This window comes from Scleropages formosus, chromosome 4 (genome assembly GCF_900964775.1).
Source record: "Scleropages formosus chromosome 4, fSclFor1.1, whole genome shotgun sequence".
Lineage (NCBI taxonomy): Eukaryota > Metazoa > Chordata > Actinopteri > Osteoglossiformes > Osteoglossidae > Scleropages > Scleropages formosus.
Window position 1 is genome coordinate 8,489,748 of NC_041809.1, and position 144,179 is coordinate 8,633,926.

A 144,179-nucleotide genomic window follows, 5' to 3' on the forward strand; every position below is an offset into this window, starting at 1 on the left:
ACTTGTCAATGTTACAGAGGTCAGAGACTCTATACATACCAAAGGACCAGCGAAACAGACATGTTAATTCTCACAGGAGAGTCCTGTGAAGGAATGAGATAACACCTCCAGCAGCCCCTTGTGGTATTACAGTGTATACTCTGGTAAGGGAAAATAGCAGATGTGTTTTAACCCCCACTCACACCTGCTAATTTGCAGATTAAATACCATGTTACAATCTGTTATGTTCCTCAGGAACAGCTGATTAGCATGGGGTATCTGTCAGGTGCTTGAAGTGAAGCTTCTGGAATACAATCTCTTTATTTGAGAGATATTTGCATTGCTTCAAAATACCACAATAACCTACTAATGTATAAAAATTTCTATAGTAATAAAATCAGCATCAAACTATTTGACAGTAGGCAATGAGCACAGTTATGAAACTGAAGAAACATAAATGTTGTTTTGGAAGTTTTGTTTCATTTTATTTTAAGTTGTTACATTATCTGAACTTACCCTGAAACTGAACTGAAATTGTCGTAATAGACCATAAAATCCTGAGCATTTTTCAGTTCGTTATCATTTGTTTTTGAGGATTCCATAACAATATAATGGTTCAAATTCTGTTTTATAAATGATACTAAAATCTGTAACCAGTGCCAGTTCATGCTTCGAGGGGATGGATTACTGAAAATACAACTCAACTGATAGTGTCAACAGATGGTGGTTGTAATTTTCACCTTATTATGTGAAGGTTTCTGGGTTCAAATCCACACTCCTGCTGAAGTGCCCTTAGACAGAGTATGTATTTATGTATGTATGTGCCATCAAGTCAATCATGACTCATAGTGACCACCCACACAATTTTTGTGGCAAGGGAGGAATGGAAGCTTGCACAAAGTGTAGACACACACACACACACACACACACACACACTGTCTGAAACCACTTGCCCCAAGCAGGGTTGCAGAGCCTAACCTGGAAGCACAGGACACAGGGCTGGAGGAGGAGGGGACACACCCAAGATGAGACACCAGTCCATCGCAAGTCACCCCAAGCAAGACTCAAACCCCAGACCTGCCAGGGAGTGGGACCCAGCCAAGTCCACTGCGCCACTTCAACCCCCTTGCACAAAGAACTTACCCTAAATTACTGCAGTAATAATACTCAGTTGTTTAAATGGGCAACCCATTGTAAAGCTGATTATATAACATTATAAGCTGTCTTGAACATGGCTAATACAACAATTTGAATTGTGAGATTTCAGAATTTTCTTAAATACCAGTTACTAAATACTTGGACTTCTTACATTGAAAGTTGATTCATTATGCAATGATTTCTCTGTCTTTAGCTGATACCTTTAACCAAGGTAACTTACAGTACTAGATATATTACAATAAACCCCGACAGTTATTCACCCGTTCATACGACATAGCTATGTAACATACATATTTACACATTATGGGCAGTTTACAATCATCAGTTCAGTGGTAGCACATTTTCACATTATATCAGAAAGTCCAAACAAATATGGGGAGACACACAAACTCCACACAGACTGAGCCGGGATAAAGCTTGCATCCAACCACACAGCACAGGCGCTGTGAGACACCAGCACTATCTGCTGCACCACCCTACTGCAAGTTCCGAATGGAGCTCGAATGTTGCACTCTTCTAAGTAAATGCTTAAAAATGAAAACAAACAGAATGCGCAGCTGTACACATGGGCAAAACAGCAAGTTGCTTTGAATAAAAGCAACAACACAGAAATTATAATGGCAAACAGCAGCTCAGCCATGATTATGCATCAATGGCTTTTAATAACAGATGTTTTTCTACATGAACGACAGTGTGAAGTCCCACCAGCAGCGTTGACAGATAAGGTAGCAAAACAAATGAGAAGTGATTAATTCCTGGAGACAGGTGATGGCAGTGCTGGGATTTCTGGACTGGGGGGGCTCGTCGTTGGCCAACACACACTTCCCACACATAGGAATTCTTTGCAAAAGACCTAGGTCAAAATTAAGGCAAGTTGTCAAGTACAGAGGTAAAACATGGCACACTAATCTCTAGCTTCTATAATTAGGCCTTGGTTTAAAAGCTGGAACAGCAAAATGAGTCCACAAGTTCGATAAAAACTAATGCTACCGCATTATAGCATTAGTTTAAAAAATGAGTGAGTGCTGACCTTGTGTAACAATTCTGTAAAGCAATTACATCCATTCATCGTCAACAACCGCTTGTCCTTAGCAGGGTCGTGACGAGACGGAGCCGTGCCCGGCAACACAGGACGCAAAGCCGAAGGGGACACGCCCCGGATGGGACGCCAGTCTGTCGCAAAGCACCCCAAGCAGGGCTCGAACCCCAGACCCGCCATACAGAGGGACACTGGCTGAACCCACCGTGCCAAAAGCAATTAACCACTTGTTTAATAGTAAAGGGAACGAGTACTGTCTTAGAAAGCAGAGACACCACTGGTTATAATAAAAATGGCATTGGTGACAAAATTTCAACCAACATCTGGCACAATGCAACAAGCATGTTTTTTATGTTGGGCAAAACAAAGAGACAGACAAATACACACCCACCCACCCCCCCACACACACACACCTCAGCCTTTGGGACTGGGAGTCCGTCTATACATTGATTTTCAACACAATCATAATCAGAAAAAAATGACTGTACCTTTGAGAACTTGTAATTCGACCGTTACCTGGCACAAGAAGCCACTGTGTGTTTTTATAGAGAGTACATTGTGTGTGTGTGTACGTGTGGCACTATATTACAGTATATACACACCTTCATCTTAAAGCTCAGAACTGACCTGCATAGAATAGTGGTTACACCTGCAGACTTTGGTTTTGGTCTTGTATGTCCCCAAAGTCCAAATCCCTTGTACTGGAGTGCTACTATTAAGCACATTACACTCCCTAAATTTCTAAGCTTACCAACCTGTAAAAGGAGTAAAGTAAACTTAAGATTGTAAGTCACTTTGGAGAACACGAAACTGTCTGCTAAATGAATAAGCATAGATGTAGTAATAGCATGATACACATTTTCACCAGTGCCGGTATCATCTGTATCTGCTCCCTTGATACGGACTAACTTTATTTGTGCCATAGACTGACTAAAACGATTGGCTTTTGAAAACAAAGTCCAAGTCAGAGTCACATCCAAACATGAAAAACGGTTATTAGGACAGGAGGTAGAGATTCTTCTGCGGACAGGGGTTAGTGCCAATTCAAACAAATTACCATTTTACACCTTTTTGCAGCCACAATTCTTGTTATGCAATTATCAAGTGGCCCTCTCCCTGACCCTCTGCAGAGAGAGATGGGGAAGTTTACAATCTAATTTTCTAAATGAAAGTAATAAATCAAACTGCTGTCATTCTGTAATCTGACTTTTTTTTTTTACACAACCATGAAAAGGGAACTGATGATATTGTTTTAGCTGATAAAATCTTCCACAGTCCTCAGTTGCATCTAATAAAATCCTGGTGGGTAAATTGTGGCACAGTAAAGGAGGTACGAGTCCATTTCTTTTTAAGATAAGAACCTTGTCACTTCACATTTCAGCCACCAACTGATGGATAATTTAGATGCTCAAACTGATGAAGCATTTTTTAACTAAGTTTCATGTTACTAAGTTAGTGAACTTATAAATATTAAAAATACATTTTTTTACACCTGTCAACCTTGAATCCAGAGACATTTCTGTTAAGAATCTTTAAAGAATGTGTTATGACTCAGTCTATGGGATGGATTGACACAGCTGTTTGAAAGGGTGAACATTTATAGAAGATGATGTGTGTAAAGTAAATTTTTATGTTTCTCTTTGTGTCTGAGAGCCATTTTTTACTGGGTACTGACATGTTCTCATATTTACTTCCCGTTTGAACTCGGCTCTAGCTGATGGGCAAGCCTGCAATTATTTTTTATTATTAAATCAATTAGCTGAAGCTTTTCTCTAGTTGATACCAGTGTTTGATTTGCATACTATACTAAGCTATCTAGACAGATTTACTCTTTTTGTAAGTGGGGTAATTTTTACTGGAGCAGAATCTGGGTAGGTACCTTATTCTCGAGAACTACAGCAAGAGTGCGGGGGGTGAAATCTTGGTCCTTCAATTGTTTAGGCAATTTTTATAACCACTGCACTGCTTGTTACTGACTGTGGGCTGTCCCTTTTTCTTGCCCTGGGTTGTAACATGTTATTGTGGTACTAGGGGAGTCTATCATTCTGTAGCACCTCCTCCTAACCTCTAAAGTGCCGCCGGATCTCGTCATCTGTCAGTTAGTTCATTTCTAGTGACATCCATCTTCTCTACACCTTGGAAGTGTAAGAATGAGAGCCATGATCAGAGGACCGATGAGAAGAGTAACTCATTTACCATGTGAGAGTACCACAACCATCTGGGTGGAGTAGGCATTTTGCACCAGAACGCTCATGATAGACCAGTTGCAGCGGAGAGGCGAGGACTGCTAATTAGCTAATTAGCTCAGCAGAGGTAGATGGAAAAAGCCAGATTGGGAATTTGGCAAGGAACCCAGGGTAACATCTTAATCTTTTCATGACTTCAGTAGGATCCTTAACGAGGAAAATTGTGAGTCGGGACCAAGTTTGGCTCTATTGCCTCCCAAATATCTAAACAGGGACAAGATTGGGAGGTGGGCTGGTGCATTATAAACATATTCAGATTTTTCTAATCAGCATCTTGACCAAATTGGCAGAAATTTCAAATAGGTGGAAGTCAAGTAATGTTGAATCGACTTCTCATGAACTCCACATCCATGTTTCTAGTGTAAAGGATATGATAGTTTGAACATAAAATCTTATAATGCTGGATTTATTTTTTCAAGGAAAATAGTACTTGCTTTGGAGACAATACTTCCATGGATCGAAGTAGACAATGATAGCTGCGGGGGTTTTGACATGACCTTATCCTTTATAGATTTCACTGAGAGAGCGCATTTTTGTTTTTTGTTTTTCCCCCCACCGTAAAATGGCAAGATAAATCATTTAAAGCCATTTTCGCAGCATCCGTTCCGTTCCAATGCCCCTTCCATTATTTACATACCCTTTTGTTAAAGGATGAACCACAGCCCTCACAGACACAGCAGAACAAAACCAACTCGTGTTTCTTTTACATACAGGACATGATAAAATAAACAGTAGACCTCACAACATGCCCTAAGTAGTAGGCTGTGTGAAATATCAGAAAATTGCACGGAAACATGGAAAAATCTTTTCTGAACTGTGGTCGTCATGTAAACATGGATCTTTTTTTGTGCTTATTCTGAGATATCTTGCTACAAGAGGACACTGCTGTGACTCTGAACTGGATGTCACCCTAAGATTGCATCTGTCTGAGGCTGAGGCAGTGAAAATTGTTACCATGTCATCTGGACCTGCCTTGAAGGTGAGAAGAAGACTGTGGAGGTGTCTAAGGTGATGGTCCCTGTCAAAATAGAATCATCTTCAACCCTACTTAACAAAAGGGAATGTCACAGGTACACACCTGTTCAAGGCCATCCTTGACTGGATATCACATGATATTCCAGCAAAAACAGGAGGCCTAGGACCTTACTAATATGAAGAATTAAAAAAAAAACTTCTATTGACTTTACTTGTATTAACCGCCATTGAATTGACACACTTGTGAGTTACAGGGTTAGACTTATACACTAATCTACTTACAATTATTTATTCATTTATATAGCCAGGTCTTTTTTACTGTGTCAGTTCATGTAAGTACCTTGATCAATGGTGTGGCATTATTATAGTAAGAGCAGGGATTCAACCTTTTCAGTACAAGGCAATGGCTCTAACACTGCATCTTTTGAATATTATACATTTAGAGTGCCATTTACTCTATGAATCCTCCAAAGATCAGTTTATCCAGTAGTTTTACCTAAAATGTCTTGTATTTATGCATTTACATCTGTGTGATTTATTAGATGGATTCTGGGTACTACAAAAGGACTCCTTCTGGATTTGGAGCTCAACCAGCAACATTGGACCTGAAATTATGCACATGTCATGACTATGATCTCTTTTGTTTGCTTGACTCAAATATATTTAATTTAATCCAGTGAACACAAATTGCCAGGTGTTTTTGTCTTTGTTGCTCATGTGGCGTCAATCAGAAGTGGAAAGAAAATATTGTGCTGAATACACATTGCAATATTAGGTACAAAATGTATAACATTTATATTCCAAGATCTTTGATTGTTGAATGGTTTGTGACTGCTGCTCTTCACACTTTTAATATAGGTTAATTATAAAAAGTAAGTTTCTCAGTGCCACTTTCAGATTAAAAAAGAGAAACTTGTACGGAATTCAAAAAAAACTCAGCCTAAATCAAAGCCCTTTGATGCAATCCTCAGGGTAATTCTCTACCAGCCTTTTTTGAGCTTTGGGACAGTTTATGTGGGCAATAGATTCATCATTTTAGACAGAAAGTAGACCAGCAAATAATGGAAAAATAATAGAGTTGCTACTATTAGGTCACACTTGCAAGGAGCACACAGAAGAAGGAACACATGTTGTCTACATGGCGTTAAAGCGTTTCAGGAATTTTCTTGAAAAGGTAACAATATAGAAAGCCATTCAAATGTCTCTTCCAGGGTCAATACTGTCAGAGCTCATCAGTGCCAAAGCAACATCTGTCAGACAGCTCCTTTGGCATTTCTGACAACTAGAATAGGAAGAGACTGTTATATAAGAGATGTCATGTAGGTTATTGCCAATTTAGCTCTCTTGTAATTCCATGAGAGACACTGTGGCCCCTACTGACAAAATGCTCATTTTTGCACAAAAAATGTTTGTGTTCTGATCTATTTTTCCCCAGTATTATAACCCCCACCCCCCATAAAAAACATGTAAAGGGCAACCTGGGGTGTGACGTCAAGGTGTTTCATCATAACAGTTATTTATGTAACTTGGTATGTAGTCTAGACAATGTCTTCCTACAAGACATTACATACAAAACTGAAATATTGTTGAAAAACTTTTTTGCATTTTCCTCATCTGATAATACAGCAATAATGTCATCAGTCATTTAAAGGGCAGCATCAGAAGTGTATTATTTACTCAAGAAGTGGTTAAAAGAGATCATACTAAATCTGGATGTTATAAGGATTAAACTAAGATATATGTAAGTACTACTTGGGTTCACATCCAAATAATGCATGAGGCAAAAATATTTTTCTCTAACAGCAACTCACTCAGTCTCAGCGATACGAGTGACTATTTAGAACATTTTATTGACCAGAATTCAAAATTTTGCCAATTATGTATTATTGTCTTGAAGCAGTGATAATATCTATTTGACAGTTTCATAAAACTTACGAGCGAAGAAGTTGTGTTACTTTAAGTGTCCTGACCCTGCTCATAAATCGATTGCAAATGTGGTATGATGCCGGTAGTCATCCATTTCTGATGCATAACTCTGTTTTAATGTGATTGTCAAAGTGCAACTGAACTTATCATGTTAAAAACCATTAAACTGCTCTGCAACCTTTGGTTAAAACAAAATTTTGATGGTTCCAACCATCAAAAATTAAACTACTTTAAAAAGTAAAACACAATCTACAAAACACATACACTGTTTTGGGTAGCCATCAGATACTAGCTACGTACAGACATATGATTGCCATATTAATACTTTTTTTAAATGTTTGAGCATTTCTACTATTTAGGCATGTATACAGCTCACATATATACTGCACTGCAACACATGACACATTTACAAGCATCACGGTGTAAAATTTTATGCACTTGCAATGCAATCCTTGGGAGCTATTTATGTTGTACAGGCAAACAGACAAAGACAATACTGACATATTACATTTCACTTTATATTGCACTTCACCTCACCTCAGGCAGCGTTAAAATGATAAGAGTGTACTACTCACCGGACTGTAATTGGGGTCAACCTGTCACCAGAGATCTTTCGACTCGTCTCCCTGGTCAGAATGTGGTTGCCACCACATCCGAGTTTGAGGGCAGGCCTTCCGTCTTTTAGGAACACGTGTAGAAACTTGCTGCCAAAATTTTGCTCCTGTGCTGTAAAGACAGAATAACCAGACTGTAAGTTAGGAGGGGACGCTAACTCACCTATTTGTTTGAAAAAAAAAAAAAAAAAAACATAAAGGCTCCTTTTTAGTTTGGACACATTGACGTTTTCACATCTTTCTCTTATTATTCACATGCTGCCAAAGAATTTTCAGCGACATTGTTCAATTTGGAGTTGATGGACGTGTGTCAGTGCAAAAGTGAGCAGTGTGAATTGGATTTTGAAACCTTTCATCCAGTGCATCACCTATAATGAATTTCAACAGCCAGGGAGAGGGTGTGTGATTGAACAATATAACGAGAATCTCTTTGCTTTTCCTTTTTCTTTGACTTTCTGCAAAGAGTATTAATTCGCCAACCTCAATTTTGCTCTTCTTACGGTAGAACTGGACTCATCTTTTGAAACAGAAACACTCCCAAGGTATCAAGCCTCTTTAGATTGTCGTCTTTCATTCCTTAAGATCCAGTTAATTCAATGCGGTGCTGATACTCTTTCATGGACGGAATGTAGTCCACCTCCCTTCCTATAGTGAAAAAGAGCTCAGAGGAAGTTCAGATTAGAAGTATTACCTGCATGTCTGAAAAATAAATGTCGTGCAAATCTAAAAGATGTCAAAACCATTTTCAAGTCTTGGGAGCACTATAATATGAACCTTTGATTAAAGGTTTGATCTTTTAAAGCAGAAGCAAAAGTTGATTTTGGAACAATGATGTGGTACTCACGCATTCTGAATATTTCATTTTGTTGATCTGTTTGTGTCCTAGAATTCTTCTCCCATCTGAATTTAGCATCTGGATGGGTTTTTTTTCTTTTTTTTTTTAAATTTGCAGACACATGCTATATTCAGCTCAACTATGTGTCTGTATTTTTGTGTGGTCCACAAGTGTTTATTGAAATTCTGAAGTGGCCTTTCTTCTCCAAAGTTTATCAGTGTTGTCAAGATGTTTCTTCTATTAGTCCAAGCAAGGGCTGAGGTGCTGCATAAAGTCCAGGGTTACCCATAAGAAACGTATGCCAATGGCCAATACTAAGTGTGGATTTTTACCCTGGTGCACTTTGGATCAAGGTATACGATAAACACTAGTTAATAATCATTGTATGTCACTTTAGAGTAGAACCACTACTAAATGAATAAATGTAAAAATAAACAACTTATGCTGTTCAGCTGTTTGGAGGTGTGTGAAATCCAAATTTGGTCCTAGTAAATCTGAAGAAAGCTGAAACAGGGCTATTAAATGAAGCTTCTCATAAAATTGAATTCTCATTATCCGAACGGGCATCATCTCATGGATGACTGTATATACTTATATTTTCTTGGCACTTTGATGCATTTATTCTGGGAATGTGACAGGATACAAGATTACCAGAACAGTGTTCCCTCAATCATTCAGAAAAATCTTTACTGAAAAAGTTTGATTTGTCCCCCTTGTTAAATCATGACCAGAATGCTATTTTTGATTAAGCAATGGAACATAAGCTGATTACTCTTACATACTTGGCAAAGAAATGTATGTCATTGCTATGGTCTACAACAACTTCCATCTGTAGATTTATGGGTGCAAAATTAACACAAAGGAATTCTGGAAACACTGGTCATTCTTCTGGAACTTCTTCGTCCCGTGTTATCACAACTGTGAAACACTGTCACTGTTTCACCATGTTTTATGCATGTGGACGTATTTGTAATTCCTCGCTGCATTGTTTTGTCTTTGTGTTGCTGTGTTCTGTTGTTGATGAAGTGCTTTGTAACAGAAGTAAACAACCTATCAAAGTGGGAAAAAAATGTTTCATATTTTGAATATTCCTCACAAGCGTTACCTTTGTTTGAGGTGGAGGGCCTGAATTGTGTCCCTTTGTTCATTTTTCCCTCCGTGAAGACATGACGAATTGCTCCCAGGTCTCCCCATGGCCCTGTTACAGTGCATCGGGCCTAACGGACCATTCGTCCTTTCGCCTGTACCTGTCACCTGTCCTCTCCCACCTATTTCTCCCTGACAAGCAAAGCCCAGGAGAGTTTTCTCCACATGCTATGGTGAGAGAGGGTGGGAGGGATGGTTCGGATGAGGACAGAGGAGAGGAGGACCGACTTGGAGATCCTCCACGTCTCCGTGTGTCTTCAGTCCTCTGCTGATTAACTTTGTCTGTTTGATCTCCAGAGTTTTCTTCTCCGTTCCTGTCCTCTGATCTGATGAGCCCCCCACCTCCCCCAGATGAAAAGAGAGGCCTCCTCTCCACACTTATTGAACATTCATCTCCTTTTGAAGGCCTGGTTAGCATGCATGCAGCTTCGCTTCTCGAAGCGTTGCTGGACCCATCTGACCAGACCAGGGCTGTGCAAGGCCAGATAGAATGCTGCTAATTGATTAGGCATGATGGATCGCCACAACCATGAATCACGATTTTTAATTACTCAGAAGGCACCTGTCTCCGTACAAATGCTTTATCTGTGCTTGCTGGCATTAAAGAAATGATTTAGTAATTGTGTAGTAATTCACTTGTGTCAAACTGAACATAAATTTGCCCTTGATAAAGACCAAAGAGAAAACTATGGGCAGATGAAGGCAAAATAAAAGAATAAGATGAAGGCAAAATATTGACAACAAAGACAACTGCATCCAGAAAGAGCATGAGCACTGCTACTGCAAATTCATTCATCCCTTTTCTGGCGATCTGTAGAAGGACATGTGACAGGTAGTGACAAAAGGTTAAAAACTGTCAAACTGCCCATGGCAGGTGGAAGATACATAAACAGCAAATCTGACAGGGTGACTGTGCGATAACTGCTAAGCTGACATCAAGAGCAATCTAATTCACTTTTTACCCCGGACTTTAGACCATTAATGCAAGTGCTTCTGCAATTTAACTGTTCAAGGGTTGACTGATCATTCTTTTCATACCTAAATGCAAATATCATTTCATATATGACATCATCTGATTTTCACTACATCAGTCACTTGTAGCGCTCCTTGCCTGGAGGTTTATTTTAATTATTAACATGGCAGCAATAATTTTGCTGCGACTGCATACTAAACAAACAAAGCTGATGCAAAATTAACCTTTAATGCCATTCCTCACCGACACGGTATTATTACTAGAATTACTGATTGAGAGGCACCTGCACAGAACGGACTGCACTGTAATAATTTATGAAGTGCACGTCAAATTAATTTCCATTCAAACACACTCAATTCTAATAGCTCCCTGGACACTTTTGTCAGCAAACTTTGACTCGTGGGGAAGAGAACAAGCAAGTAATGGGGGGCTGATTTCAATATGTCAACGATGTGCCATATACAGTATGATTTCTAACCTTTAGCTTTGATGCAGAAACACAAAATACTGTACAGTATCATAACACAATCCCCCAATATCCCCCTAAAACTGGCTGCTCCTTGGTCTGTATTGCACATCAGGTTAGAAGTTTACCTGCAAATATTTTGTGCAATATCAATAGGCACAACTGGAAAAATTTTACTTTCCGCTCCGTCTGCTTAATGCCGGATTTCTTTCAAGCTGCCTCAGAATAATGGTGGGAGTTACTCTTTGCAGCAGGCTAAGAATGCCGAGGCTCAGAAATAGATTGCACAGCTTACTGAGGCACAAAACAGTCCTGGTGCATTTAGTTTGATATTATGTCTGAATGGCTGTTTCCTGAAGACAAAGCATGCAATATTAAAAGAAAAAAAAAAACGCAACGATTCTCCTGGGGGCGTAACTGCATTTATATACTGTGTGGCTTTAGGCTGTAGCTTCGTTGCAATGCTAAATTGTTAAGATGCGAGTATGGAATATGGACCCTAGGATGAGCTTTCTGCTAAGCTACCCCATTGTTTAGTCTGATTGCACTTTGATGCACTGTGTGGAGTGAGACTGCACTCATTCCATTGTATTTGCAATATTTGTTTGCATGCTTATGACCACTTTTTTATTGAAAAGGACTTACAGCTTCACATTCTTTTAGCATGAAAGGGGCTTTGGATAAAAGGTAAATAAATAAATGTAAATAAAAATGTGCTTTTGGCTCAAATTCCTAGAAGGGCCCTGCCACTGGACCCTTGAGTCTATAAACAGCTAAGAGCGACAGTAAGATATCTGGCAGTATCGAAAAGTAGACTGGAAAAAGAAATAATGATAAATACTGTTATCAGCAATATTGAGAACTTTTGACAGCACATTCTTTGGCCAAGGTGATGTGCTGCAGATTGGCCGAGGGGCCTGTCTCGAGTCAAAAGTTACACCCGACAGATTATCACCCACAGCTCTGCGGAGACGCCTCTGTGGGAGGAAGATTAATACCAACTGAACCTTGTTGGGATGTCACCCCCTGGATGGCAGGGATAACACACTTTTTTTGCAAGGGGGATGCATATTGATTTAGCATTTCATAGTACCATAAATCCCACACTCCTTTGTTTGCAGAGGCATCCTGATTCTCCTCTCTTATTTGGAAACATCACTGAAGACCGTTTCTGGAAAGAATCCAACTGCTCACTTGTGTTCCACTTGTCTCATGCAACAGAGCCTGAGCTGGGGTCACTTTAATACTCTGAGCTGTTTGCCTTGTGAATTGATGTGACTGGAAGCTAAAATGGGCTTTTGTTCCCCTCACCACTGTTGCATGCTATGGTACGCAACATATAATATAAAATATGAATATTCAGTAAATGTCTCAGCAATTACTAAGGAAAAGGGAATTTATCATAATAAAATGCAAAAATGAACCAAAGGATTTGGTACAGAAATAAGTTTAACTTTAGCAACTGAGGTTTTTTTTTTTTTTTTTTTTCTTTTTTTTGCTGGCAATCACTGCATAATAGAACTGAATTAAAGAGGAATACTAGTTGCTCATTAAGCTTATTAAATTCATCATTTAAATATTGATTCCAAAATAAAAATATGAATAAATAATAGCAAAAGGAAAAACTTATTGCATTTAAATAATGGCACCTGAGGGTCCTCTTTAACCCCGATAATTACTTTATTCAAGTCTAATTCTAAAGTATCCCTGTAAGTTGTGCTGTAAAAAAATATGTCAGATAAATAAGAATTAAAAACAACAACAGCAACAAGAATAATAATAACAATAAAGTACTCATTTCTTCATCCTGTGACTACTTTCTGCTGTTCACCACCTCCACTGAAGAGGTCCACAATTTTAGCCATCAGCCTTTCTGTGGAACTGGGCAGCTGGTGGCGTTGGTCATGTTGAAATAAGACCCCATCAGAGTCCCAAACCACTTTACCAGCTGAGCGACAGGTCTGCGGATGTGAGCGGTGCGAGGTTGAGGAAACAATACTGCGAGTGGAGACCTGGGCACAGACAGGCTCCACTTGTTCAGGCTAGCAATTACAGAGTGATTGTGGGTAATGGTGTGCCCAAGCTCAGAAGCAGAAACAGTGAAAGTGAAGATAAACGGTAAAGGCTACTCTGTTTCACTTCTTCTGCTGACTGTTATTGTGCTTTGTTTGGTATGAACTGAGCTGACCAGCCTGTGAGTGTGTTTGAGAAAATGGTCCAAGCAGAACAGTACAGAAAACTTTGGTAGGATGTGATCTGCACTTTCAGTTGTTTATTGATATAAAATCTTGATCAAAGGTGTTTGTCACATAAAATCGTAGATGACGAAAAAAACCATGATCCTGACCAAACGACCATGTCGATAAACTCTTCTAAGAACAATTACTGTTGCACCCAAAGACTTTGTTTTTCATAATGTGCTTCTCAATGGTTGTTAGTGCCTTACCTAATAACTTGTTTAAACGGACTCTTTCATTAATGTTATAATAAGAATTTGTCAGCTAGCTTTTTTCATACATGCTCCCAACTGAAGGAGAAACAAAGCCTTCACACTGGACCCCAATCATAACAGATCTGTAGACACTGTGAAGGAGCAGCTGGTTCCACACAGGTGCACAGATGGCAAACACAAACAAACTAAAAGGACAAAAGATAATAGTGGGGGAAATAAATAAATAAAAGTAAAATGCTGAATTGAAAGGAAAATGTAAAACTCAAAATGCAATGTAAATACAATCCAATGGTCGACAAATTAAATCCGCTGAAAATATAATTTATTTGCAATTCAGATTCCCTTACCTAATAACAAAATGGCATCAGGGGAGCAAATGGGGATGAAATGTAATCCTTTATACAGGCTGGTTGCAACAGACATATTATTAATTGCAGAGCAAAGCAAAATAAAAACCTATCCTGTCTTGATTGTTTAATGACATTTTTCTGTTTCTCGGTTGAGTTGGTTGTTGTGTCATTACTGGTTATTGGTGATTTGCAAAAGAACTGTTGGTAACTGGTGAAACACTTTTGCGACAACTGATGTCTTTTTTATTACGGTTTTTAGTAAAGTAGGATAAAGGAATTATCTGGAATTGTCCCCTTTCACGTCTCTGCTTGTGTCATTTCTCTTAATTTTTCTTCTGTATTTTCTCTACCACTTGAATATAATATACTTGCACTGGATGTGACAGTTTCTAGCACATTTGAAAAAATGCACTAAAACTCTTGCTGATCCACCCAGCATTCCTGTTCTATTCCTAAATTGGCCAGAACTATTACAGTCACAAATAATTGCTCCCACATTAATGGGTAAATAATTAAAAAAATCTAAAAAAATGTATGTCATTGTCTTATTTTTTTCAGATACATGCAGGTTCCAAGAGACAGGGAAGGTACTATACTGTAGTGCATGATGTGTCCTGGATGGTATTATAATACCTGAAATGCTGTGTTATGTAGGGCAATGAATCCACCTCCCCATCTAGCAGATCCAGTAGGGACACATTACCTTGACTGCTCATTGTAGATCTTGATGTGGGATAATAAACAACCTCTCAATCTGGCCTTGTTAACAAAGAACGTCCAGGCATTGCAAAAAGTGAGGGACTATGTCTTGCTAGACAGTGTGGGAATTTGGCGGGAGCAACAAACCCACAAAGTGGGCTAGTAGCATCCCTTGCCTCTGGCAGCTTGTTAAATGAAACACATATCGAGCTGTCTTCTTGATAGATTGCATGCTGACAATGAAGAGGAAATTATTACCAGAATTAAAGATTCCCTGCCCTTGTAATTGTGCAATGAAATGAAGAGAGGTGTTGCAGAGAATTGGCCACACATCAAGACATGAGCTACAGGAACATGCAATGTTTACTACTTGAGGCCATTACCTCAAATATAAAATGTGCAGGTTGCTTGAGAACCTTCTGGATTTTTGCGGAGGCTTTATCTAACTATAACTGTTTGTAATTTTTGCGTATTTTATGCTTATTATATTGTCTCAGTGATTATGTGCTTATCTGCAGTACTTTAGGTAGTTTTGGATCTTAATTTTGCAGCACAATTTAGCAGTTATCATTGGCACCACTGTTAACAAATAAATCACTAACAAATTAATAATCACTAACAAATCACTATGATCACTGACTAGTGTACAAAGCTGAAAAACAATGAAAAATCTGATGAAACTGGTAAAAACTGTTCAATTGAACAATTTAAAAATCTTTTGTACCTAATTATCACATTTTACTGTAATGCCTAAATTGCAGAAAGTGTTCACATACATGACTGCAAAGTTTGTAACACTGCTCAGATTGAAATTGTTACAGAATTGTATTACTAAACTCTACAATACTATACTAAAAGTGACTAAAAGCTTTGTCAATGACTGCCATTTGTCACTGTGACAACATGAAAAGCGAGGTCACAGATGACAAGGTATAAGTGTATTTGAAAAAAAAAGTTTTCTCTGAATTCCAATTTAGTTATCACAAGAAGAAACAAAAATGAAAAGAAAACAAGTGACAATCTGGCAGATTTACAACAAACAACAGGGGGTCACACACATTTCCTTCGAATAAAAGCTAAGCAAAAAAGGCGAAACTGTATCAACGCATGTACTCAATTTTAGAGCAGTTCTGCAAACCCGCATTCATGCCATTTAAAGCTACCTTAAGTTACATTAACAATGCAGCAAACTTCATGCAACCATACATCAGTAATTAGAAAATCTGGTTGGAAATATTTTAATGCATTGATTTCTACTCAAAATTAGATTTTCAAGTAATATTTTTCATAATATTTCCAGTTATCATCTTATGAGTCAAAAATGATCACATTCATTAAAAACCGTGGTATTCCGCCATGTCCACAAGATACTTTGGAATCACATCACCAATGAGACAACCTGCTAGTTACAAAGTCGTGATTTACTAACAAAAGCATTAAAAACATATTCAGGAACCTGAACACTACATGTTATAAGTAAAGTAAAAGGCTCCAAGGGATCAGTGACTGGAGGCCATTCATTTAGCTGTATAATTGTTGGTAGTACACCGGATGTGATGTCATTTTAATGTGTCATTTCTGGGATGTACACAATGAGGAGATATGTATAGTAAATATCACAATAGACACATTTGTATCACAGGAAGACTAGTAATCTGGACACATTTGTACACACACACTGTCTGAAACCACTTGTCCTGAACAGGGTCACGGTAAGCCAAAGCCTAACCCAGCAACACAGGGTACAAGGTTAGAGGGGGAAGGGACACACCTCGGAAGGAATGCCAGTCCATCACAAGGCACCCCAGGCAGGACTCAATCCCCAAATCTGCCAGAGAGCAGAACCTGGCCAAACCTGCTGTGCCACTGCACCCCCCAGGACACATTTGTACCACAGGGCAAAACCTACAAAAGCCAAGGCTATCCGAAATGCCAGGACAAAGCACTGCTACTTGTGCCTCTGCACAGACATTATAACATAAATTTTGGAGAGAGGCTTCTGCTAAACAAATAAATATAAATTTATTACATAACTTAAAAAGTTCCACATCTTCAGTGACCTCAAACATTCCAGTGCGTTGCAATTTTGTTTTGTGAGTTTCCCTGAAATCAGTTGAACAATCAAATGAAATCTGTGATATTGGAAGTAAATCACAATATCACTAGAACTTAAATTCACACATGTAACATCAAAAGTAAACAAATCGCTATAATAATTCTGATAGGGCATTGAGTGCGTTGGGAATTACTTACAAATTGCTCCATGCAATGCCGAAGTTGCACGACATGGCATCACGCCCAGCTAGCTGCTGCCTACAAAGTTGCGTAAACATTGCTTCATGTAAGATGTTATGATTTTATCAGCTTATAGAGCACGATATGGATTTCAGGCAATTCAGATTAACTACAGTATCTTCCTTTAAGAAAGCCTAGAAGACACATCCTTCAGATTGTAAACTGGTGTATTTCACCACAAATCTTACCTACTATGACTTTGCAGCTATATCTGTAGCAAGAATTAGATGTCTGCTGCAGTCAAATTGATTCCTTTTGCCTCCCTCTCAAATAAACCGCATTTGAAATAAGTTTAAAAAAAAAAAAAAAAAAAAAAAAAAAAGCACTGTGAAAGACCTAGAACAAAGATTTTACCAAAAAAAAAAGTCTTGGGAGCACAACACAAACAAGACAATGGCATAAAATAATTACTGAACCTCACGAATGCAGCATCTGACACAGCTAATTATTTGAAGAAACTGTACAGCGTCAAGATGCTGCCATTTAGAATGAAAACCTTATTAAATTCAATTATTTCAATAGAGAGTGAAACAGCTTTCCAATAGAAAAAAAAAAAAAAAAAGTTTGTTGCAAATGATTAAACACTGAAAAATGCATGAACAATGGCTCGGCACAAATGGAACTTGATTAAACAGAAATATCCAAACATATGAAATGGAATGGCAGGCTCTTTTCTTAATAGAACTACAGAACCTCAGATTACACTCACATCACAAAAATACAACCCCCCAAAAGGGGCTATTGCCAAGTGTGAAAGATTCTCATGCTCAGCCCTAATGACAAATGGGGCACAAGAAAAGGCAGTGGTATGGAAATCGCTCTACCTACTAACATTGAAGTCCTCATTGTATACATGGGTGATGTACAGTATAGTGCAGCTCATAGCGTAGTGGTTAACAACACAGACTCGTTCTCCGAGGCTGCCGGCTCAAGTTGTGAAAAGTTCCCACTCCAGTTCCCTTTTGTAAGGTACCGAATTTCTCCAATAAATCATCCAGCTGTATAAATGGTGGAAACTATATGCCAGTTTAGATAAAAGCATGGGCTATGTCAGAAAGCAATAATTTAAAAATAAAAAATTAATAAAGCTCTGTGAAATATGTTCCTCTCCCACTTCTTTCTATGAGGAACATTCCCCAGGTACAGCAGATACAACAGGTATTTTAGTCAGATGGCATGTGCCCCTGACAGTTTTCTGAGAGCGCTTTATTCTTGATCAGATGATGCATTAAGATTAAAAATACAATATCATAACAATAAAAAAATAGTTCTGTGGAAAAAAGTTATTTCCCCCATATCCCTGTTTCCTATAGACTGAGGAAAATGTCACATTATTATTTCTATGTCATTTCCTTGGAGTGGAAAATAATGACATGTGTAAAAACTGACAAAAGAGCTGATCAACCGTAATGTCAAAATAAATAAAAAAGAAAAGGGGAAATACTTTTTCACAGCACAATGTATGGTGTTACGGAGAGAAACTGAAATATTTGGTATGTGCTGTTATGTCACGACCGAGATTTCAGCATGACAGCACAAAATAATCTGAAGCATTATGCAAACAATTCACAGGTTTGCATCACTGGCGATTTGTTCAGATGTTTGAGTGCTTGAGTGATGCAACCTAGGGTAGTCCTAGTGAATTTTTCAGTATAAGCTAGCGTGAAGTGAACAGTTGCAATAGGTTTGTGCAGCATTAGATTGTGTTTGATCTGGCAGTTTGTACAAATTCTGCCAAGTTCCAGGTATTTTGATTATAGGTTTTATCGGAACAGTTGGGATTGGAGATGAAATGTATGGATCCATAGATTATTGGATCTTTCCTCAGGGCCAAAAACTTCCTCATAAGAGATTAACGGGGCAGAACGTGATAAGGGTAACACTTGACTATTTTTCAGCTACAGTTCACATTTTCAACTCCCATGCAAATTTCAAAAAAATTATGCACCACTTTGCTAGGTTCCATAATTTATTTATTTATTTATTTAATATAAGCTCGGGGAGAGGTAATGACAATGTGCAATTATTATGGTAGAAAAAGACTCTAATGGGATTTTTCTGATGTAAAAGGTAATCATCTGGAAAATCAGTCACATTCAGAGTAACACAGCTATAAACGGAGGGGAAAAAAATAAATGCTTATTACAAAAGAACATATTGTATTTGCTCAGAGTTTAATAATCTAATTCACTTTATTTCGGATTATTGCTTTATCATATGAGTGCTTCATTATTAAAATTCTATATAAGTCTGTCTTTTCAGGTCTCATACACCAGGGGGTATTTAATGTGTTAGTTAATTCAGCTGCAAAAGAAGGTGGGTCAGACAATGTCAAAAGAAAGTGTGCTTCTCTCTGGGTCACACTGGACACAGGAGCAACAATGGAGTGATTTTGCCACAGGGCAAATTCAAAAATAAAATTAATTTTAAAAAAAAACTGAAAAAAAAAAAATTAGCCAGGGTGCGGCAGAATGCTAGACAGGTCAAAAAAGACTGGAAATTTGGATAAATCAGAATCAGAATTTGATCTGTTGGGCAAGGGTAAAAATATATATATTTTACTTCCCTAATATGAAGTCATGAACATCTACTCAGAGACATAAACATGATAAGGGCAATCGAAATGTGTACTGTGACACCCACAAGCTACACACATACTTGCTGAAGCCGCTTGCCCTAAGTGGGGTCGCGGTGAGCCGGAGCCCAACCCAGCAACAAAGGGCATGGGGCACGGGACACACCCAGGATGGGTTGCCAGCCTGTCACAAGGCACCGCAAGCGGGACTCGAACCCCAGACTCATCAGAGAGCAAGACCCGGCCAAGCCCCCTGCACCACTGTGCCCCCCTCAACCGCAATCTATCAAATAACTAATGCATTTACTCAGGGTGTGGCTTCTTATGCTCTTCTGTAAAGTACATTAAGACGAGTTGAAGAGAATAAAATGAAATGATTGAATTACACAATTAAATGAAATAGAAAGTCACGAACAAAATACATGTAAAAGAAAAAAAAAAAACAGGGCAATATTTAAAAAAAAGAATTATTTTAATGTAGTCCTCTATAGATTTAAAGCTTGTTCTCTGAAATATCTGGATGCAAAAGTAGAATGCATTTTTGACAGCGCTGTACCGTGTCACACTTAATGGAGCAGCATAGAGAATATAGCTGGAAGGACTGTGGAGACACCTCTCTCTGCATATTAAGAAAGAAAGTTTTATGGCTGGTAGCAAGAAAAAAAAGGCCATCAAATTGTATACAAATGTTCCATCAGATGAAAAGGGTTATATGGTTTTCATTTAAGGGCAATGAGCTATATAGTATTCCCCAGTGTACAATACACTGTATCGAGTGCTGTGCATCCTGGGGAGGAATATTCAATATTCTCAACCGTGAACGGGCTGAGTGGGTGGATCAGCTTCTCTCTCAAATGACTTCTGCTACCTACCTCAGTGCTGAACTTCTTTGAATGTCAGACTTTTTATAACTGTAAGTTGTCACTTTTTATAAACATACTCCTTAAAACCCTGATTATAAAAGTGAACTGGCATAAAGGCAAAAGCAGTAAAGGGAATTAGACATTTTTTGGAAGACTGTAATAATACGTGATGATTGCACTTACTGTACAAGATGGTACCATGGGATGACCCAGTCTTCAGGGTCAAATATAGTGTCACTGTGTCCTCTCCATCCTGGGAAGATGGACTTTGGGCATCGCCACCGGATTGCAGGATGGAAGTAAGTGAGGGAAGCTCCAGGTATGAATTTCCATTGAAAGATGGGAAAAAGACGGTTGTGTCTGAAACGGAAGGTGGTAACAACACATTTAAGGCATTTGAAAGGAACTGTAGCAAAAAAAATCTGCATTATTTTATGAAAGTTTCAAAACATCAGCTCTTTCCTCCCCTTGAGACCAGGTAATACTACAACAATTCCTATTCCATTTTATTTTTCAGTGCTAAAATATACAGATTATTAAATTAGAGGTATTCAGAGGTCAAAGTGAGATTAAATGTGATTAATTCCATTCTTCCCTTTTTCCATTTCATTTAACTTTTTACTTTAAAAATAAATTATTAGCTGCTAAATGATTAGTTCCAAGGTGAAGCAGACCTGGGGCAAAACAGTAGTGTGTAACATTTCTTTCCGCTGAACTCGTCAGACTGAATTAGAATCCTCACAGTAATTAAAATCAACAAAAGACTTAGTGTTGCAGAGGCATTATATTACTGTGGAAAATATCTCATAATTTCATAGAATGGGAACAGGTATCCTTAAAGGGGAAAATTAGTCTTGGACATTTTTAGTAATAAAAGGTTCAAGCTGTCCCCTTGCAATCGAAAGGTCCTGGTTTGGAATCCCTCCTCTTACTCTAGTAACCCTTATCAATGCACTTACTCTTGAAATGATTCATTTATTTAAAAAACCCCAGCTATAAAAATCAGCATACAACCACTGTAAGGTACCTTGGACAAAAGTGTCATTTAAATTAATAAATAGAACGCCACATTATTTCCACCGCAGATCATATTTGATTAGTTGTTTTCTTAAAACAAGAAAAACAGCTCAGATATGCACTTTGAGTAAATCAATGAAATTACCTCTTACATCACTTCACACTTCTGTTTTTTTCTCATGTATTTTACATTTACTACCGATTGTGCTAAAAGCAGGACAAAGTGGTCCAACGCAACGTTACCTCCAGATTGCGAGGCACTAGCACTTGACTTCAAAGCACGGAAAGCAAAAGAGATTTTTTTAGTAGTCTGCCTGCTGCAAGTAATATTAAAAAGCAACAAATAAAGTCTAAAAATAAAAAAAGTATGACTCCATCCCCTGCCAGCCTTATGAAAGAGCTGCTGAATGTGTGCATTTTCCTCTACTGGATGTGTTCCGCTGGGTATAGCCACACCTGGGTCCTGGGCGCTGTGCTTGCTCTGCTCCAAAGGCTGCTTGTGTGCAGAGGAGGCAACGACCCACCAGACCCCATGGCGTTGCCACTCTGGCCCCCCCACAGATAGGCAGGAATGAATAAGCCCGGGGCGAGGCGCTCCTTCTCGGATCACGGGTTGTGGGGCGAGCCGGTAATGATCTGTGCAGTGGCAGGGGGTTCTGTATATTGAGGCAGACGTGTGAATATGTGACTCAAGAATATGTGCTTTGCACCCCAGGAGCTCACCGGTGGTGGCGCTGCGCTGTCCAATGGGGACTGCGATATTAATTGTGTTCATGCTTTAGTCCTACAAGCCAAGGTCTAGCTGCCATTCAGGTTCAACTTAATCAGATTTTCTATTTACATTTATATTTATTTAGCCAACATTTTTTTCCCAAAGCAACCTACAGTGTTAAGCTGCTTACAGTGATCAAACTGTTTACATAGCTAGACAGTTTTTTTCTTATCAAATTTACTGTACCAACTTATGGCAAATAGCATGCTCAGAGGCGCTACACTCAGGAGGTGGGATTCTAACTTTGGCCCTTTGAGTCCTTTGACCCCAAAGGCGGTTACTCCTAGCACTTCACTTTTTGTGTGTATTGTATTTACAATTGCATTTACAATTAAAAAATCCAAGGGCTTAAAAAGTTTATCCAATGATTAATTTAAATAATTAACATTATTAATCCTTGTATAGGACAAAATAATCAGAACAACAAAGACTGATAAATATCTGAACTTTACCTCCATCAGGAAACAGAAACTCCTCTGTTTAAAAAAAAAAATGACTGGGACTTCTTAAGTAATGTATTCACTTCAGCATGATATGAATAGTGAAACACATTCTAAGTCCCAATTAAGGCTGATTAATTAGGAGAAAAAAGCAGTGTGCCCCACGACCTGCGAGATCCAGGATTTCCCTCTCTGCCTTCTGATTAGGTCCATTTTTTACCAAGCCGTTTTCTCACCTGCACTTCGGTCATCCCTCAGCGAGAGGTCGATAGAACCTTCTTTGATGACACATGTTAGACAATTACTGCACTACACCTCCCAAGACATCGACTCTGATACATCAACTGCCGCTAATGAAGCTCAAATGATGACTGGCAGCAATATCAACAGTGTCATGTGCTGTATTTTATGTTGTTACTTAAAACACTGACATGCAACAGTGAACATTTTACAGTTTTATCTATTGCTTTTTCTTGGCTGTGAATGAATCCACACACATAAAACACGCATATACTGTCCCTTACACTATCCCTTACACTAAAATGATTATTAAATATTAGGCTATTCATATGGAATAGCTTGCAGCAAGGTTAGCCTAAAAATACAGTTTAAAATAGTGGAATTGTAATTAAATGAATATCATAGACACATCTTTGATGAATCATTGCATTTTCATGTCATGAATTTGAAATTCACTGTGCACTTTCCTTCTTCTCTGTTTTTCTCTAGTAGCTACGATTATACAGGTGATTGTGGTAATTCGGTGTGCATAGGGTCCTCAAAAAGATATTGACTGGAAAGCACGTTTGAATGGTGAACCTATTTAAGATTAAAGCGTGGAAATGCCAAACCTAAATTAAATATTGAAATAATTAAGAATTAGATTAAAATTTGGAACAACTAGTTAAATTGTGAATTAAAGCACAGATGTAAATTATCATTCCATGTATGATAAAAGTATTACTTTTTTCAAAGTACCTATCTGACCCCCCAGTAGGTAAGATAGAGGTAAGCATAAAACATCCACAAATCACGCTGTGAATAAGGTGCGCAAGAAGATCAATAACATCCAGCAGGATAGAGACAAAGTGCATTCAATGTCACACACTAAAGATAGCGTGTGTTCTGGCAGGCAGGGTGGGTCATTGGTAGACAGGCACCAGAGGTGTCCCGGCACTTGAAAGACATTTTTGTGTTGTCTCTTACGGTCTAATTTTAACTCAGCATGTTTTTTTTTTTTTTTTTTTTTTTGCCTCCCTACGAAAAGAGGCTGATGTGGCAAATCCTGAAGAGAGCATCAGCCATTCAATTCTGAGCTAGCTGTGTTTATTACACACTCTACCAGATTACATTACATTATGCAGTCAAACACATACACAAGAGAACCTCACATGTATGATGTAACCTGTTGTTTACACTGCTGCACATATTGTTTACTCAAATGTTATAGTTTGATTCACTGTGAACTATAGTATATATATATATATATATATATATATATATACATAAAGCCAAGCTTTGTGTTTTTAAATCCCATTTCAAGTTGACCTTCGTTTTCCATAAGTGTGCACTCTTCAGATATATAGGAAATAAATGTGACCACCCCCTTTCCCCCATGCTCCCGAGGCACTCCAAAGCGAGCAGGGGGGTGGGGGGAAATGGCCACAAGCACTGCAGGGGCTTCATTTTTTAATAAAATGCCCTTTAAATCACATTTACAACTTTCTGCACCCAATCAATGAGGTATTTTATAGTCAGCAGCAGAATTATCAGTGACCCTGCAGAGGGAGTGAGCGGGAGAGATAGGACAGAGAAACAGGGGGATCTCTCAGGGTCTCTGAAGTCAGCACCCTGGCACCCACGCCCTGCTACCTCCTACCTTCTGCCCCTGGGGATTTGGCCTGCCGATGTTAACAATGAGCGATCTCTTCCTGACCTGCACCAAATTTATGACGAGTGCAGGCTCTGGTAATGAGGCGGTCCAGGAGGTTTTGATCAATACAGAACAAGTCTGAATAATTTTCCGCTTCAGTGCTCCGCTGGCTCAGTGCATATTTTCCCTGTTCCCCCCTCATTTAAGACTCTGGTTAATTTTTGTGATCACTTAGGTTTCAATTTAAGCATTACATACTCTGCAAACCTCTTTGTCAAGGTCCATGACCTACCATGTCTTCCCTGATGAGACAGTTTATCACCACATCCTGTGTTTCTTTGCTCACTGCTAAATTGGTTTTCTTTACTTCTTTACCGTTCTCTCCCATTAAAACAAAGTTAAACAAAGAAAAGCATTAAAAAAATATCAGAAATGTATAATGATTTCACCATTCATTCACTGTCAGTGACAACTTGTGCACTGATGCAAGGAACTCTTGGTGGGACACCAGTCCAGTACAGGGCAATCACACACTAATCCATTCACATACACACACATTACTGTAAATTTAGAGGCACCAGTTCACCTCACACACATGTGTTTTGATTGTGGGAGGAAACTCACATAAACATGGGGCTGCATTGAAACCCGAGCCCAAACCCAAAGCCCAGGAGCTATGAGGCACCAGTCCTACCTGCTGCAAAAGCATACTGTCCTAATGGATTTATATTAATCTGAGTTTTATAAAGCCCTACAGAAGTGATTATATGTAGTGAAAGTAGGACTTCCATTAATTGGCGACAGCTGAATTTGCATTTTCTTTTGGCTTGGCTCACACGTAAACACGGGGGGAAAAAAAGCTGACCAAATGGTCAAGGGCTTCTTCCACTTAATAGGAAGGGAAATGGAAAGTGACTAGCAGAGTTATTACTTTGCTCTCAGTCCTTTGCCCTAATTTAGCCATAAGTGAAAAGAGCACAGCTGCCATAGTTACCAAGTTTTCAAGGTAAGAGGCTTCTGAGAACTGTACCAGCGTATAGACAGCCTCCAGACTTCGATGCTGGGCAGTCTGAACCATGCTGCTACGTGCGAGTTGCTAAGACTTATAAACCACATCATTTATCGTAAGCAGATGTCTGAGAAAGGCCTGCTGTCTTAGTAATGGACTGTGAAGCCTTTCGACAAAGCGAAGGTATCCATTTCTGCAAAACGTGGCACTTAAGTTACCAAGATGGCCCTTCAGGTTGGATTTTCCAGTGTGATGAACTGTGAGGTAAATAAAAATTTACAACTGTCACCAGCGAAACACAAAGAGAACCAGGTCTCCTCAATTCACTACCTATCCTGAGGAGTGTTATGGGAAATACCGAGGGAGAGGGTCTTTAGGATCCACTCCTTGAAACACCTGCGCGGCCAAGCAGTTTGGTTCGCAATCAATATAACAAACGTCTCTCACCAAGATGTGGCCACAGGGAATGGCCTGTTAATATAGGTCAAGCTACCTATGAGAAAATGCAAATAGAACAATCTGTCTTGTGGTGACGGCAAAGTGCAAATTTCGGATTTGACTCCTTTGCAGGGTGTGCAGGAAAGCTCGTAGCAATTATTTAATACCTCATCTGCTTGATTATGTGATATTTCCTGTGGGAGAATACAAATGAGGCAGCCCTGAAAATAAGGCCCCTGTTGCTTCTCCCCAGCGCCCAGGGAGACGCGTAGCATTTTAGTGGATTACTTAATTATCTGCAAATTAGCACTTTCACGACTCAAGTTGGTGGAGGGGGGGGAGGGGAAAGGTGACTGTTTTACTCGTTTTTTTAAGACTCTATTCAGGACACTTTTAAGACTCTTCTTTCCACCACAAAGCACTCATCCCATGCTGGCACTGGAAAGAAAGAATGCTACATAATTAATTTACCAATTTAATCAGTTAATTAAGTTAATGAGCATTTGCGACTGTGAAGTCGGATGATAATGTCACATTTTCTATTTTAAAAATTAATTTTATGCTGACAGAAGAGAGTCACTTTCAGACATTGAAGGAGTCACAGTTTGATTTAACATTAAGCACTTTAATGGTAAGCATTAGTGCTATCATTTGCAGTAATTTCTCAGTAATTACATAGGTCAGCTCTCACTTAGGAAAACATCCTTCTTTAAAATCAATGCAACTTTATTAATTTAAAATGGTGATTCCAATTTGCACAGCTCTGAAAAAATGTATTCAGGAGAAACTCAAGAGAGTTTTTTTTGTCATGAAAACAAAGGCTGAATGATGAGCATACCCCCACAGTCTTTTACATACAGTAGCTGGCTCAGTCACTGTATTCAATTTGGCATCAAATTAAAATCTGAAACAAAACAATAACAGCACAACATTTATTGCAGCTGAGAGGAATTAATTAGTGATTCACAAAGTTAGGAAGTGAAGGAAGGTATGAAGTGTTATTTTCTTAGGTACTCAAAACTAAAATATAAAGCATGTGTTAAAAAACTAATTTAAAGTATTGTTTTCTGAAAAACTTGAAACTTCCTGTACTCTTGACAAAGTAAAACAAAAAGAATACTTAATTTATTTCATTTTTCTGAGCTGAAATATACACATTATCAAAAATATTGAATTTAGCGGTCAAAGTAATTTTGATTAATTCCATTGTTTCCCTTTTCATCTTTTCATTTAACTTTTTACTTGAAAAAAAAGATTACGAGCAGCTAAATTATTTGTTCCAAGGGGAACTTGTGAGTCCAGATTGCACAACTGTACAAAATGCATTTTGAGAGTACCTCAGGAGAGTATTTTCCTCTGAAACGAAGGGTAGGGAACACCGCGGATACTCCCAGAGCATGTGCTTTCACGTTTTTAGCCAAGTTGCTGCATTTGATGTGGCATAAAATTAAGGTTAGATTACTTCTTCTGGGCAAGATAAGCTGCTTTAAATAATAAAATAAACAAACAAAAGTAATGATTTTTTTTTTCTACCATTGATATAACTGTGGGGAACAAATGTTGTTTATCCTAGTGGGACTCGTCGCAGAGAGAAGACGTCTTTTGGGGGATGGGGAGGGGGGCAGAAAAAGATAGAATAGCACTGGTCACATTAATTAAAAACAGGGGGAGCTGATCCATTTTTAAGATGTAACCAACCGTAGAATAGCATGGCTACCTAATCCTCTCCACATATGCTGTCGGCCCAGCCTCAGAGACTGGACCAGCTGTACACCTACTGTTTGTTATTGATCTCCCCATAGGAATAAAATAGTCAGCTGGTTCGATAATCATCCCCATATTCTTTTTCTTTCAATTTAATTATCTAACACTTTTGTCTTTCATTATGCAAGCTCTGTGCAGCACTGAAAAATAGTCATCAGTATGAAAAAAAAAAAAAAAAAAAACCCACAAATTATATTCAAATTCATAAACTCTCAATAAAGAAGCTCAGCCGACAAGAATGTTCTGCTTCACGGACAAGTGATGTTGGTAAAAAATGAATAAATTTCTGTTTGGGAGGTCAGAGTGCCTAAACAAACAAAATGTTAAATGATTTTGAATATTTACATATATACTTAAAATAATAACTGGAAATAAATGGCAAAGAGGTCATTTAAAAAAACATTTACATGAGTCACTTGGTAAGACGGGTGGCAAAGAGCTATAAACTACTCTAAATGTCCTTTTTATTATATGTTATAATATATAAATGGAGGCAAGTTTTAGTTTTATCATCATATGTATGACATTTACAAAATGACAAACTGAACAGGAAAACAAACAAAAAAAAGCCATTACATTTATGCTACTTGCCTTCCTCCAAATCACACACACACTTTCTGAACCACTTGTCCCATGTGGGGTCGCAGGGAACCGGAGCCCACCTGGCAACACAGGGCGTAAGGCTGGAGGGGGAGGGAACGCACCCAGGACGGGACGCCAGTCCGCCGCAAGGCACCCCAAGTGGGACTCGAACCCCAGACCCACTAGAGATCAGGACCCGGTCCAACCCACTGCACCACCGCGCCCCCTCCTCCAAATCAGTGCCATCTAATTGCATTCTGCTTTATAAGGAGTTAGATTTCAGGATTTTCTGGATTTAGATGTTAGACATACAAAATCCATATTTTGTTTCCAAAAAACAGTTGATGAAGTCAAACCTTTCCCCTGTGTTACCAAAAGTAGCAGTATAAGCAATGAAAAGGTAGGCACAGGGGGTGAAAGGTTATGAGAAAAGAACATGTAAATCACAAAGCTGCCTGCTGGTCCTCTTTTGCTGTTGCTCAGCCTCAAATTGCCCCTCAGTTTGATTTTTACCAAAGTCAGTTCACCCCTCCCCCGACTTATTATTCCTGAGCTTTGGTCGCTGTGGCATTGTTATTCATTTCACTTATGAACTGGATTTCTGTTTGTTCCCGGAGCCCTTCTTATTGCATTATGCTTTTATCTTGTTAGATGATTTCAACATTGATCTTTCAATAATAACCTCTAAGCTGCTTTTCTCCCCCACCCCACAGTACCATTTAGGTTCCTCCCCTTTACCCTGGTTGGGAACTAAAATTTTTCTTCCCACACCGTAACAATCTTTATACTAGGCAACAACTTTGCATTTTGTTATTTCCTCTGTCACACCTTTGCTTCAGTTTTACACTGAGTAATAACCCTTCACCCCAAACCTTACCGAAGCCCACCCCACCTTCAATCTTTATTGTGTATTATTTTGTACACATGCAGCCATTTACAATACTGGCCAGACAGATTTTCACTATACTTCAGTTGGGGGATGTTGTGACAGATAGCTGCAACGCTCAGTTTGTCACCATTTATTTGCTGCTACAATGCAGTAACCCTTCAGTCTATCAGGTTGAATTAAGTAAAATTAATGTTAACCATGCTTGCTCTGGAAAGAATATTTTCACCTCTGTTTAATAAACCAGAATGTTCACTTGAAATTGATATATGTGAAATGATGGCATGACCTACTCCAAAGAGATGGTGCAAGACAATTGTGTAAAAGTCAAGTACGGTACAATAAATACCTTGATCAGTACTCAAGAAGAGCTCGCAGAGAGTAAAAGTGCTTAACAAAACAGCACTCTACAGCGTCATTATAAGGTGGCATAAACAGAAATGCAATATCATTTTTTTAACCTGAGACATTTATAGCATTGTATTTTACATGGTATATGAAGAGCATAAGTAATGATGAACAAGCTAGTAAGATAAGGCACCTTTAATAATTAATGTACATTATGGAATACTGAACTGTATAATGAATAACCCAAATGTAATAGAACGCAAGGGAGCTTTAGCTGTTGGCAAGAAACAGCAGGTGGGCAGTGGATGGTTTATGTGTGTAGTGTTGTACGACTCAGATCTGCTCTGGTTAATCCATATCATGAAGGATTTTAAAACATTAATTGAAAAAGATAGGGGTTTATAGAAATGTGAGAGGGAAGATGCAACAATGTGGAACTATCAGCTGACCCATTATTGCACCCGACACAACTTACTGTCTTAACCACACACTGTGTTAGGATATACCTTAAGACCGAGAGTTATTACAAAATTATAAAACATTTTATTAAACAGTTGTTGTCCTGAGAGCAAGAATGCACTCTAGAACTTGGATTAACACAGGAATGAGAGATGAGTGCATGTGTGCCGTGCTCTAACTGGTTATGGGTATAAAGACGAATTAGCAGTAGTTTGTTTAAGCTTGTGAATTTTGACTCTTTAGGGATTTAATTTTTCTGACATTTGCCTGACACTTTTCTCACTGTGAACTTGGAATGTTGGGCTTATATACTAAGCTATGTTCAATTATTTACTCATTTTTACAATTTTTGCTACAGCACTTTAAGGTAAGTACTTTACTCAAGGGGAGGTGGGATTTGAACCTGGGCTTTTCAACTACAAAGCAACATTCTAACCAATATATCTCCTGGTGCCCAGAGTACAGAAAAGATTTAAATGCATAAATGACCTAGAAGGCAGTCTTAGTATCCTGTACTGTAATAAACTTCACCAGGAATGCAAGGGCTAATGACAAATAAAAGGCAATACAAAACACGGTGTTTGGCAGAATTTCGCATTATTTACTCTTCATCGTCTTAGATTGTACCAGTATTGATGTGGAGATATGTCCTGCCCAGGGTGTACCCCCCTCAGCCTTGCTCCCAATGCTTCAGTTTTATAAAACAGATCATTTGCAATACTAACAGAGAACAATATCAGTTGTTTTTTTCCTGCTTATTTGCATTTACATAATAAGTAGACCAGGTCTTGTCCTTTATTAAAATTCATTTTCATCTCCTAAAACTAATAAAACAGTTTTGCAGTAGATTTATTGTGTGACAGAGGTCCAATTGAACACAACTTCAAGTTTACAGAAATTACAAGAATTTCAGTGTGTTCCCCATCTCAACATTTCACACCTTGGAAAAGAAAAAAAATCAGAATAAATATGAGCAGGCAGTAGAATTAATTACTTATTTATACTAAAACCAGGCATTCAGGTGTCAATGACCTTGAGTTTCGCATCAATAGAACTAAATTAACTAATCACCAACCAAATTAGATTTCTACCTGTAAATTGTTTTATTGATAACACTAAACACATTTGGTCAGCAGAAAATAAGTTAAAATGCATGCTCCATTGGTAAAAACAAAATCAAGGGCTAATCAAGATTAAATGGAAATGTTAAAATAAAAACCAAGTCTTTGCAAGTAACGATCTTAATAACCCATTAAGGACACTGTATGACTAGAGACCTTGAAACGTGATCTATTCTTCCATAGGCAGTTTCTTGAAGACTTAAGATGTGAAAATGTACTACCACAGCAATTTCTGGCCTGATTATTAACCTTATACCAAAAGGCAGGTATTTCGAAGAGTGCTAAAGGACTGCGGAAAGGCCCTTTTCAAGCAGCGGCTGTAGAGACGAAATATATGGAAATAATTTTTAACGCCCTTTTTTTAACAGCTTATTCATTTTACCCCTTTTCCCCTGTGGAGTATGCTATGCATGTTTCGGATAAAGTAACTGGTACAGTAATTGTGTTCATACATCCAGCAATAAGCTTCTCAGATCTTTATATCAAGAACGTTACAGCTTGTTACCTTTTGGACAGTTATATATTTTATAGAAAATATCCACTTTGGGTAATTTAATCAAGTTGACTACAGCAGACCTCCAGGTGGGGCTTAAACCTGCGAACTATGGTGTTAAATGTCCGTTTCCCTAATCGCTGTGCTTCCAGCTGCCTTAATTTCAGGCAAGATGTCTTCTCTCATCTGTTCATGGCATGTTGGGGAATGAAGACTCTAGACAAGATTTTGACATGCTTACCTTGTTCACAGAGGTGTCCGCTGAAATGTAGGGGGCAGTCACAGAGGAAAGATGCAGCACCACTAGCCAACCACAGTGGCTGGCAGGTTCCGCCATTACGGCATGGTGTGTGATCACAGGCTAACGCTGGCCTTGTCGGTGCTGGAGTGGGCGCCATCGTGAGTGATGCCCAGCTGGTGGTGAGTGCTGGTGGGGTCACTGTTGGCTGACCCACTATAAAAGGGCTTGAGTGGAGAGGGCTAAAAACAGGGGACAATAATAAAAGATGTTGGAAGTTAGTGACAGGGTGGAATCACAGAGAGTGTTATGACATCATAAAAAGACTAATGTACAGGGTGAGGATAAGTGCAGCTGAATGGACAGGTCTGAGTGTTGTACAGGTTAATAACTAATCTAGTCCACTGTTTTCATTTTGATTTCTTGAAGTTTTTACCATTGTTGAACAAAATTCATTAAAACTATTTTTTTAAGATCAATAACTAAAAACACAAAATGAAGAAAAAGCAATCTTACCCAACAAATAACACCTTTTAGTGATGACAGCATCATAAGCATAACCAAGGAAAACAAACCAGAGAGTTCTTGCAAAAGAAAAATCCAATGCATTAGAGCATAATAGTCACTGACTGACCTTTCACCTTGCTGTCATCCTCGCAGTGATTACTTCTGCATTAAAAATAGCTGCGATATTGTACAATCTCTACATTATTTCTTTCTTGCCTTTCTGCTCTTCTAATGGTAAAAAACACTTGTATTATTCCTATTTCTCACTCCAACTGAAAACTGGAACAATGGGATGAGAAGCAGGTGAACTTTGAAACTAAACATTACCACCTTCTGCCACAAACCTAAAATAAAGCATATATAACTTTTAAAATAAGCACAAAGACCTATGTACACATCACATTTATAATGCAAATGTGCAGTACAGTATAAGTAGAGGACTACTTCTGGGTGTTGATTAATTATTGTGGATATTATAGAGAGACAAGTGAAAAAAGAGATTACTTCTTGTCTATTATATAGAGGAAAAGAAAATTTCATACTCATAGACATACGCGCATTACACACACAGTTTCTGGATGCTATGAGGCAGGTGTATTAAGCACTGAAGCCAAAAGGTCAGAGGCTGATTATTCTTCTGGATGAGCTGCTCTGAGTACTGTGCAATGAGCGCTTCGGAACTATGCCACATCGATGCCTATTTCCGCTGTCCATTGTTTACTGCTTACACCAAATTATACACACAAAGGCACACATTTGATAGGAACGGAACATTCACAGAGCTGCAATTGCAAAGATTTTTCCATGCTAAATGCAAAACAAAATACAGCCTAGGAAACAAAGCTAAACTCAGTGACAGCCTGGTATAAAACATAAACATTCTTTTGCAAATCTTTCAAATGTTGTTTATATGTTTATAAGAATATGGCAAAAATCTATCTATCTATCTCTAAGTATACTCTGTGTGTGTCTATGTATATGTATATTTCTATTTTTATATATATATATATTTATCAGAGGGGTGCGGTGGCGCAGTGGGTTGGACCACAGTCCTGCTGTCCGGTGGGTCTGGGGTTCGAGTCCCGCTTGGGGTACCTTGCGACGGACTGGCGTCCCGTCCTGGGTGTGTCCCCTCCCCCTCCGGCCTTACGCCCTGTGTTGCCGGGTAGGCTCCGGTTCCCCGTGACCCCATATGGGACAAGCGGCTCTGAAGATGTGTGTGTGTGTGTGTGTATATATTTATCAATGCAAGAGGGTGCGGTGGTGCAGTGGGTTGGACCGCAGTCCTGCTCTCCGGTGGGTCTGGGGTTCAAGTCCTGCTTGGGGTGCCTTGTGGCGGACTGGCGTCCCGTCCTGGGTGTGTCCCCTTCCCTCTCTGGCCTTACGCCCTGTGTTGCCGGGTTAGGCTCCGGTTCCCCGTGACCCCGTAAGGGACAAGCGGTTCTGAAAATGTGTGTGTGTGTATTTATCAATATGCATACATACATAAATACATGCATGTATTTTCAGACAAAGCTTCAGCCAGAAGGCTGGGTAGTTCATGTTTTTTTGCCTAGGTAGACCTGGGTTCACATTCCAGGTCCTGGGTAGATAATAAGTAATTGTAAGCAGCAGACCATAAAAACATACCACTGTAAGTTTCTTTGTTGAAAAGAATCAGCTTGGTTAATTATCAATAACAGCAATCAGTCAAAGTGCCTTACAGTGTACTGTTTATAGGTTTAAAATACAGGAGAAATTTAAGGGGCATTACATAGTGATAGTACGGGGGCGTGGAGGCGCAGTGGGTTGGACCACAGTCCTGCTCTCCGGTGGATCTGGGGTTCAAGTCCTGCTTGGGGTACCTTGCGATGGCCTGGCATCCTGTCCTGGGTGTGTCCCCTCCCCCTCCGGCTTTACGCCCTGTGTTGCCAGGTAGGCTCCGGTTCCCCGCGACCCCGTATGGGACAAGCGGTTCAGAAAATGTGTGTGTGTAAATAATGATATCAATAATAGTAATGACAATAATTAAAATATTTTCTGCACTGTTCTGAATAAACTCACAATCTTTGAACACGAATTAGAGATGGAAGAATTGTAAAATTTAACATGTGCAGTTATAAGAAAATTGTTTCACCTGCTAATATTTCTTGATAGTGCACAGTTTCTCTCTTCAAGCAAAAATATCTAAGGTACAAGTTGAACAATCCTCTGTACTCAAAAGACAAAAAAACAATCTGTTAACTTCATTAGCTTATAAGCAATGGAGCGGAGACCTGCATTTCCGAAATAAATTGTTGGAAGAGAATTTTTGCCCATGCGTATAGAACTACGAGCACATCATTTCTTTAGGGACAAATAGTTCCTTGTTTCAAGTGAACTGTATTTATTTTCAGTGTGGCCACACTGTCCTGGTTTGATTGACTCGACATTTATATTTCCAAAGGGCATACATCTTTTCTGCTGTGATATTTAATGTTGCGTCCTCAAGGGTTCCACATTGGAAATTTGATGACCATTTGAACCTTCAGCCTCTTCCTGCTTTATGTTCCAAGTAATTTACAGAGAAATGAACAACGGAGACATAAATGGGCAAATTCATTCGTTTTCCATAGGCAATTCCCTGCTTGTGAGAAGTATCCTTTTGAGGACCGATCAAACCGTTTGGAGAAGCACAGCCAAATTATTCAAATCAAAACATCTGAATATGATACTGCATATATGGGAATATATTCTCATGTAAACAACAAAAGCCATTTCAAATTTTTCTAACTTCCAAAGTTTCTAACTCCGAAGGCAGCTATATCACACTCAACGCTGATGCAGTTTGTCAATAGTTGAGACTTTCTTAATTGACATCTCCAACAGAACCCATTGGAGGGATGCAGTGTTTCTCATTGCCTTTGCTCTTACAAATGTGTTTTTTTTTTCTGTTGTGTACACAACACTTTGCGATAAATCAATCACAAACACATTACCAAATGAAATTTTGAAAACACTGCTAGTTAGATATCTGTTAAAATACCATAAACCATTATGGAAATTATAGATGCGCTAATCATCCTTCTGAGGCTGATAATCTTGCTGACCGTAAAGGATTTATACAAGCTGTTGCGTTTCCTATTGTTCACAGCTTGGGTTTTTCCAACAAGTATTATCATGTAGATTTGAAATTGCATAAAAAAGTTAACAGATTGCTGCTGGTGGTCAACAAAATTTGGTAAAGTGCCATACGGCTAAACGATGACAACCTGCTATTAGTGTGTGCCTAAGTTCGGCAATTAGACTGACAGTTCTCTGCATCTTTCTGAAAGAGACATAATAAATTGCCTTGTCAAGAAGACTCATAAAATAATGGGTTATCCAAGTACCAAAGTGGTGCCATAAATTAGAATGAGATAAAATATTATATTTGTGAAAAACAAATGGTCTGAACACCGATAAGCTTATTTAGTGTAATTAGAATAAACAGAGAGACAATACAAGGAATGAGCTCGCCCTGTTATCATACATGTAAGTGAGCCAAAGCATATGAACTTCAGATGGCAGGATATCAGTGGCATGAAAATTGAGCTCCATTTAATAAGAATTCATGCTGCGTGCAGTGAATTGCATAAACACTTAAAAAAAAAATTCAGTTGTCAGTGTGCAGTGAAGATAAACATACAAAAAAAAAAAAAAACTAATTGCAATGAATATCCATTTGCCATCCATTGTCACTGCTTGTCCAATGCAAGATCGCTGTTATCTGGAACCTATATTGGAAACATCGGGCATGGGGCAGGGTACAACCTGGATTCGATATGCATATGTATACATATACATAGGTAATTAAGACCAGTTCCTACTGTGCCACAGTGCCAGACTATGAAATAATGCTCACAATTATGACACATAAGTATATAACTGGTACTGCATGTTGATTCAACAAAGCAGATACATTTTTGGATTTTGTAATCCCCCAACCCCCAGAGGTAATATGATTCAGGTGCCAAGTGGACAAAACTGATAAAAACTGAATAAGATTCCATCATTTCTAAATAAATTGTGACTTTTTGTTGATTGTTACCTTCAATCCGTGGCTTTTAAACCTTGAATTCAGAAGGGCTGTCTCAATGCATATTTATTGGACTTCTCACACTTTCCGATTCATTCCACGCTTCTCACGTTAGACCACAATATACCGTGGGCCGAGGTTCCTGGTGGCTTGCAGGGCTAAGAATATTCTTGTCATTCTCAGACGTTGCAGGCTAATTATTTGTGTCACGAACTGTACCGCGCGGAAGTCGGCCGCTCACCTTCCTACATCAATGCTAATCGAATTCCGACTCAGTTACTATCGCAGTTCTCCCTACACAAGGGAGAAGTCTCTCACATGCATAATCAACAGCGCACTCGTACAGCTATATAATCAAATCATATCATACTGACATCAAATTAGATCAGGCGTAGCTGCATTTTACAGCTATATTTGAAAGACTGGTGCAGTGAGCTCTTTTTGGAAAGTTTATAAACCCACATCTGAGCCCTTTGAATATGGACTATGTCTATGACAAGTGACTACGAAAGCCATACACATCCCTACACCCTTAAAACAATCTTAAGGAAAGGTTTTTCTACATAGATCGGGCATACTCCACTGAGAGGAATGGAACTGGCTCAGATGAAAAGAAGGGGGAAAAAAAACGGAGAACGAATGTTAGTAAAATCACGAGGACAACAGCAGATGGTTGCTAAGCCACGATGAAGCAACCAGACAATTGTCTCAATGTTGTTTGCCAAAATGAGTCATGTAGTTCGGAGGAATGTGAAAGCAAGAAGGAGGGCTAAGGAAGTTTAGGCTTCTGACAGCGCACAGTGAGGATGGTGAACAGCTATTGCATATATATCAATATTCAGTAAGGGATCTTAACAAAGAATGCTGTTAAAATGAGGGTTTTAATTATTTCCACTGGTCATTACCTTCAAATTTTATTACAGCAGGAAAAATGTTAACAAGACTGTACGTCTACCTAAATAACACCAGATATATATACGGTACATATACATATAAAAAGTGTATCCGTGTATTTGATATTTTATTTGTTCAGTTGGTTTGATATTTTGGTGTTTCTATTCCTTCCCTGTAATATTTTACAAAGAAAAATTTAATTTACAGCATATTTCATCATTTCAGATAATTTTCAGATTATCCTCTTTTTCTCACAGTGTGATATGGAAATTATTTTATTAATTTAATATGACTGAGTAAGTGAGTGAACTAATATGACATGAAATAAAATAAAGTATGTGCACTGGGGTCAATAAGCGAGCTCGTCTTGGCACACCAGCTGTCACAAACAGGCATGTAATGTGGGGGGGAGAGAGACACATTTACATGGTGCACAGTCTCCCGTTTTGATCCTGGAGAAGGCGCTGTGAGAAGCTGGATGTCAGACTGAATTCCACTGATGGCCGCATGGACACAGCTTTCCAGCCCTCCCCACACAGCCAGCCATGCAGAAAAGGAAACTAAGTAAGCAGAAGGTGCTGCTAGCCTATCACTTTGGGCCCAAACTAGAGAGGACGGTGGGAAGTAACATGCACTGAGCACTGATTTTTGCTCCTCCGACTGCCGCTATCTGTGTTTAGCAATGAACTTTGAATATATTTAAGACACAAGTAGCTAGGCAGACACATCCTTGGTAAAGAAGCATTATGTGTGGAAACAAATACTGTCCCTGTTAAGAAGAGGGGATAATATTAACAGGAAAATGGGCAGCAGGTGGGATAACAGTTACAGCTGTTGTTTTCCGCTCAAAGGACCTGGGTTTGAATTACCCCTCCTTTAGATCCCTTGAGCAAGGTACTTACCCTGAACTGAGTAATAAAAAAAAAAAAGAATTACCAAGCTATATAAATGGTAAATCATTGCAGGCTGCTCTGGAGAAATTCTTGTGCTAAATGAATTAACGATAATTTAAAATGTCACATGTACCTCTCCAATAGCCTATTCTGTATTTTTTGCCTATTTCGCCTAGTGATTACTTAAACACAATTAGTCCCGTTGCCCGAACATATAGTGGTGCATGATATCCAAGTGATACTTCAACTTGCTCTATTGCAGCTTTTTGTTGTTTTTTCCATTACAGCCAGTGTTTCTATGGTGCATCTGGGTCTACATCACACCAACTGCCAAAGGCCAAATAATAAACGGAGATGTTTAGTAAATGAATCCCTCCCCTGTCAAAGGGTCTGGGCAGTTTGTTTCCATTTGATTTGGAAAATTTACTGCTTTGCTCTCTTCCCAGATAAACTGTTTTTGTTAATATTTGTGGGTGGTCAAAACAGATTTTTAATACTAAGAACAGAAGCTATTCCCAACTGTTGAATGTATTACATAGTATATCTGATGTATTTTTTTCCTGACTTAATGAAATGTATAAATCCACAAATCTTGTTGTTGGGATTGCAACAACAGCAGAACACAATTTAATCCCTAATGCTCGATCTATCATTGTACAAACATTTTCCATAGGAAGGGACTTACATCATCTGATGGGAATGAAGGATTAATTTGTCTCATGCAGTCTGGCAAAGTACACTTAACAGAGAGAAGGTACGCTGTTGCTCATCTCCTATAGATAACAATTACGTTTTCATTTTCAGTCTTTGGTTTCAGTTCAGCAGCAAACAAACTGTGGACAGTTTCCCTCTGTAGTGAAAGGAAATAATCCAAATACATTTTCTTTTAGTTTCGCATGTAAATTCACAATGCTGTCCATATTAAAGACTTGCCTTTAAAACACATAATAAAAGCACTGGATTTTTAAAAATCATTTATTAGTTCTTCTTGCTTCAAAATGTAAAATGTCTTTTTTTGGAATACTGTATTTTTTTCTAGTAATTAAAATAGCCCATATTCAAATCATGTTCTACTTTTCCTCTAATTAGTTCATGATATCTTAATTTCGAGGTACATGAATTTGTTTACTGAGCTTCTTTATAGTCTGTGTTTATTCCCATTGTCTTTGATCTTGCTGACTGGCTTTTTTTAAGCATCTCCCAGTTCTGGGACAATCAAGTTTTGTGGACTTTTAAAAGAATCTATTCAAGACAATCATAATATGGCAATATCTGCACTAGAGCACGAAGCTTAGAATGTTTGTGCAGTTCAATAATAATAATAATAATAATAATAATAATAATAATAATGTGCCTATCCCAGAAGTACAGGGTGCTAGGCTAGTCAAAGTAATACTTGGAGGATGGGTTAAAGATTTCAAGATTTTTAATTTAATCATGATTCATTTGTATAAAAACGATACTTATATTATGCACTGTACCTCTTTACAGTGCATAGTATAAGTATAATTTTTCTACCCTCCTAAAATATATATTTTCCTGTTCTGTGAATAAAACAAGTATTAATATGATGGAATCTCAATATTTGTTTTTGGCATGTATGGAAAGAGTTCCAGTAACAAGTGACCTCATGCAGCTTTGGGAGTGCTCATCTTTCTAGCTATATATAACTCCTACTTCTTAATCTCTTGATTTCCTGTTGAATGACTTGTGCTGGGGACTTCGGACATCTGTCCTCATAAGTGCCTCAAAGAACACCGATGAGGTTAGATCGCTTGCCAGAAAGGTTTTTTTTTAGTCCACAAAATATGAATGGTAGGGCAAACGAAAGAACTTCTGTAAAACTACTTCTGCAAAGGCTGCTTATTACACTTCTATTACTGGCCCGAGAAGGATACCCGAGAACCAAAGACTTAACTGAATTACTTTACCTGCAGTTGTTCACATTGCTCCCACCAATAGCCCTGGAAACGTGGAATCTGTTCATCTTATTAATTTCAATAATTTCAATGCAGCCCGTATAGTTGTAGAATGGTGAAGACTCCTTAGGGAGAGAAACCAATATATTTCAGAACTGTTGTTCTGAGAAATGCAACAGAAGACAATAAAAACTGTAATGGCCATATGCTGTTATTGTTGCCTCCAGATAAAGGAGTAAACGAAACACCCTGAACCTGGCACAATTGCAGGCTAAAATGACATAATATATAGACAGTAAAAGACTCATGATCTTACATGCAATGCTTACCTTCTTTTTCCAGTTCTACTTCACTTCATAAACAAATTGTATATCGTACGGAGTTTGGGCTCTTTGATATAGCGTAACACAACAATGGATGAATATTAAAACAATAGAATTGAAACGAAAAATTCAATTTAGAGCGCAGAGAAAAACAAAGTTTTATTTCCATTAATAACTCTATGAAAGTTTTATTTTTCCCCATAAAGAACAAATGAATAAACAAAGAAAGGAAGGGGGTGGGGTGTGGTAAACAGAATTTCATCCAAGGACAAATTAGATAAAATTATCCAGTTTGAATATTTTAATTAATGTACTTTGTGTACGTAGCGGATTTCTCTTCTTAACCCTACCTTGACCTGCTGAAGGCATAGAAGACGGATAAACTGCTCAGCCCGTGCAGCATTCAGTGTTTCACTGAAAAGCTACAGTTCAATTAATTTATTAAGTTGTATATCTGTCTATTCATTTACTTATATATTTATGTATGTAGGTATGTATGTACGTATGTATAGAAAAACATATCAACTTTGTTTCACAGGCAGAAAATGAATGCATTTTTAAAGCATGGCCATGAGAGCATTGAGTTCTAATGACAAGTTTCTCTTTTTTGACTTATTACTGTATTTGTCTTAATGGAGCTCTTAAAGTTGAATATGAACAGTTCTACAATTAGTGCACTAATATGTTCTATCATTTTCCTACATACTGTGAATCCAGTATGTCATTCAGTATGTCTGTGCAATTAAAGGTGTCTGAAATGCGAGCTAATCTGGAATGAAGCACAGCCCAGAATAAAAATAAGGGAGGGAAAAACCCTCACTGGGGGATTGACTATGAATTGCTTGTACATGGACCATTTTGAACTATATATAAGAAAGGAACTGCCGTAGATGAAGAACTAGCCTCTATTTAAAGGTTCCAGATGCACCAATTACAAGCAGTCTAATTGGTTTGTTATCTTTACTAATTTGTGAATTTAGTATTACAATAGTTTCAACAGAATTATTCCTGTCCATTTAAAATTACACTACTTCATAAACTCATTAAAACTCATGCCCAGCACTCTTTATTCTTCCACAAAGCCTTAGTGACTCAATGAAAATCATCCCAGCAATACACTGGTTTTCATGTCTGTTATTCTTTTCAGACAACTTTGTCCAACATTAATTATTAGTATGATTGTTGTAGGCAACAGGTAGCATGACAGTTAAGGATACAGGGAAGAATATTGCACTTATGTGTGTTCTATTCTCAGAAAATGAGTTGTAAACACAGTTAATAGCATTTTGTACAAATGAATTACAGAAGTGGACAAATTGAATTTTATTAAACTGATCTCTGTAATCATTAGAGGATATGTTTCTACATCCATGACAATTAACAGTGGAAGAAAGGTTTTTATGAAATTCAGATCAAACTAATTGAAAAATGAAGAAAAAAAAACACATACATGCAGTATATGGATGCTGCAGTAGCACCAGTGCAATATGAATATTGCACAACTCAGTAACAACTCCAGATGCTCAGCAAAAACCCCTGGAGTCAATGGAGAGACTTCTCTTGTACACAAATGCATACTGGATGAATACACTTACAGATGGCTCATGCACTTAGCTTTCCATGGGAACATGCTGGCAAATCCTACTCACAAGAGATTCTTTTATTGTGAACAAGTCCATCAATATGCCAATGAGGTGTTTGCCAAATGCACCTTGGGACAAGGCTTACAAAGCAACATAAAACAAACAAAAACCTGAGCTTTGCACCGGGCACAAACATTGAAAATGCTGTTTTGGGTCCAACGTACTGTTGACTTTATAATAGGTTTTTCGTAATTACTCATGATAGTACAGGTTACCATTGAAATGTAAAATTGCCATTTTCATTCTAGATCCATACAGCAACCATTAGCTTATACTATATGAACCCAGAGCTGTTTTTAGCTGCTCACCTGATATAATGGATAGTTGTATGGAAGACCTCCTATGAAAAGATGGCCCGTCCTTTGTATGCTGAACCCTGACCAGTAGTTGCTTGGCACACTCTTGAATTTTTCGTATCCAGAAACTTCCACTTCAGCATCACATGGAGCCATATGATGCCTTTTGGGGGAAAGTTAAAGAAAAATCAAAAATGAGTACTGTCACTTTTATCAATGTATGAATTTTCATTAAAGTATGACTACAGTGTGCAGTTTTGAGGAGGTGGTCAGAACATTATTATTGTTCCACTGCTTGGTCAACACTTTCATCTGGAGCTACATGCAGTTTTATGATTTTACAGCTTTGGTTTACTGGAGCGGTAGGGTATGTGCTCTCCTGAGACCTGAACAGGCAGACCTTCAGATTACAAGGCCACTTTGTTAACCATCATTCGGCCTGCACATCTAACTTCAAGGAATACAAAATAGAGCAATAAGAATAGAGACATTAGTTTTCCTTCATCAGCTTATGCTAAACAGACATCCCATATTTGTATGTATGATCTATGCCTTGATTCTCTCAATGCTGTCAAGAAAAAAATGTCTGATGTTATCACAGTGTAATTTAACCAATATATATATATTTTTTTTTCCACAGGCAACGGTGTGTCTGGTTTTGGACTCTATTGTCTGCACTGCTAAACGATTATGGACACAATTATCTTTTTTTTATCAATATCACCAATGGGCTTTCAGGATGAGGTGCTCATTTAATGATATCATCCTAACCCTAGCAGTGCACGATTATGTTAAAAAGTTCAGCTTTTCTAACGCTTACTTTATCTTGTTATGATTGTCAAACCAAACAGCCTGCGCTCAATGAGCATTAATGATGGCTGTTTCCATGGATACAGCAGATATTCCATTTAGAGGGAAGGATGCTGACCGAAGAATTCAAATACAGTAATGACACTTGAGAGAGTTAAGGGAAAAGCTTTGTTTGCCCAGGAGAAGTAATGTTGACGTACTGCCAGAGACAGCAACTATTTCCCATTTTTTATATTTCCTAGAGCTTTTTACTGCCTGTTTTCACGGATGAATACACATCACTTACTGATCTCTGACAACAAGCTGTGTTGTTAGAATGAGGAAAATGTTATTGTGTAAAATATAATACAAAGATGCAATGGAAGAGAAAGGGGAATTTTCACGTGTGATTTGAAACTATTGTAAGATACCCTCTGCAATACCTTGCAAACACCCTTGGGAATTTCAGGGACACAAATACCCACGGGAAAAGTGTGGAATTGAATAAAACGTTGAAAACTCATACCGAGACCTTAAACGGTGACATTTAAATAAACAGAATCATTTTCGATTCCGTTTGCAATAGTCAACCTCTTTTTTCCTTTTTTCCTTTTTTTTAAAGAGCCAAACCCCATGTTATGCAAATGCATAATTGTTAAAATGAAGGGGGAAAAAGAAGTTTCAGCTTCAGACTCCTCTCAACCCTTGCAAATTCCCCCTGGCAGAATCCTGAAAGCGGCAAGTCATCTTTTAGTGGTGATTCACAGCCAATATTGTCTTTTCACTTCCACTTGAGCTCAAACGAAGCTCTCCAGAATTGGGTGCTTATAATCGCTCCCCACTGGCAGGAGCACAAATAGCATCCCAGCAAATAATCTCCAGCAAGCTATTTTAATTTCATGCTCACCCCCCTCTAATTCAGAATGTGCACTCACCAATTTGCAGATTATTTCTCCTTTTTAGACAGTCTGGAATAGTACATGTGACATGTAAAGACGGCGACTCTAATTTCACCGCTGCCTGTTAATCAGTGGTGGCTGTGAATGCTTAATATGCAAAAAGCGAAGAATTACAGGAAGGAGGCCGGACAGCCATACAAAGACATGGGGGGAAAAGTAAAGGAATAAAAGCTCAGCATGTGCACCATCTTAGCAGCAATAAGCTGCAGCAAAGGCCGATGCAGCAAAAAATGACCTCAAACCCATTATACAGTCTGCTTGTTTCAGATGTCATTTCTGCTAAAATGCTGGAAGCAGATTTTTCTTCCTTGCGAAGGTAAGCCGCAAAACCAAAACAAAAACACGCAGCTATGGTAACAGAACAGACGTTTTATCTTACTTTCACATCACAGATAAATATGAGATTGCAGATGGTTTACTGCCTTGTTTATGGATTTCTGCTTATGCACAATGTGCATTCAGCATTAAAATGGCCCATTTTATATATTGATATCAGCAGCTTGGGGGAATGCTGCTATATGTTTTGTTTTTATGAAAAGGGAACTGATTTCTTTTTGTTTTACCCCAGGTGTTGTTAACAGTAATCAAACATCTTAGTTATTGTGGCTTTTCAACAGCTACAAAATAAGATAATATTGTTATTTCTTATTTTGTTTTCAGGAAAGGCTCTGCCTCATAATCATAATTAGTGATGCTTCAATACATTTGTCAGCAACAATTAATTATTTCATTACAGATGAAAACCATTTTTGTTTGTATATTGAATGCTATTGTTTCTGAAAAGGTTATGAAATTGCCTACGTGTAACAAGTCCAAAATGACATGTCAATTTACAGCTTGCAAAGTTACTGTAACTTCTGATATTTTATTATGAAAATACATAACAAAACAAACATAAAAGGCATTTTCTGGGGCAAGATGGTGTTGCTGTATGTTGTTGAAAACTGTGTATTATTTTATATTTGTCATGTTTTTGACATTCATTCGCTGTGGGATTAATCATTTCACTGAGTGATACTGCTAACATTTGTTATTTAATAAAATCCTCTGCTGCCACTCTGTTTTGAGATATAGCAATTTTTTTTAGCATACTAATTAATCTCTGAAGCTTACATGTCACATCTTCGTCTTTTTACTTCGCATGTTTTGTTTCTGCAAAAACTTCAATGACAAACAAGTTGGAAATGATATGGGGACTGAAAAGTATTGCGTTTCTCATCAAAAAGGCGATGCGTTTGATTTCATTTTTCTTTTTCTATTTTTTTTTGTCCAGGACATCTCCTCTGTCTCCAGCTCAGTGTTCCAAAGCTGTCCCATTGCCTTGGGACATTTCCAAAGCTAATTCTCCCCTCCCAAACAACAGGGGAGGGTAGATAATGACCTGAGTGAGAAGCCAGGGCTAACTATGTGCAGCTGGAGGGTACTCCGTCCACAGATGTGCAGCGAAGCCTCCAGTGTCTCCTGATAACCCCCCCCTCCCCCTTGGGGTGCCGGAGATCCAGGAAGCAATCTAGCTTGATTTGTTCAGCCTGGAATTTGCAGGCTGTAACAACCACGGGACTGATACTCGGGGACACAAACAGGAGCTCACAGAGCCCTTCCCTCTGGAGCCGGGGGAGGAGAAGCGCTCTTAATTTAGGAGCGCTCTGCCAGAGCGACCTGGTTACCCGCCAGAGGGCACCGGGCTAAAGGAGTCCTTGAGAAGCCAGCCCCGGCGGATTTCTATTAAACATACGGAAAATTGTCTTTGGCGCTGAGATATATGAAAAGTCTATAATAAACGCAGCATTGACGTCGGGAGGTGGGGGCCGGGTTGTGCTTGAGTTGTCCTTCAAGATGGTTCTGGTCTGGCATTCTAATTCAGCCTGGCACCCTGTGAGCTGCCAATCACTCCTACCTTTTTAGAAAGGTGACGCGCATAAATAATCAAATAAAATTAGATAATTTGTCCCCATGTTGCATTTGCCGACAGGGATGTGCGATGGTTGACAAACTCCCTAAGGATTAATGACCAAGCACCTAACTAGCTGTGACACTACAGTTTATGACATCTTTTTAACTTTCAATTTTCAGTGTTTTAGCTATAGTTCTGCATCAAGGTGTATTTAGAGCAATAGTTCCACTGGCCAAAGTTAAATTCCATTTTTTTGTCATTTCTCTATACATTTTTTTCATTTCATTTTTTTTTTTTTTTTAAAAAAAGAGAAAAAGAAAAAGAATAACAAACCTGATGGAAACCATGTACTCATTTTCATCATCAACTGGGATCTTTGTATTGATCCTTCTAATCCCCTCCTCTGAGTTGCATGAAAAGGCATACTGAAAAACAATGTTGATACTTCAAGAAGCAAGAAAACAAACAATACAATGCATACTGTATATTATGAACAACAGTGCATGGCTGATTGCACAGGGTTCAAGCAAAATGCTGCCACTTGTAAGATTAGATTTCAAATAAATATTTTATTTGTTGAATACAGTCAGCCTTATAGGCAGATGGTGCTTGTTCGAATAAAAAATGTGCAACAGAAACACAACATCAACAGCATACTCATTAATCACATACTGTAAATGCATTCGTGAGTTAATAGGCTTGAAGTGCTGTTCTCGCTAGAGGTAGTGGGGGGTCAGATAAATAAACATGGCAGAGGATAATTAGCATCATTCCTTTGTACACATTGAGGCCTGGCTGTCTACCACTGGTGAGAGCAGTGAGGCCCTGGAGAAGAGGAAGGCCAGAGGACTATAAAGTGAGAGCTCACCTGGAGCGCTCCTTCTTGGATGAAAAGTTTAATAAAAAAGGATCCATCGATGATGGATCCTTGGTCGACATACAGGAGCACTCCTTCAGGCGCTTGGGTTTGAAATCTCACAGAAACAGTGTTGAGTTCCTCAAGATCGAATCCTTCAAACTCCAAGAAGGAATCACCAGAGTAGGAGACATAGCTAAAATCTGCAGGAAAAAATGCAATTATTATCCTTGTTATGAATTGATTTTATTTTTAACCCTGTGATACTGCTGTAATTCTGTGTTCTATGAATGACATCTTTTTGAATGGTCAGAACCATTGCCTTGCCCTCAAAGGGGCTGGGTTCCTCTTGGGACTCTGAAGTGAGTAGTATCCTTGATCGCGGTACTGAACCTGAATTATTCCAGTAATATTTGCCCATCTGTATTAATCCGTCTAACAAATTTCAATAACTGCTTTGGTCTGAGCAGGGTTGCAGTGAACCGGAGCCCAACATGTAAAAACATAAAAACTGTAGTAGATTAACATTGTCGTTCACTTGATTAAAAAACAGTTAAGTGAAAAAAAAAGAAAGGTCCATATTAGAAATAATGTTACCTGCGTTACTTTTGCTCTTTTGTGAAAAAGACAAAACATTTTTCCTTATTATGTAATAAAAAACTCTAACAGAATTTTGTAAATGTTATATATGTTTCAGACTTTGGATGTACTTCCAAACAGCTTCAGGCAACAAATTCTGTTGGTCCACAAAACACAACAGTGTCTAGACTGAGAGAGAACCAGCTGAAATGGCAAAACATCTTCGGGTGAAGTGTTATTTGTGTGTGTTTGTGTGTCATGGATATTATGCTGACAGACTGCAAGCTTCATGGAAAATCATCACAGCTTTCTACTGGTCATGCAAACATATTTACATGGAAAGTGTTGGAAGACTGATGGACCCCTTGACTCTAGTTCAAAAGACATGAATATTCTGACATCCTTGCAGACAATATGAAAAGTATCAGGTACAAACTTTATAAAACAGAAAGGAGGGATAATTAGGCTCCCTGCATGATTGCTGTTTCAATAAATTTGTATTTATATTAATAATAATATTAACAGGCAGTTCTCTGTGTGATCACTTATGTTATTAATCCCTTCCACCAAAGTTGTGTTTTTCTTATTTTTTTTCTCCATTTGGGAAGCAATTATCAGCACGAGTGTTATCTGGATGGTTCATTAATGCTATTTCATTATGAAACAAAATGCCATGACTTTTACAGGGGAAAACAAGACCACCCGCTTTGCCCAGGGCGAACATTAAGAGTTACTACACCCAAAACTAATTAATTTATCATATTTCAGCCGCTTTTGCTATTGCTACCGGGAGAGTCCTTTCCATCACATCTTAAAACATCCTGAGTAAATTTGACCTTGACTCGCCTGTGATGGTTTATGCTGCTTCCACTGAACTGCAGTAAAAGTTCATTGAAAAAAGTTTCATGACTTTCTTTATTATTTGTTGTCAAACTGCAGTCCATTGTCTTTCCAGGAATGAGCAATAGTTAATAGTTAATTGTGTGGTCTCAGAAAGGTGTCAACAAGTATGGATTTCCACTAATTACCAACAAACATCTTGCTTGGCAAGGGAAAAATTGTTAAATATTGTAGGAACAAGTTGACCTTGACAAATATACTGTAGATCTTGAAATTAAAAAGTGATATAAACAAATATTACAGTGAAGTACAAAAGTAGGCACATGCTGTATATCAATTCATTATTGATTATTCTAGAAAAGATTCCTTTACTGCCCCTTAGTAATAGACATATATACCTATGTTTAATAGTTAAAAATCTAAGTGCAGGCCATCACAGTGTTGTCAAAAATGCCTAATCTCACATGCCTCAGGGATATGCACCAGCCAGAAGGCCTTTTGAACATGAAGGTCCACAAACTGAAATATGATTAAAGGAGTATCACAGCTCTGAATTAGGACTCATATTTCATAACCCACCACAATTTTAATATGCTCCTAAACCAACCTTAATTAGGTCATTGAGCCAGAGACTTCATCTTATGTGTATTTTATTATTATTATTTTTATTTTAATATGTGTTGGTGCATTATGAACATTCTTTATAATGCAGCCAATAACATGCTTTCATTGAGTTTTTCAGAGCAATGAATCCTAGAGGTATAATTTTCTCCCTGTAATTGTGCAGCTATCATTTGTTCATCAGGAATAATTACCAAGGCTACCACGAAAGAGCATGACTTTATTATGGGTTCAGCACATGCATTCCCGATACATAACACTGCTCTCTTGAGTAAAATGATAGGTAAAATGATATATGCTGTCATTCAATGTAGTGATAGGTGAGTAATGATTTAGTAAGTACTGTACATGCACTCTGTAAATAGGATCTCAGGATTTATGATGCACTCTGTGTAGAGCGAGGCAGAGATTTATAAGCAATCACTGTCAAGTAATCGTCCATTGTTAAAATTCACTTAAATCTACATTCTTTGGAAAATAGTGAATTGCTAATGATAGCAGTAAATAACTTGTGCTGTCAAATCAGGTTAACGTTAAACATATGCTGGACTGATTGTTTTGACCCCAAATATAGTATTCCATATAAAATACATTAAAAACTCCCACTTCGTACACATATGATTAGTGTAATTATTAGTCTTAAACATATTTTTAAATTTTCAGGTTAAAAAAATTAAGCTACATTTATTCATTTAGCTGATGGAAACTGACAATATGAAAGTACCTGGGCAATTTTACTGGAGAAATTCAGAATAAGTACATTGCACAAGGTTATTATATTGCGTGGTGCTATTTAAACCGGAGTTATAATAATAATAATAATAATAATAATAATAATAATAATAACAATAATAATAATAATAATATATTTAATATTTTTTCAGAAATTTGACATCCGGTATGTGGATGTTTATTTAAGGTAGTCCAGCTATCCAACATTTCATATGGTGTTTGCTTTACAAGTCTCTATAATACATATGCCTACAAAGAGAAAACATCTGCCTTCAAACAAACTACTTCTGTTGTAACCCAGAATTTTTTCAACCTGGAAATAAAGGGTAAATTAACTTTTCACACCTGAATACAAAACACATATTTAAACATTGACTAGCAATGGTTACGTTTCTTTGGCAAAAGCTTTTTTTTTCCTCTGAGAGCAATAAAGCTTATCCAGATGGCAAAACCCAAAGGGGCATGGTTAATAGTCCCCACCAGTCTCAGTATTGTGGTGACTAGGATCTTTAATGCAAAAATAATTTAAAATAAATTGTCTGACAACATATTTTCAGGATTGCTCATTGCTGACATAAAAGGTGCTAAAAATGATTACATATGTTTAAAACACATCTTTTTTTTCTAAAAGCAAAAATGAGTTTGTGTCAGAAACACCCCTAGCAGTATATCAGGCATCCAGCCATTCATCTGTTATACATTTGTAATATTGACATTGCATGGAGGCACAGATGAGAACAAATAGTCTTTTCCAGACAATCTTGGATTTTGAAGTTTCAAAATGATTTTTCAAGAGAGTTCATGGTCCTTACACGGGCAAAGGGTTCATTTCCCACCCATATCTGCCACATCCAAAGAGAATGAGTAAAAAGAGACAGTTGTTGATTGGGAAAGTGATTCATTATTTGTTACAGCTCATGAAACTGAAATCTATCACATAGTGCTCATCAGGAAGGATATTTTGGCATGGAAAAATTGAGATGTCTTAGAACGATGCAACTGATGAAGACTGAGCAGGGGTCATTTGGGAAAGGCTTGTCAATGTGTATTGAATTTAAGATTAAATATCACCAGTTTGAAAAAAAAACATGGAGCTGCATTTTCAATACAGATCACCGTGAGGAAAAACAGCGGGTATGCTTGTATGCTGGTTTTTCATGGGGAAAAACCCAGTAACAGATCCTCTAGCAACACACCACCAGCACACCATAAAGTTCCTAAACACACTTACATATCGAAGAAACACATTCAGGCTAATAGAAGTCATCTGAGCAACAGATTTAAATTAAAGTTCAAAGCTGCGAGTTTGCATTTACAGACACATAAATGTACATTAGAAGCCAGAAATCCCAAAATGTCAAAATACAAAACAATGGTAGGTTCGTTGATGCAACCAACAACGCTCAAACTTCTACTTTGCCCTGAAGGTGTTATGGGCCAATTTAACTGCTAAGCCCTGATAGGTAAAGGGATGTGACAAATACATGTTAGGGGAATAGGCTCTGTAAAAAAAAGGATTCAATCAGGCAGGTTTATTACATGCCTCATTGTATGGCAGGATATCCTTTTTTATATCGCCTATATCAGTAGGCAATTACAGGACATTTCAATAAGATTTCCTCCGCCTCGGAGCTTATTGAGGGTAGTGAAGCAAATTAAGTTAAAAGACTGGTTAAAAAAAATAATCCAGTCCACGTATTGGAAGAGTTTACTCCTATTCATTAAATTCTTTAAAAATATGTAACATTAAGTTTGATGTTGCTACATGGAGCAGGGATTGTAGGTTGTTAGCAGAAAATTGGAGTGCTAGCTTGACTGCACCTTTGCACATCCCATTTAAAATATACTGGAAAGGAAAGCAGAATACAGATGATATCCTTGAAATATAAATATATACATATGCATACTCTAAGATAGATAAAGAGTACAGATAAAGAATCTTAACTGTTTTTATCTACATCTACCACTGTATACCTCCAGCAGACTATTGTGAGAAACTAATGATAGATAGTCTGAAATGTGCGTAATATCCATCCATTAACAGTTCTCTCAGTATCGATTTTAGTGCCGTAACACAACATGAAAAATCATTACAAATGTAAAAAAGTTATTACCTGTAAATGAGTGAATGAATGAATGAATTACATTTTATTAATCCCAAAGCAACAACATGTAGGTACATACTACATACAAATTTAACCAAAGATATAATTATAAAAATAAACGTTAGCATGTGATATAAACAGAGAAATACGTTGACACATGCATGAATAGGCAAATGTACTGAAAATACATCCTTACTTGTGTTAAATTACAGCTAACAGTTTAGCTAAGAAAAATCAACTAATGCTACAGACTGGAGTTTAGCCTGGTTGTAGCGAAGTTCAGAAAATATCCAGAAAACATTCAAATACAGATTTTCGTTTTTAGTGTATTATTTGCTGGCACTGATCAGCCTGTTGCTGTACAGCAAATGCACTGCACAATGGCTGGAATATTGTTTTGATCAATAAGCGAAACTAGATTGATAAAAGAATTACAAAATGGAACAGTTCTGATTTCAAGTTCAGTATAGATGTGCCATTTTTTGCATTATGATACTAGGCATTTTGAATTCGATTGTTAAAAAAAATAGAGAAGATATGGACCATTCTCATAAGCTCTGGTGGAGTAGTGAGACAATTTTTCTTGATAGTCGATCAAGATCAAAATATAATATCAAATATATAGTTGATCGAGATCAAAATATAATTGTAGATAATGCATTAAATGCTGCAAAAGACTGTCTGATGAACAAACTACTTGTACCGAAATGCTCATCAGTATCTGCTTGACTTTTGCTCTCCTTAAGGAGGGTGTCTTCAATTGCGGATTGATGCCCCCCAACTAGTTTTCGAGGAGTGTCTCAGGTGAGTGGACTAATCTCCAGCAGAACGCTCTGCAGTGCAACACGGCCAGCGCTGACACCCAAAGGGGCCTTCCCAGATGCAAGGAGGAGAGAATAATCAGCATGATGGAGCCTGTGATCTGAGAATTAATGAGGATAAACGCACGCCACCACTACATGCTGCTGCACCTCGCCTCTATAGTACCGACAATGGGGTTTGCTGGCACTGATGACGGAAAATTAGCCCTTGGAGACAAAGGCATCCATTAATTTTAAAGGCTTGTTTAGTCTGATGTGGACGTTTGATGCAGTCCTGAAGTCAAAGCCAGGAGGCTCCAGCACCCCTCATTAGCAGCCACCCACCCCTTACACCTTCTCCAAGTTCCACTCTCATCCATGACCTCCCATTTGAAAAACCTCCACAATTTGTGCTCTGGTCACCTGCCTCTCTTCCTAAAGCCAATCTGGTGTTGATGCAACACAATCTGTCCTTCAGCACTCACCTCCCTTTACAAGCAACATTCAGTAGCTGTTTCCAGCCTTTTCCATAAATTCATGCATGCTGTATTCCAACAATTTTAAAAAAGGAAGAATAACATAGGAGCAGAGCATGTAACCTCTATGGAATCTGAGATGAGGGACATAATGGGAAGGATGGGGAGGAGGGTTATCACACACAATAGCATCATATCACAAACATGGCAATTATTCATTAGTTACCCATGCTAATTTTTACCACTTAGTGTCCTATTTGCATCAAGAGCTGTCATTATGTGAGGCTGGGCTCTTACTAGGGAATTCAAGACTGAGAAGGGCGAGAAATAAAAATCAGTAAATTCAGGTGCTTCTGGTGATGAGCCCACCGCTTCGCAGGCAGCTGACATCATGGCTTCTGAACCATGTCATGCTTATATGTGAGATGTATGTGGGCATTTGCTATACTCTGTAAAACAAACTCATTAATACGCACTTGTATTAATGAATATTAAAACATGAGCGTGTGAGTTGCATTTTCCACAGCATAACAACTTACTCACCATTAAAGTAATTCAGATCTTACATTTATATCTATTCATTTAACAGGTGTTTTTCTTCAAAGCAATGCACATCTCAGAAAATAATACAAAACTGCATTACACCAACGGAACTGGAAGATCTACATGCAGACATGTGATTCTTGAGTTCAGTAAAATGGCCTCATACCACTGCATAAACATTATTCATTGCACCACTAGCTACTTTTTTCTTAAAAAAAAAAATGACGGTAGAATGTTTATTAAGCACATTTATTGAGCACATAGGAGATTGGGGATAAGTGAGTCTGAAAGAGCTATGTTTTGAGATCCTTCTTAAATGTTGAGAGAGATTCAGCTGTTCTGAGTGAGAGAGGGAGCTCATTCCACCATGTTTGAGCCAGAACCAAAAATGTGCGTTTTGTATAGAACCGCAAAGCAGTCAAAGGTGGAGTCAAGTTAAACTGACAACTAAAATTTATTTATATTATTGCAGAGACAATGCCTTTGCTATTTGAGTAAAATGCAGATGAGGTTCTTTGGAGCTGTGAAAATGCTGCTGTAGATGTACAGATATCTGCAGATTAGACCAACATCCTTATCGTCAGCTACTTGTTTGTGAAACACCATCAGTGTGATGTCCAAACATGCCTGTCAAGAGCAATTGCTTTCCCTTCCCTGCCACCCAGATGAATATTCTATAGAAATACAACAGTTTTCCTATGCTTCATGAAACCATACATAATTCAGAGGAATACAATTGGGTGAGTACATTTCTGTTCTCGCCTTCACAGATCCTGGATTTTTTTCAGCAAGTCTTACTAAAATGTAAATTACAGTTACCAATCACTTTTTTTCCAGAGCCAAGCTACACAAAAAATGTCAATTAAAGACTGAGTCTGCCAATAAAGATTAAACAATAGCGAAATGCAAAACAAAAAAGTAAATCAGAAATATCTGTGTCTATTTATACAATGGCAAGCACTGCAAGAATAGAATATGGTGTATAGCAACTGTTCCGGAACATATTTCGCAGTCTCGGTATGCAACAGGAACAGTAACATGAATGAAATCCTGAAGCTGATGTGGATAACAATCAATTTTGATTACAGCTCAGATGTTACACTTTCACTCAAATTGATTTTAATCTCAGGGCTCCTTGAATTTGTGTATCAATTATAATTTGTACATGGACAACAAATTCAGAATACCTCACGGTACACTTAAGTGAGCTGAAATATAAAATTAATTAGCAAAGCAGACTATGAACAGCATGATTTAATTGATATAGACTTAATGTCCCTCTTGAGGGGTCTTTTGTCCCTGATTTATCTGGCGGGGGTAACTGACAGACTGACTGAATGTGTCACAGGGCAGAGATAATATATTTCCACAAGCTGCTCTCAGTCCTATATCACGTTTCCTGGCCTTGGGGGAGGACACGAGGTCACGTTTTATTTGGAAGATGAGCGCCTGTGACAGCAACATCTTCGAGATGAGCCCCACTAATGTGATTCTGTTAAAAAAAAAAAGCATCCAAACATATATTTGTATGACATTGTGTTTACAGTTTGCATGCTTTACTTGTTTATGCAATTACAATAATCATCAGCTCTTAAAATTGAGCAGCTGTTAAACAGAAATAGTATTCGTTCATGTTTTAAGGAAACAGAGTCATACAGTGTTCATTCTTGAAGTATATAATAAGGTATAAAAGGTTGGGAAAATACTTTTTTCCAATACATGGTGCATTTTATTTAAAATATAGGGAGGTGTGGCATGGTGGCATATGGGATATCACTAGGGCTTCAGAGCACATCAGCTCATTCGACTGTGTGTTTGAATCTACTCTGCTTCTGTGGAGCTAGTCCATATATATGATAGATGCAGAAATAATCATGATAAATAGTGTTAAATAACTTAAAATCATGCATTTCACTTGTAATGGCCTTGTGTTTGTTGAGCACAACATGTGTTTTGCTTTGTCCAGAAATCACCTCTAGAATGAATTAATTCATTCTTGCCTCCTTCATAGTTAGAAAAGAATCAAACAAACCAATCCTTACATGAAGATTATGTGCTATGAATGAGTACACTAAAAAGTCAGGACTGTCATTCTCAGATCAATGCAAGGTTATTCAATAAAACACATTAAGTACGAGCAATTACTGAACATAAACCCATAATTTTTGGGATCAATGCCAAACCACATCATTAATTGCTGAACGAGTAGCGGTGAAGGGTAATTTAGTTCAAACAGAGGACAGCAAAGACAAGCAAAGCGACATACGAATAGTGTGGTAGCAAATAAAATGGTCTAAAAAATGACAATAGAGCAACATGAGGTTAATGAATACCTTATTCAGGGCAACTTGCCAAAGGAACATGGAAAAGAAGTATCTTCTAAGATATGGATTGGACTTTAAGAGTGTCAATATGTCCAGCATTCTATTGGTTTCACTGAAATCAATTGCAGCCAAGCAAAGCAGGAGCACTGAAATGGTAAACACCCTTCATTTCATACGTTTATACTTATTTTCAGAGGCAGTTAGAGAAATTTCAAAAACTTCACTGAGGCAATTGATCGCTCTCAGTGAATAGTCCCCCCCACAATCCTCCAATCTGCCCTTGGGTAACTGAAAATCTCATAATGATCTCTGCAACACAGTGAACACACCTTAGCTGTCAGTTGCAATTTTAGAAGAAATCATTAACCACCACAGAATATATGGTCTTGTACAGTTCGTCTTGCTGCATGTCTCTGGACTTTAGGTGTTACGGTTCAAGGGTGTTGAAAAGAGTATCACTTTTAAAGCACAAATTTGCTCAACAAAAGAAAACAGTTTTTTAAACTTTTAAATCCAAAGCTTTAAAGCAATATAAAGAATTAATAAAATTAAACATTTCAAACTGCTCAAGAAAACACACAGAGTAACGGGAAGAAATATAAATTTTATTCTGTGCCACAATATTAAAACACAGGTTGGAGAGCAAGAAAGCAGGGCAGATACTACAAGCATTTAATAATTATTAAAGACTTTTGCTTCACTTTTGCATCTTATTAATTCAATCAAATCACACAAAATTTCTGTTTCAGTTGTGTTGCATAACATAACTTTGATCACAGAACTGATATTAACACAGATCACAGAATTGTTAACGGATCAAAAGTTCTTTTAATAGAACAGCAATTAAGCATTATTTAAAGATTGATCATATGAAATTGGTCTTGATTTTTATTCAAACAGTTGCTTCCAGACTAAAATATATCTATGAGGATTTTGCTCAAGGTGTTTATTTTGCTAGAGCTAATTTTATATTGTAAGGCTACTGTTTTTAATTTGATATTAAACTGCCATGTATGTCTCTAGATACAGTTAAAAACCTAATAATTAGGTGGTACCAGCCACTGAACAAGGAGTCAAGACTAATGAATTAAATTATAATACTGTGACTTCTGAGGCCTGCACACTATAACAAGTTAAATCCCTGAAATCTTCATTGAATTAGCCCAATCCCAGTCTAGATATACAGAAATGCAAGCCAAAAAAAAAAAAAAAAACTAATGACATTAAAAGGAATGCGGCTGAGCTGTTCATAATTTACAATGATGAAACACGAACTGTTGTGAATTATTCAATGCTAGTTACCGTTACCCGAATCAAATCACGACTGCTTGCTTTTATTGTGCGTTGATTTATCTACAGTCATTTCCCGTTTCTCACCTGCTGTTTGTGTGTTTCAGTCTCGTGTTCAACTCATTATCACTTACAGTGGCAGGACCTTTTCATTCTAATCAACTCAGTAAAAGTGTGATTTTATCAGGTTTTTTTGGCTATTTGTGGAAACTCCTCAGTCCCTGATAACAATGACAGGTACTGCGTAAGTTGCCCATTTACTGTATTAACCCCATCTTTGTCTTTCTGCAGACTCTTTTGTAACAGAGGGTGATGTTATGTACTGACAATTTAACACAACGCAAACAGTTTACAAACACTGTGAAAGTCCTTATGCTTCTGTAACGATACCACATTTGTTTTTCCGCAGTCTGTTTGTGGCCAGTGAGTATTTGGTTGTTTATGACCCGAGCGACAGCAATGTGGGTCGCATAAACATACACAAACACAACGCACCGCTGGCATGACAAATTGAGACACTGATATTTCCGTGCTGCCAAGGCCCGTCTCATGAATATTCGCATTTTGCTGGTGACACGTACATGGCACTGTGACTCACGAACAAGGTCACATAACTCACCAATTAAGGCTTCGTAAAAGGGCTGGTAAACACATTTAAAAACAGTCTTAAAATAATGCTGAATGCTATAAATAAAGAAATAAGGATTTTCACTTCGGGGTAATTAAGACAAGTCAACTGAGGGAAGGAAAAAAATAGCATTAGAAATGCAAGATGTGACGCTTTTTCAACTCACACAGAAGCGGCTAATCCTCTGAATACCCCTGATAACTTTTTAACAGGGTGGACAAAGATTAACCCAAAACAATATACGATGGCCCTCATCTGGTACTCTGTCATTCATACAAAGTAAGTTGATTTCAAGGGGCAACCTATGTCATTTCATCTCTGTTATACTTGGCAGCGTGCGATAGCGGGTCTAGCCGTGCTGTAGCGATCACTCAAGGAGAGGTTGCTGAATCAAGGCTTATCTACAGCAAACTTTCATCTTGCACTCTAACCAATCTTCGGTTCCCATCAGCCGCAACTCGTCCGAGTTAAACGTTATCAAATGTGCCATAAGGTTAGCTGCAGATCTTACCTGTCCCACACTTTGAAATACAGGCTCTTTCATGAGAAACTGTCACTCATGATTTTTCTTTTATATCATCTTTTTTGACTTCTGCCTGCTTCGGTAGCATTACATAGTGATATTTACTTATCGTATGATCGTGAAAAGGAAAATAAATCTCTAGTGAGTGACTCAGTGGTTGTCAACGGACTTTCAATCCAATATGCTTACTATGACATGCATCTGCACACATGCTCCTTGTACTGTACCTCTGAAATTAATAGTACTCCATTTATATTGCCAGATAGGTGTTAAGTTATGATGATACATATCGCTTATTTACAGGTTAACTTAACATCTCAAATTCTAAATATAGCTGTGCCTAGGGCACTGGCTGTTTTTACATAGTGGCCTAGATAGCCATATCTAAGAGTTTCCAAGACCTCATCTGTATCTCTGCAGTATGATGGTTATTTTAATGTCATAATTAAACAATAGAGTCAATTAATTATATGAATTAAATTGCAGTTCAGTAGCATACAAGCTTGATTATAATAAAACATGACAAAAAGATTGTCATTATTCAGAAGCTTTGTTTGGTGAAAGGAATTAATAGCATTCTAGGCAGTTTTTACACTAAAATGATTTGAACAGAGAAATTTTGGTTTATTTCAAAAATGACTCCCACTACACTACACCAAGTCACTCATTCTGTCAACGTCCTTTTTTAAATGTGAAATTTGGTTTAGCCAGTGAAACTGAGTTACATATACATTTATTTCTATGACTAAAGCGGTTCACAGTTGCAGACTTGTTAGTTCCATGTTTTACTTCATTTTCCTTTGAAATAAAAGTGAAGAAAAAAATCAAATGACAGCAGCATTCTGGTTATCAAAGTCTAAACCCAGTTTCCGCATGACCTTGACTTACTTTCTGCTTTCACATTGTTAAAATTACCAGCACAATCTTCCCAGTAATGAGATTCATTAATATTAATCGCTTTTGATGCAGATCAGTAGGAACTGTGTCCTGACCAATGCAAGAAATGTTTTCCACAGATTATTCCACTTAGAGGGGTGACTTGTATTTCCTTTGTGAGTCACCTTTAACTAGCAGCAATGATTTCTTGGTTCCTTCTCTTAACCACAAAAAAATGCAAGACAAAAATCAAATGGCAAAAAAAATGTGTGTGTGTGTGTATATATATATATATATATATATATATATATATAATATATTTATGTATATATGTATATAAAGGTGTTTCATTCTTAAAAGATACCAAAGCACCACAATCAAAAAAAAAAAATAAAAACATGAACAATTTCATAACCTCATAACCTCATCTACTCATCAGCTACACAACATCTTAAATTAATACAACCTTCTTGATTTAAAGATGGGTGAGATTTGCAAATATCACACCAGAGGATATTGATGTAGATGAGGTTTTTCTCATCCACCAGCTACTATGGAAGTCAACAACATGATGCAACAATTTGACTGCTGCACACTTAGTTACCCATAAGGGTCTTGTTGTACAGTGAAAAAAATAATATTGCAACTGTCCCAATAAAACATCCAGTCTTATAAAAGAGAAAACTGGCATCTTGCAACAAAAAGTAATAATAAGATCAACATTAGCAGGAATCCCACTGCTGACCTACAAAGAGGAGAGAGGAAGCAAATCGGGTGATGTGGGATGGAATTCCACAAATGACTGAGTCTTCCTGGGGCTCCTGTGCTTGTTTCACACCCGGGTACATGATTGGAGGCCTAGTTTACAAGCCCTCGGAGAGCAGCAGCAGCTGGGCTAGCTGCTGTATGACCTGCCCTTCTGTCGACTCGGCATCACTGAAGAGGCTCAACTGATTATCGCCGATGGATTTTTCAGACCCCTTGAGGTCTAATATTTCAGCGCTCTCCTAAGGGCGACCTTTCCCCACTCTGCCTGGCTCATAAATTTCAAGGCTGTCTAATCATACACTATTTGATAATGGTGAATATTATCCTACACTATTCTTGCTCTTATTATCTAGACATTTAACTTGACGCTTTTCTCCAAAGCGACTTAGAGTGATAATTTACTTGCAATGATTGACCCATGCGGTGGCGCAGTGGGTTGAACCACAGTCCTGCTCTCCGGTGGGTCTGGGGTTCGAGTCCCGCTTGGGGTGCCTTGCGACGGACTGGCGTCCCGTCCTGGGTGTGTCCCCTCCCCCTCCGGCCTTACGCCCTGTGTTGCCGGGTTAGGCTCCGGTTACCCGTGACCCCGTATGGGACAAGCGGTTCAGAAAATGTGTGTGTGTGTGATTGACCCATCTATTTTTTTTTTCCTGGAGCAATTCAAGATAAGCACCTTGATCAAGGGTACTACAGCAGGAAGTGGGATTCAAACCTGAGTCCTTTGATTAAAGTCCTTGATTATTTCAAGATGAAACTTTCATCCACAGCAGCTAAATATGTTTCCCCATTATTAAGAGCTGGAAAATTTGTGCAGTTCACGTAATGTTCCCTGCAAAATGGTACTACAGTAGGGCCTCCCAGGGGATGCAAACGAATGACCTTGAGGCTCTAATTCTATACGCTTTAACAACAACCTTTTACTGAAAATTACTTGAAGACAGAGCATTATAATCAATCAAGGATGGGAAATGGTGCCGTGAACTGCAATAAAGTTTCAACCTTAAGCCTTGCTGCTAAAGTGTACTAATATATTTTGTGAAGAATTTACACATCTCAACACGTGGAGCTGAGCTCTGTTGTTGTTAAAATATTCTGCTTTTAAATATATCCAAAGCCAGTTAAAAAAAGAAAAGTTGCTTCCTTCTTCTTTGATATCTGACCCACTGCTAACTGATGAAGTTAAGTCGGCGACAGCTAAATGAGCCAAATCTTTTGTGACTTTGTAATTGTGATGCTCCTACAGGGACATAAACTGACATGTTTTTCTTCTTCTTTAATTTGTGGATTAAAGAGGCTTTGTGCCAGATACATCATGTTTTTATTTCCTCCATCAAAGGGTAATTGACACATCTTGTTTGGAGTACTAAAAAAAGTAGGAGCAAGAAGATTTGGAGCAATAAAGAGTTCTGTGCTACTGCCATAAAGAGGCAGTATCGAGGATTACAACATTACATCTTCACACCTTTGAAATGTAATACAGTACAATGTGTGAACTTATCATACAGTTAAAAAATAAATAAATAAAATGTCTACTGAAGTTAAATTTACTGTCTGGTCAGGGCACATATATATATGCTTTTCTTCATAGAAGATATGGATTTTTCAGTAAAAGGGATGGTTTACATTCCTGATCTTTACTATGCCTCAATAGGTAATACCACAGCATCACACCTCCTCATCACCAGTTTGAATTCCTAATTCATGGGCATGAGTTTTGCAAGTTTCTCAACATTCACCCAGGTTATGGATGGCATCTGCCTGAAATTGTGACTATGAATATGTTTTTATGGTGTGAATGTGCACTGGCATCCTGTTTCAGGGTATGCCCCGACTGGCACTCTGTGTCTCATGGGGCATGGACAGTCACTGGGAATAGACTCAGGGATGGAAGATAAATGAAAGAGGAATTCACAGAAAGAAGCTATGGTGAGCAGCATGCAGAGGAATCAGAAATGAGTGAAAATATGAATTTTAAATGTCTGGATTGGTATGCTGTGCAGCAGGGGGGCGTATATTACAATAGTATGTGGGGAAAATACAAGTACGCACACAACCGTAGAAATGTGAGGACCACCCAAAATATTATGCCTCACTGGTTTTTGGAAGTACATAATTTGTGAAATACACAAGAAGAGTTTGTAAACACAGTCAGTGTTGTTAATTTCAAATTTGTTTGTCAAAAGTAAAGTGCCTGAACAAGACTGAAGATAAGATTACCACAATAATTTACAGATAAATGCTTCATGGATGTTTTAACATGAATATTAACATAAGGTGACAACTGGGGCAGTAAATCACAGTTAATCATGAAAGATTTAATGTCTTATCGGACATTTCTCATTTAAATTTCTCTGTGTGTGTATATATAGTTTTTAGAATCCGACCATTTTTATTTCCTTAAGATATTTTTAAATAAGGTTTTAAAAACTCAGTGACAACTGATAACTAAAATACACCAGTAACTGGTTTTCATTTATTAGTTTTGTCTATTAAAAATACCCTGGGTGAGTGATCAGTTTTTTTTTATTTTTAAATTTTTAAAATTTCTTCCCAGAAGCTAGCAGAAACATTAAGTATCTTAAACTAAATTAAATCCTTTAAATTGAAACAGCACAATAGAAGCACTAGATCCCATTTTAAACTTAACACTCAAAATTGAAAATGATGCAATGTACCTCTGGGTGATATATTTGCAGTGTAAAGTGGGGAAAAAACTTTAAATTACTCTGCGAAAAAAACATACTCATGTTTTTCTTTTAATGATTTGTCATCATTAGATATAGCTCTGATGGTAAGGGGTATGAAAATCATATAAGCAAAATGAAAGAGGAAATTGGTTGGGCAGAGATAAAGGACCATTCATCTTGAATTTTGCTTTTCTGTTATTCCACTAGACTTGCCGGCCACTGTTTATGGCACACATTTAGCACTAAAATTTGTAAACGTAATATATCATGATTATGGTAGTCATCACAAATAAAACAAAGAGGGAATGCTACTGTGAAGAAAAAAAATGAGCTCACTGCCTCCATAAAATATGGAGAGACATTTAAACATAACTATCCAGCAAGAGAAACAATACAGTGGCCTACAAGACTTTTCAAAGGTCAGTTATTCACATAGAATTCCAAATTTAATATATGTCAATGCGTGTGTGTAAACAGACACAATGTTCTGATTTTTGTTTTTTTTTTAAGAAAAAATTTTAATACTTTAAACAATTACGCAGTTACTGTGCTTTAGTGGTCTCATTTTCCAAAAATAAAGATTTTGTTTTTCCCTGTGACAAGTCAACTTTAAATAATGTCACACTGCACAAATATGTACAAGTCTTGATTAATAAATAAATGAGAAAGTTTAACTCTAATGTGTACAATAATAAGGGTACATCACATGATTTAAGGCAAAGACTTTTCAAGAAAATGACAGACAATCCATTATCTACTGAGAATTCACACAAAAATAGAAGTGAAATAAAATGGTCAAGATTATTACCCTTTCCTTGGTTTTATTATTTGAAAAGTCAAAGCAATTATTCATATTTCATGAATAGATAGGTGAGCATTCTTCAGCCAAAGAGGGCCAAAGTTTTGAACAAGTGTGAAAGAACAAGTGAGCTTGATAAATCAAGATTTTGGATGAAATTGATTTTTAGACTTATGGAATATGGCCATTTTAAAACTACCACGAAAAAGGTACGTCAGCCGAGCAGGTCTTTTGTTCAGAACAAATCTGTGGTCAAACTAGAAAATGTCCAATGAACCGTCTCCGATTTCTATGCTAATTCCATTAATGGAGGAATTGTAGAGCGTCTCCATTGAAGTTTTGTGGAAACCTTCCACGTCTCTTTGAAATGTTAAAGCTGAAGGAAAGTTTTATGTGGAAAGCTTTCGTAACATCCCTTCAACACAAAATGACGATGGCGTTTTTGTAGAAACCCGAGAAATTAATTAAAACTTATGTTTTGGCCATGTTGATTAAAACATATTAATAATTTATATATTTAATAGATCACATACAAATGTGTCCGATATTGAAGATGATATGATTAACCTGTATACAGCAGGTAGTGTGATAGTGACAGCTGTTGCCTTTCACGTTCTTTTCTCTTTTCTCTCCCTCTCTCTTTCATGTCACAATTTCTTCATTAATGGGACACTTTTCTACAAAATGACTTCCAGTGTTTATATGCTCAGGTTCATATGCTCAGATATGCTCAGGGTTTATATGCTCAGATACTTGCAATGATTTACCCATTTATACAGATGGCTATTTCTTCTTAACTCATTAACAACAAACCAGAGCAGGAGTGGTTCACAGAAGTAGGTTCCAATGTCATCTGTTACTGTTGTACTATTGAAAATGGCTCCCTGAACTAGTATTGTAAGAACAGAGTTATGAATCTGTATAAATGGGAAGATCCTAAGAAACAACATCTGTGATGAACAGGCACCCGGTCCAGAGTCTATTCCTAGTATTGTTCCTTTCTACATCTCAAGTCACAGCAGTGCTTCATAACCATATGGTGCTTTTTTCATCTTTTAGACATCTTTTTGTCATACCTTCGGGTTGCTGGTTGTTCTCCGGGCTTTCAGCCATGGTGGATGCGGGATGCGGCAAGAGGGTGGTGCTCTGGATGGACTTTGGGATGGCGCGGACACCTTGGTCACTCGTCATGATAGGGATACAGCTAACCTCATTGATGCCATCCACACAGTAGTGGTCCGAAGGACAAGTTTGCATCAGGCAATCATCATAATTGTGTTCACAGTTCTTCCCCTGTTGAAAGATAAAGAGTAATAGATACATAATTCGCAGATTCATTTTGCACTAACCAAACAGTTGCCTTACAGATGAATTATTGTCAGAAAAAATTCCATTATCATGATATATGACATAAAACTGCATATTCATAAAACTATATTATGTACGCTTTGCCTTACAGCTCCTGAGCTGTGGGTTTGGATGTGGGTTTCAGTGTAACTCAGTCTGTCTCCCTGTGTTCACATAGGTTTCCTTCAAGTGCTCTGGTTTCCTCATACAGTAAATATCAGGTGAACTGGTGACTCTAAACTACCTTTAGTGCATGTGTATGTTGGGGATGGAGTGCGTGTTTGCACTACATGGGACGAGTGTAGGGAGTGAAGGGTGACCGCTCCCTCAAAGTATATGATTTTGGGATAGGATCTGCAGCACTCTGATGCTGAAGTGAAAAGGATGTTGGTAAAGAATGAACAAAAAATGAATGAGTGAGTAAATGAATGAATGAATGAATGAATATATTATGTTGCCCTACCGACAGTAGGCCTGAAAACATAACAACATTTGGGGAAAGAAAGCTAAATTTGTGAAAAGTTATTTCAGTATTATTGGGGGTGTGGTGGTGCAGTGGGTTGGACCACAGTCCTACTCTCCGGGGGGTCTGGGGTTCGAGTCCTGCTTGGGGTGCCTTGTGATGGACTGGCGTCCCGTCCTGGGTGTGTCCCCTCCAGCCTTATGCCCTGTGTTGCTGGGTTAGGCTCCATGACCCCGTATGGGACAAGCGGTTCTAAAAATGTCTGTCTATTTCAGTATTAATGAAAACAAAAATAGTTATTTTTTTTATGAAAAAAATTACATTAATGGCCTTTATACTTAAGTTTGCATGGAGTGTGAATATAGAGACTGAACATGGCTGATTTGTGATTTGTTTGCTATAGTAGTGTGAAGTAAATTACCAAAATGCATGTTGTGCTAAATCAAACAGTGTCACCGGAGGAGGGACCTGTAAACACCGTGGCTTAGTGAAGGCATCATAATTCAAGTGAGGCATGCGTCTCCCAAGCCACCAGAATAACGGTATAAATTAGCTTTATGTGCAGCGGCAGGGGCAATTATCGCAAAGCTTCCAGCTGGTCGTAACAACCATGCAGAGGAGATACTAAAACACTTCTGTTCTACCCGTCTGAAAGAGACAGGGAGGATGATGGGTAATTAGCAGATAAGAAGCATGGCAACATTTTTTTTTTTTTTTTTATAAATGAGGCAGCATCGCAATGCTACTTTAGCCACCTCGGAAGTGGAGGCAGCGAGGAGGCAGAGGTGGAGGTCCAGGAGGAGGAAGGGAGCGGCGCTCACCACAAATCCGGGACGACAGAAACAGGTGTAGCCATGGCCCGGATCGTTCTGGATGCACATCCCCTGCTCACACGGCTGAGGGAGGCACTCATTAATGTCATCCTCACAGTGAAGGCCTGTCCAACCTGCCAGAAACAAAAGCCCGCAGACTGTCGTGGTGAGTGGAGCTAACCCCCCCCCGCCAACTCCCACTCCCCTCTGAAGTGAATATCAATGTGATTCCTCTACACTGATTTCCTTCTTTACAGGCACACATGCACAGCAACACACACAAGCACAAACATTCTCAACACAAACATACATGCAGACACAGCACACCAACTGCACACACGTGTGTGTGTTTGTGTGTATTGATATATTTCTATACAAATATATACATGCATGTATCTATATATTTGTGTGTGTCAACACACGCGTATGAACACTGTGGGTATTTCAAAGTCCGCACACCGTAATTGAAATTTCCAATATTGTTGAGGTAAAGACTAAAATCAAATCATGCCAGACTTTTTTCACCATTAATATGATCCCAAAACAAACAATATTTCTGAGTATAAAGGATGACTTAAAAACATAAAAAATTAAACTAAATTTAAAAAAAAAAAAACCTTCAATGCCTTTCTTACGTGCGTGCAACCTTTACTGCTCTTTTCGAACTCTGACATTCACATTGTACATCACTGAAAGATAATTTGAACTCACCTGACGTTAACTGAAATGATTCTGATTTGCGTGAAATAAAATCAGACCCTCCAAACAAAATTGGAAACTTCAATATGGTTGTGTAAATTTTTGATATGCACCAACATTCTATTGAAATCAATACAAATATTCTATGAAATCACAAAGAAAATTCTACATAAAACTATAAAAACCCAGTAACCAGAAAAAAAACTATACATTCTAATGATGCTCTAAGGTATTATGTAATATGGAAGTTATAAAAGTTACATAATTTGTTTTTATCTTGCTTGCTGTATGGAAATGAATGACACTATGGAAAAGTTCCATTGGTTGACTTTGAACTCTGGTAGCTATACTACATTCTTCAAACCAAGTATGTTTTATTTCATTCTACATTTATTAATTTAGCTGACAGCTTTATCCAAAGCAACTTACATTGTTAGCCTAACTACAATTATTGTCCCATTTACACAGCTGGGTAGTGTTACTGAAGCAATTTTTAGGGCAAGTACCTTGCTCAAAGGTACCACAGCCAGAGACTGAACCTGTAATCTTGGGGTCCAAAGGCAACAGCTCTAACTACTACACTACCAGCTGTCTCTTTTTTAACATGGTTAAAAAGCACAGCTGGGCACATGTTGAGCTAAAGTGTGGACAGTCTTCATTTTACTTCTGACCATGCATAGAAACAAGCTTGCCTGAAATACAGTTGGAAATAAGGCAAAGTGAACCAACTTTTAGCTTTCTGCTGGCACTTTCAGACGTGAACCCATAGAGAAGCGGGTGCTGTTTTAGCTCTGTGCCTTTGACATACAGCACTCCTTCAGAGGCCTGTCTGCTGTAGACTGTGAAGAGTTCTGTTTTCTTTGCTTTTTTATCCTCTTTTCTTCCAGCCAAAATGTAAATAATGTTACACTACCTCCTACCAAACTGCTGCATCTGCTTCTGCACAATAAATGGTCATAGAGGCAGGCTGGTTCTTCTTCATACCAAACAAATTTTAGTCATTCCAGTTTACTGAAATATGAAACAATGCCATTAATTTCACGTCAATTTTGAAATAATGTCATTTTAAAATATTAAAGTTAAATATTATTTATGTGAGGGGGCGCGGTGGCGCAGTGGGTTGGGCCACAGTCCTGCTCTCCGGTGGGTCTGGGGTTTGAGTCCCGCTTGGGGTGCCTTGCGACGGACTGGCGTCCTGTCCTGGGTGTGTCCCCTCCCCCTCCGGCCTTACGCCCTGTGTTACCGGGTAGGCTCCGGTTCCCCGTGACCCCGTATGGGACAAGCGGTTCTGAAAGTAAGTGTGTGTGTGTGTGTGTGTGTGTGTGTGTGTAGGGGTGCAGTGGGTTGGACCACAGTCCTGCTCTCTGGTGGGTCTGGGGTTCGAGTCTTGCTTGGGGTGCCTTGCGGCGGACTGCCGTCCCGTCCTGGGTGTGTCCCCTCCCCCTCTGGCCTTACGCCTTGTGTTACTGGGTTAGGCTCTGGTTCCCCGTGACCCTGTATGGGACAAGCGGTTCTGAAAGTGTGTGTGTATATATATATTATTTATGCACAATGCAACAGCATTTAATTCAAATCCAAAAAGCTCATCATGAAGGAATACACACACACACACACACATTTTCAGAACCGCTTGTCCCATACGGGGTCACGGGGAACCGGAGCCTACCCGGTAACACAGGGCGTAAGGCCAGAGGGGGAGGGGACACACCCAGGACGGGACGCCAGTCCATCGCAAGGCACCCCAAGCAGGACTCGAACCCCAGACCCACTGAAGAGGAGGACTGCGGTCCAACCCACTGCGCCACCGCACCCCTCCATGAAGGAATATGTATTTCATATTGACACTCATATAAAACGTATTTCTTGCATTATGTTTCATGCATCTATATCACTATTTAGTTACAGGAAATTGCCAAAACATTGGGTACCTCAAGCAACAATGTGAGAAATCTGAGCTTCAGGAATTGGTTTTCTGTTCCAGAACCTGAAAAGCCCTCCTCTTTCTTAGGGCTGAAGATGCTGCCGAAGCATCAAAATAATAATTTGTTTTGTCAGTGGTTAAAGTGGCTGCCTTTGCACCCGAAGGTCACAGGCTCCAATCCCACCTCTAGCTATAATACCCTTGAGCAAGGTACTCACCCTAAATTGCCCCAGTAAAATTACCCAGCTCTATAAATGGGTAAAAAAGTAAGTTGCTTTGAAGAACAGCGCCAGATAAATGAAGAAATACAAGAAAAATATCACTTCAAAATATAATCCTTTTTACATGTGATTAAAAAATACTGTAATACTCAAAGTAAATAAAATGATCTCTAAATGGCATGGAATTCACAATGATCAGAATGCTGATCCGCATACAAGCCATAACAACTTCTGTGCAATGCTGACCTTTTATATAAGCTACCTCTACTCCGTATGTGCAGTATTCAATATCTAATCACTTTTTGTAATTTACTTCTTATTTATTTACATTTTTTGCACTTACGCTACCATTCATAGTCATATGTTTGTATATTCTGTAAATATGTTATTATTGTGTAATTCTTTGGCAGCTGTTTGTTGTCTGTAAATACTGGAAGCATCTAGAACTATGGCAAATTTCTTGTGTGTGTCAGCACACTTGGCCAATAAAGCTCATTTTGGTTTTGACACAAAGATCCTTCACATCTTCTCAACAGTAAAAGTGTCAGATCTCCAAACATGAGGATAGATAGATAGATAGATAGATAGATAGATAGATAGATTTCTCTACATACTTGACTTCTGTGCTGTGGACAACAACATGCATAAAATGAGCTACCTGGGCGGCAGTGGCAGTAGTAACCATTAACAAGGTCTTCACAGATGGCGCCATTGAGGCAAGGCTCCGAACAGCATTCGTTAAATTCCACCTCACAGAATGGTCCCACAAAGCCGACAGGACATCTAAAAAGAGAGGCCAGACTTACCAAAATCATAAATATGAACTATGACCTAAAATAGCTAATAAACAAACAATTGACCGCACCGGGTTTTTGTAAGTCTACTCCAAGTCTACAGACTAATTAAGAATTCAATTTTATTTCTTAAAGTTTATTTTTAAAAGTTTACTTTTAAAAATTGATTTGTAAGTCACTTTGGGTGAATCAAGAGTGGGCTGATAAGAGTACATAGGGATTATTGGAAGTCACTTTGGAGAGAAGCATTTGCTTAATGAAGTAATGTAATTTAACATAACCTAAAATAAGCTGATTTAGACTGCTGGGAAAAAAAAAAAAATGTATTGGTAACCTTTCTTTCACACCTCACTATTTGGCATATGAACTTTGAACTAACTACACTTAATGGAAAAATATAACAGAAAGGGTGACCTCTTGTACTCTCATCACATAGTGATAACATAACAGACTACTTTCTGCCTGCTCAGTATTTTAAGTAACAATACCAGTTGAACATTATTAAAGATGAAAGTACATGAATAACACAAGGCAGTATAGTTTGTAACTAAACACAGAAATAGAACATTTTTTCAGTCCCGTTTCATCCAAAAATTAATATGGTTGCAATCAGAATACGTTTTATAATCTAAAGAGTAAAGATCAACCTGCAAATCTGAGACAAAGATAAATACCAAACTATTGTTGATCACAGGTTCATATTTCAGATATTGTGTCATCAGATGTCTTTTTGATTAGAATATGAGAGAACACAAGACATACTACATGACATCTGACAGGAGTAGCTGTGGATTATGGTTTATTTAAGGCTTTTTCTACAGAATCCAGGAATCTAAAACATCATCCTTTAAGAAATGCATCTTTTTCTCTTGTCCCAAATTATTTCATGTCCTGAATATATAATTTGAAATCTCCCATTGGCGTAACTGTGCCAGAGGGCTGCTGGAAAATGCTGAAACTTTTCGAGAAGTCATTGTGAAGGTCTTTCCTACTCTTTGAAAGGGTAACAGAAGCTTTCCTGTGTGGTAAACTCAGATGAAATTAAAAGCACACTTAATTTGCACATGGCAACTCACCTTACGCCTGCCTTTCGGGGTGAAGCATTCCTCTAGATTTTGAATGCAAATTAATTTGATTATATGTGGTAATTGCTTTTGCGGGTAGGCAGAAGGTGGTGTGAGAACACTGTTTTCAACATTAGGACAATTTCAAAGGGACCTTATAAGGTGAAACTGAGACACGACTGCAGCACTGAGGTATTCACTGCAAATGCTGTCCCTCCTCCACACACACACACACACACAAAACTACTCAACGGTCAAAATGCATGTGTGCTATGAGTCCGTTGACGACAACCTTAATGAAGCACATTAGAGAGAAATCTCTCCCAACAGAAACCATAGTTGTTTGACATACCTCCTAAAGAAGTCGAATACATTAAAAAATGGGACGGCTACAAAGTAACTATTTAATCTTGTGTCGCTATGGTCTAAATTTTGCCTACAAAAATATCTATTGAATTAATTAAACTTTGTGAATCTCTTTTTAACGAACGACTCTTGGTTCTTGAGAATGTAATAAAAAAGGTAATAGGTAAGAAAAAAATATTTTTCATCTGAAAAATAAATTGCTTATGGAAAATTGCCTACAGAATTACCTATAACTGCTGAAATTGCTTAGAGAATTTAAGAAAAACAAACATTCCAGTTATTTGTGGTGATAAATTCAATGTATAAAGAGAAAAATCAGTTCTGTTTGGCTTAAATTTAGCTTCATCACACTGATATGAGCTAAAACGCAAAAAGAGTGGTGTGTCAGTTACTGTGTCCCAGTGGTTTATATTATACGGGCTAAAGAGCACTCAAAATTAAAATTACTCACTACTGCTCAAATTCAGAATTACTGAGCACAAACGTGGCATCAAGAACAATGACCCAAAATCCCCTGAAGCGAAACGTTTTAACAATCTTAAACACTCCTTACATTTCATAGGCATCAAGGCTGTGGCCAAACACAGGATGGGGCAAAAGAGACAGTTGCCTCCTCCAGTAGGAGGTTTGGCACATAAGTGTTCAGTACTCTATCTCTGTGCACTAGCATATCTTCTTTACTTGTTTACTTTAACAGACTATTCCCACTATGTGTTATGAAGTGTTTTATTGTTTTGATGTATTTGTTTTGGTCTCACTGAGCGTTGCATTTTATTCCTATTGTAATAAATTTTTCTGGTTAATTTAAAAAAAAAAGTATTTTACTTTTTAATCATGTGTTGCTGGGTAGGCTCCGGTTCCCCGCGACCCTGTATGGGACAGGAGGTTCAGAAAATGTGTGTGTGTGTGTGTGTGTTTAATCATCTATTTTGCAGTTTGTATGCATTGTATGGGTCACCCCAGCAAACACTTTGTCTAATCAAAAAGAAGCACGTGTTCTTCCATGTAATGGATACCTGTGTCGAAACAATTGTAATACCCAGCAGTCATTTGTTCTTTCATCTTCATTGTTGTAGGTAGTTATCGTCACATGACTATGTGTTTGGTATTTTTTTTATTCTGATATTGTTCCCACATGCTGAAGAAGGCCTATGACAGAAGTGCATTTGTGTCGGGTTCTTACTTTTGTGTATACAATAAATAAACGAATGTGGTTGTTACTGTGAGTTCTGCCCTTGCGATACTTTATTTCAGTACTTGAGAGCAAACCTGCAGGTGAAATTTGGACCAGGCCCATCCACACAGGAGCCTCCATTGAAGCACATGGAAAAATTTCGTGGGGATTCCAGACAAACGTCAATGTCGGCTTCACAGTTCCTTCCAGTGTAGCCATCGCGGCAGAAACATGCATACTTGTTGATAAGATCAACGCAAGAGGCTCCATTAAGACATGGGCCAGACGCACACTCCTGTAAATTTCAAAGAAAAATCATGAATGGTGCTGGAACATGCTGCACAAGTACGGCACATCAAAGTCAAGAGAATACTTAACATGGTAGGTAGTTCAATATATACAATACTTACATGAAGGTTCTTCAAAGTCCCAGAATGGGTCTTATTGTTATTTAAAGGAAAAATAAGATTGTTTCTATAGACCCTTCAGCTATGAATGTTTTTTTTTTTTTTAAGTAGTATTAACATAGTATTAACACACTCTGAGAAACACACACATACATATAGAGCAATCAACATACCAAAAAGCACAGAATATTAATATAGTCAAGTGGATTAATTAAATTTAGAAATTAAAGAATAAAAATAAATAAAATTATTGAAAGAGATCAAAGGTAACGTTGAAGAAATATCTCAAACTCAGTGTCATATTGTCCTGAACTTAATGTATCTTCTATTCACTCTGTCTAATCCATGGTGCACCTGTGTTTGATAACTTTTTTCATTAATCTGGCAGGCAAAAAAAAAAAAAAAAAAAAAAATCACTATCTCCACCTTATTAAAAGAGAAACCCTTGCCCCTTAGAAATTAAAACTTGCCATGAAAAGTAATCAGTTATACATGCAACTGAATCTTTTATATAGCACACTCCAGCTGATTATGTAACCTGTCTCTAATGAACTTGTGCAGCTGATTACTTATCTACTACACCTAAAATTAAAGGCCTGAAATAATTTAAGATCACCAGAGTACTGGGCACAAACATTACACCAGAGTGTCATTACCCAAGTGAACATTTTATATTGCACACATTCCACAAAACAGAAGCATTTAAAGTAGAAATTGTATTTGCTTAGCAGGCATTTTTTTTATTCACAGCTTACAATTTTATGCATTTTTAAAGCCAGATACTGTGTATCATATTAAGTACTTTGGTCAAGGGTACCCTATTAGCTGCTCTCCTGTGACTTGAACTTGTAACCTGTCATGCTCAGTCCTTTCACAACAACACTTCACCTCTATTACTCATGGCGACAAAAACACACCAAAAAAAAATAAAATTAAAAGTTTACATTTGTCATTTGTTGTACTTCCAATATTATTCAAATGTAATTCAGAAAATCCCATATCGAACAACACTGAAATGGGCCCCGAGGGTAACTGGTTCAGCTCCCTGGGTGGGGGAGGGCTGCTGCTGTACCTTTGAAAGAGTTTATTAACTTGAATGATACTGTCAGATATTAAGCTATATAATGGGCAAACTTGGTCTTCGACTAAGTGCTCAACACTAAAATAATGAAACAACAATTGTAAAAAAAGAATCAATGATTAATGATTATCACTTAATTGGTGCAGAACAATTGCTCTTTAAGAGGTGCAATGATCTTGTGCGATGCTCTTGAAATCAGAATAAAAACTATCCACAGCTCTTTTGAGCATATTGGTCGACTGAAAAGTAAAATCCTTTCATTTAAGCTCTGCAAAGAAAAGCAAATGCGGTTTTAAAAAGAAATGATATGATTTTAATGCCATCTATCTATACATGCAGTTGACATGCATTTACATATTCATATAATTTTTGGACATTTCTTTGGCAAGAGATACACCCTGTCTGTCTTGAAAAGGTTTAAATTAACATTGTCTTTTAACAAAAACAGATATAGATAAGTTTCTCTAACTTTTGTCCAGCTGTGTTGAACTGCAGCTTCAGAGCTTCACAGTAAATTGTTTCAAGTATCAGAATTCAAGGGTCAGGACCAATGTTCATGTTAATATCCTTCTTCTTATGGCAGGTTTTGAAGGACATGTGAAATGCAGAAACATATGTCTACACTACCCAACGATTTTAGTGCACGTTTTTACAAATATTAAAACAGGAATACATTAACATGATATAATATAATATAATTCCTTTATTCACCATCATTTGAAATGACATTAATGATGGAGTGTAATAATTGCTGGCAGGTTTTTGGGTTAAAACTATAAAAGCTGCTTTTCTTGATTCATGTATATATATGCATATATATATAACTAATTAGCAACAGAATATACAAAAAAATCAAAAGAAATTAAATTAAAGTGCAATATGTTGGCACATGAACTGAAGCATTAATATCGCTGCAGGGTAAAACATTTCAGTCGATGACTTCAAGCAGGGAAGTGAACTTAAAGAAACTCTTTCTAGGCAAGTGATCCTTCCCTGGCTACTGTGCTGAGAACATGAAAAGCCGTGCCATCAGATTGGACTACCTCAGAAAACAAACCCAAGGCAAAAAGAACATGTGAGAAGTGATGAATTAGGAGACTGGATATTGACTGATTACAGGTTTATAACAAACAGCAACTATTATCTCAAGGCTATTTTGAAAATGTATTGGCGCTGCTGAACCGTGTAATAATTTTCTGGGCCATATAGTTTTTAAAGGGAAAGTGCAGTCAAGCTTCTCATCATTCTAATTTCTCTGTGAGGGGCCTCCAGGTAAATAAGACAACACAACAGATACTTAGTGAAAGGATAATTTTCTGATTATGCATAACAATACACACAGAAGAAATGTCTTACATTAATATTTGTCTCACAGCGTTGGCCAGCCCATCCCGATTCACACTGACATGAGTATCCATCAATACCATCAAGGCAGCTGAAACATGATAAAGAAATAACAAAAATAAATGAATACATGAACAAACAAAAAAAATAATAAATGCACCGTTCATTATAAATGTAGTTTATTTGAAAATAAAAGGTTCACTGTAACAATTTTTTCAGCGCCTATCTGAAATGTTTTATCGTCATTCCAAACACCTCCCTCCACACCTCCAACGCTGTTTGTTTATTGAACCGCTTAAGACCTACAGAAAACCACATTAAAGATTAATTAGTCCCTATTCATGAAAATCTACAACGTACTAATTAAGGTAATTGAAAGAGAGATGACACAAACTGTCAGTGTATTGCATTACCTAAAACACACAACATCTGTCATCCTTAACTGCAGAGCTGGGAAGTGTAATTAAAATGATTTTATCACATCTCAGCAAAAATTTCCAGAACTTTAGTGCTTATTGATTGCCAAAGCCTCCTTACCTCCCATGAAGGCAGGGACTCGATATGCATTCATCAGTGCTGGTCTCGCAATTCAGCCCTATGAAGCCCCGGGAGCACAAGCACTGGTAACGGCCTGGGCCGTCAATGCACCGCCCTCCATTCTGGCACGGTTCGGAGACGCACTCATCAATGTTAATTTCACACAAGACCCCTAAGTGAAAGTTTACATTGTTAATATTCCTGGCAGTCAAACTTATACAAACAGAGCAAAACATCTTATAATTTTACCTTTTTTCCACTGGTATTTTCTGCTCATGCGTTTAATATAAGATTTATTTAGATGACATTTTTCTGCAAAGTGACTTACAGTGATTTTCCCATTTATTCAACTGGGTAATCTGCACTTCAGCAATGGAGGATTAGTACCTTGCATGAGGTGAGATTCAAACTTGGTTCCTTCAAGTAAAAGGTAGCTCTAACCTCTAAGCTGTGCTGCCTTAAACTAAACTCTGCCATTCAACATATTTTATTATGGTGACTTAAAATGTTAGATACAGCAATATTTCACCTGTTTCAGTAGCAGGGTAGTGTAACTATATCACTTCAGGGTAAGTACCTTGATCAGCGGTTCTATAGGAGGATGAGGGATTTGAACCACTGACCTTCAGATACTATTGTAACAGCACCAACCACTATACAACTTATCTCACTTCTGACTCTAACTCACTCAAGAGCACACTTGATCCTTTTACAGGTAACACCACCGCATTTGTAAAAACCATTACATTTAAAGATTGCTTCTCCCTTATTCTCCTGTGTGCTTTTTAAAGGTGTACTATGTTATCTGTTGAATTAAGAAAAAAAATAGATCTACTGATGTATTCATGGATAATGGTTTATACTGTGGTATGAGACAAATTGACTCTACTCAAGAGTCAAGTCTCTCCATCCAGATCTCTTGTACTATTTGTGTAACGTGCTTTTGCATTCTTTTCTGAGATGTATGTTGCTTTGGAGAAAAGCATCTGTGAATAAATGTAAATGTGAGTATAAATAATGCATCTGAGAGACAGAGTTAACTATTTTATATAGCGCAGGCTTTTAGTAGCATGAAATAAAAAGGGAAGAAAAGATTAATATTGAATTTCATTCTATTTTACCTGGACCTATGTACGAGAACTTAAATGAGTGGGAACTAAAGGACGTGTATGGAAAGTGGAAACTAAGAACTGAGATCTGCTTTTCATTTCCACAGTTTTAAACATGTAAAAAGGCATCCCCTGATAATCTCTACACAATTCTAAATTACATAAAGCTTTACTTTATTTCCACAAATTTAATAGAGAGCAATTTCTTGATTCCTCGCTTTATGCAGGAGGCCAAATGCGGACCGCTGGCACTAATCATTTGTTCACGAATTTAAAATCAGTATGTCCCGTTTCTCCGATTAACTACAGACACCCACACATGCAGTAGCTGAGCACTAAGTTACCTTTTGCTCTTATGCCAGAAAAAAAGTGTTACCCCATCACATTTGGATTAAGGGTTTATCTAAACTATCCTAAAGCACGTAATTGGTTACACTCTTTGGAAATTTTAAATGATTAACTTAATGAAGATGGAAATCACGTTGAGCTTATCCATCCTCAAATGTTGCTCACTTGAGCCAGGCACTTAACATTGTTAGGGATTACCATTTTCTGCTTCAGCAAGATTTTTTATCCCCATTTTTACTCTGCCATTCTATCTTGCAAGCAAAAGTTGCATATTGAAAAGACAATTTAATTGTTTAACACAATGTAGACTGTCAATGCACTCATTGCATACAGTTCATCTGAATATGGTTAGTTCATTCCATGTACAGGAGATTTTGGTGGTGCAGCGGGTTTGACCGGGTCGTGCTCTCCGGTGGGGCTGGGGTTCGAGTCCTGCTTGGGGTGCCTGGTGACGGACTGGCGTCCTGTGCTGGGTCTGTCCCCTCCTCCTCCAGCCTTGTGCCCTGTGTTGCTGGGTTAGGCTCTGGTTTGTTGCGACCCCACTTGGGGCAAGTGGTTTCAGACAGTGTGTGTGTGTGTATTATTATACTTATTAAAGTATTGTAACTCTTTGTATCTTTGGTGTGGGCCTGCTGAGCAGAGTTTCTCTGAGGATATCAAAAAATTCAAGTAAATCTCAGCAATTCACCACAACTGAGATGAATGCATCAAAAAAAATTAATGGAAACACACACACACACACACACACACACACACACACACACAGAACAGCATGCAAAAATTTAGCTTTAACATGTACAATTGGTTCCGGCCTATTAAAAGAAGAGGGCTTATCCAGGTCCAGCTGGATAATCAGAAGGATGGAAAGCAGGATTAGCATTATCAATCTTAAGAAAAATGACTGAGTGAGATAAGTAATGCCAAAATTTGGCTGCATTAAAACCCTGTGATGTCGAGTGCTCGCTCATTATGCCACACAATCACAAAATAAAATTTTATGAAGGTCAAATTACTCCACGTGCTGTTCATAAGCAACAGCAAAGCTTTTATCTAAGTGATTGCTTAATGAGCAGAAAAGCTGAATGAAAATGAAACAAAACTAAAATCCAAATTGAATTTTGAAACATGTTGGTTGCATTGTTCTGTGGAATTAGTTTGAAAAATTTCACCTTGGTCACAAACCCCTAGTGATACACCAACACGCACACACACGCACAGAGTCTGAAACCGCTTGTCCCAAGCGGGGTCATGGCAAGCCAGAGCCTTACCTGGCAACGCAGGATGTGAGGCCGAGGGGACACACCCAGGGTGGATGCCAGTCCGTCAGAATGCACCCCAAGCAGCACTTGAACAGCAGACATGCCAGAGAGCAGGCACAAGGCAAACCTGATGTGCTAAATGCTATGTTCTACCAAAATTGTGATAATTTTGCATCCGAATCAACTCAATAAAACAAAAAACAAATAAATGCTAGAGATGTATTCGCAGAAAGAAGTCTTCTAACTTTTGTTTGTTGCTCCTTGTTGTTATAAGTAACTCTCTAGATATTGTTGGCTAACTGCATTTTGCGACCCAATTACCTTAACTGAGTCAAGGTAATTGAATCGGCTAATTTCTCAACTGACATTGAGTAGGAGAGCGGGGGGGTGAAGAGTTGAAATTCCATGCTGTGATGCCTTGGAGTCTTGGAACATTATATATTCTAATTAGTCGCTCCTTCCACCATATTTAAAACATCACAAGATGCTGGCATAATTCTAGCAGGGGAAGGGTGTATACCCTCGGAAATCTTCCATCCGCTTTTGCAGAGGTTGAAACTTAATAGGCCACACAAACACACACACACACACACACACACACACACACACACACACACACAACCAAATCAGTTTCCAATCCCCTGGCTGACATTATCATGACACCTGTAATAAACCAAAGAACTACCTAATTTTAAATAGCTTTACATTCACATTATATTTACATTTATTCATTTACCAGACACTTTTCTCCAAATCAACGTACATCTCAGCAAATACAATTTGTGCATTACATTAGAAGAAAGAGAGACATAGTTGCAGATGTGTGATTCTTAAGTAAAGTTAGTTTTTCTTTCCACTATATGCACCAATTTTCATCACACAGGTAGTTGCATAAGACTCAGAAAAGACAATTTATGATCACCATCCTTTTTCTCTTTTTCTTTTAGTTTTTTTTTTTTTTTTTTTTAAATCTTTAGAACCTAATCTGAGCTTTCGAATGTCTGAGCATCAGACAGGAAGAGTCTTGGCAATAAATTATATCTATGCAGGCAAAAACAAATTATATAAATGCTTATTGGTTCATGGATTCACTTACATGAAAACTGAAGGTCATGTGTAGCTATAAAAATTTCTGATATTTAAGGGTTAGCATCGGTAATATTTCTGGGGTTGTTCTATTTAAGTTAAATTACCATTGACAAATAACAATGATGTCTTTATGATTAACCATACTGTAATCTCCTTAAAGACACTGAAATAGGTGTTTATTTTCATGCACGGTATAACAAATCAATGGCAAAAAACTCATAATGAAACATTTTTTCCATTTTCTTCCTTACATTCATATGCTGAGACATTTTGTACTAAATTGACCCTGCAGTTTGGTTGTAATTAATTTATCTTTGCCTCAGCAGGTCTATACAAATAGCACAAACCACTGTTACTTTATTGACCAAAAGTAAATTAGGAGCATAAATCTAATTAGGCACACAAACAATTGCAAAACCAATTTCTCTATTTTGCTTTAAAGGCAAGTCCATACTTTTAAGACTTTTAAGTGTGTGAGTAAATAAAACATAGGAAGCCTTTTAGCAAGTCATTGGAATTCAATTAAAATTGTATATTTAAAATCTATTGACAAAACAACAGATTCACTGTGAAATGAAGCAAAAGTGCAAAGAAGCATGTTATTTCAGGCTATATACTGACTACACCATTCCCAAAGATCCCGTAACAATAAAATAATCATTGTCTGCATACAAAAATATATTATACCATAGAAGAACAATAAGATAACAGTTTATTTTTATTTTATACTTTCTCTGCTTTAAGATACTTAAGCCATGAAATTTTACATTTCAGAAAAATTAAATTCTTGGTCAGTTTGCCTATATAGTCATGAAACTTTGCATATCAGAAGATTTATGGTAATTCTTGAAATTGTGTTTATAGTTCAAATATCAAACATCAAGGTTCCTGTTGTTATGGTACCTACATGGCAACCAGCAGCTTGCAGTCTATTCTACATGTACTGGAGTGAGTTAAAGATCTTTGGAAGTAAAATACCTGTCTTGCTTGACTGTGACCTTTGCATCCAAAAGAACATGCTGTGTCACTAGATATAACGGGCAGCAAACCACAGAGGAGATGGGCTAGAGGTCCTTTATGACCTCATTGTTTCACATCTAGATTAATTCACACACACACACTTTCTGAACCACTTGTCCAATACAGGGTCACAGGGAACCGGAGCCTAACCCGGCAACTCAGGGCGTAAGGCTGGAGGGGGAGGGGAGGGGACACACCCAGGATGAGACACGAGTCCATCGCAAGGCACCCCAAGCGAGACTCAAACCCCAGACCCACCGGAGAGCAGGACCCGATCCAACCCACTGCGCCACTGCGCCACCGCGCCCCCCCCTGCTAGATTGGTTCTAATTCACCAAAATCTGAGAATAAATACAAATACTCTGTAGTAGAGATGGGTCTATATAATAACAAAAATGCTTTGTATAATCCATACGTTATCAATACCTGCTGAATCCATGAAATGCAACAGTAGTTGGGACCTCATGGGACACCTGGATGGAGTGCCAATGCATCACTGGGAAATCACAGACACATACACAAGCTAAGGGCAATTCAAAATTACCAATTCACCTGAAACATGCAAAATCTGCACAGACTGGGTGGCATTTGAACTCACTGTCCAGAAGCTGTGTGGCACCAGTGCTACCCTGCCACAACATCATGACATCCTGCCCTGTATTACACACATACAATGTATGAAACCTCTTGTCCCGAGCGGGGTCACGGTAAACCGGAGCCTAACCCAGCAAAAGAGGGCACGAGGCTGGAAGGGACACAGCCAGAATGGGATGCTAGTCCATTGCAAGGCACCCCAAGCAGGACTCAAACCCCAGACCCACCAGAGAGTGGGGCCCGGCCAAGCCTGCTTCGACACTGCACCCCGCTTGCTCTCTGCTAGTAAAATGAAACGTAATATTATTACTACAACTGTATTAATAGAGGGTTTGCACCCTTTCTGAAAACAATTTATTTATTTTTTTTGTCAAACCCTATAGAAATACTCTTCTGCTCTGCAACCTTGACTGAGTCTTTAAATAATGCATCCTGACATCTGGCTCTGTAAAATAAGAAGAGTGAAGTATGACAGTAAAGAGCTTAAGAACCTGTTGTGTTTAATCCCACAGTTAGCCTTCTTAAAGGATCGCAGGGAATTCATCAAAGAAAGCAAAAGAAATTAAATGATAATTTTCCACTTCTACCCCAATTACCCCTTCACTGCAGGGGCCCTCTGAATACTTCCATTTTAAAATATTATCGGTTATGTTCTTAAAGACATATGGAGCACTGAATGTCACATTCATGTCAAAATGTCACCGATGCTGCAGATGTGCTCACATGTTGAATGTGCTTCACAAAAACGACAGTGCTTTTCTCCACTGCACATTTACATGGATAATGTGCCTAAAAAGCATTATAACGCCACATAACAATAACAAAAAGAGAGTACTTTAAATACTAAATTATGCCTTTTCAAAACATTTCCTCATTAAAAATACAAAAACTCTGGAAATTTTTAGAACAGCATTTAAAGCCCAGAAGCACATGCAAAAGTAAAGGAACAATGTTGAAAGCATCAAAGATCAAAGTTAATGCCTAATGCCTATTTACTGAGGAAAAAGTACAAAACATCCACACTGGACAGAGCGTTAACAGTCTTTATCACATAGAACCAGAATGAATGTGGACACTTCTATATTCAGGGTGAAACAGAATTCCTAATGCTTGTAGCCTGGACATATGAGTAGGAATTGGATGCCGGTATGAAACTGACACAAAAAATTACAGCCTCTCATCATTGACTGAAGGGAGAAAACATTAAGGCCTCTGTGGGTAAGGAACAAAATAAATAAATAAAGAATAAAAGCACATTTTCAAACCGAAAATCATTATGCATTAGGTTGGCCCAAACGGCATTCTCAACAGCGGACCATAGCCCATTAAGTTTTGCCACATTGATCCCTGTTCTTTCCATTGCCTTTTCCCCCTCTCGGAAAAGTTGCAATGTTGTTACAAGTCTTATTAGAGAAAATATTTTGTATGAGCTGTGGATGGTGGATCGACTCTGAAACATATCCTCTGGTCTAGCTCCCTGGGGAGAGCAGTGTTTCCTCAGATGAGCTTAGAGCGAGGGAAAAGTAATGACTTGGACTATGCCGAGAGCAGACCTAATAATAAAAGCTGCAGCTATGGGAATTGTGGAGCGTGTGTCAGTTTTGCTCTCGAGAGTGGCAATACCTCAGAGATGCCCCAATCCCTCCCTTTTTTCCTGCCCGGCAAGAGGATAAATTGATGAGACAGTGCAGTAGAAAAATGAAATTAATCTTGGTGCCGCTTGACAGGAATCAAGATTAGATGGCTTTAACTATAACCAGTTCAATAACAGTTTCTGGGGGACAAGCAATAAGTAAATAATAGAAGAAGGAAATCAACCGAATGGATGAAAATCAAATATAAAAGTTAGCCATTTAAAAAAGGAGCCCTTACACTACCAAGATTTTTTTTTAGGTTTGCACATAATGTGTTTCTTCAGACCAAGTATGCCACAGGAAGAGATTTTCACTAAGGTATTAGCTAAAGGGAGGGAAAGGGAGCCCCTCACATGTGCTGTGAATTCTTTAAGGGTTAAAGGACTGCCCCCAAATACAACTGACATGCGCTGTCCGATGACTTCCCTCGTTGATTTCCTATTTATCCCCAGGTGAAAAGGGGTGTTACCTGAAAACCCAGGGAGACACTTGCACTCGAAGCCCCCACGCTTGTTGATGCAAATCCCGCTGTGAAGACACGGCGAATTTTCACACTCATTCACATCTAGGTTGCACAGGGTACCAAAGTAGCCAGGTGGGCAGTGGCACTGAAAGCTGTGGAAGGTTTGAACAGAAAAAAAATCAGGACAGTACTGAGGCCCCAGAAGATATATATTACAAACTTTTTGTTATACACATGAAACCACAGTTTTACATTTGTTCATTTAGCTGATACTTTTCTCCAACTCAGCTTACAATGTTGTTACCTACAACTATCTACCCATTTATACAGCTGGATAATTTAACTGGAGCAATTCAGGGTGTATACCTTGTTCAAGGGTTCTACAGCAGTAGCCAAGATTGGAATAAGCAACTTTTGGATTCAAAGGCAGCAGCTCTAGCCACTTTACTATTAGCTGCATTCTTTGACTTCATCACTAAGGTCATCTACATTAGACAAGGTTATGGAGATACTTCAAGCAAAAAAATCACATACAGCAATGACGAATTTACCAACTGTTGTTCCGACTTTAATTTAAACATCATGGGTAGAATTTTAAAACAGATCCCCCAAAATACAAATGACAACATAAAGCATTTGAAGCATGGAAAGATGGACTTCATTCAAAAGGGTGTTCGTTATTTATTTAGTATTGATATGATCCATTATAGCCAGATAATTTTATTTTCTAATGAAAAAATCTTGTATTTTCGGTCTTTTAATTTCAACTCAGTGCAGCAAAATTCTTTTTGAACAGATTCCTGACTTTGAAGGATTTTTAAACACTCGTAACTTTTTCACATCTATAAATCATTTGGTGTTTAATTACAGATAATAAGCAGTAACAGAAAACACACAAACACACACATACACACATTGCAATTGTGACAATGCTTTAAGTGGTAATATTGGTGAGAAGTGGAGTAAAGGAAGACTTTAGAAGGATCTGAATTTGAATCCAGCCTCCTGCTGCAGTACCACAAGGTACTTTCCCTGAATTAATAGAGTAAAAATGACCCAACCATACAAATTGGCAAATTCCTGTAATTAGATTAAACATAATATTGCAAATCACCTTAGAGAGATATCAGCTAAATAAATATAAAATTGTTAGTGACTAGCTGAGCTTTTCTTTCCATTTGCTGTCCCCTGTACTTTCTTTCTGTTGCGGTGTGATGGACAATGGCCCAAACACACCTTAGGCTGGAATTCAGAACACTCCTGCTGAGGAGGTTTCCAGTCATGGGGCTGCAGTTGAGAAGTCCTTTGACAGTGGCTGACAGACTGTAGGCAAAGCGGTTAAGGCTGAAATTGGCCTGGGGATGCCACTGTCCATCTGTCCCACTAAGCAGCAAAGCCACAGGCCCCCCGTCGAGCATGGAGGAGGGCTGCTCTGGAGAGTAAACCCAATCTAGCAAAATGATGCTCATGCTGAATTTGTGCCATCTCTCAGTGCAGCAGCTTCTCTACATCAAGGACCAGCAAGCAGCCTCAGTTTAGAGAATAAATATGATGCCTTGTGGGACTGGTGTTGGAGTTATTCATTACCCCTTTCCTTCCTTTTGCAACTCACCATCAGAAAAATGTGAATTTCAATGTCTGTGTTAACAGAAACTGAGAGGAAAAGGTAAATATCTCCAAATGTTGGAAAAAATGTTTTTCAGACAATTCAATTTTTTTTTTTTTTCGAATTTCAGTAATAACACACAAAAAGCTTAAAAAGAGCCATTACAAAATGTCTGAGAAAAAAAAAAAAAAAAAGAACCATTAAGAATGGTTTTCAGGGGGTGTGGTGGCGCAGCGGGTTTGGGCAGGGCCTGGTCTGTGATGTATCTGGGGTTCAAGTCCTGCTTGCGGCACCTTCTGGCAGACTTGCATTCTGTCTGGGGTATGTCCCTTCCCCTTCCAGCCTTGGGCCCTGTGTCGTTGGGCTAGGCTGAGGTTCGCTGCAATCCCGCTTGGGACAAGCGGTAGACATTGTGGGTGTGTGTAAAAATGGTTTACTGCTGTTCTGCACAGTCTAACCAGATATCACGCATTACAGTCCTCTATGCATGCATATCTCTTAACCGTCTTTTTGTAGTCCAAACTCCCTTACCTATTAACAACATAACAAAGAGTAAATAATAAGTAAATAATAATGTAATTGTGGAAAGTACACTTCAACAGCTCCAAAGCACTTGTCTGCAAGGAATATAAACACACCTCAGCAACACACTGCAGCAGCTCATCAGCCACCAGAAGAATCATGGTTCCTTTTTATAACTGGTGTGTAAACAATAGATACTAACCGGTTTACAAAGTCTTGGCAAACTCCACCATTTAAGCAGGGACTGGAGGTACACTCATTCATCTCCTCCTCACAGTGCCGACCAGAGAAACCATCCCTGCACTCACAGCTGAAAGCACAGAGAGACAGGTCAAACTGACACTTTATTGCTGAAACAGCATAAAAAGCAACTCAGCACCCAGCACAGAAAAACAGAGGAAAAAAGATCTACAGAAAAAAAAAAAAAAATCTTAATTAATTTAAAAAAAAAAAGAAAAAAGCGAAGCATGTAACATAGTCCTGAGAAAAAAAAAAAACATGTCAGAGGTATGAAGGATTCATTTGAAAATAATTTAATACATGATTTCATACATATCGCACCCTGCCAAGTCAGCCTGCAGGACCCCTGTATTTAGCCTTTTATGTGCATTTTCAAAACAATAGACAGACCATTCTCATAAAACAGTCAGTTAAACTAAGGCACATCAAAGTCCAGTCTGGTGAAACAGCAGAAGCATATGGAATGCTCTTGGAAGCAAACAGTGAAGAAAAAAAAAAAATAGAAAAACTGAATGGTCTAAAAGCTCTAAGTACATCTGTACACCACTACTGTAAACTCTACAAAAGTAACCTATGTGATCAGATCACAATGGACAAAAAAAATCAAGTGCGACATAAACATTCTGAAAACCTAATGATGAAAGTCTTGTAGAACGCAGGGTATAGAGCATTCTACCAAGTTCACATAACGTCACAATATGATTTTCAAGATTAAGCTGCCTCATTGCTATGCCGGACGATGACAAAAAAAGATGGATGACATTGCCATGGCTTGGATATCTTCTCTAAGTTTCAGCAGTGCAACACTAAAAAAAAAATTCTTTATGCCTTTCCCTGTGCTGGCTGAAGCATTCCGTGGCATTTGGAAGATTTCTTTTTTTTGTATTACACACAAGGAAGGTGTAAAATCAGAAAAGACCGTCTTCTATTTACTGTAAGGATCCTGACATATCAGGGACAAATCCTTATTTCTAATTCACTTTTTAAAAAGAAAAGGCAAACAAAAAGACAATGTCTTTTGCTTTTTTCTTTTTTTTTATTATGGAATGAATATAATAAACAATGGATGGTGCAGGCTATAATACAACCAACAGCCTTTATTTTCTAGTAATTTATGCAAAGTATATTTATGACAGTAACAATTACTTTGCAACATACTGAAAGATATTTTTATTTATTTTGAAAAAAAAAAAAAAAGGTTGTTGCACAATGATTTGTCAGATCTTTGCATGCTAATTTGTCCCATGAAGGTTAATCTACTGTGATATACTGCTATCATGTAAGATAACTGAATTTGGAGAAGTCAGTGAGGTTTTTTTTTCTTTTAGTTGATGATTTCCTTCATTTCTCACCCCCGAATAAAGAAGGCTCAGAACATCCCACAATAATCATCACATGTATCATGTTAGACATCTTCATTTTTGTAGAATTAATGTAATGTTCTCTGACTGGGCTTAGTTGAAAAATGGCAATATAACAGCGAAGAAGGATTAGAGCATAATATTGTGAAAGCTGAATTTCAAATATGGTATAAAACGTACAAACTTCGATATGGCTTCTAAAATGAATAGAAATATAAAATGTAATGTTCAGAATATGGTGTTGAGGAACATATACTCGCCTTTGAAAATCTAGGACATTGAAGATGAATAATAGCTAATTTTGAAATTCTCAAATTAAAGCAGTTACTTTATCATAATGCTGAAAGTCCCCCCAAAAAATTTATAACCCTATCAGCCAATACACCTCTCATAACAGAATTGATGAATAGAAAGTGTTTTGAGTTCAAAAATCCATTTGTTTTACTACCAAACAAAAAAGAATAAATGTAATACAAATGAAAATACTGTATTGACATTGACTTTTGCAATCACTATTTCTATTGGAATATGAAAACTGACAATATTTAGTTGTAAAGTACTATGTTTAGTGATCCCAGGTATTGACAATGGAGAAGAACTTGGGGTCACAACCTGAGGAGCATTTTTCTGAGGGATTAAGCTGTGTTCGCTCCTATACACACCTTGGAAGAGAGTAGATGCGATATCTTTAAGAAACTAAAAAGATCATCACCAGTTCATGTTTCACTTGTTAGTCTTTGCTATTCCAATGACTCCAAGGCAATTACTAGATCAGTAAAGACATGTGAAAATAAAACTCGGTGCAGATGGTTTACCTGTAATTATTTACCCCGTCCAGGCAGTAACCCTGGTTTTGGCAAGGGCTGGAGCTGCACTCATCGGTGTCAATTTCACAGTGAGTTCCCACAAATCCTGAAAGATAGATGAGATGGCTATGGATCAGTGAGCTCCACTACATCCTGAAAACATCACGATCAATGATAACAAAAGCCCTGGTGAATGCCGTCTTAATGGAACCAGTAGCCCTCACGGTGTATCTCGTCTGCCAGCCTTTGCGCTCTCTGTTTTCCCTCCGAGGGCAGCCAAGTCTAACATTACTTCAGCAATACAGACGGATGGGCAGACGTTGTGGACGACAGCATCTGACCTGCTGATCAGGAGGGGAGGAGGAGTTTGGGGTGGGGTGTTTAAATGAATAAAAAAAATAAAGAAAAGCGGAAAATGGAACAAAGAAAGCTGGAAAGCATCCCTGACTTGTTCATTAAGTGGTATTGAAAGGATCACTGAGTTGAGCAGCATGGAAAGTCACTGTACTGTACTCCTAAATGTAGCATGAAAATTCCGCACACACTGGCTGAAGCCGCTTGTCCCCAGCAGGGTCGTGGCGAGCCGGAGCCTAACCTGGCAACACAGGGCAGGAGTGGGAGGGGACACACCCAGGACGGGATGCCAGTCTGCTTCAGGGCACCCCAAGCAGGACTCAAACCTCAGAGCAGGACCCAGCCAAGCCCACTGCACTGCCACGCCCCTTACTACTGCCCATTTAACCTGTTACAAATGTCTATATACCTGTGGCATATGTCATGTGAAACAACCTGTTTATTGTTAAAGGCTTAAACACACAAATTTTGTCAGCCTTGTCAAATTGCTCTGTTAAAAAGAATCTACCCAAGAGAAGGAAAACCACTTTTTACAAACACGATGAATGTGCATGCTGTAAACATAAGTATAAATTGTTGCTTTTAATAAAAGCAAAAAAAATGCAATAGCTTTTGTGTAAAATTCATGAAGAGTGAGAGAGGAAGGTAGAAAATTAAGAACAACAGCAAATATGTATGCATGTTTATGTACTTGTTTTAGTTTTCTCTCTAAGATATTAGGAATATAGAATATGATGACTGATTGACTATTACACTATTGTCTTAAGGGTGCTTTCTGGTGAAGAGTGTGGTGTTTACAGGAAGGAATATGCCTTTAATATGAGACAATTGTTTGTAGGCCAACCCACTTGCATGTTAAACCACTGAACTGCTTTAATAATGTTTGCTGACAATCCTCTATGTACATGTTAACATATTGCTGAGAACATGTTCAATTTCAAGTAGCATCTGGTAGATGCAATTGTACTGTGGTGCTGTAAAGACCTCAGTATAGTTACTTCTCATACCAGTACTAAACTGACAAATAGTGCAGCATCAGGAACGGGCTAATCGCTCCCATGGACATGAGGGACAGGGAAGAGCTGGTGTGGGGGAAGATTCCACAGTGGCATTATCAAATGGCTCCACACCCTAGAGACACAACAGTGCATGGGGACCCATACCGACTCGAGGGAGAGCCTGCCTTCCAGAGTGTCACTGGTGCTGACCCCAGACTGTCAGTGGGATGCTTCCAGAGCACCTCCCGGGACAACTTCATGCATCAGCTGTAATGCATCTGCCCCAGTGCAATGACTGAGAGGCTCTTGTTTGTCAGTGAATGGAGGAAGATCCCCTCACTCCCACAGATGCTCCCTCTCAGCCATTTTCAATGGAGAAAAAGCACCCAAGGTATTCCTCAAGAGCGTCACAAATTGTGTGTGTGATGGCACAGTGGCGCAATGGGCTTGGCTGGGTCCTGCTGTGTGATGGGTCTGGGGTTTAAGAGCTGCTGGGGGTGCCTTACAGTGGACTGGCATCCCATCTGGGGTGTATCCCCTTCCCCTTGAGCCCTGTCTTGCTGAGTTAGGCTATGCTTCACTGCAACCCCACTTAGGACAAGCAGCTTCATACAGTGTGTCTGTAGGGTAGATACATTTATTCAACTGGCTTGTGATTTTATCCAAATTGACTTCCAGTCTGAAGGAAAGCTAGTTAATATTTACTATCAGTTCAGGGTAAATATCTTGATCCACTGTACTGCAGCAAGAGGAGGTATTTCAACCAGGTTTCTTTGAATCTAAAGATGACTACTCTAACCACTACATCACCTGCTTCCCCTTAGTTTTTTGCTAGGCAGGCCTACTGGGCAGTCCCAAAGATTAAATGATGAATGGAGTCAAGAACATGTAATTTTATCCAAATGAAGTCATGCTAAATTATGGTACTGGGTGATTTAATTGTGACGTAGCAGTTTAAATGGGTAATTTGCTTTATCTAGCTTAGTATACAAATCTAAGATTGCAAGTCACCCCAGAAAAAGGTATGAAGAAATTAAGTAAATTAAATAAATAAACAAATAAATAAATAAATGCAAATATACATCAATCCCTGTGAAGCTGGAAATCACTGTGTCTTCCTCGCTATACAACACTTATAGTCAAACTTCATCTGGTATTGCTTCATAAATTCAATTATCCAGGCATGAAAGAAGACGGAAATTGCAAATCGATATAAGAAGCAGCTGATTTGATTTAGTATTCATCTGAGTCTCTTTACAACGTTTTTACATTTTTATTGAACTGTTTACTTAATTTCCTACCTGTACGATTTCTGTTCTTTCAGCTGCCTGCCTTCAATTAGCAGGAAAGCTGAGAACCCACATTAGTTCTTTAATCACCAGTGAACAACTGGCTATATCAGGCCAGTATAAGTCATTGTAGGTATGGCAGCTCCCATGGGGAACACTTTGCATATGAGTATAACAGGTGCAGCTGCTTATTATAGCTTGTTGTTAAGTTGCCTCAAAAGGTGATTTTTATCTTTTTTTTTTTTTACAAAAATGTACTCTTTTACTTGGTATCTTTAATTCACCCATTTTACTTCTTCAAGTGAGAAAGTGAAAAAGAACACACACTTTGTGTCTTTGAAATGCAATGAAAAGTGCAAATTTCGAATTTTTTGGTTATTTAACATTACATTTATTCATTTGGCAGATGCTTTTCTCCAAAGCAACTTCCAACAAACTCACACACCTTATTCACCAAGGTGACTTACACTGCTAGATACAGCACACTACTACTTACAATGGGTCACTCATCCATACATCAGTGGAACACACTCTGTCACTCACACACTACAGGTGAACCTGAACAGAATGCGTTTGAAGTGTGGGAGGAAACCGGAGCGCCTGGAGAAAACCCATGCAGAGACGAGAAGAACAGACTGAACAGGGATCAAACCCATGTCCTCTTGCAACAGCCAGAGGCTGTGAGACAGCAGTGCTGCTCACTGTGCCACCGTACCGGCCATGTGAGAATAAAGAGGGGGTAGAATAGAGAAGAAAAAAAGCAATATCAATTCTATATATGAATATTATGCTAATATTATTTAAAAATGTTAGCTTTAACTTTTGTTTTGCTCTTTTTTTTAACTATGTTCTTCACATGTGTATTTTAGGAGCACTCAACTGGCAGCAGTCAACGTAATACCGCAGATACAAGATCAACATGTACATACACACACACACATTTTCAGAACCGCTTGTCCCATACAGGGTCACGGGGAACCGGAGCCTACCCGGCAACACAGGGCATAAGGCCGGAGGGGGAGGGGACACACCCAGGACGGGACGCCAGTCCATCGCTAGGCACCCCAAGCGGGACTCGAACCCCAGACCTACCGGAGAGCAGGACCCGGTCCAACCTGCTCCGCCACCGCACCCCCTTGCATGTACATACATGTACATATAAAAGCGAATGTAACTTTGCATGTTGTCAGAAAGCCAACATGTGTGCAATAAGCTTCACTGACTTTCAATGGAGCACAGCTGTTGGTGTGTGTTAAGCAGGCTGTTCTGTGAGGTGGTATGAAAACCACGAACATGACACGACAAACTCTGGAAGGTTATTCCAACACATGGTGGTGGCAGAGGCGGTGGTGGTGGGGAAATGTACTACCAAGATGGATTAAGAGGGGAGAGAACAGAAGGAAAGAAGGAGAGAGAGAGAGAGAGAGAGAGAGAGAGAGAGAGAGAGAGAGAGAGAGAGAGAGAGAGAGAGGGGAAAAAACAACTCATGAGTCTTCCCAACCACAGGGCAAAAAACAAGAGAGTAACGGCAAACAGAAAACCTGCATCAAGGAACCCTGTCTGAGGACATTTTGGGTCCAGTGGGGCAAGAAGAATAGACAGTTGACCTCTGAGCAGTGTAGAAGTGCAGAAGTGTGATGTGGTCTGACAGATAAATGTGCACAGATGTAGCACCAACACTCCAAACTGCTTGGCTCCAACAGCAAATCCTTGATGGAAATAAACAAATCAATGCCTTTGTGGCACTTTCACAGGAATATCGTCACATGTTTATTTACAGCATGCTTTCAGAGAATGTTACTTCTCTTCCATAGACTTTCCAATCAACAGATTCTAGTCTTCAACCCTATTGCTTCAGTTTTCAGCAGTGACGTCTATAGGCCCATTTCATCAAACCATTAATGACATTTTTGGGCACTCTGGTCAAAGTCATAGCCCTGCAAACTGATGAACTCAGCTTCAAATCTCTGCTTTTGCGGTAACACCCTTGAGCAAGGTACTTACCCTACTTTACTTTAGTAACACTTAGACTGCTTTATAATGGATAAATATTTTCAGTTCATTCAGTGGATTAGAATAAAAATCTAAAATCACATATTGCCTTCCACAAAAGTGACAGTTAAAAATAGTTAATAAAATTCTTTCTGTAAGTCAAATATTGTGTATGGGTATGTACAGTACTAAAAACTGTGCAAAATTACTTTATACATGCATACATTCTCAGAAATATCCAGCCAGCAATACCTCCCTCAAACACTACAATAAAACATAAAATCCTAAGCAAATTAAAACAATCTTCAAATACATCAGTAAAAAAACAGTTGAACTGCAAACACTGCAGTAATAGATCACTTTTGGACACAACTGCTGGAACATTACAAGCCATTTTTTGGGCCCATATACCTTGTTTGGATTGGGATTCATACTCAGAAAACAAACTGACAAATAGTGAATTTGTTAACATTGTGGATAACTACAGCCCCAGTGGACTGACTGAATCAAGGTCCATTTTTAATTATTATTTTCAACCCTTAAATCAAAATGATAAAAAGTATGCAGATAGGCTGGTTAAATTTGAAGGAAGAAGGCCAAGCAGTTCTGCTGGGATAGATTTTTAGACTTAATTCACATTACAGAAAAAAGTGTCCTATAGAATATTTGTTGTCTAGGATTCAGTAATGGCTCCAGACTACGTAGTAGTGATGTGTGAGGTATGTTTTCCTCAGGTTTGAGTTTACATCTCCAAAGCGTGAGGCAGGGTAAGATCTCAGGAGCGACTGAAGACATTGAGCAAAATTTGGGATCTCACCTCGCCTCAGTTTATTCACAGCGCATACGAATCTCCTGGAGCTTTCGGTGACTCAGGCATTTATTTTAGGCATGACACAGGGGGAGATAATTAACAGAGAAAGTGGAATAGTAATAATAGCCTGATTTTTTTAATTCCAGCATTTACCAGCACTGAGAAAAACTTGTGCATTAATGATGTTAGGGTTAGAGCTCAGGATTAAAGCAAGATGAGAGTCGGCACGGCAAAAAAAAAGAAATGTCTGCTGTCTCAGCTGGACCAGGTCTGTTACTAAATCACAGAAAACAACAACGGCAAAAAAAAAGAAAAAAAAAAGTTCTGCTGCTGCTCTGCTTAGGGTTAGAAATGCAGCACAAGCTGTCAGACACTTCTAGTACTGGGAGCATGGCTTTGAGATGTGCCGCAGGTTGCTGTCGATACAGGTGGACCGCCAAAAGAATACATGTTCAATCTGTCCACTTAAAGGGGTTATGGTTCAGCTTACTGGTGACGGGTGTCAGGCAGGGGTTGGGAAAAACACAACATTGCATAGATGTTCTGGGACAGAGGGTTAAAAATATATTGGCTAGTTTCAATGATGGCGCCAAAAAGTTCAATTCAGAACTTTGATTAAAATGAAGACACAGTTGTCATGTTCCCCACAGCAACAGATGCATTAACACTAGTGTTGTAATGAATGGCACAAGGGAATTGTGGGACATTTGATGTCTAATCCAGGTGAGCAGCTAACAGATCCTGTGCTGAGCATCAGGTGAACAGTGCTAACTTGACATTTCTGTGAATCATGTTGGAGCTCAGGGCCTCCAGGGGCAGCCTGGATTTCAGTAGCTCGGATAAGCAGAAGAGGCAAAAAACGGTAGAAGGACACGATAAAATATGATGGTGTACAACAAGCACTGAGTTTAAAAAAAAAAAACTTTTTTAAATCTTCTATTTTGTGATGCAAAGCACTGCACGATCACCATACTGTGTTCTAACATTAAAACAAGACATGATTCATGACCTTTAAGACCTGTAGGGTTTCAGGTTCTGTCACAGCAAGAGCTACATCTCCCGTCTAATATATGAATAAATTGCATGTTTGATTCACCAGCCCAGGCATAAGAAAGATAAATGTAACATGTGTGAAGCCGCTGGTACAAGATAATAAAATGCAAGCAGCATGAGGGAATTTATTTCATTGGCTACCCTCGTATGACTAATTCATTCATAATATTCTTTCCTGCTGAGAGACCCTTTATCCTCCTGTGGTGCTGCAGAACTTCTATTAAGTGACAGATCCCCATCGCGGAACACATGAGAGATGTATTTTGTACGAAATTTTAACGAAAGTGATTCTTCATGCAATTTACAGTAGTCCAGTCTATCTATCTATCTATCTATCTATCTATCTATCTATCTATCTTTCTATCTCCTTAGGATTTCACTAATTCAAAGAGCTGGATATTTTCCCTTCGGTAATTCGGATTATTCCATGACGGCAAATCTGGTAGTGTTGGTACCTCACCTACCTTAGGTTGTGGACTTAAATATGTTTGACTCCTGCTCAGTGTGTTGAGTTTCCATGTTCTCACCATGTTTGCATATCTGGTTTCTGCTCGGGTTTCCTTGCACAGCCCAAAGAAATGTGATTCACGTGAATTGGTGACTGTAAATTTTGTGTGTGTGTGTGTGTGTGTGTGTGTGTGTGAGTGTGTGTGAGAGAGAGATTGTGCTGTGATATACTGGCATCCTATCCAGGGTGTACCCTGCCTCAAACCCTATACATCTGGAATGGCCTTTGGGACACTGTGGAGAAGCAGTTAATAATACTGGAATGGTGAATGAAGTTAAGCATTTTAAACAGATGTAGATAATGTAATTTTTTTTTCCTTTAAGGTCTATGCAGATGGCATTAAAAATTACCAGGTTTTCAACATTAATTTTCTGTGCGCAATTAATTTCTGTGCACAAATTAGACAAGCACTGAAGGGAGACAGAACAGAAGTGTGATCTCAGGTTGCAGTGGCAGGGAAGCTGACAGAATCATCTGCAGCAGGTTATAAAACTCTGACAATGAGAGAGCCACCACAGGAGCGATATCTAAGGTACAATAACTCTCCCAGGGGCTAAAGATTCCAAGTTTGTAAAGACCTAGTGCACGACTTTGGCTTTAGTGCCAACATCAAGTCCCAAAATGTTTCAACTCCAAGAGTGCAGAATATTTCCCCCTAACTGGGGTGGTCTTTGTGTTGTTGTTTCCCTAGACCTTCTGGTAATGCAATAAGACACTTCTGATGAAAACCACAGCAAACGTTATTAACTTACACTGCATATGCAAATGAGATTATGTCAATCTTGCAAAAAGGTGCCTTCACGTGTTTCAAGAATGACCTGGGATTTTGATTTGCCTCAGGGAATTGTTTCAGAAGATACATCCATAAATTATGGTGGCCATTTTCTCATTTGGGGAGGAAAATGCATTATTCTGAAAAAATTTCATAAAGCTTCACGATTTTACCACATTTCACAGCAGAGGCAGTAAGTGATTTCTTTTATACACTACTTTCCTGTAGTTCACATGCAATATGGTACATATATATTTCTATTTATATGCATATATTTCTTTTTTCCCTACACATAGATATGCCATTAGAATCTGATCTCATCCTTTTGAGTAAAACCTGAACTGTAAATTTTGATTAAATGTACTGCTTTGAAATCCTTTAGACACTTTCTGTTTATTTCTTTTTTATTAAGTTGGAAAAAGTCTTGCTGACTTTTAATATCTTGAATGACAATTTTACATTTTCCAAAAACACAAATCTGTTATATACTTAGACACATCCGTGTTTAGAATAACAACCTGTGTCAGTTCTTCTAAAATCTGTTTCACACATTTCAGAACAACAAGGTATAACTTAATTTCTACTGCAAGAGTGACACATAGTCAAAAGCTATGATAAATTAACTTGTTGGCACATAAAGACAAGACCCTTTGTAGTGGAGTGATTCTGCAATGATTTTCTTGTCGTAGCCAGTCAACTATTCCAAAAATTATTATGTAGAAATCAATTAATACCTACAGATAAATTGATATTGTTTTTATACGCTTCTAGTCAAGTGAAAAAAGGTACATATTTACATCCCTTGTTCAGAAAGCGGAAAGTAATAACACAGAATATTATCTGTACATGCACTTTCATACGGTGCCAGCTGATTTTCTACTTTATATGCACTATTTAATTATTAGATGCAGATGAGAAGACATATGACTGATCTTAGTCATTAAAAAGGATTAAGAGGAAATGAAAGACATTAATGGTCGTGTTTTGCTTTGATAGCAGTCAATTTTTTTCCTTCCTCTTTTACTACTCCAGGCTTTATGCATCTTGGCTGTAGCCACTCAAGTCTTCCCAGCACTACCCTAGGACTGTCATATACAAATGTCTCTTGAGCAGCTCTGCATTTGTGCGCCTTAACACCACCAAAGGTGAAATTTCGGACATTCTTGGATCGCCGCTCCAACCTTCGGCTCACCTGGAGGTGCTTCCAGGTGAGCGCTTCTGAGTGCACAAACCTGTCTAACGGAGCAGCGCTTGTGCATATTTAAAGCAGCTCTGCTACGCATCAGAGCCTCTTCACACTACACACAGGGACCGGGGAGCTGCTGTAAGGACCAAAAACAGCCTTGGCCACATAAATATTGCAAAGAGACGTTCGTTTACATGGGGACCTCCGCCAAGCAGTACATGACATTCCCCCTGTCGTTCCGCCTTGGATGTGGCCTCTGGTTCATTCGTGTGGCAGCCGCTCCAACTGCACTAATTAAAAAGTAATAGAGTTTGCACAATAAATTAGCGTAAATGATGCCGAGAGGTGGTGTTGATTTTACAAACAGTTAATCTTAATAACATTTACCAAACAGGTCAGGCGGGGAAGGGCCCGGTAGGGGGAAAGATTTGCCTGAAGCTGTAAATCTGGGGTACTCTTGTACTTTGAAGGGAGCTAACAAATTCAATTTTAATTAAAGTGAGGAATAATGAGTGGGCCCACACACATGCACGTGCACACACACGCGCACACACAGATACATAACACCTACGTACTGGTGTAAATCATTTTTCTTTAGGATTACTGGAACAAAACACCTGCTATGCAATGTCTTGTGCTTAGGAAGCCTGACCGCTGCAACTACATATTTGGACTGATCCTTGAAAAAGCAGACCTTTGAGTCAGTAAATTAGAGCAGGGAGGCTAACCCACGCATGATGCGTTCTCTAATATATGCAGCAGCAACGGCAGCAGCTAATTTCTCATTCCTCTTGGAGAAGAGCCTTCCACAGTTTGCCAAGCCCCTCTATTTTTATCCTGCACCCTTTTTCCATTCCTCACTGAAGCATGCACTTGATACAACTCAAAAGCATGCAAAATCTTGCACAATAATCAGTATGTCCTCCCCAGTTCCAAAAAAGAGGTTCACAATGGAATCTGTCAGATCCATGCAACCCACTCAATAAACCCATGCAGAACTGAGACATATGAGCCAGTAGCTATATTAACATAAATTAAAATGCAGTTGCAATTCTTTAAAATCATATCTAAAATTATTTCTGCATTTTAAAGCAACCGCTGTACAGAAATAAAAACCATGAAAGATGGGAATTTGAGAAAAAAAGGGTGTTATCAATAACTGGGAGGCTACTTAACCTTTTTTATTGCCTAAATACAGTATACATTTCTAAATAGGAGGTTCTAAATGGCAATATATATATATATATATATATATATATATAAATAAATAACAGGGGGGTGCGGTGGCGCAGTGGGTTGGACCACAGTCCTGCTCTCCGGTGGGTCTGGGGTTCGAGTCCCGCTTGGGGTGCCTTGCGATGGACTGGCGTCCCGTCCTGGGTGTGTCCCCTTCCCCCTCCGGCCTTACGCCCTGTGTTGCCGGGTAGGCTCTGGTTCCCCGCGACCCTGTATGGGACAAGCGGTTCTGAAAGTGTGTGTGTGTGTGTGTGTGTGTATATATATATATGTATGTATGTAGTCCTGAACTGTGTTTACTGGGATACTGTTCTTCGAGGGGTGAAGGAGGTGGAAATGTATTTCACACTCTCCTCTCCAGAACTTCCCATAATGTTCAACAGTGTTTAGAAATGTTGACCAGGGAGGTTATAAAAAGGAATTTAACTTTATGTTTTATCTTTTATAGCTAACAAATAGTGCCAATTGGCAGTTACCCTAATATGACTCACCATTGCAGCAGCATCTGTAATTGTGACTTAGTAGTTAGTTTTTCATGTGGTATTGCTGTTGTTTTGTCCACCCCAAGTACATGATCATAAAGTAAAATGGCATCTTCTATGACTGTGACAAGACACCATTGTAAAAAGAGGCTTATTGTGCTTTTCAAATGAAGTTTCATTACTTGGTAATTATAACTAAGTTTCAGCACTGTCCTTTACACATTTATAAGAAGGATTGACTGAACAATCATGTCCTTTGACAGGACACTACTGGAAAATATTATTTTTGGTGATAGATTAAGAGATAAACATGTTAAATTGTATGTTTCCCCTTTTAGTTACATGATCTTATATGTTTCCAAGTAAAAACAAAAAAAAACAACCCTATTTTTATTTTATCAAACTTTGAGTGTCAAGGGACATAATTATTGTAAGAGTACACTTTTTTTCTCAATAGTTAATGTAATATATGGTAAGTTTGTACTGTCTGAAAAGTATCAGCCTTTGATGAAACCTGTTTGATTATGGTAGGCTCGTGATGAGATCATCAATTCCGGATGGATGCCTCATTCAGATCTATATTAATGAAAGCGTGAGGGTGGTTGTTTCAGCATTCCTTGGAGTTTTTATATGGTTTTAACGCAAGTGATGTTACAGTTGTTAAAAAAACAGAACTGATAAAAGCCTTCAAACTAATTCTCTTGCTGACACACAGAATGCTGCACCTGATTACAAAAAATTCAGAAATGTAAAAGCATGCAAACAAGTCACATTCAAGCAAAATTACATGATACATCAAGACTAAAAACCCAGGAACTCAACAACTCCTAAGAAGGCATACTCATTAAACACACAGACTAATCAAACGAATAAGAATAAAAACAATGCAAATAACTGTGAATACTGCTGCTTGCAAAAAGAAAAAAAAAGTCAAAGAAAACACAATGTGAAACCAAGGAGAACTGATGAGAAGTACAAGAACCAGAAGACTTGAAAGGAAATAAACTTTCTATAAGAGAGGAAACTCAAAGATGAGGCAATCCCTTAGGAATATCTATGCTCCAAAATAAGGACCATAGAACAAAAACAATCAAAAGCCTTGTACATAGGGGAGAAAGGTCATTGCACACTAATTTAAAAGGTATTGCAATAGAAAAAGATATCCTGCAGATATCCTGCATGCTTGCTTGTTTGCATGCTAGACCAGTTTCAAACAGTTATAAGTTTAATTAGGAAAAGTCAAAGGACAGAATGCTGGAATATCCAGGTTTATGACCATAGACTCAAATAGTTAATTTTTTTTTGTTTTTTTGGCTCAGAGTTGCCTGTATGTTTTTTCTGATAATTGGTGAATGCCAAAAACTTTTTTCCAGGACCGTTCCACATCAACTCCTTGTCAGAAGCACAATGGACAACTTCAAGTTGTTACAGAAACAAAATCAAAAATGGTATCTCAAAGTATTGTTTTACCATCAGAGTCCACCGTATCAGTTTTGCGGACATATATAAATGTCTTGATTTAGGAGTTCTCTTCCTGTAGGTTGGGATACAAATTTATTATACAGAATATGTGACAATAGTCTTTCTAATGAATTATTTTCCATTTGACAGTTGAAAACTTTGTGCTCATCACAGTCTTCAACTGTAATCTTAATATATTTATTGTATGTTGATTTTGGTACATGAGCTGTCAGTTATTGGCTTTTCAGACTATCTGTGTTAACTGAGGTCTAGCAAAGTTTATATTTGTTGTATTAGGAAACACTGTTGAGGAGTACTCATTGAATAGTGATGAAATCAGAAAATGGGAGGCCCATTTGTGGTAGTTGAAATACTGATGGGACATTACGGTTGGTTATTGTGTTATTTTTACACTTTCATTATGTTATTTATTTCTTTGTGAGTACTAATGGATTTGTATGCTACATGCTGTTCTGAAATCATATTTATTTATTTAACAACTACTTGAACATAGCCAGTAACTATCTTGGGGAACTATTGGGGAGAAATCACTCTAGTTGAGCCTTCAGTTTTAAAGATGTTATTCTTTTTACTAAAATGATGTGAGTAAAAGGTGAACAAAGTCAAGATACATTCACAATGAATTATTGTTTGAGCCCATTCATAAAATGTTGAAAATCTTGTTACTGTACATAATATGAACCTTAACTGTACAGTATATCAGCAGCTAAAAAGCCTAAATACGTAATTGTATAACACGACTTTGTTAAATTTCATATTAAATTTCATACTGAAGAAATAATGGTATTGATTAATAAATACAGTACAGTATTTGAATGATATTTTCAGGATGCATCTTTTTTTTTCTTTTCAGCACCACCAGAACACTCACTTCAACACTTCCTAGCCATTATAAATAAAATGTATCTAAAAAAGAATCACCAATAAGACATTCTATAAATTTAACAATTTTTCTGTAAATCAAATGCAATCCCTGATATAAACACTGACTGAGATCAAAAGAAATATGATGCCTTGTGGCAATGCCAGGGTGAGCTGATATTATCATAGAGTGGATGGAGTGGTCATGGTTGTATGGTACAACCAAACATGAAAATAAAATAATGTTGATGGGACGGCCTCTGTAAATCCAGGTTATCTCAGTTGAGGACTATCTTTACAATATTTCAGTATAATTTTTCTAGTTCCCAGGAAGTACTTTTAGTTCATTGATTATGTTATTCATTAAATGTAAAGCTTTATCAAAGCTAATTATCTTTAATCACTGCTCTAACACAAACCAGTATGAACAGGGAGTCTATAATACCAAGATTATGGGAAGTTATTTTAATGTGTGAATGTGTTTTAACAAGGAATGAATCAAAAACAGAGAGTACTTTTGTCAGAAGCTGAATGGGCTGTGAAACAAATTTCAATTTAATGTTCCGCAATTCTGTTAATATTAATCTAAACATTCCTCTAAAACAAAAATGTGGAACATTCTATGTTTGTTTATTCTCTGGATGTCACCCTGAAGCTTCTATAACGCCACAAAAAGTTGTTTAAAATCCTTTTAAATCTGTTGATTCCACATTATACAATTTAACTTCAGATAATTATTTATAGAGGGGTGCGGTGGTGCAGTGGGTTGGACCGCAGTCCTGCTCTCCGGTGGGTCTGGGGTTCAAGTCCCGCTTGGGGTGCCTTGTGACGGACTGGCGTCCCGTCCTGGGTGTGTCCCCTCCCTCTCTCCGGCCTTACGCCCTGTGTTGCCGGGTAGGCTCCGGTTCCCCGTGACCCCGTATGGGACAAGCGGTTCTGAAAGTGTGTGTGTGTGTGTGTGTGTGTGTGTAATTATTTATATTGAAAATTAATTTTAACCTGATAGACTTGTATATAATGGCACACATTAATACTGAACAACCGTCAATATTCTACAAAAACATGTTTTTAGTGGAATCTGTAAATGTTGCCAATTCAGTGCATGTTATATAGCATGTGAAAGAAAATAAATCACTTCTTGCACAAGCATATTGTGAAAGACAAATACTAGCTTTTGACTTGCATGAAATAATGTGTATGTTTTCCTCCTTTCTTGCACTCAGAAGCCTGCAAAACTCCATGGGATGAATTGTTAAAAGATGCAAAGGTTAAAAGACTTTTGACTGAATAACCAAATAGTGAATATTACATGAACAGCTGTAAGCATAGTGAACAATGTAAGGTTAATGAGAGGATATGGGTTGACAATAATGGTTCACTAAAATGGAGAAGCAAACTATGAATGGAGCAAGAGAAAAACAACTTCAGAAAAAAATATGCAAAAGGAAAATGTAGCAGGCACAAAGTAGGGTATGGTAGGAGGAGGCATTTGAAATTTAATTAAAATGAATGTAAATGAGGTAAAAGGAAGAAGACAAAGAAAGAAATGGTGCATTGTAATAGAGATAGAAAATCTGAGAGGGACAGAGCAAAAAAAATCAGTGGAAACAGCAGCAGCACTAGGTGAAGTGAAAGGGAAGGAGCAATTTCAAGAAAGGAAGACAGTTTTAAAGGTTGGAGACCAGTAATTAAAAAGTGAAAAGGACAATGGAGGACAATGATACAATAAAAAGCATACATATATGGGTTTTAAAAATGTGTAGACAATTGAATGGAAAAGAACAGTTACAAATTTTGAATTAGTGAGTGATCTACATGGAATACTACTAAGAGCAATGGTAAGAATAAAGCTGGAAATACTTGTATATTAGAAAATAGTTAAAACTTATTAGAAAACATTAAGGGAATTACATTTTTGTTCCAGTCATGGAATAAACAAGTTATTTCTGGGACTTCATTAAACAAATTTTCCACAATTAATCAGTAAAAGCTTTCCCAATTTGTTTTGTTTTTCTTTTTCGTTGTATGATAAGAGTGAAAGCACTGTTACGGCACTGGCAGAAACTACTGATCCCTGAAGACGATCCCTCATGTTCTATCTCAAACTTTCACCTCTGAATCTGTCTGATTTGAAAAGGCTCAGGACCAGGTTGATGGAGCTCCTGCAGTCTAGAATCTAGAATTTCATTTATTTCTTCAAAGTGTTCCTTCCAAGGATGCCCTAAGACAGAAACAGCATCTTTCACCATTTTGGTGGAAGATCAAGTGTGTGTGAGGATTTAACCAACTGCTGTAACTGACTGGTATATCAATGCTTCATTGATGCTGGCTTCATATTGAGGATCGAGTTCTGATTATGACATTTTGTGTAGGAAAAATGTAACAATGTCATGTAGCTGCTATATTCTTCCAGCAGTGTGCAAACTCTACATTTTTAGAGAATAACCTCTTCTTGCAGGTTATGCTAGGTATCAAACTTTTGAAGCTCCCTGGATGTTTAAATGTTGTCAAAAACTGGATGAGGTCATGCTCTGTTCAATGTGAAGAGGTACGACTACCTGCTCAATAGGTAACACTTTTATTTTTTAAAACCTTCCAATGGATCATATGAAATTCTTCAATGTATTGTCTGTCTAGTTGCCAGCATGGGGAGCCTATGTCTGTGGTTCTCCATATTCATTCCCTGGGACATGAAGGAGGTTGAAGGAAATGTGAACGAGAACAGGAGTCTAACTTTTGCAAACTTGCCCGATTAAAAGTAGCTAATGCAGAATAGGAAGAGCTATACATGCTTTAAACCACAAGATCTCTAGCAAAAACCTCACTGCAAATAGTTTCTTCAGCTAGTTCCATCAGAATGCTGAATGACTTCCAGCATTCAAGAAGGGTCTCAAAGCACATCTGTATCGGATCCATTACGCTCCCAAGCTCCCGAAAGCATGAAGATAGTCTGTCACCATCTGCTACATTTTATCTAACCGTTTTTGTATTTGCATGTTACATCAACAGGTAGCACCTGAAATAAGGAATGTGAGTATGTGTATAAGTATTGTCTGTGTTGCGAAAAGCACTCTGCGCTGTGTGTCACTTGGGAGGAAAGCATCTGGCAAATGAATACATGTAAATGGTTTAAATGCAGTGTCAGATACAGTATGCATGACTTTCTGTTGGCATCTTTACCATTTAACTGTGTGGTCTCTCAGACCATTTTGGACAAGATATATTAAAACCTCACAAGTGTACTGGAAAAAAGAAAAAAAATATACAAACAAGGCGTCAGTTTACGGACATAGAAATCTGTACATGAATTATTGAAAATGGCAGCATGGAAGAAAATTTCTTTTACATAATAAAATAGTTAATTGTCCTTATTTGACATAATGAAAAGTGAATTCATTGTAGCAAGTCATCACTGGTGAGAATGCATTTTCTCACATAAATCTGATATTTTAAAGGCATTGGCATGGCATTGCTGTGGGAAAAATAGCATCTGCAGGGGAACAGCAACAGTCTGCTGGATTGATAAGACTTGTTGCCCTGGCAGACGCTGAGTAGCAGAGAAAACAGCAGCACATCATGCTCTTGTATCACGCAGTCCAACCAGGCCTTGGCACAGAGCAAGGTGCTCATGAAAAGAGCCTCTTTCGTTGGACCACACGATCTCATTAATGAGTGAAGGCGTAACCCCTGGCAATACCATCCCGCAACTTACTGGGGAAGCATCCCTACAAAAAGCAACCAAGTTTACTTTTCGCCAAGGACCAGAAAAGCAAATGCGGCAATCTAGTGACAAACACAATTTTTACTTCTAACATGTGTCTGCTTTAGGCTTTAGTACCTGCGAGTAGCCTCTGTTTATGGAACGTGAACTTCTACTCAAGATGAATATGCTGACTTTGTTGTTGTTGCTGAGGGGGCTTTTTTGAATATTTAGGAGTACCCTGAAAAATTGAACCATGCAATAAAACATGTAAATACATTCAACTTACTACAGAATAAAATGTGGAAGAGCATAATCAGTGCTGAGGATCAACCACTGTATGAAAGTATCTGAATAATGAAATGTTTGTGGCATCTTAAAAGAGAAATAAATGTAGAATGGAACTCCTGGCAGTTCCTTCTGCCTTCTCTCGACAGTAATGCCAGCTCTGGTTTTTTTCATTTCAGGCTTCATTTTCTAAAGGCCAATTACTAGAATATTCTTTGGCAAGACCAGCAACTTCTTATCGTCCTGCAAAACTGCAGTTTAGAAGGCATTCACATGAGACTTAACACTACCTGTGCGTAGCACAGTGAAGGTTCTGCTGAGAAGATCAAGCACTGCAACCCCCGTGAAGACCACGATGTTGAGTATTTTTGTTTCAACACTTAACTGTATTCATGAACACTTTTCCATTTCCAAGGGAATTAAAAACAAAGTCTCAACTTTACACTCACCTCTGATTTTACTATTTCTTAATAGAACGTTCTACAAAGATTAGTTCAGATTAAAGATTTAAATAGATTATTTAAAACTATTTTTTTTCTCCTAATTCAGACTTTGGATAAGTAATAAAAACTTTCTGGAAGTAAAAGATAAAAACAAAAAAGTCAAACTGATGACATCTTGTGACAGTTCTATAAGGCACTTTGGTTTGTGGTTCGAATGACTACTCTAGAATTTTGGCAAAAGATCATGGCACTCATAAACTTGATTGACTTTCTAATTAATTAACTGTGTAGGAGTTTTGATTACAGAGTTTCATGACACTAATAAAGAAAAAAAAACATCAGCAAATTCAGATGTGAAAAGGTAAACGCAGAACCTTGCATACTGTACTATATGCCATTATTGCATGACCTTGCAATTATTTTTGTGAAGTCATGTTCCTTTTATGGCGCAACTTCAAATGCATTTTAATGAGTTTCTTAAATATGTTTAATATTACAGCAAGCCTTTCAGCTTTAGAAAAACTGACGCTCTCTTCATAGTAATTGTTTTTTACTACAAAATCATTTTGGAGAAACTTTACTCCAGAGAAATGTAAAATGATTCCTATGTAATATGTTAGATAACTATGACAATATCTATCAACGATGACTTACAATGCTAGAAATACAGGTGGTCCTCAATTATTAAGAGGTTTGTACAACTTTGTCATAAGTTTGTTTCATCATGAGTCACAAATATTCTTATAGTGTATTATATAAACATAATAATTTGGGTCCTTGCTCCCTCTTTTTCAGATAGGATATCATATTTATATGCTCTAAACTTATATTGAAATTACCTGTTGTATAGTGCAGACTTAGAAAATACTGTGTATTGTTTTATTATCATTTGTATATTTACTTGGACATATAAAACTTACTCATTCCTGCTTTTCACTCTGCCAAATTTTTCCCCATTTTTAAACAACTACTTTTCCAATTCATGTCATAGTGGTCTAGCGCTCAAGGTGCAACCTGGATGGAACTCGAGTCCAACAAAGACATATTCATACCATTTGTATACACTATTTATTTTACTTATATCTTTGATTGCACTTAACCTGTATGAAAATGTTCACAACGAAGAGATTCAATTTATGAAGAAGCTATAAAAGATCATTTTACTTCCCACACTCATAAATATTTTCTTTCATACTGCAAATGTTTCTTTCCCAGCAGCAGGCCAGAGGGCCACATTTTCTCGGAAAACACAACTGAGAATGACAGGCAGAGAAGCAGTGCTTCAACCAGTTAATTATCCAGGCTTGTTGTAAAACGCCATTGATGCAGATGGCTAACGGTCAAGCTGGCCAGTGTAATTGTATCGAATTGAGTGGGCGTCTGGGGTTAACCTGCCGGATGCTCTTACCAGGCTGGCATCTGCAGGTGACTCTCTCCCCGGCATCCAGCAGACAAGTGGAGTTGTGCAGACACGGGTTGTGTGGTGCACTGCAGGGGTTGTAGCGCTGCTGGCACAAAGTACCCATGTAGAATGGCAGACAGGCACAGGTGAACTGCCCCGGCACAGCAGATTCCACACAGCTTGCTCCGTTCAAGCATGGCTTAGAGTCGCACTCATTCACTTCAGTGGAACAATCTGGTCCAGTCCAGCCTGGCTGGCATATACACCTGTGTTTTGAGAGTTAAGGTAGAGCAGGACTGTTAATGATCGTCTTATAAAACATATCATCTACGTTCTTCCTAAAGCACAAATTAATCTCGGACTGCTTAACAGCTCCATAAACAGACACGCAATGTTATGTGTCAGTTAACCTTGCAGTTCATTTCTAGAGTCTAATTGATAATCTTAGCTTCTGCACATTTGTCAATACATCGGCTTGAAAAGAAGAATCAGTGACTTGCGGAATCAAGCATGGAATCCACACTGCTGGATGGTATTACTGCACAGATCAGCCCCTCCTCCCCTGCACCAATCCCCCCAATCCAGCAGCTCCTTATCCTCGACAGATGCATTGCGCAGTGCTGTAGAGTGTATCTCACAGTCTGTTTGTAATGGAGAAGCCTGGTGGCGTCTAATTGGGGCAGTTCTAATGGCCAAATATGTTCTCCCAGCGGGGAGCCGTTACACAAAACATCCCGTTTCCTGTCAACACTTCGTCGCGGGCATTGATCCTTAAACACTAGGGCCTCAACGCAAACGGCCCAGCAAAGGGGAGACTAGGATTCGCGCGTAAACACAGACGCAACTACAGACGCTACTGTGCAGGGCTATTTCCGTCGCTCTTTACACCGGCATGCTGAGATTTTCACCAAGCGCAGTTGAATCGGATCTGCTTTGAAGCACCATCGCGCCACCATTTGGATTGACGTCTCTGGCATAATGCTTTTGGACCTTTGATTCGACAAAAGCAGAATAAACAAGTGCCACTGTCTACCTTTCCCGAAAGCTAGACAATGGTGAAAAATAATGCAATAATCCCTTTCAGGATTGAGGGAACAGCATAATGCTAATAGGACGTGTCTTCCCTCCATTTAAGCTGTTCAGAGTACACTCGTGCTCACCGTGCTGAGTCATTGTGAAGCACTTCTAACGTGAGACACGGGTTTAAAAAAGACTTAGAAGGATTAACAGGTTAATTGTACCACTGGTTCAACGAGTATTAAATTTGAAACAGCGGGATCTAGGACACATGAGGTTAGCGTTCTGATGGGGGATTACGAGAGAGGGGAGCGCCCATGTGAGCCAAAAGAAGGATAAGGAAAGTTCCACACGGTGGCAGTGAGCGCTCAGCCCTGCAGACCAACAAGACCTCCTTTCCCCACCATCCCCCAACATCTCATCATAAGCCTGTTTTCCCTCCTTTTCTTACTTCCTTCCACTGGCCTTGGTGAAGGGGGCATATTAGGTAAATATTAGAGATGCGTTTCCTTCACAAGTCTTCATGAGCCATTACACCTTCATTTTTTTGCTACAATGGGGAAATTAATTTATTTCAAATGCTGCCATTTTGTTATTCGCCCTCCCACCTTGGACAGCAGAAGTTTAAATTTACATTTCTTAATTTTACTGGGTAATTTTTACTGTATCAATTCAGGATCAGTATATTCATCAAGGGCACTAAAGCACGATATGGGATTCGAACCTGGGTCCTTTGAGGAGAAGAAGGCTCTGACCCCTAAGCTATCACCTTTTTTGGTGCAAGAGGGAAGGGGAAGGGGAAGGGGTGATGAGCCTTGCTCCAGTAATACGTACTTGAAGCCACTGAGGAGGTCAGAGCAGGTTGCATTGTTCCTGCAGGGCACTGACGCGCACTCATCTGTTTTGTGTTGGCAGTGTTCTCCTTCCCACCCTGGCTCACAGAGGCACTGGTAACTCTGAAAGATAAATATGAAAAAGGAGGGGGAAGAATAAATGACAATGGTGTGTTTAATTTCTACAATGGAAAATGTCATTGGCCATCAGTGTTGTTATGAAAGGTCTTGGTGCCTACCACAAAATCTCTTGACATGCAAAGGTCCTGGAACTGCAATGTGCCAAAATTAATTCAGTCACACTTCAGCGTCTCATTCAATTTGTTACTTTATCAGCCATTTTCCAGAGAGTTCTTACGAGTTTATGAAGAATTCAAAAATAAGGTAAAAAAGGCCCCACTCTCATGAAAGGATAGTAAATATTTAGTTGGCAGGTCTAGGAATTAAAAAGGACAAGTGAACAGAAAATGTTGATCTATAAAGTCTGTCAAATCACTTGAGAACAATCTCTTTAAAGAAAAAAAAGGTGGGGGTATTGGGGAAATGAGGTAGAGTCATGGTTGTCTAAATGAAAATGTGCCTTGTGCTTTGCCGATCTCATTCCTCTTGTCCACCACAGTATCTCACCTTCCAAAAAGTTTTCAGGAATGTAAAGACGAGAACACAGACTAAGAGTACACACACTGTCTGAAACCGCTTGTCCCAAGCAGAGTTGCGGCAAACCGGAGCCTAACCCGGCAACACAGGGCATAAGGATGGAGGGGGAGGGGACACACCCAGGACGGGATGCCAATCTGTCGCAAGGCACCCCAAGCAGGACGCAAATCCCAGACCCACCAGAAAACAGCCCGTGGCCACGCCCGCTGTGCCACTGCACCCTTCTAAACTAAGAGTGTATAAGCTGTAAGCCACTGCTTTTGCATATATTAGTGTCTTGTAAATTGTATGATTAAAAAGTAAAAATAAAGAAATTAATCATGAGAAACAGGAAGGAACTTTCAAAAATGAAAATAACACTTTCGGAATCTGAAATGGAAATTATATATGTTTACCAAAATATGATGGTACATTCTTTACTAGGAGTAGAAACTGCCAGGAATTTTTATTTGACAGAAAAGAGTGCAGGACTACATTATATTTGCATTTTTACAACACTAAACATTGCATTTTTACATTGTGGGTTATGTGGTTCCTTCCAGTTCATCCCTAAAAACATCTTCACATAAAACTGAAAGAAGCTCAGAGATATAGCTAGCTTTATGTTCTCCTCTTTCGGAATTTCTCCTTCTCATATGAAATGATGAGGGCAGAGTGAGAGAGGGGGTTGCGATGCTTCTTTCTGAGCATGATTCCTAAAGGTCATGGTGCCTGCTGTTCAACTGCATGTTAATTTGCATTTTTTTACGCTACGCAGGAGCTGCTAAGCTTTGTTTAATATAATTTTTACAGTGTGGGCAACTACATAAATGGGGGGTTGAGCCACAAGTCCAATACAGACATCATGATAAATCAGAAGTCTCCAGCAGACTGGAATTCTCCTTCTCTGGTCAAGCAGATCCTAATCTCATTTTGGTTGCTAAATCATCTTCAGGAACTCCAATTATCTCCAGTAAGCCATGGCCCTGAGAGACCTTGTTTAGACAAAAAATAAATCAATAATAATAATAATAATAATAATAATAATAATAAATTAATAATAATAAAAATAATAATAATAATAATAATAATAATAATAATAATAATAATAATAATAATAGCTAGGCACTAAATAAAACTTTGTAAAGACATTTCTGCAGTTTTCCACCACTGAAAGATGAAATGACAGAACAACTCTCATACTTCTTAGCCAGGGCTATGTAACGTTCACCTTTGATAGAGTAGGGTGAAGGTTTATAATGTCAATGATCATGACTAAAGACACACAGTTGACAGCTGAACCTTCTCCTTTATGGTTCTGTTGACATTTTTGAATGCATTTTTTGTGTTCTGGGGTCAGAGTGCCTTTGCAGCTCAGCACCCTTTTACACCTTTTACACCTAGGTGTACTGCAAATGGGGGAGCAGAGCCATTGTCATCATCGACCGCTGGTGAGAAAGTCTAACCTTGAAAAGGCCCGAATTTCCATCGTAAATTGTGGTGCCAGGTAAGATTATTGATGGAGTCGGAATGTCATTTTCCCTTTCTCCTCTAGCAACACTGCTATCAATACTTCATCAAAACGAGCAGTAGCTAAAACTGTATAGAATATAGGAAATATAAAACACTTGGAGCCTGGCCTGTGTGACAGCTCTCAGACAAAAACAGCTGCTGCGAATGCTGTGAGCAGTTTTCTAAGTAGGATTATGGTGCCATGACTTGGTAACTAGGGCATCTTGAGAGGATGTCTTCTTTCGAGAAACTGCTTACAGTTGGACTTGGCAGAATAGCTTGAACAAACATACGTCACAGATGCTGTTAACAGGAATAGGAAGATTCAACAGTTATACGGCTTCAAAAGAGTGGAAAGGAAACCTGCAACACTTTTTATCAATAGGATTTTCTTCAAATAATAAATACTTGGAGATGCAGGAAAGTTGTACAGCATTAAGAGAATTAAGTTTTAAATTCAGATTTAAGGCTTAAACATTAATTTATGAAAAAAGCTCTAGCGAAGGGTTCATCAGTGAAAGCACATATATGATGTACTGTACATTGAATAAAAAGGGGTCGTGATCAAGGAGACAATATTTTAACAAAGGTTATGGTAGTCTGGCTATCCTATTTATTGCCTTTCGATGACATGATGTGTGGGCATGTACTGGCTGGGAGGGGGTCATGACACAATCAGATTTGTGGTCGACTAAGAGGTAAAGAAAGAGCAGAGGTAGAAAAGAGTGATGCACTACAATGGTGAAATGCTGATTTATGACAGGGTATGACTTTAAAGAAACACTGCAGTGCTGCTGTGACTTTCGACTATGTGAATCTTCTGTCTGAAAATTTCTGTTTCTAGTCAAATGATGGAATAATTCTATTTTCAGCATAATGTTCAAACGGGTAAGAAGAAAACGGTAGTGTTTAACAAAGCCCATGCCATGTTTGTCTTGGCATTTCTTTGTTTTGTGTTGCAAGGGGCAGCAGGTGGTGTGGTGGTTACAGCTGCTGCCTTGCATCCCACTGTAACACGCTTGATGTAGGTAGTCATTTTGAATTGCTCCAGTAAAAATGACCCAGCGATGTGAATAGAATCTTTGAATGGTTCTTATCATTGTATGTCACTTTACAGACCAATATCAGGTAAATTAATAAGAATAATGGAAGCACATGGCAGTGAGATGGGTGAATTCAGAATGAAGGCTTTATCAGAAATGTAATATTTTGCTGTTTTTGCTAATTGTATGTTATGTGTGGTTGTGGGTATGTTTATATCTTTGTTGCAGATCTGTATGTTCTATTTCAAAATATCTTCCAGATATGTATACAGTCTTTTGGCAATGTTTTAATTAGACTTAAAAGTCCATTATGATGTAACACGGCTTCTTCAGAAAAAAAGGTTTAAAAGCTAACAAATACTGCAGAATTAAGTCACATTTTGTTGTACAGTCTCTAACATACGAATTAAAAATAAATAAAAACAAATTATGTAACAAAATAAATAAATATTTTAAATATGTAGAGGGTTATGTTCCACCACTTTGTTTTGAGTTTGTAATTTAAATTTGTCCCTGACCTATGCATATGCCAAATATATTAAGCTCACATATTTTCATACAAACAAGAGGCTCTGTAAAACATCTAGACATCTATAAAACTGCTGGAATTATCAGAGGGACAACCTGATGGACCTGTTTCTTAATTTAAACATTTTCTATTTTCAGCATAACCTCTGGGACAGCAAAACCAGTACATTAAAGCAAAGCATTGCACTACAGTCTACTAGGCAGATCACTGTTTCCCTAAGCTTAACACACATAATTATATATTTACATAAATGGCTCATTGTTTATGTGTGTAGTAGATGACATGGGTGTATGGAAATTCAGTTTTTTTTCTTTTTTTTTTTTTTGAAAATTGCCAAGCATTATGTAGAACTGAAATTAACCCATGAAAGCTGTGACAGGTCTGAATGTTCTGACCTTTTGCTGTCCAGGCAGTTGTAATTCTGGCTGATGAGATGTAATACTTTGGGTGTCCTATAAAACACGCTGTGCACACCTGCATTATTCAACATAAATTACGAACTATTTTCATGCCTCTTGCCAGTCTCCGCCTATGTTGTTTTTAGAGGAACTCATGTGTAAATTTTACCATGTTGTTGATTATCCAATGAATTGGCGGGGGGTAGCTGAAAAGAGAACAGAGAGTCTAGGGAACAAAGGAGAGTGAAAATGAAATACTGAAAATGATGCATTGCAAAACAGAAGGATATAATATGCAGGGTGTTATTAAAACTGGTAGTTTCCATGGTTGGAGATATGATCCTTCTTAACCTCTACAGAGTGCATAAGATATTTGTATAAAATCCAAACAAATCTTTGTTTCTCTGGCAAAAGCTGAATACTGGAAGTTAAAATAAAACTTGAATTTTGGTAGGGCAAAAGTCAGAAACCCTGCACTGAATTTACCAAGCAATCTTGTTTTTGCGAAGCAAAATTGAACAGTATCTTCTTTACTGCAATTTGGGAAGTAAATCTGTTTACAAAGAAGCAGTTGTGCAAGAGACCAACTCATCAGTTTGTAACATTAGACACAAAATCTGACACAAATCATCTCCTCACATGTAATTTGTACACCAGTCATTAGTCATAGTATTGAAAATGGCACATCTACCTATAATGGTTCCTATCAATTCTAACATGCACTGAAACTACATATGCTCCCCTATTGCTCTTCTTTCCAAGCCGTTGCTTCCTAAATTGATTGTAAGTCACAGGGAGCAGTCAAAAAAATATGACTCCAACTTGGTTTAAACTTTGATCCAATTCTTTACTCTTATTTTCAACGGAAAAACAACTGTAATGATGCATGCTGTCATACAAACACCCCTGCTGGAAAGGATGGCACCTCAGATTTGCAGTCTTACCAGATGCAAGTCCTTGCACGAAGAGTTGTTTTCACACTTGTTGGTGGCACAGTCATCAATGTCTTGCTCGCATCGCAGACCAGCATATCCAGGGTTGCAGAGGCAGTAAAATCTATCTACAACTAAAAGGAAAGCCATCATGTTGCTGGAGGGCAAATAAGTCTTTAAATCTGATTTCACGCACCAGTTTTTCATTTATTTATTTTTTTATTTTTTAACACTAAAAATGACTGCTTCTGAAAAAAGGGTGATGACATGACATGACATGATATGAGTTCTTTATTATATATAAGTACTTGTTGCTTGTGATAAGTGGGTCCTTGAAAACCACTTGTTAGAGCATTTTATGAATGCATCTTAGATATTAGCTCAAGACAGTAGGTCACAATTTTCCCATTGTAAAAATTCCTCATGCAACCAGTGAAAACAAATTCTTTAGAAACATTTTTTAATGATGTAGTTAATGTGGAAAAAAAAAAACTAAAACTAAAACTAATGAATGTCTTTTTGAAATGTAGTTGAATATATGCTCCAAATATGGAAATGGAATCACATGTATCAAGAAGAAGTCTATTACTCATAGGTGAGCTTTAATATGGGTGCAAAATTCAATCCCTGAATGCAGCAAAGATTGTGTCTGCATTCAGTCCTACACTAGAGAAAGCCTCGTAGGTCCAACAATCCAACTTAGATTTGAATAAGTGTCACAAATATATGGATGAAATAAAACAAGACATTAGTAACATGTCTATTATATATGGGTCAGCTAACCAAAATTAACCCCTCCAGTATTACCCCTTTACTGACTACAAAAGGGTTTGAGGTATGTAAGATTATTGAATTAGAGCACCTGACATCTGCTTTTGTTTCCCTTAATCACTTGCTTATTTCCACTTGTTCAAATAAAGAGCAGCAAAGTAAGAAAATGAGCGAAAGACAGGAGTTGGAAGCTGTTCTGGACATGTTTTTCTGTCAGACGCAGCAAACGGGCAGGCTCCTTTTACAGTATATCAGATCAACCTGAGGCTAATAATCCATCCATACCTTGCTTTAATCATTAATGATGTAAAGAGAGATGCACCCCCCCTCCTTCTTGGAACACAACGGCGGTACACAGGCAGCCAGAGACAGCCATAATTGCGGTTCTTACAGGAGTGAATTTATTACAACCTGAGCGCAGGTCCCAGGATCCTTCATTATCCCTGAGATTTACCACGTAATCTATGCTGTCACTCTGTCTCGGCGCATGTAGCTGCTATTACTCTCATTAAATGCTTTGGCTCCTCAGTGGCAGCCGCATTACTCATCGGCGCTGCTGCCCGCCACCCGCCGCTGCTGTCCTGCCACCCTGATCCCCCCCCAGGCATTCCGCAGCCCAGCGGCAGCCCAGCGGCACTCTCAGGATTGCCAACGGCTCCCAGGTCTGACCCATCGGAGGAGGGGTAGACCAGCGCAGGAGGTGTGTCGGCTCAGCTCGGCACGGTGCAATGGCTAGGTTGGTTTTTTTCATGCTGTATCATTCCTGGGATTTTTCATCTCTTTCCTGAATTATGCGAGGGGAGTTGCTGGCCAGCAATGAACTGATGTCTACAGGGGAAGGCATTAGGATGCTGGTACAACATCCAAGTGAAAACTAAGGGACAGGTTTAAACTGAAGCCTATCGCTTTACATATTTTAAAGGTAACTTGCAGGTTAAACACAGACACCTCAAGTTACGCTGACACACTTTCTACAGTTGAAAGACCTAGTAGAAAACTTGTTTATTGGGGAGAACCATAATAGAGCACGCAGATTGTTTGATGTGCATTTTCAAAGATCAGTTGACAGCAGGGTTAAAGTTAAAACAGTTAACCACTTGGTTATGCAGAATCATTAATTAATGTTAATCATTCCATATGTGCGTTAATTAATGATTTATTTGTGAAGGAATACAGAGGAAGAAGGATGCATGCTTTGCCAAAAGAAGAAGGAATACACCCTGACCAAGGCTTTGATTGTATTAACTGTGTCATTTACCACCCATTATTTAAATTACAACACAGCATTAATACTTAATTGATCCTCTCTCACAGCTGAGATAAAACTCATCAAGCACACTCCAGCGGTGATGTGTGTTGGATCTTCACATGAGAAGGAATAACTCCAGTTTCATAAAAGTCCTTATTAGTTGTAGTAGTGACCTACAGAAACTGACTGCCACAGATGACAAAAAAAGTGCAAAACTACAGCTGAAGCATTCCCTGGAAATTCCTCTGAGGACCTCTCTCTTTGGTGTGGCTAAATGGGCAAGGCAGTATTGGGGGATGGTGGCTTCACTTGCTCACCGTCGTAGCAGAAGCCATGCAGGCAGGGGTTGGAGCGGCACTCATTCACGTTGGTCTCGCAGCGGGGGCCTGAGAAGCCACGGGGGCAATGACAGCGGAAGCCCAGGGGAAAACGGGTGCGGTCCGGCTCTTCCACGCAAGACGCCCCATTCTCACAAGGGTTGCTGGCCTCGCATGGCAGGAACTCGCAGTTTGGCCCTATGGGGGGTCAGCGAGGTGCAAAGAGAGGAAATGGCTGTCAGAGGCTGAAGACTCTCAGATGAATCACAGACCCAAAGACTAAAAAAATGCAACCTTTGTCAACTCAGCTCTCTCCTAAAATAAGAATAATTAATACATACTGTTGCATACTATTACTCAGCACATTGTTTGTGTATTGAAGTCGATTATAGATACACGTATACATGGAATTCCAACAAAGTCAAGAGAATGAATGCAGAAAATGAAGGAAACTTCAGCGGATCTTAATAAGGACGTCTGTCAACAAAAGTCTGTTAATAAGGACATCTGTTAACCACAGCGATATCTTGCCCAATTTGACTCAGAAATTAAATGAAGAGCGATCCTTGGATGGACAAAATAGCAAGTGATACTTGGCTATATTATTTTCAGAGAGCATCAGTGTGCAATGAAAACATTCATCAACGTAGACTAAATAAAAGAAATGAAACAGCACGAGGCATACATACACTGAAGCATGAAAAAAAAAAAAAACACTCCAACAATGTTATTCATGCAAGAAATCAGCTACACAAATTGAAAAATTTTAAAAACATAAAATGCATAATTCATGCTTCAAATTCACACTTTTAAATTAAAAACTAACTTCATGAACAGCTCATATTCAGTTATACAACTTAAATAATGAACTTATGGAACATAGGCTTTTTAAAGTAACAGAGTAGAACACGTTTGACATGGAAACTAGGATAAAACACTTTATATATGAAATAGACAAATTTGTAGACAGAATTTTAATATGTGCCTAAATGTAAGTTAAAAAAAAAAAGCCTAAATGAAACTCTTAAGAGGATAAATAAGATTTTTTTTTTTTTTGATCTTGGTATACGGTTGCAAAATAAAACCCACCAAATAGTTTTAAAGTTTTAAAATGTAAGGCAAAGCACTGAAACGAGTAAACAGGCTAAAGGATTTACTGTGTTAATAATGAAAAGTGTGACATATTAATAAATGTATAAAAACCTCTAATAATTTCTTTTAAAAAGTAAAAAGAGAACAAGAATAAAGACGGGAGGGAAAGTAGAGTGTCATTTAAAGGTACACGAACCATGCAAGCTAAACATGAATAAGGTGGAGTTTTACCTGAGTTCTGGAAATGGAGACTAAGAGAAGAAAAATACTCTCAGCAAATAAAAACTATGCCGAGTGTGAGGTAAATATATGACTTTGTTCTGCTACTTACCGATTTTGCACTTCTATACCTTTTTGTGTCCCTTCACTTTCACAGCTTCATGTGTTGTAAATTAGTTATTCACATATACGACACTTTCTTTGAGGTGACTTACAATGTTATGGTCATACTATTTAAACTACTTACAACTACAGGTGGTCTCCGACTTGTGATGGGGTTACATTCCTCGAAACCCATTGTAAGTCGAAAATGCATTTAATACACCTAATACACACTGCGTGACAGACTGGGAGATGTGTATTGCTGCCACTGGCCAGCATTGCGAGAGAGTGTTGCACCGCATATCATTTGCCCGGGAAAACAATCAAAATTCTAAATTCGAAGTACAGTTTCTACTGAACGTCTATCATAAGTCAAACCATCATAAATCGGGGACCACCCGTATTACTTATCTCTTCATAGAGCTGAATGGTATTGACTGCATCAATTCAATGTAAGTACTTTGCTCATGGGTACTACAGCAGGAGTGGGCATTCAAACTTCTATTTTTCATTTAAAAGGTAACTACTTCAACTACTATGCCACCTATTGCTCATACTCAAACTATATGTACTGCTGTTTAATAACCGAGGCACACAAATATTGGCCCCTGTGTTATATAACTGCAGATAGATTTATTTTTACACCTATTCATTGTTCTGCAAATAAAGCCAGAGTTTAAAAACAAACAACGCAGATTGTTTACATTTTAAGTTTTCCAGTAAACCATCAGGTCGGCACTGGACTGTGTCAACTACTCTCAGCTGACCATTATGTAACATAGTGGACAATGCTGCTCCTTCTATTGGTGATCTGTAATTGACATCCACAGAGGCTGGAGCTCAGCGAACGAACCTGACGGAAGGAGTGAACTAACCCATAGGCAGTGCCATGAAAACAAAGGCATGGAATGCAAGCCTGCCAATTTCACTGTCTGACCTCTCTAATCAATTCTGCTAAATGATGCCAATCAGTATGAGCGGTGCACCGCACCAGTCCTCATTCAAATTACACACCCTCCCACCTGTTTCATGAGCAATTATTTGTTTAAAGTACACGCTTCCTCTCTGCCAGTGTGCCCTTGAGCTTTGGCTTTGCCTTCGTACATACTGCGAAATGCAATGGGGGCTTGTAGAATTAGACACAATTTTGGTGATTAGGGGCCAGGTTTTGCCCAGCACCACCGGAAAATGAAGATGTACTAATGTTGCTAGGACAGTGAAATGAGTTCAGACAGGTGAAAGGAATGCTTTCTCAAGTTAATTAACTTTGCTTTGCACCCCCCATGTCCACCCACCACCACTCCCTCAGTGTTCATTACCTTTAAATGGAGCCACACATTGGCAGGAGTAATTACCAGGCCGGTCAACGCAAGTTGCACTGTTCTTGCAGGGAGACGAGGAGCACTCATCGATATCGAGTTCACATGTCGCACCTTTTCATAAACCATGGAAAGATATGGGGTCATAGGGTTGCATAGGGGGTTATAGGTTCAGGTAATTGGGTAGGGTAGCAGAGCCTCTGATGTTAGCATGATGGTTCATAACTCTGAGGAACAACAGCCTAGCCATATCACTTGCCTCAGCAGCTGGTGAAAATAAGAGATCAAGTGGCTGTGTGTGGTGATGATCATATTTTAGCAGCAGCATAGGTACAAAACACACCTGAGGCTCTCACTAATCACCCCTAGGGGTAATAGAACTCAGGTCTGTTGGCATTCTGCCTCATTAATCGTAGAATGCAAATAACACAGACCTTCACACCTGGAAAATACACCTTAGGCATGTAAAATAAAGAGTGTCAGAGAATGAGAAACAGTACAAATTTTGTAGAACTTATAGTTTACATATATACATACACATATATAAAGGTTTGAGGACATTTGCTGGAAACTAGTTTCCTTCTTGAGGTATTTAGTTATCAAGTATGATCAAGAAACGAGCAGCCATATTTTCCCAGCTCGTCTGTAGCATTTTCTGGAGATGAAACACTTCTGTGCTACTTTGCTTTCAATCTCCTGCCCAGTTCATCCCAAACAAGTATTAGTTAAGTTGCCTAAATGCCCTCACACTAATGACTGGTACTGGATATATATCTTCAAACATTATTCTAACAGGCTTGAAAGTATATCTTGTTTTCATTCTACTTACCAGAGAAACCCAGGAGACAGATACACTCGTAGCCATTGATGAGATCAACACAGGTACCACGTTGGAGACAGGGAGATGAGTGACATTCATCTATGTTGATTTCGCAAGAGTCGCCTGTAGACCAGAAAGTCAGAGAATAAGAGATTTCATCGGAACTCCCATGGCATCCAATTATAACCAAAAGTGCCCTCAACAATGTATAGGGGAAAAATGAAAGAATATCACCTACTGTGATCTTTCAAGCCTGCAAGCTGCACACCCACTGGTGTGTACTAAAAATAAATAAATTTAACTTTGGGTTTGGGCAGGGAGTCTGCTGATTCACAGAGGTTGACACCTCGTTGCTTTGCGTGGCTAAAATAGACAATTTCCCCATCAATTTGAATCAAAATGAATGAATAAACAAGAAATGACACAGAATATAACAGAGTGGCTTTGATACGACACGGAGGGAGAATTCCCTTCTGCTCCAGATAAGCCAGTAAGTGAACTATATCGATAGGAAAAATCAAAACTGGCACAGTCGCAATGGTTGCACCGTTGCAAATGAAAGAATTAATCAGCCAGCATAGGGCCTGTTTAGCCTTCATAATTAAAAGAGGATTACAAAAGCTGTCATCTATGTTCGTTCAGAAAGAAATAATAATAATAAAAAAAAGCACAAAACAAAACAAGTACAGTGTCTGACAATAGGATAACAGGCATGCATTTCCAATTATGTACGATGGTTAAACTGTTTCCAATTAAAAAGGTGAAGTACTGTTCTATTACTCTCTGTGTAATGTCAGGGTGTTCTAGTGATTAGAAAAAAAAGAAAAAAATTCAAGAACAGTAGAAGACACGAAATTAAAGAAAAAAGGTGTTGAATGAAGACAAGACACTTATTCAAGCACTGAACAGCAACTGCTCAGAATAGTTGTTCTCGCATTCCATGCCATTCATGTGCTTAAATCCAATAAAACACTACTTTCTAGCCTCACACAAAAATATATGTGTAAGTGTTATATTTCTAGCAGTGTATCTAGCCTATCTAGCAGTGTAAGTCACCTTGGTGAATACGGTGTGTGGGCTAGTAACACTACATAGTATCCGTTGTAAGTCGCTTTGGAGAAAAGCATCTGCTAAGTGAATAAATGTAAATAAATGTAAATATATGCATATGAAAAGCATCTTTGGACATTAAAACAGGCATTTATATGCTAAATCAATTAATATGTGTTCTAATTCAAAAGTAAAGAAACATAAAATCCACACTTTTTGTCAAATCACAACCCCCCTGCCCTCCACCCCCCCCCCAAAAAAGAAAACTGTCAAAAAAATTCTGTTGCAGCTGTAACCATCATATTTAATTTTCTGTCATTTCTGCTCCTGTTCCCAGTCACATTTATCAAGAAGTAATGCTTATTACGAAGAGTTTGAAACCATTTGAATATATTACATAAAGATGCATGTCCTAAATTGCCTGTTGTGACAGGAAAGGAAAATTACGCAAAGCAGATGCTGGAAGCTGACTTATTCAAAATAATAATAGCAGTTTATAGCTGAAACCCTCCATTCAAAAGTTTCTTTTTCAAAAAGAAGAAAAAGTAGAAATCCTGATAATGAATACTCTAGTATTCTTTTGCTGTCATTATCATTCCCATCATATTTGAGGATTAGTGCTAAATTCTACATTCTCTGGGATGTTCGAGAAAATTTATATTCATGCATAAATGCATATAATCTCATAGTGCTGCCTGGTAAACAAGAAAATCCTGCTTGATAGGGTAGCAGAGGTAATGTGATAAGAATTCTGTCCTCTTTGCTAGATGCTATGGATTTGGATGTACTTCACTTTACTTTTGATAGACAATCTACTCAAAAATTAAATACATAATGGGTGGGATGGGAGGTAACAATGGGGCCCTACGACTCCTGGGCTGTGGGTTCACATGCAGTTCAGCTTGTTGCGAGTTTTTTTGGGTTTACTCCAGGTTCTTCAGTTTTCACCCACAGCCCAATGATATGCTTCAGGTTAATAGATACTGCTAAATTACCCCTATTGTGTGTATGTGTGAGTAAAATAGTGTGTGTGTGTTTGTGTGTGTGAGTGAGAGAGAGAGAGAGAAATATATTACCCTATGGGATTAGAATCTTGTCCAAGGGGTACACTGTTTCACAGCCTATGCTTCCAGGATAGGCTCCATACCACCTAAACCCCACTTTATATAAGTGGTTATTTAGAATGAATTGATTGGTAAATAGATAACGGAGAAGAGGGGTGCGGTAGTGCAGTGCGTTGGACAGGGTCCTGCTTTCTGGTGGGCCTGGGGTTCAAGTCCTGCTTGGGGTGCCTTGCGATGGACTGGTGTCCTGTCCTGGGTGTGTCCCCTCCCCCTCCAGCCTTTCGCCCTGTGTTGTTGGGTTAGGCTCCGGCTCCCCGCGACCCCGTATGGGACAGGCGGTTTCAGATGGTGTGTGTGTGTGTGGATAATGGAGAGAAAAAATTCATGCTATGAATGCTGTTATCAAGAAAGCAGCAGACCTGTTGAGCACATAATTTGCTCTTGCCTAACTGTCAAACGCTCTTGTGACTTTTTCCAAGCCACCTAACTTTAAAATCCAGTTAACTACAGGAGAGTAAACAGCAAGATAGGAATGGAAACCGGAAAGCATGCAAGTGCTTTTCTGTTCATTTTTGTTGTTTACCTTCGATTCCTTCTGGACAGAGGCAGCTGAACGCATTGAGCTCGTCAAAGCACGAACCTCCGTTCTGGCAAGGCCGGCTGAGACACTCATTGACTTCAATCTCGCAGTTATTGCCTGCAAAGGAGAGAAAAGGTATACACTTCATTAAGGATCCACTAGGTGTTGACTCATCACCGGAGGAGCACACAGAACAACCACACCAAATTAACTGTATGTACTGATGTGAGAGCCAAAGAAAGTGTTTTGCTTTGGACCAAACTTGATGTCAAAGGACTTAGACAGGATGGGAAAAGGTGCAGGGGAGTAATGGAATTTCCTTTGATATGTGGCGAGTACATAAGTGTTGTACAATGTTAGGCAGCAGAAAAAAATCTACACTCTTTGACATGAAAGGGCAGTAAGTGGGACTCAATCCTATGAAATGACAAGCAGTAGGGGGAAATCGCTTTGACATTTTGCTTGGTTAACCTACCTATAAATCCAGGTGCACAGAAACAGTCATAGGCATTCAGGGAGTCCTTGCAAATGCTGAGTGGTCCACAGGGGCTGTTCTGACAGTTGTCTATGTTTACCTCACAAAATCGGCCCCTTAAACCTGTTTGGCAAAAACAGGAGTGACAACCAACTATGTATGATATTGGTTTTTACTGCGACTTAAGTGTACAACTTGCATCTTGAGCACACCTTCCAGGTCACAGCGTAAAGCATACAGTGTTATATATATTCACAGAAAAGTTCACGAATATCATGATAATTTCCGAACACTCGCGGCAAAATTTCTGAAAATTCTGTTCTGAACTGCTCTGTTCTGCTTGAACTATATTAAATGTATTAATTATATATAATACATAATGATTAAATCAGCAGAGTTTGCAGAAACAGGAACAAAAACAACAGTGAATGGGACACTGGAATCCATTCCAAGAAATAACTCCAATTTTTGTTCCTGATGGATGTGCACACCAGGTAAACAAGCGCACTTTAACCCTTGGGGGAGAGCCGTGCACTTTGATCCGTGATGACACAGGCCCTCTGCACAATGACTCATGGGAGTTTGGCACTGCGGGCTCATGTGCCTGTGTGGGCTGGTGCATTTAAAGCTGCTGAGCAGCCCCACCCCACAGGAGAGGCTGCTTGGCAGAATGGAACAGGTTCATCGCACACCGGCCAACCAGTGCTGGGCAGCCATCGTCTCCAAGTCTTCAGGTGCAGTAGGGATGAAAGTGTTCAGACGGACCCTCGTTCTCCAGCCTGCCCAATTCTGCAATGCGGTGTAAATCGATGCATCCCGAGGACTTGCAGGCGCCTGTGTTTGTATTCAGATGGCCTCCAGCTGGCTAAACCCACAGGCGTAAGCCTCCACAAGAAAAATAAAACATAAACCCGAACAGCAGAAGACTGCCATTGAATGGAGAATTTAGAAAAATCTGCTGGGGCCTGCAATGATTCTGGGTTAGTAAGGCTTATTTTGTGTAAGAGAACTTGTTGAAAGATATTCTTCTTCATATTAAAGTCAATAACTTTACTTCATGTTTAAAACTGTAAATTACAAATAGATAGATAGATAGATAGATAGGACACACAACAACAGTATCAAGAAAAAAAAAATTCCAAAAACTGAATTTCAGAATTGAAAGAAAGTGCAAACAAGATACTATTATAAATTTGCAGAAAACTTCTTCTTTTCTTTCTTTCTTTCTTTATTTATTTATTTTATTTATTTTTTTTTTGACAAAATTAGAAGAAAGTTATAGTGTTTTCCCATGCTGGCTATAATAACATAAAATTAAGGCACCTAGTAAAATTGCATCTAATTAATAACACACACACACACACACACACACACACACACACACACACACACACACACACACACACACACATTTTCTGAACCGCTTGTCCCATATGGGGTCACGGGGAACCGGAGCCTAACCCGGCAACTCAGGACGTAAGGCTGGAGGGGGAGGGGACACACCCAGGACAGGACGCCAGTCCATCGCAAGGCACCCCAAGCGGGATTTGAACCCCAGGCCCACCAGAGAGCAGGACTCGGCCCAACCCACTGCGTCACCGCACCCCCATAATTAATAACATCAACATACAAATACAAGGCAAGAATGTATGCGTGGAATTCCAAGCAAATTCCAAGTTTACATAAAACTACATAACATTTTTCCTTCTGGGTGTACTCAAGGAGAATCTCTTGGACAGTCACCATTGTTTTTTTCACATTTTGATCATTGATGATCATTGATGAACACTCACTGACAGGACTTGAACAATTTTTATTTGGACTATCAAAGCAAGAGATAATAAATTTGAATAGATTGAATTCCAAGACCAAAGGAGCAAAAGTGAGACATATTCATATGTTATTTGCATAAATGCTAGAGCTAATGGAGTGTAGCACTGTAACATATTGAACATGTTCAAAGTAGTTCAAACAGTAGAAAGCTTTGCCATTTTTTGTGGGCCAAAAACTTGGGCCTCTACATGGGGCGCTCAGATGCTATCCTTATTAACAAATTGCCTTTCCAGGTCATATAAATCACTCATGTGCTGACTACCCTTTCAAGTCCAAAGCAGAACAAAAAGCTCTTTCATTGCATCAGAATGTTCAACTCCATACGCCTCACTTTCTCTGTTTTAATCTTCACCACTGAAGAACGATTAGCTCAACAACTCCACGATCATGTATTTAACTGAGAACTCACCTGAATGGCCCCACTGTGAAGGGTTTTATCAGATTTTAATTTAATCATTTTTATGGTTTTATTAACATTTACTACCTCCACTATATCAACCACATGGGACTGGACTATGACTTCTCTTCACATACTTTAGACAAGTGTTGCTTGCTTGTCTTTTAGCTACAGAGATATTTATGGAGGCTTTGACTCCCCCAGAGGTTCACTTTTTACATGTTTTGATTTAGCTGATGCCTTTTTCTAAAAAAACTTACACTGTTAAGATTACAACCTTTTATCTATTTATACAGCTGGCTAATTTTTAACTGAAGCAATTTATGGTAAGTATGTTGCTCAAGAGTACTACAGCTGGCCCTTGAACGTGCAACCTTTGGATCTAAAGGTAGCAGCTCTAACTACTACGCTACCACCCATCTCTTCTCTTAATCTCGTTATGGCTGGTAATTTTATGTTCTCCTCTCCTCAGCTGCCATCTGGCTAACTTGTCCAACTCACACACACATCGTCTGGAACTGTTGGTCATAAGCAGGTTTGCAGCAAGCTGGAGCCCAACCCGGCAACACAAGCTGTAGGGGGAGAGGACACACTGAGGACAGGACGCCAGTCCGTCACAAGGCACGTGAAGTAGGACTCGCACCCCAAACCCACCAGAGAACAAGTCCTAGCCAAACCTGCTGCACCACTGCACCCATCTTGTCCAACTCAACCATATGTTATTATTTTTTCTGTAACTGTTCTGCTTGTATCTATTGTCCAGCACTCTGTGTCACTTAGTAGAGAAGACCACAATTAAAAAAAAAAAAAAAAAAAACCTCAGTTGGATTGATTATTTACACTGAATATTATTTACATATTAATACCTATGCATAGGCAAAGGGTAGACTAAGAAAACTGGAATACTGTACCTTTCTCATCGCTGCCCAATGATGTTGCTTTTCTCAGACACAGCCTGCAACTATCTATGGAACACTGGAAGTGTCAATTCTATGATACAAGCTTTCATGGTCCACTAAAACAACAAATGTAGATCATATGGTGTCTTTCAAAAGCAGACTCTTTAGACTTGGTTGAGTCTTGCAGACAGCAGGAAAACACACAGCATAAGCATCCTCAATCCTCAGCTATGCACTGTGCTCATTACCCAAATCCTCCCCGACTCACATATGGGTTCATGTTTCTTGTTTCCATATTTCATTCTGTTTAATCCACTTTCTCGATAGATGGTCCCGAGGACCTATTTTCCTGCTGTTATTATATGCTGGTCCGGTGTCAAATTGAAAGTTTCTTACAAGGCCTCTGGAGGTCTCATTTTTTCCATATTGCTTTTGTGAGAGAAAAATGCATTTACGTACTTGTCACAAAACCTCTGCACACATCCATAGTGTGGCAGAAGTTGGAGTACTTTCTCCTTCACTGGGCTCAGATAGTCAACCAACTCCACACCAAAGGGGAAAAAAGAAGCGGTAAATGATTTGCTGAATGCAAAGAGTTTTGCCAGTAATGTAATGTCTCACAGAAGGCTACTGCAAGCTTTTATAGATCAGCTTCAGCAATTGCTTTCTGGAATGTTGTGCAAGGCTAAGCTTTATTAATTTTAAGTCCATGCAAATCCCCTGCGATGTAACAGCCTGCAGTGACGGTAGGGAGCCCGGAGGGCCACCCTGGAGCTTCGCCCATTTGCCAGTATGTGGTTCAACCGCATAGTCGGCCCACCGCCCCTAGTCAAAAGCACTACCGTTGAAGTTCCTTTATTCATCATTACCCATTTGCCTTCAGTGCTTCACTATTTCTAAATACTCTTAAAAGTTTCCCATGAATCAATTCATGTACTAATTCCCATTATATGAACAAGTTAAAACTTTTATTCTGAAATATTTTAGTGACTACATCAGAAGTCATGCTCTTGGTACCCCTGATTTCCTTTTCTTATTCTGTAATATCAGTAGTTTTTGACCTATTGAAACGAACCAAGTAAGGCATTTAACATTACATTTAAACACATGGATGAGGTATCACTGTATCACTTTTTGGAGACAAACAGCAACGGGGTATAAATGCAGGCTGTAAATGGAACACTGCACATTGCACAGAACACAATGGTTTTTGTGCTTCTCGAAATGCAATCTCACAAACCAGACTCTACAACGAGCCTGGATTTTTCTACAGGACATGCACTGGGATTTGGTCCGATTTTATGCACTTGGTTGTTTTTGTATAACTGAAAATATTCAGAAAGTAATTGAGGACAAGCGGTGTGGAATGAAACCCCTAAAAATAAATAAATAAACAAATAAAAAACACTATTCCCCTGTGCCAACAAGTCTTTTGTGGCGTGCAGGAGTGCATTGAGCACAGGGAGGCATGTCCTCCTAGACTCACTGGGACGTAGCAGGATGAGATACTAGTTGTACACACAAAACTGGTGTTTTATCACTGTTGAGAAACATTGTTCATGTTCACCAAAAAAGGAGACCAGAATAAAACTCCTAATCTTATTTGAAGAAGCAAACAAACTTTCACCAGAAAGACATAGATTCGTTGCCTGAAGTTGGTCGATTTAGGTACTGAGGCTCTACTGTTTTACCCTTCAGCTAGGCATTAACAATCTGCTCGATTAATATAGATAGGAACTTATATGGAAAAAAACTGCAAGCCATTTCAGATAATAGTTTCAAATAAGCAGTAATGAATTTATATTTAGTGCACTTTGTTTCTTTGGTTGAGACTGTTCTCCAGGAACATATTACCACAACTGTATACAATGTCAGAGAGACCATCGGGAGGTTCAGGGCTTTTCCTGGTTGGCCGGTGAGGTTTTGACAGAACAGACTGGCAAGTTAACAGACACCGCAACCTGCTGACCAGAGCAACAGACCTACCATTTTTGACTTTTGTACCTGTACCCCATACACAAATATACACAAACATGCATGCAGAAGTAATTTGCAACAAACATTTTTTGCACTGCCAGGTCCTCATTATAAATTTAGGGGTGTAAGGAATGACTCCTACTGAAGTGGTGCGGCTGAAATTGAATCCTGGCTGGTCGGCTAATGCTCACATGGTGATGTTACGATATGTGGCGTTCATCTTCGAGGATGTGCTACCCTGTCGGTGGCTAAATTAAAGATTGATGGATGTCAGTAAGGAGGGACACATGTCCTCTTTATTGCTTTGAAACATCTGAAAAGAAACTTGAGGTCAAGAGCAGGATACAGAGAATAGATGATACGATTAAAAGCCAGGATTAAAAATCAAAAAGCACAGTAAGAAAATGTGTCAAAGCAAATATGGTAGTTCATTGTTTTTATGAAAAAAGGAATCCATCTGCCATCTTCATTTTAGTTATCTGTGGCGTGGTGAGATCTCTGTCTTGCTGAAATGAACTCTTGTTTACTGAGATGTACATTGCTTTGGAGAGAAGCGGCTGCTAAATGAAATGTACATGTAAATATAACTAAGTTGTCACTATACATAGAATTTGACTCTATGGCACTGACCACAGCCCTAAAATAACGCTTCAAGTCCAGTTTTCCACATGGAATTCGCACATTGATTTAGATAGGATACTGTACAATAAATTAATACAACCTATTAATATAGAATGTGATTTCTTGGTACACTGCTTATTGAAAGCTGGAGAATTACAGAATGATAGAATATTATAGTGTTATAGAACGATTGCAGACAATGAAAGGACAACTTTAGGTGTGCGCAGTGTAATTAAGAGTGCTAATGGAAATGAGATACGCAGAAATACATTAAGGCCATACTAATCTGTAATTTTAGAGAATTACAGTCAGTCATTCTTAAATGAGGCATTTGTTATTTTGTAATCTGGCTAATTTGGATTAGTGTAATAGTACTTTTACTAATTTTATACACTGTAAACAACGTAACAAGGACCTTTGCTTCCAGGAGCACTCGGAAGAATTCATGCTCATCTCAACACAATTGTCCTTATATCCATGGACAGTGATGAAGTGACAAATAAGGTGGCACAGATCAGGGACTTACTGAAGGGAATATTTGTGTTTTAACATGGCACTGTCCTTATTTGTTGAAATTTTCCTCAGGAACAGTGAGAGTTAAGGTGTGAGGTAAGATTCCATGTGCAATTTCAGGTTATTATCATCAAAAATTAAAATGGTTCCTAATGAGCTGATTTTTCATTAGTGCTAATTTGTTTTTTTATGCATTACTGTTTAATTTGCCACATGAAATACCCTGTTGGGTTGTATATGGTGGCATGAGAGCTGTGTTAGTTACAGAGGTTCAGTGTTCAGTTGTACTAAGGGCTGATCTGTTGCACCTTACTTTCGGGTTAAAGGTCCCACTCCATTCATGGGTATATAGCAGACCATCAGTGCCTTTCTTGTAGTTAATTGTATTGTAACGACCTAGTTGCATTAGGGGGAACACGAGCAAAGTAAGTGTGCAGCCATTTGGGGGACTTATGGGAAAAATAAAGGAGTTTCTGTGCTCCCGAGTGGGGGAAAAAAAAATCCTGGGGATGCAAAGCAGGCTGGCTTGAAGCACAAGTCCTCGAGGAAACAGGGTCCTCGGACCGAGAGCATTATTTCCCTGTGTATCGTTGCTCTAATAAAACATTCATTATGAACACTGCTCTCTGTCCTCATTTGCTCTAACCAAACCCAGAGTGCTGTGCACTGCAGTATCTTGTTTTATTCAGTTTATTCTGTGCCACTTCAGAAAAAAATGTTAGTCACATTATTTTCTTTAAAATTATAAAAACAAAAACAATATTTGAGTTGTGTATGTGTATTTCTATATTTCTAGCATTAGGCTGACTTTTCTTGGAAAACGCAATATTGTAATTGCATGCAGCACAGTTTTACAGTACATGCCATAAATATGAGATCATTTCAAAACTGTAGCCCACAAGTACTTTCCAGGAAGCTTAAACAAGTAAAAGGCAATCCGTTTTCTCAATCACTGCATAAAAATAATTTGTGAGTCCCAGTTGAAAACCAGCATTCACACTGGTTTGAATACTTTCATTTTCATACATACCTGTATTTGTTCAAATATTTACAAGTATCCCTCAATTTACAAAATTAATCTATTCCTGAAAACACTGCACATATGTGAATTTCAGATAGGGAAAGTTTTTTTTTTTTTTTTTCCCATACAATTTTAGCCCATCTGAAAAACCAAAAGCCATTTTTCTCAATTATCAGAACAGTGTCCAACTACTGTTTCTCCAAAGAAAGATACATCTCAGAAAAAAAAGAAAAAAAAAAAAAGAGCATATTATACCTTTGCTGTCCTGCCTTTAGACTGTAACTGGAGATACCAGGGCAGAGTTACTGCTCCAGGGTAATTCCTACTTTTCTTTTTAATTGATCAGATCTCTGCAAGATGAGCAATAAACCAAGCACGGATCCATTGAGCTCTTTGCAATTATTGGGAACAACTTTCTAAAACTACAAACTGTTTCCAAATTGGCATACACACCTGTAAATCCATCAGCTAAACTTTTCCTGCTAAATGCTCTGCTTTCTCTGTAATCATTCAGTTAACTAAAACATAACCAGTATACTGAAATTTTGGGGAGAGAGAGTATGTATACCAAAGGATAACTTTTTTAATGCATGTTTTCTTTGTCTTTTTACTCAATTTTGTTTGGTTACTGGACAGCATGGTTAAAGACATGAACTTTTAGCATGTCTCTTTAGTTCTCCTGTAAAAGTCAACAATTTTATGATTAATTTGATTTAGATTCTTCCTTCTAATACACAGAAGTATTTTAACTGTAGTGTGCAATATTTCTAATTCCAGAATACTCTGCTACTTGTTCTTCTGAAGTGTTGCTGTGACTTGTAGAATTTTACTAAATGCATATTGGAATTTTTTACACAGTGGAAAGATTGGAGCAGCACATTTCCATTGTTTGGTTTCTTTCTTGACTTAGTCTGGAGCTGGGCAGTCAAGGGAACTTTGATAATCCCCAATTAAGGCAAGTTAGCCTATTCACTTCATGAAATGTTTAAAGACACTCAAGAGATTAAAACTCGAGTTAAGAAAAGTTAATTATAGTTCAAAATTAAGAATCCATACTTTGTACAAGTTACACAAATGGATGTAATTTAACTGTGTAAGGAAGAGATTTTAAGAATGTTATGGATTTCAAGGTAGGTGTGATTGGAATATTTTAAATATTTAAGAGAGTTCTTCACCTCGAAAGCAGAACAATCCCTACATCAGTGAAACACACTCTGTGTCACTTGCACACTATGGGTGACTTAGAGTTATGAATCCACCTGAACAACATGTCTTCAGACTGTGGAAACTGGAGTGCCCAGAGGAAACCCACGCAGACATGGCGAGAATATTTAAACTCCGCCAGTACTGAGCAGGGATCAAACTTGTATCCCGTCACACAACCCAGGTGTTGTGAGACAATAGTGCTACTCGCTGCGCCACCATGCTACCAAACACAAGAATGAACTGGCAAATAGTGTTTATACATGGTCTTGTTCATGACAAAATTGATAAATAGAATATGCTCTCAGGAGACTCAGTGATCTCCTTCAGATAGGTAGTACACAATTTTGGAAGTTGTATACAGTGTTCCAAATGCACTGCAATTCCTACTTTACATATTGTATAAAAGAGTCATTTTTTGTTTACTGTGTGAGATGTTTGCATTGGAGAATCAATGTCTTTTCTTATTGTCTATAATGTACATTTTTTTTGTGCTTGCTGCTATTACAATTTGAAGAAAACTTTATACTATAATAATATATAAAATATATGAAAGAGCTGAAAGAGCAACTTACCTCCAAATCCTGGTGGACAAATGCATTTGTAATCAACTAAAAGGTCAACGCAAGGAGAGTTATTGGTGCAGAAGCCATAGTCGCACTGCTTATACTTAACTTCACAGTTCACACCTTCAAACCCTTTAAAAGAGAATAAGAGAAATTCATAAGCACTTACTGTTTAACACATTAAAATGCAAAAAGAATCAATCAAGTACAACCTTAGCACATTTCACATAAAATTACAATGGATAAGGAGCTGATTTAATTTCTCCACTTTGCTGAAATGAATATATGCACAGTAATCGATCCTTTAAAATTAAAGCTGAATCGTAATTCAGTCCTTTGGGATTGGACTAATGTGCTAATACCACAGCACTCAAATTTCAATCTCCTTAAAGAAATGGTATGATGGCAGATAGACATAAAAAAGCTTCATCATAATTGCTCTGTGGCTGTCATTCAGATCTGCATTGTTTCCTTTTCCAGCAAAAACAGAGGCTGATTTAATCTGTAAACAACAATCACTGTCCACTATATCATAGATAGTTTTTTAAAACCTGGCAAAGAGCCTACATACACACACACACACACACATTTTCCGAACCGCTTGTCCCATGCGGGGTTGCGGGGGAGCCGGAGCCTACCCGGCAACACAGGGCGTAAGGCCGGAGGGGAGGGGACACACCCAGGACGGGACGCCAGTCCGTCGCAAGGCATGCCAAGCGGGACTCAAACCCCAGACCCACTGGAGAGCAGGACCCGGTCCAACCCACTGCGCCACCACGCCCCCAAATAGCCTACATACAGTTTAAGCAAAATATAAAGCAACTGTCCTTCATAATGATGAAATGGGGACAATGAGATTCATAAACAATATACCTATTACATCTCATTTATTGTTCTCCTGTCTGAAAAGCTCATTCAATCTCATGAGGCACTGGGTCAAGGGGAAGAAAAAAATCTAGAAAAAAGATACTGAACCTCTCAGTAGGCAATTCCCACAATAAGGTGTCACAATAAAAAAGCGTTGAACTATGTTCTACACAGACAGACAGACAGATAGACAGACAGATACATAGACAGATAGCTAGATGTTACAGTGTCATTGGGTCTGCTGTTTGTTTTTATAACCTATCTATACAGACCTGAGATAATATCTAGGAATTTTTTATTTGCCTTTTACTGAGAAAATTAACTTTTTCAAAATTATTTCTCCAGTTTTTCACTTGCTACCTTTCGTCACACTGTTAAGGCCTGTCATATTGGCTCGTTCCGACTTTAAAGATAAAAAAGGTTAATACCATGAAGTGAAGGAGAGCACTCTGCTCCAATTTCTGACATTTTATGCCCCTATAAATGTGTTCCACCGCATGGTCACGCTCCAAAATGACTATCATTAGCCCTGTCACAGGCCACGACTGTGGGAGGCCCATGACTAATGCTAGACTATCAGCCTCATCGGTGCAGGGCAAATTCTCATCATTCCTCAAACTGACCATGGAACCAATTTCCACCGCACCCCATGTCGTAAAATTTGACAATCATCCTGACTTCATTAATAATGCATAACAGCTCTTGTCCGCAATCAGGGTTTAATCAGAGGTATGTCTCACTAGCAGGGAATCGACTCAGCCAAGAAATTATTGGCAAAATTGTTGAGATTTATTTTTCCCCCCAAAGTAATGACATAAATGATGCAGAGAAAATTCCAGCATTAATTACTCGTTTAAATATGTGGATGGCTTTAACCAGAGCAACCAAAGTGATTCTATGTGAAAGACAAATAAAAAATTGTAAATGGGCACAAAATCTGTATTATATCTTGAGTACAATTTACTTCCAGTTGCACAAATAAAATTTTTATAGAAGAGCAACTGTTGTATACATTTTCATATCTTCAGCCATGTCCTTAATGCCTCATCATTAATTCACCTGAACAATGAAATATTCTGTGCTAGCTGTAATGTTTCATCTTTGAAACACTGACAACATAAATACATTTACATGTTACCAAAAGCTTCCTCCACAGATATGTAGATGACTAGTGAATAATTTACTACCAAATGGAAAAGTTTCACTGCATAGTAGTTCTAATGATTTTACATGGTCACACATGTTTAGTCAACAACCTTTGCACTTGTATTTCATTTATTCGCACCTTTTATTGTATTTTTTTCTGGATACTTTCTCCACCTTTGTTAACCCATTTCATTCTATTGTAAATAATAAAAAAAATATATACATTGAACATTTACTGACTATACTGTAAATGGCTGAGATCTTCCAATAGATGAAGAAAATTCCTTATACATCAACAGAATTTCAGAGGTACCATATCGTTAATAGTAACAATAACATACCATGAGGGCAGAAGCACTGGTACTTGCCCATTCCATCAACGCAGACAGCACCGTTCTGGCAGGGCCCCGACTTGCAGTCATTAAAGTCTACCTCACAGACTGACCCACTGAAGCCTGTGGGAGACAGAAGAATCATTACGGTAGTTGCTTTGGTGGGTCTAATCCTTCGGCAAATTAGGATTTGTATGACTTTGTTTTCACATTCAAAAGCTGCTGTACAAAGCTCTTATTGATTCAGAAGGCTTCTGTGATAAATGCAGGTCTAACCCAGTGGATTATTTAATCACGATTAGCCAATTTATTCCAATGAATCGGCCAAATACTTTTATGTCTTACACAGACAAAAGATGGTACTAATCAGTGGCTGGAAAATGGTCTTAACTCTAATTCACTTAAAGTATCATGTCTGAACACAGATACAGTATATCTCGCAATTTTACACATTACATTTTGTATAATGCAGTATATATTTCATTGAGGTGAACTTTTCCTTACCGTTCTCATGTTTTTCTAATTTGCGAGTACTAAAATGCCCTGTGTCATCTTACATATGGTTGTTGCCTCACAGACACGTCCCATGAGGACTACTGAAAGTGACAGGATTTCCTATGGTAAATTGGCACATTGCTTTTGCAAATACGGCTACCCTGCGGGACTGCTTGGAAGGACAGCTTTATGTCCTTTTGGAGCTTCAACAAGCATCAGAATGCACCTTTTCTTGTATAAACACAGCATCAGGGAAGGCTGAACATGCATCCCACACGGGAAGAGAAGCTTTTTCATTCTGAGTCATAAGTGGAATCTACCCATTTCCAGTTACTTGAAGGAATGTGTAACGTATGGTTCAATGGCAGAGATGTAATAGCCCTAGACCCCTAGGTTTATGCGTGACTCTGACAGCAGTAAGACCCAGCGTGACAACGGCGGGACTGCTCTGCTGAAGCCTGCGGGAATGCACGGGTTGATAATCAGGCTGACAGTGATGAATTGGGCAGATCACACTGGTATAAAAGCTGAAGATCACTATTGGAACAAGAACAGTGCATCCAAAGCTGGCCGTGGCTCATAATTCAAAGCATCCCCCAAATGCTGCAGTGTATCTACTTACGGGTGCATACATATATGTTGTTATACAATACCACTTTTAGAACCTCTTGGAAAACTTGGTTTTTGACTGGTAGGCAACGGGTTAACAGAGACCAAGAGTCATTGATACAATGATAGCTTTAACTTTCCATATATTTCTGATTACTTATTAAATATTACAGATGAGAAGCAATGCAACTATTACAATACCCAGTGACAAAAACAAAGAAATGTCACATGACAATATTAATAATAGTGTTGAAAGTAGTGGAAGAATTTTTCCGTTTATCACATAACACATCCTGAACTGTGAATGCTTATTTAAATCGATTAAATCAATACAAACTTACACATTTGGTCCATTTGCCTATGTAAACCCTTTTTACAGTTCTTCATCATTAGATTATGTGGAGCAAGACATATTTTAATAGCAAATAGATTATTTTCAACGGTACACAGAACACCTTTAATTGGTGTTATGTTATGGGATAGCAGGTAGTGTAGTAGCTAGAATGGCTGCCTTTGGACCCACAGGTCACTATTTTCGATTCCTACTTCCAGCTGTAACACCCATGAGCAAGGTACTTACCCTGAATTGCTCCAGTAAAATTACCCAGCTGTATAATTGGGTAAATAATTGTAAGTTTAGAGAAAAGTGTTAGATAAACGTGAGTCCACATCTATACATTGCAGTACTGCATCTGTATGGTTTTTCTCATTTACAAATTCTATCTTTCCATTATTTTCCATTACTTTTGAGAAGTATTTGTCACAGAAGTTCTTTTTAGACAGGGGATGCACTACAAAAATTTTCACAAAATGGAAATGGGGAACAAATACTTAATATAGTCCACCCAAGGTCTGCATTTACAGTATACTCATTAAATTTATACTTATAAATACTGGATTTATACTCATTCCCTCCATACTATGCAGAATACAATGGTCAGGTATAAAGCAAGTGACTTGCAAAGAGGTGCCAGGCAGTACAGAAAAAGCAGTGAGGCGGAAGGGTTGGCATGCTGACTGTTCTTTGCCATATATATATATATATAAAACTGTTCAGGATTTGATTTTTAAATGGCCTCTCATCATATTAGCTATGCACATGGTTTTAAATGGAAGCATCCTGCAAATGAGTCAATATTAATTATGTTACTTAGCATGTGAACTAATTCAGAGTTCAGTCGTTTTCCATTCTTGTGGCATTTGTCTGCTCTTCTTTCTGTGACCACACAGTATCTGCGAAATGGGAAATTACAATAACTTCATTTTCATTTATGGATGGAGGATGCAGTTGGCAAAAGCAGCATAGTTATAAAGTATGTTTTACTTCACCAGACCACATCCTACTCTGATTCTCTGTTGACTCAATCTTTACTGTGACCTTCTGGGAAATGGAATATTTAAGGCAGATACAGTGTGAAAAAAAAATGGACAATAACCATAGGAAGTCAATGGATACTGGCCTGAAGTTACATCATCTCAGATCAAACAATTTTTAGCTCATCTGATAATACAATTTTCTACCCCCCAAAAAAGGAACTTGTGCTTTCCTAAGCTTTCCTCTGGCTTTTTGACAGTAAGATCACCATTCTGAGGCCATTCATGTGGAGAATACAGTGTCTTGGTCAATTGCAAACTTCCAGCAGACCTTTTTATTGCTTCTGAAATGATGCTTTTAGCTAGTAAAATAATATTAAGAGCACGGATCTGCAACTTGAGTCACGCCACATGTTAACTGGCTTTTCAAGCACTGACATTCAAAATGGGACTGACACAAATCCGTATAAAATCCATGTAAAGGACAGACAATGGCACGTAAACAACTCAGTGTAAGTCAGAAATGTGTCTGGCTGTGGTTTCCAAAGTACCCTTGAGATGTGAGTAGGAGAGGGGGACTTGTCTACAGGGGATTTCATTTGCATACAAAACGACTGACAATCTTTCATCCTGACACATGTCAGATTTAAGTGCAACTGTAGTAATGAAGCCGTGATAATTGATAGTTACATGAACTCAAAAATGCACTACAAAATAATTATTCACTTGAAAATGAGATTTACCTTTTTTAAGGACTCTAAGTCCAGGAGCCAAAGAACACATATGTCAACATTTTTTTTTTTTTTTGCTGATGTTTGTTTGCAAAGAAAGGTACAATGTACAGCAACTTGTAATAACTTACCAAATTTATACCAAATTTACTCAGCAAGTATTCTTTTACTGGAGCAATTTCAGGGTAAGAACCTTGCTCAGGGCCACTACAGCAGGAGGTGGGATTTGAACCTTGGTCCTTTGAATGCAAGATGACAGCTGGAACTACTATACATGTTGCCCAAGTCTTCTACATGCTTCCCCCAAAAGTTCAGTATAGCTCCATAAAAGGACTTTCTTAAAGTCACAATGGAGAACACAGCCATACTGTGGAGCTCTCATCTATTCTACAAGAGTGTAGAGGACATATTTCATCTCACTAAATGGGGAGGAGGGGATATGAACCCAAAAGGTGTCAAACTTTCTTCCCCAAGCAAGACATGAAATATGATTCTGCAAGTAGAGACTTTCACCTTCCAGATTTTGAATCAATTCCACTTCATTTAAATTTAAGCAGGTCATCAAAGTTGCAACTTTTTCCAGGTTACACCGTCTTTGTCAGTAAAAGTTAAATCCTGTGCATGAATGATTTAGCTGCCTTTCCCTAAATACAAATAGAGATGCACTAGGTGGATGACTTTTTCCCTGCTGACATGACTTTCTTTGCAGAGAAATCTATTTCAAGTGGGAGATCTGTACAGAACCTTACTGACCATGCATAGAATACTAGAAGGCAGAATATTCCTTGGAAGATTTAAAATCAAGGGTCAAGAAAAGATACCATTCTTTTAGGTTTAAGTACTGCTACACTTCTCTATTGTTATCACAATTATTTTGCAGAAGCAGCACTTTGCAGTATTTATGTTGCAAACAGTAAAACAACATCCAAGGGTTTTGACAAATTCAGGGTATGTACCCTGCTCAAGGTTATTAAAACTAAAAGTGGGATTCAAACCCAATTTGTCTGAAAGGCAACATCCCTAATCACTGTGCCACCGGCTGCCCTCTATTGGTAAAAAAGTAAGTATATGTTTTAATATTATTGGCTACTTTTGAATATTTATTTATATGATGTGGGAGCATCTGATCATTTGGTGACAAGTCTCATAACAAAATACACTTACATACCATCATATGCCTTACTAGGGATTATAGAGAAATGAAATATGATGGAGGCTTACAGTAAAAGGACAGAAAAACATTCCAGTCTGGGAAATGAACCTGGAGGTCATCTTCTCTGCTATGTTAATTTTCACACTAAGAAGAACTGCATCACTGCAGCTGCAAACTCTCAAACAAAAAAACACTTGTTTTTTTTAAAAGGAAGAGAAATGAAAGTGATAAATTAAAAATTGTGATACACTGCTGCATTTCTTTTAACCAAGAAGTACACGCCTGTCTGGTGATGAGTGTAAAAAAGCAAAGTGTATGATTTAAAATTCAAGATCAATAGATAAAAATGAATTTAAAATTATCTCAAGTCCCATAAGATACATAATTTTGGTATGTGTGCCTTTTATAGATAACTTTATCAAATTTATGCTAAAAGTTCTGCAAATGTTTTCTGGTTAATGGGAGATTGCCCCATAATACATTCAGATTATAACTGACAACAGGCATGCTGATGTTGAAACTACACAATGAAAGCCCTTTAAAATGCAGGGTTTGCTTTGTAGAAGGAAATCACCAGGTAGTTGGTTCAATGCCAAAACAATTCACTGCTTCTTTCCCTGAATAACACTCCGGAGGATTCCGTGATAATCCTCTCAGAAGCAAACAAAAACACTGCAAGTACGCAAGCGCCCTTTGTTTCTGAGGAGATGAGCATCGTGTGATTGCAATACTTCACCACTATTTTGCATCATTCAAAGTTTCCTGGAAGTTGGGTCACATCATCCTCCGAATACCTTGCTGAATATTGTTCTCTATTCTTGGATCCTGAATAAAGTTTGGGAAAATGAAATGGCATCTAACATTTTTCACGTCCTCACATAATCATTTTCTTTTAGTCAGAATTCCCTTATTTGTCATTCCCTGGGCAAATGATATACACATTCAAGATTCATAGGCAACAAGAAGCTATAAAACCTGTCAAAACACCTGAAAACTACTTAAAGGAACAGATGTGTCTCTTTGCAGATCTGTTTGCACTCAGTCTTAATATTTGATTACAATTAGACAACAATCAATCAATCAATCAATCAATGACTCAATCAATCAATAAATTCTTTTCCATGTTCAACCTTGTTAGTAATATAGTATTACAGCTAAATAGTGAAAAAACTATATAGCTACAGACTAAAAACTGGCAATATATCCATTGTCTGTACAGGCCATCATATATGTTTATCTCATGAACATTATTACCAAGACCAAGAAACATCTGGCACCCAGTTGTTTAAATTGCCAAAATAAAAAAGACTGATAAAAAAAAATTGCCATGTAGTGGAGTGCATTAGTTTAATCATTTATGTTTTTTTACTTTTGCATTTCTTCATTTAGAAGATATTTTTCTCCGAACCAATGCTATTTCCAGACTTGTAGCCAATGAAGCAGGTGGAAAAAAAATGAGTTGTCCAGTTTGATAGTGAGTTCTCTTCAGGAGGACAGACCAGCTATGAAGTGAAGGATTGAGATGAAGGTTTTAGTCAGACATCCTAACAAAGATGTCTAAGGCACAAGCAGCGATACCTGAGGAAATGTCTGTAGCTCTGGGGGGGGGGCGGGGGGGGGGGAGAAAGAGCTGTCTTTTGTCAGCATAGCGGTGATAGGAGAATATGTAGGAAGGGATGACAGAGTCAAGAGGTATACACAAAAAGAAGCAGAACTGAGTCCTCTGGAACAGTAGTTGGGAGAGGGTGAAGTAATGACTGGGAGCCATGCCAGATCACTTGAATAGATTTACCAGACAGGTAGGATCAACTATCGCAGTGCCATTTCAGTGATTCCAAGCTGTCCAAGAAAGGAGAGCAGAATCCAGTGGGTCACAATGTCTAATACTGCAGACAGGTCGAGGAGGATGAGGACGAAAGAAAGGGAAGCCACTCTAGCTGACTGGAGAGCAAGTGATACTACAAGGATGTCAGCTTCTGTGAAATGGCTAACCTGGAATTCAGACTGGGGAAAGTTGATGGAAAATGGTCTGTAGGAGAGGTGTAGGGATGGGAGCAGGAGGTGGTTCTATATGACAGCAGGAGACTGGACATTTCACTTTCTGATCGGGATAAAATTTTTAGAGGTGGCAAAATTGCAATCTGCACGCTTACTGCAAAGCACAGATTTCGACATATGAAACACTTATGGCCTATTTGTGTTTTATTAGGTAAAGACACCCTTTCTCTAGCAGATTTATGAAAGCATTGATTCTACCTCTGGTGCTTTACCTGCTGCCCAGTATGCTAATTGAGTGAATCACTGACATAGAGACTCATCCTGGCAGCCTGATCTATATCACATTTGTCTGCCAAAGCAGAGGCTGCATCTGCAGGCCATTGATAAATGCTTGAGTCGATACCTTTTGTTATAAATAAAACATGGCCGTGCTCTGTAACCGATAGGTGGTCAATACCTGTAGTAAATAAGGTTGGCTGATGTACGTTGCTTAATAATGGGACAAATTATGACCTTAATGAATATCTCAGAGCATCATTTGCACTCAACTGAGACCAAAGCCCAGCTGATTATTGTTATGGCATCTGTAGTACATTTCATTATTACTGGAAATGTTTTCCTCCCAGTATCACAATTTGTCAACATAATCATAAGCGTATGTAACTAGGTTTAAACCTTGGATTTAACTCGAAGTAACAGCAACAAACAACAAAATATAAAGAAATCGATGAACAATGTTATAGTACTTAGTCAGGGCCTGGCTTCAACACATCACTTTTAAGATAATGCAATGATATAAAATGATTACTGTGCATTGATTATATGAGCTATTTACTTTTTTCTAACCATCAAACATACTCATCATTCAGTCATTTTTAAATGCATTAATTTACTATTTATTTTCCTTTGCAGTCAGATGTGAAGGTAATAAAATGATTTAAAATGACATTAGTTCAGCAACATTTAAACTACTAAGAGTTCAAAATTCAATATGGCAAAAAAGTTAGACGGATTTTAGGAACTTAGTTTTTTGATACTTGATACTCTTTAATGCAAAGTTCCAGAACCAAATATGACACGACTGTTTGAAAAGGCTAAAAATAAACACACTGAATACTCTACAGCAGAAAAACCTCAAATCAATTTCTGAAAGAAAGGAACACCCGGGTGTCATTATGCACAAATTTCTATCAGAATCAAAAAAAAAAAAAAAAAAGAAAGAAAGCACAGTACAGTACATAATCCTGAGCTCCCTGTTTTGGGATAAGGTAACAGATTATATTTATGTACTGCGAGAAAACCAGGTGTCAGCTATTTCAGTAGTTATTTCTCAAAGGCAATATGTGTGACTCTTCTGCACAAAAGGCTTTTACTTTAATAAATGGAAAATAAATTGAATTAATAAGCAAAGAATGTGTTTTGCAGGATGCAAGCCAGTAAACATCCATCGTTTACTTCCTCTGGGTTACAGACAGTTGGTTTGCTATAGCTTTTAATCTATAATGCAGGCTATAGACAGGCCAATGATGTTTAATTTACAGCGACTGAGAAATCATACTGCAGCTTGTTTTTCCATATTCTTTTTTAAGTTTTAACTAAATGTCTCTCACAATTTGATTACAAGTACACACATTAATACAATGAATGATGGCATAATTGCAGCCAATATCAAACTAATTATACCAAACACCAGATCTGAATCACAAAAACCGTGATTAGATAATGAAAGCATTTCAGTGTGGCAAAATAGACAAGCAACCACCACAAATCCCATGCAAATATTGTAAAAATGGCGAGACTGTAAGCAACATCAGCCAGCAAATCATCCACAGAAGCTATATCAGAAAGGACATCATTTCAAGCAACATTGGATACCGTGTCTACTATAACAGAACTCATTTGGAAAAAATAATGAAATGCATGGATTCATATACATGCAGCATTGGAGGGTCTATCATAACAAATGTGTCTATTTGTTAGTCTAGTAAACCGGGGTGGGTGGAAAATAATTTCATACCACAGTTAAGCATGTGCAATTCCTCTAATTGCAGCCAATACTTTTCTTTGAAAACAAATACAAGAACAGCAACAACAACAATAATAATAATAGTAGGATATTTTTGACCCTTAGAAAAGAAATATCAGTGTATGCTCTCTTAATAATTGAGGTACTTTAAGTCCATTTGTTTTGCATTGCCTTCATGCTTCAAGATACAGCAAAGTAGCTGGGTATCATGCAATATTCAATGACCAACATCAATCAAATGGCCACAAACACGAAAAGAAAGAAAAAAAAAATCAAATACCATAGTGGTGATGAAATAATCCACATCAAAAGGCTATCAGTCTGATGCAAGTGTCCTTTCATCTAGGTTTATTGACCACCGGGTACAAACAAGCATTATGATTTAACACAAATGCATTTAGACTATTTAATACTCATTTTTATCAGTCACATACAAAATTAATAGAAAATATTAACAATATGAAAAAGTTCCCATATGGTTCATTGACATGTAGATTTCATAGGGTGATAAGATAACCATATGAAAACATATGGTTCATTGCCATGTAGATTCACATTCATATTTAAAGAAATTTTTGACGAGCCCACCCCGCCACAAAACTAAATAAAATAGCAAAACATGAAAGCAAAGAGCAAAACATGATTTCTTGGTGTGTGTTTGGGAAAACCACAACAGGTGTTACCGCACAGGTGTATTGCCGTGCCTCCCAGCAGGAGCGAGGTATGATTTGAAATGAAGGATAATTTTGAAAAGTGGATTAGGCCGCCATCCTTTTGTGTTGCTCTGTTCCATCTGTCAAGTAAACACAGCAAACCACTTATCTAATTACATTTCTGAGAAGCTAAATGGATTATGCACACTGACGACAAAGTTTGCCACCAAAATCATTGCACAGTAATGAAAGCTCGACTAACAGGGCCTTCTTTTGTTTCTCTACAATATCAAGAAGTTATTCACTCATGAGAAATATGAGTATAAATATATAGACTGTGAATATCGGTTCCTTTCTTGGAAAACTAATAACATTCAAATGGTACCCCTCTCACGTATTAAACTGCAAGGGATTTTCTATTGCATGAACTTACAGACGTTTCAGCAAGAGAGTAATACTGCATATATCTAAACATATAGAATATTCATTCATTCATTCATTCATTCATTCATTCATTCATTCAAGGTGGCATGGTGGCGTGGCGGGTCTGAGGTTTGAGCCCTGCTTGGGGTGCCTTGCAACGGACTGCCGTCCCGTCCTCAGTGTGTCCTCTCCCCCTTTGGCCTTGTGCCCTGTGTTGCTGGTTAAGACTCCGGTTTGCTGCGATCCCGCTAGAGACAAGCAGTTGTTGACGATGGATGGATTCATTCCTTCATTCATTGTCACTAACCAGTTGACCTTTCCAGGGCTGCAGTATTTCAGAGTTTATCCCTGCATCACTAGGTGCAGGGTATGAAGCGAGGTTTGTACCCTTTACACGATACTCAATCAGCGTACAGCCACAATGGCACTCACCCATTTCACACACTGTAGACAATATAGCATTGCCAATTCACCTGAACTGCATGTCTTTGGACTGGAGAGGAAACCCATACAGACCTGAGGAGAGCATGCAAACTACTTACAGACTGAGCCAGAGTCAGATTTATGCCAAAACAACTAAGATGCTGTGAGACACCAGTGTTACCTGCTGCACCACAATGACATCATACACAACAGTAATGGTACTCTTACATAAATATATAACTACAGTACTCA

General features: G+C 38.3%; 1 protein-coding gene across 1 annotated transcript; it reads right to left on the reverse strand.

Moving 5' to 3' along the window:
• Positions 1-8,514: 8,514 nt before the first annotated feature.
• eys (eyes shut homolog) lies at positions 8,515-42,217 on the reverse strand. The gene is made up of 5 exons (XM_018749305.2): positions 42,054-42,217; positions 40,293-40,405; positions 32,035-32,273; positions 20,775-20,951; positions 8,515-8,582 (listed from the first exon to the last, which is right to left on the reverse strand). Exons 1-5 carry the CDS (start codon positions 42,177-42,179, stop codon positions 8,515-8,517), a joined length of 723 nt encoding a protein of 240 aa, XP_018604821.1. The 5' UTR covers positions 42,180-42,217.
• Between the last annotated feature and the right edge of the window lie 101,962 nt (positions 42,218-144,179).

What these genes read in the sequence shown, in the direction of transcription:
- eys (XM_018749305.2), bottom strand. Translation starts at nt 42,179, where the DNA reads ATGCATTTGTGTACAAGAGAAGTCTCTCCATTGACTCCAGGGGTTTTT. An exon ending in AGCAATGTGAACAACTGCAG is followed by an intron (nt 32,274 to 40,292) that starts GTAAAGTAATTC and finishes CCCTGTTTTTAG; the next exon opens with CCCTCTCCACTCAAGCCCTT. An exon ending in CCATGGTACCATCTTGTACA is followed by an intron (nt 8,583 to 20,774) that starts GTAAGTGCAATC and finishes TTTTCACTATAG; the next exon opens with GAAGGGAGGTGGACTACATT.